The 140031-nt window shown below is 52.0% G+C and overlaps 4 protein-coding genes across 18 annotated transcripts; 1 reads left to right on the plus strand and 3 right to left on the minus strand.

Annotated features, from left to right (window-relative positions):
• Window positions 1–35171: 35171 nt before the first annotated feature.
• On the minus strand, window positions 35172–62128 carry Micall2 (MICAL like 2). Of its 13 annotated transcripts, XM_027413488.2 has the most exons (18): window positions 61828–61963; window positions 60017–60195; window positions 49955–50003; window positions 46837–46978; window positions 45820–46010; window positions 44997–45112; window positions 43310–44410; window positions 41044–41285; window positions 40160–40253; window positions 39424–39578; window positions 38786–38938; window positions 38555–38619; window positions 38358–38481; window positions 37802–37892; window positions 37629–37702; window positions 37013–37127; window positions 35505–35551; window positions 35172–35391 (listed from the first exon to the last, which is right to left on the minus strand). In XM_027413488.2, exons 4-18 carry the CDS (start codon window positions 46919–46921, stop codon window positions 35318–35320), a joined length of 2727 nt encoding a protein of 908 aa, XP_027269289.1. In that variant the 5' UTR covers window positions 46922–46978; window positions 49955–50003; window positions 60017–60195; window positions 61828–61963; the 3' UTR covers window positions 35172–35317. The 13 variants fall into 13 exon arrangements, 12 of the variants coding, with proteins under 12 accessions (XP_027269289.1, XP_027269286.1, XP_027269284.1 ...); XM_027413485.2 differs by lacking the exon at window positions 60017–60195 and having other exon boundaries at window positions 38358–38457; window positions 61828–62128; XM_027413483.2 differs by lacking the exon at window positions 60017–60195 and having other exon boundaries at window positions 61828–62128.
• Window positions 62129–75052: 12924 nt separating this feature from the next.
• Window positions 75053–100662, minus strand: Ints1 (integrator complex subunit 1). 2 transcript variants are annotated; one of them, XM_027413494.2, is made up of 47 exons: window positions 100322–100662; window positions 99517–99807; window positions 97953–98149; window positions 97714–97851; window positions 97447–97606; window positions 97249–97354; window positions 96967–97159; window positions 96724–96869; window positions 96485–96626; window positions 95478–95654; window positions 94684–94792; window positions 94158–94278; window positions 93738–93815; window positions 93005–93162; window positions 92448–92544; window positions 91448–91539; window positions 91270–91330; window positions 90060–90257; window positions 89675–89804; window positions 89232–89411; window positions 89008–89157; window positions 88038–88217; window positions 87844–87948; window positions 87533–87700; window positions 87205–87316; window positions 86018–86179; window positions 85432–85578; window positions 84862–84960; window positions 84530–84654; window positions 83971–84225; window positions 83224–83383; window positions 82955–83095; window positions 82642–82828; window positions 82439–82562; window positions 81822–81952; window positions 81220–81307; window positions 80914–81140; window positions 80660–80783; window positions 80100–80233; window positions 79818–80010; window positions 78864–78991; window positions 78422–78534; window positions 77169–77282; window positions 76691–76761; window positions 76409–76500; window positions 76167–76276; window positions 75053–76085 (listed from the first exon to the last, which is right to left on the minus strand). In XM_027413494.2, exons 1-47 carry the CDS (start codon window positions 100458–100460, stop codon window positions 75970–75972), a joined length of 6669 nt encoding a protein of 2222 aa, XP_027269295.1. In that variant the 5' UTR covers window positions 100461–100662; the 3' UTR covers window positions 75053–75969. The 2 variants fall into 2 exon arrangements, with proteins under 2 accessions (XP_027269295.1, XP_027269296.1); XM_027413495.2 differs by having other exon boundaries at window positions 75970–76085; window positions 96967–97153.
• A 12662-nt stretch (window positions 100663–113324) lies between these two features.
• Mafk (MAF bZIP transcription factor K) lies at window positions 113325–125903 on the plus strand. Of its 2 annotated transcripts, none has more exons than XM_027413499.2 (3): window positions 113325–113522; window positions 122472–122551; window positions 123448–125903. In XM_027413499.2, the coding sequence occupies exons 2-3, from the start codon at window positions 122516–122518 to the stop codon at window positions 123880–123882; spliced, it is 471 nt and encodes a 156-aa protein (XP_027269300.1). In that variant the 5' UTR covers window positions 113325–113522; window positions 122472–122515; the 3' UTR covers window positions 123883–125903. The 2 variants fall into 2 exon arrangements, with proteins under 2 accessions (XP_027269300.1, XP_027269301.1); XM_027413500.2 differs by lacking the exon at window positions 113325–113522 and adding an exon at window positions 113805–113936.
• Window positions 125904–129051: 3148 nt separating this feature from the next.
• Window positions 129052–137607, minus strand: Tmem184a (transmembrane protein 184A). The gene is made up of 9 exons (XM_027413497.2): window positions 137536–137607; window positions 136474–136701; window positions 132049–132214; window positions 131712–131802; window positions 131529–131604; window positions 131358–131449; window positions 130526–130695; window positions 129824–130018; window positions 129052–129311 (listed from the first exon to the last, which is right to left on the minus strand). The coding sequence occupies exons 1-9, from the start codon at window positions 137605–137607 to the stop codon at window positions 129052–129054; spliced, it is 1350 nt and encodes a 449-aa protein (XP_027269298.1).
• Window positions 137608–140031: the final 2424 nt, after the last annotated feature.

Raw genomic sequence — 140031 nt, forward strand, 5'->3', positions numbered from 1 at the left:
AATCTATTTATTAGGTTGACACATGTGTCAAAGCATGTGTGTGGATGTGGAGGAATCAATTCTCTCCTTTTACCTATTGGGTCCCAGGGATCAAACTCAGGTTGTCATCTTGGCAGCAAGTGTCTTCACCTTCTGGGCCCTCTTACTGGTTGTCACTTCTGGGTCCTCACATGGGCTCTAGGGGTCTGAACTTAGGCTTCCATGCTTTCTCAGCAAGCATTTTACCAACAGAACCACCCACTCTGCTCTCCTGCCATTTTTGTCTGTTTGGGGTATTTTTGTTGTTTTGTTTTTGTTGTTGTTGTTGTTGGTGGTGGTGGTTTTTCGAGACAGGGTTTCTCTGTGTAGCTTTGGAGCCTATCCTGGCACTCGCTCTGGAGACCAGGCTGGTCTCGAACTCACTGAGATCTCCCTGCCTCTGCCTCCCAAGTGCTGGGATTAAAGGCGTGGGCCACCAAAGCCCGGCTTGTCTGTTTTTGAGACAAGGTCTCACATTGCAGTCCAATCTGCCATCAAACTCATATGTAGCCCAAGTTGGCCTTAAGCTCACTCACAATGATCCTCCTGCCTCAGGCTCCTGAATGCTAGATTACAAGCACATGGTGCCACACCTAGCTCTCTCTACTCTCTACTCCCCTCTCATCCATCCATGGCTCTGGTCTGGGGACAACTAGTTGCTACTGAGCCATCTTATCTCCCCCCACCCTCTCTCTCCAACTCTGTCAGGTCTATACTGACACAAAAGGCTGAAAGAATGGTACAGCTCATCCTTATTCAGCTCCACCCAAACAGGAAAGGCCAACCATGATAAGAACCAGCCAGTTCAGAGCTCTACCAAAGATGGTGACTATTAGGGCACACGGGTTGCCCCAAGATAGGCAAATGAATGAGGCAAAGACATCATCCAATACCTCCTCCAAGGAGTATGAGGTACATTGGGGCAGCCTCCATTATACAGCTGATGCCCAGGCCTTCCCAGCCCAGACAGTTCAAGGAAGTAGAGGAACGGCCCTGGATGTGAGGTCCAGGCCCTGCTCCCTGGAATTTCAGAATACTGCTAGGGGAGGAGCCCCATTTGTCAGGGATTCAATTAGATGGAGAGTCGCTGTTAATTTTACAGGCTGTCCTGGTCAGAGAGGATGCACGGGGTGCCGATCCAGGGCGGCTCTTCCCTCGCAGCTTGGGGTCAGCCTGAGTGGAGGCGGTGATGATGCTGGCCAGGGCATTAATGAGATGCCTCTAGGTGCAAATGCGAGTTTAATAGGTGTTACTTAACGCAGTACGCCTCCCGCACACCCGAACCTGCTGCACAGGCCTCCTGCCTCGTTAGAATAAGTAATTAGAGTGTAGGAACACTGGCCCTGACACTTTAATAAAGTGTCAGCCATCACCGATTTGGTATTTAATAAAATAAAATTAAACATTTATTGTATTTTAGGTCTGAGGCATATTTAAGACACACTCGACCCCCATGGGTCCCCTGCCCACCTCTGATGAGGCTCCACTTGAAAATGGGAGGTGTGGCAGAGACAGACCCAGAGGCAAGGGACAGAAGGGAAGGGAGGTGGCAGGGATTGGTGACTGCCCTGTGGGTGGGAGGGTCACAGCACTCCAGCTAGGGACCCCATCTTTGTGTCTCACTTCTGCTTTGTGTATCCTGTCCCACCTCACCATCTTCCAATGTCACTTGTAAATTGTCCTCCAAGCACCTATCAACCTAGCAGGCAGTGTCGGCCCAGCTCAGCTGTCCCCAGGCCTGCATCTCCAGAATGACACCACTGGAGACCCCAGTATAGCCCAGCTCCATCTCCAGCCACCAGTAAACAGTGGATCCAGGCTCCACACAGGATCTGGGACTCACAGTGTGTCTCCAGGGAGCAGAATCATGGAAAGACCACCAAACTCCACAAAGTCTTGATACTCTTCCACCTGCCTTAACTACTTTCCCTCCCGCAAAAGTGGGAGCCCTGGTCTCCCCTTTCTCCCCTGTACTCCAAGATCCCCCAGATAATTGTCTTCCTGAATACAAAGGTGATGTGCAGGAAGCTGGAGAAAAAGACCCAGGAGGGGAGAGATGCATCAAGCAGGATACTAGGACAGAGAGCATCGCTGAGAAGTAGCCAGTGATGGTGATGCAGGCCTGTCATCCCAGTGCCAGGGAGGCTTCGGCAGGAGGATTGCAGTTAAGAACAGCTTGTGCTACAAAGTGAGACCATCTCTCTAAAGCGAGCAAGAAGGAAACATGGAAAGGGAAGGGGACATCATGATGTCTGCATCCAAGGATGGAATTCAAGAAAGCATCGTGAATAGGGAGATGAGGACAGGAGGAATGGTCACCGTCAGGTCACCCCAGGAGTCACTCAGCCTGGAGCTTCAGGCCACAGAAAACATCTCCCTGCACCCAATGGGGTGGGGTCTGGGCAGGAACATGTTCATGGTGCACAACATCCTCTTGATGTATGACCATTGGAGGTATGTACTAGAACTTTCTTTCTGTATTCTGAGTCAGAGTGCTCAGAATTGGGAATGAGTTGAATACCACAGGACAGTGATGAAATACCTTTGAGTTGAATACTACGCAGCCATGAAAAAGAAGAGCCCTACACATGAGTCCTATGAGCATGTCTCCAGTGGGGTGCCAGTTCTGACCTGTCCAAATATTCTCTGTCCTCTCCTTTATCTCTCTTTCTCCTCCACCCTTTTTTCCTTTCCTCAATGAACCCCCAGTCTGTACCAGAACTGTGGACTTCCAGGACAACCCTTGCTCAGCGGTGGGAGCTGAGTCTCAGGCTCTGGGGTCTTTCATGGCCTTGACCTTGACAGCATTGAAGCTAGGGCTTTCCTCTCCTTCCCCATCCCTGTCCTCTGGGAGCTGGTCCCCTGAGAAGCCAGATCTGCTTATGGGAATACCCCTGAGCCCCAGTTGCCAGGCAACTGCCTGGTGTACCCGGGCAACAGCAGTCTTGAGCCTCACCCCAGTGACAGTGTTTCCACTGCATCAGCGCTGCTGGTCCCTGGAGTCACCTCCCACCCTTATTCCCAGGGCAGGCTGGACCCTGGTCATCACAGCCTCATAGCCAGATGTCTAGGCGAGAGCCCAGCAGTGACACCATGGAAGAACTCTCTTCCCAGGCCAGAGGGCAGTTGCCACCTGTAGGGGGCCTGTCATCACATCTGAGATGGAGCCAGTCCCACATGGGCCACCACCTTCTGCTTCTCTCTGAGGACACTGGTTTCCGCACAGGTTTCCAGCTCTGCCATTCATCCCATCTATGGGGACAAGATGGAACCCTGAAAACTGTTGGGTGTCCCGTGGGTCCTGTCCCCCGTCCATGGCCTTGGTCTCAACAGCTGTGGAAGCCCATGCTGGAAAACCCATCCAAACTGCCAGACAGCATCACGTGGAAACCGGTTGCAGAGAGCAATTAACACTTCATTAATAATCGATGAGTTGCCAATTTGCACATCGCCCAGGAACAAATGGCAGATCGGGTTCGGCTGTGACATGAGGGCTCTGGAGCCAGCAGCCAGGGGGCAGCCAGAGTTCCAGAAGTGATGGGGAGGAGGGCTGGCTGGGGCAGGACACATAGGCATCTATGTGGGGGGGGGTGAGAAAGGCCCCCATTTGTGTTGGGCTGGTATGGGGCGGGACCTATCTCATGCACGCTGCAGTGTGAGGTGGGGACAAAAAGTCCCTTCCACAGAGACAGCTGTGAACCATAGCAGAAGCAGAGGCCAGATAACACAGCTTGCCATGGAGGCCTCAGAAAGACCCCACCCTTTCCCCTGGGCAGTTATGGAGCAAGTGAGCCTTTATGGAGGGCCTACTGTATACACGCTTCACCTACACATCAAGTGGATTTCCCCACTTGAAAGGCAAGGGCAGCAGGTGCAGAGTAGGGAGTTGGGCTTGAGCTTGGACCTCCCAGCTCTGCCCTATCCCCCACTCCCCTACCCTTCTACCCTTACCCTGCTTAAGAGTCTCTCTACTGATTAACCCTTTCCTAGCCTCCAGCAGCTGCAACCTCAACAGTCAAGGAGGGCTCTTGGGAGCAGGAACTCATGTCTACTGCTGCTTAGGCCTCCTTAGCCTTACAGACCAAGCTCTTCCCTGCTGCCTCCCATGTGCCCTCCCAGCTCAGCTCTAGCCAGCAGGTGCTCGAGAAGGCATCCTGGAGCCCAAAGTCCTACAGGGGAGATAGAGGCACAGGAATGCCCCAGGAAGACTTCAAGAGCAATCAGGGCCATCAAGGTGTATTGTCCCATGGCTGAGTCTCCAGTAAGCATCCTCAAAGAGGTTTCCCAGGGATCTGGGAAAACCAACCTGGAAGGACTGTCAACAGCCACATTAGCATGTGTAAAGGCCCTGGGGTACAATGTGCAACTGGGTGAGAAGCCCACCGGCAAGTGGATCAGAGAGCAAGAAAGTGAGCTGAGAAATCACAGGGGAGGGGCTCCACCATATAGAGTCTGGATTTTTATTTCAACATTTTAGACAAGGTCTGCAGCACCTGGCCTCACACTCACTGGCTATAGAAGGGTCTCAATGTCCCTGGGAGCTGAAGGTGGCTCCTGACCAGGTAGGATCTGACTGTGGGTGGGACAGAAGTGAATGACAATCAAGTCCTCAGAGTCTCAAGTGCTGTTGGCAGGTGTAAGGTGACTCCTACTTGGAACCACACAGGACTTCTCAATTTCCAGCCCGGGGGCCCCTGATCCCCTCTTGCCTCCCATCTGCACCCGGCACCCTCGCCGTGAGATTGAATTTACAACGGACGCCAACACATTTAAATCCATTTATTGCAAAATTACTTTTCAATAATTACATCACTGTGCCGACTGTGTTGCATAATGAAATTAGCATGAGAGACATTAGAGACAATATAAAATTATAAGAAATATTGAAATACCGCTTTCCCGTCTGTCTTCACGAGGCCCCATAGCTTAACTGGGGAGCTGGTGAACCTCATCCATAGAACTGGAATGCACTGAGGGTAATTACATAATGCCTTCTGTATAAATTAATTATAACTGTTATTGCAGATTTGTGTTATCGGATTGAAATTTCCCTCCACCCGGCTTATTAGCAGAGAATGGGACCCCAGTAGTCAGTGGTTCTGAGCTCCCAAGGGGTCCACCGTGTGGAGAGAGCAGAGAAGAGACAGGAGAAAAGACCAACACTGTGGGGTCAGGCAGACCAGAATTCAACTTCTGTCCCTGCTGTGTGTCTCCAGTAAAGCCAGTCAGCATCTCTGAGCTCATGTTTTCCTTGAGTCTGATACAAGTGGAAAATCCTTTATCCAAAGTGCTGGAGACATTCGGTGTTTCAGATTTCAGAGGTTTTGTTGTGGTTGTTTTGCTTTGCTTTGCTTTGCTTTGTTTTATTTGGGAATGTTTGTACAGACTTTACCTACCTTCCTGAATCTGGAAGCCCCAAATTCTTTAAAATTTGAAAGTTTTGAGTACTTGTGTGAGATTTTAAACATTTCTGATTGGGGGGGGGTCTAAATAGATGTCTCAGTCTATGAAGTACTTGTCATGTCAGCATGAGGGACGGGGTTCAATCCCCAGAACCCATAAAACAAGCCAGGCATGGTAGTGTGTGCTTGCGATCCCAGGGCTGGGGAGGCAGGGACAGGAGGATACCTAAGGCATCTGTGAGTCCCAGGCCAGTGACAGACCTTGCCTTAAAAAATGGGAAAGGCTCCTGAGGAATGACACAGAGGTTGGCCTCAGGCCTCCATAGGCACATGTGCATGCATGATGCGTGCACACACACACACACACACACACACACACACACACACACACACACACACTCACACTCACTCACACTCACACTTTCTGTGACTGAGCCATAGGTGGTCCCATTGCTCAGTGGCTTCAAGTGAGTTATCCGTGGTGGCTTACCAGGAGCTTCTGAGCTGAAAAATTTGGAGGCCTAGGGAGATCCTGGAGCTTAGGAATTCTCAAGGCTGTGTACTGGGGGTTACATGCCCCTAAGCTAAGCATATGGCCACAGGGCACTCAGGACAGTGCCATGACAGCTTGCCAGCTGAGATCTAGACAGAAGGGTCTGCAGACCTAATGCCCACAGGTCTCTCTCTCTGTGATCACCCCAAATCCCAGAGATGTCCCAAGACCTGGGCTGGGCCCTGGAGGTGTCAAAATGATTCAGTCCTGCTCCCCCAACTAGCCAAGAACGCTGGTTACTGTAACTGACAGGGTAGAACAATCCTGGAGACTTCCTAGAGGAGATGATATTTCAGTTGAGGTGATCAGTGCAGGTGCAGCCACTAAGGAGCCCAACTTATAGAGGATGGAATGGTGACAGGCTCTTAAAGATGAGAGCAGTGGTTTCTAGTCCTACCCAACATGCCATATCCCGACTTTCCCAGACACAGTCTCTAGGGGTAGAGACCAGGTAAGGCTCAGCCAGGTCTTCTGCTTGGAGGAAAGAACACTACAGGCCAGTCACAACAGCTCTCAGCAGGGGAAAGAGCTGCCTCCAGTATAATATAGCTGGGACTAGGGGTTGCCCTTGCAGCTGGAGAAGAGGGTTGGGGACCCTTCTCTTTTGTTGGACAACCCCACAGCTTCTTGGGCTCTCCTAAAACAAGGAGGCCACCTCTCAAAGTCAGTACATGTCTTCTTGCAGGGAGTCTCTCAAAACACCAATGGACCTGGCAGTCACACGACAGTGGTCCCACATCCTATAGTTTAGGGGTGAGGCAGGCATCCTACCCACACCTAGGAGGAGGGTATCCTGCATGATGTGAAGTCTGAGAAGCTGGATCCTGGGAGCCCTAGAGATCTGACTGCTGGAGGGGGTGACCTAGAGTCACACAGCAAAGTATAGCTGGATTTGCAAACCTCCAGCTGTGTTTTTGCCACTTGGTCAGAGGAGAGGTGAGATACACACTTGAGTTCTGGAAGTTAAGGTGTGATGGGTGGTGGGCATAGGGATTAGCCAGGTGTGTGTGTGTGTGTGTGTGTGTGTGTGTGTGTGTGTGTGTGTGTGTGTGTCCCCATGCAAGCCTACCACATCTTCTGAAGTCTAGGATGGCCTGGGGAGAGCTGAGGCGTCATCCATGCTCAATGTTCAGAAAGACAAACCAGAGAGAAGACGCTGTCCCATCACAGGACCTGTGATAGGTTTGTGCCGTGGTTTCTTGCCCTGCAGGGCAATCTAGAGTGTCATGTTTATTAATGAAGGCAGAGGCTGAAGTTTCATAGGTATGCCACTATCTGTGTATGTGCACTTTTTTGTTGTTGTCATTGTTGCTTTTTTTTTTTCAAAACAGGGTTTCTCTGTATTGCTTTGGAACCTGTCCTGGAACTTGAACTTGATCTGTAGAGCAGGCTGGCCTTAAACTCACAGAGATCCACCTGCCTCTGCCTCCCGAGTGCTGGGATTAAAGGTGTGTGCCACCAACGCCAAGCTCTCTCTCTCTCTCTCTCTCTCTCTCTCTCTCTCTCTCTCTGTGTGTGTGTGTGTGTGTGTGTGTGTGTGTGTGTGTGTGTGTGTGTGTACTTTCAATGCTCCCCCATCCCCATAGCCAACCACACTTGAAGGAAATTCAAAAATATTAAATTCTGTAACTGGTTGATACTGTCCACAAGAACCTGGGACAGAGCCCCCCAGGCTGACTGAGGTGCTAGAAAAATTCTAAAGATGCCATTTCCAGGGGCTAGAGAGGGAGCTCAATGGTTAAGAATGTGTACTGCTCTTCCAGAGGGCTCAAGTTCAGTTCTCAGCACCTATGGTGGGCTTACCCACACACCAACAAACACAATTAAAAACTGGAATTAGCCAGGTGTGGTGGCTCATTCCTCTCATCTCAGCACTCAGGAGGCAGAGGCAGAGGCAGAGGCAGGCAGATCTCTGTGAATTCGACGCTAGCGTGGTCTACATAGTGAGTTCCAGGACAGCCAGGGTTGTGTAGAGAGGTCTTGTCTCAAATACAAAAAATAACCAATAAAAAACTGGAAATAATTTTTAGGGTTTTTGTTGTTGTTGTTTTTAAAGAGGCCATTTCCAGGCAGCACTCCAAGAATCCTATAAACAAGTTTGGAGTTCAGCTTAGCTGAGGACAATGCCAGCAGTCTGGGGAAGAAGGGACCCGCATGATGGTACAGACAGGAAAGCACTACCCACACACCAGCAAGGTACCACATGGGCAAGCCTATGCCCCTTACCTGGGGCCCACTCATCTTCTCCCCCATCCAGCCTCCAGGCTGGGTCCCAGGTGGGATTCTGCTGGGAGAGTGTGTAGAAGTGACCCCAGGGGACCCAGCAGCTAGGAGCTGTGATTAGAAGAATCCATCCTTACCTAAGTCAACTCTGACCAACCCAAAAATTACATGCCAGAGCCTGGCCACCACATAGAAGCCAGTATTCATTTTCAAAGTATTTGTTAAACAGTAACTATGGTCCCAAACCTTCAAGATTTAAAAATCTTGGCATGGCTCAGTGGCAGAGCACCTGCCTAGCATCCCCCAGTGAGGGGCTGAGGTATGTGGCTCAATGGCAGAGCACCTGCTTAGAATCCCCCAGTGAGGGGATGGGGTATAGCTCAGTGCTAGAGCACCTGCCTAGAATTCCCCACTGAGGGACTAGAGTATGGTTCAGTGCTAGAGCCTCTGCCTAGAATCCCCCAGTGAGGGACTTGGGTGTGGCTCAGTGGTAGAACACCTGCCTAGAATTCCCCAGTGGGTGGCCAGTTACATGGTTCATTTATTGGTAGGTTCCAACTCCAATTACAGAATTAAAAAAAAAAAAAAAACAGCTGATGTGATGGTGAGCCACCTCTTCATCACTCCTATATAGCAGCATTTGGAAGGCTGAGGTAGGGGGGTTGTTGAGATTTAGAGATTAACCTGGGCTGTATGGTGAGACCTTGCTTCAAAAAAAAATCCATAAAACAAAATCACAGTAAGTGTCTAGCCTGTGAGTCTCAGGTCATGTTATCATATGGTGAGTCTGACCTTCATTCCAATGACCTTGAGAAACCCAGACCACATGTCCCCACCTGTCACCTTGAGGGTAGACCATGGCATGCTACACCATTGTGGTTCCTAGCCATCCCAACCCCTCAAGGCCACAGTGGAGGCAGTTGCCAAGGTCAGGCTGACAGATCCTGGCTCACTCCTCTGTGTATCCGTGTTATATATGCTACCTGCCCATTAGTTACTCGGTTCTGGTGCACAGCTGTGTGCACAGCAGGTCCAAACAGCATCCTCATTCAGCCCAGCAGAGATCTCAGAAACAAGGCTGTTTCCAGGAACAGACAAACAGACATCGACTGAGCCCTTGCTGTCACCTCCTCCATGAAGGCTACCCTGTCTCAACTCCCAGAGAAGAATAGCCAGCTCACCACCCTGCCTGACCTGGTCTCTTGGATGCTTGTCACCTTAGGCCTCTGATGAAAAAGGAACAGAGCAATGGGAGGTCTTGCCTTGAAGACCTCTGAGTCTCACAATGTAGCCCAGGCTGGCCCCAAACTTAATCTTATTGCTCAAGCTAGTCCTAGGATCAGGAACCTGCACCAATGTCTGTGCTAGGAGTCATGGGTAACCCAGCCTCAGTTTCCCTAGATGTTCAACAAACCTTCCCAGTGTCCCCCAGGTAGGTTTGGACCTCACCCACCAGCCTCTGACACCCGTGGAGCTGACCTTGACTTCAGCTTTTTAGAGACTCCCAGAGCACAGAGGAGCAGGCCAGGGTGGGGTACAGCCTGGCACTGGCTCCTGCAGACCCGTCTGTTTGTTTATATAAGCAATTCAATATTTAAGAGCCGGCCAGCCGCAAGCTCTCCACTTCCCCCTTTCTTTGTCTCCGCTCCCTCCGCCTGCCTTGCACCCCCTCTGCCACACTGGGAGATCCTGATGGAAAATTCATTAGTGGCCCCGTCCCCCACCCCTCCCTTCCCCGCCTTCCCAAGCAGCTCAGCGCGTCAGCCTCTCCATCCCCATTATCTAGAGACGCCAATTTCAAAGAGACATCTTAATAGTGATGTCAACGAATTAATTAGATGTGTTAATGAGCTAAAAGCAACCCAAATTAAATTAATGCAGTAATAAGCGCAGACAGCAAAATTAGCTCCAATTTCTCTAAATGGTTCTGAACTGTACACAACACCTCATCTCGCTAGAACATTACCACCCCCAAGCTAATCAAGAACCGGCACAATTAGCTGCTTAATTACAAACAGGCGCGTGCGCAGGCAGGCAGGCAGCAGACACACCACACACACACACACATACACACACACACACACACACACACACACGTGCTCATACTCATAAGATGAGAGGGTTGGGAAGGCTTGGGGGGGGGGCGGGTGGTATAAAGCTGGGAATGCAGATCCCCTGAAAATGCAGATCCCCTGAAAATAGCATGGTCATTGTCGCCTCCTCCTGCATTTTCACTAATATGCAAAGCAGAGAGCAAGGCCTGCAGAGGATGGCCATGGTCCAAGCACAGACCAGTCTGCTGTGGGCCAGGCCTGGGAGGATGAAGGAGGGAGGGTGGAGGCTGGAGGAGTACTGGCTGGCATCTGGGTGGGGTTGGTCCAGGTGGAGGAGCAGGAGAAGGGGGAGGGAAGGTATTGGAGAGAGGTGGGGGCAGGGAGCGCCTGAGTTGTTTACGCATCAGAATCCGACTTGGAACTAAAAAGCTAATTGTCCGGCCCGGTTGATTTCCCACTGGACAGGGAGAGCTGCTAATAGCTTCGTGAGCGGCTCAGGTATCTGATTAGCTGTAATTGCAGAGCCTGAGACAGAGGGGGAGGGGAGGAGTAGGGGGAGTGGAGGAAGGAGGTGAAGGGAGAGAGAGGAGGAGGAATAGGGAGGGGAGGAGGGAGGGGCGTAGGAGAGAGTTGGAGGGAGAAGAAGAGGAGGGGAGGAGGAAGAGAAGAATGGGGGAAAGGGAGGGGTAGGAAGAAGGAGGAGGGAAGGGAGGAGGGAGCGCACACACATCAGTCACAGGACCCCCAAGAAGCTGGGGGTGGGGTGGGGGCAGGTATCAGGCAGCAATGAAGAAGAGAATCTTTGACCACAGAGGATATGGGTACAGACCATAGGTGACCCTGCAGCCCAGCCACCAGCAGTCCTCCCTGAGGCCTGTTCATCCCCAGAAGCCCCCACTCCCTAAGCTCTTTGGTACTTGGGAACCCAGTCTGTCAGAAGCCAGCCAGAGGTACCCCGCCATCAGGACTAAGGGTGGCAACATGAGTCCAGCAGGGACTGAGGACAAGAAGTTCCAAGGATGGAGCACTCTCAGGACCCTGCAAACTGTCCAGTCTCCTAAGTCAAGGATGACTCTGTCCCTTTTAGGTGTAAGTTATTGATGCTGGAGAAATTGGAGAAGGGGGCTAGCTTGCCCCTCCTGCCCAGCCCCCAGGACCCCAGCTTCTGAGATGAAGCATGGAGTGGGAAGGCACAGGCTGCCTAGCATCAATCTAGGAGCACATTTATGTCCTCGGAGGCCTCTCACCCTCTCCCCTGCACCTTTCCTTGTCTTTCCTTCTGTAATTTCTGTTTACGTGAATGCTCCCCCATCTTCTGTTGAACTTACAACTCAGTGAACACAGACTGTCTGTTCCTTATTCCAAGCTAGAAACAACACGAGCCCCCTCAAGATTCCACGGGCCAAAGCTGCTTCTGGTGAGCAGTCTACTCCCACCCCTGGACCTCAAAATGACCATCTATTTTTCCTGCCTTGCAAACAAAGCTCCTGCATGCTAGGAGAGCCCTGTGGCATTGTACTAATGGTAGGGAACCTGTGACACTCAAGCAATGTAAGAGAATCCGATGACAATCCATGGGAAAGTAACCCTGCCATTCCCAGCTAGGCAGGTAGAGGTAGGTGGGTACAGGGACATCGAGAGGTGGGAGGCCCAGGGATGACCAAGGAACTGTCATGGACTGAGTGCTCCGAGTCTCCCCCCATGCAGTACAGGTCAGGAACCCTTTACTCTTGTGAGCACTGGAGGGTGGCATGAGGTCACAGGATCCTGCATGGAAGGGCTTGAGACTCAGGGCCCATTCTACCCTGCCTCACATGCCAGGGCTAGCTGTGAGCTCTGTGAGACCTCCAGGATCACACCTACCAAATGGGGAAGTCATGGACCCTGATGCCACCTAAGGCTACCCAGATCGCTTGTCAGAGCCTCACACATCATCTATCATGGGTTAGCAGGACCAGCCTGTCTCTGGTCTGAATAATTCCATTTCACAGAGGCAAAGAGTGGGGCTGAGATTCCAGCCTGGTGTGACTCAGAATGTCCAGCCCAGTACAGGCCTTTCTCATGCTCTTTGAATGCCAGGCTGGGGCGCCCTGAATGTGCCATACAGTTTTAGTCTCTAAGAATGGAAGGATTGTTTTGCTCAGGAAAGGGCTCCAGGGAGCTGGGCCGACAAGCCCTGGGCTCTGAAGCTGGGAGTGGGCTCCCAGCTTCTGTCTGTCACCTCTTGCCTTCAGCGACAGCACAGTGGTCCTTGGCTCCCCAGGCCCATGGGCAGATCCATGTATAGGGTCACGGGACCCAGAAAATGGAGGGCCATGCCACAGGGAGCCATTGCCCTACCAGGCACACACCTGGAGATCCCCAGACTCTCATGGCCCACGCCAATTACAAACTCACTTTGCAGTACTTTAATTTGTCTCTGGGGCTTTGGAAGGAAAATCATACGATTATCATTATTATTATTATTTTGGCTGGAAACTCTGGCGGCTATTATATAAATTACGTGTAATTGAATACGTCGGAGGCAGTTTCCTTTAAACAGTCATGTCTTCTCCTCTCCAACACATGGGGGCCAGCCTCACCTAACAACTCCATCAGCGCTTCCTCTGAGAACACCCTGGCACTGGGAGGAAGACAGAGACATCGGGGCTGCCCAGTCCATCCACCCAAGGAAGGGATCACGAGGCTTTGAGAACGGTTCATCATGGGGCCCACTGTTGTGCTGTGTGACATTCCACTAGGCAGCATAACCTCTCTGAGCTTTGGTTTTCTCATCTATTGTAGTCCCTCTCTCAGAAAACCTGATAAGGCCTTTTCTGCCTTAAGAATTTCAAAATGTCCCTTGCCTGCTAGGGACCATATGCAAGATGCGAGCTGTGTCAGACTCTTCACATGTCAAAGACACTCCAAGGGAGTCCTTGGCCTCAGAATCCAGCCAGGCCAACTTTCAGTGTCAGACATGAAAGAGTTGATGTGACTAGAGACCATCAAGTAGCAGCAACTGTGGGTAGCCAGGCCTCTCAGACAATACCACGGTTGACAACCACCATCATCCAAGATGAGCATTTGCACCTGGGAAGTGAGTCTAGAAGCAGAAACCTAGGTTCATAGAGGGAGACAACATGCCTGAGGTCACACAGGAAATAGGACGAAAGAAGTAGGCCGTCTATTTATGACAGGACCTGGGTCAGAGGCTGCAAGTATCAGAGGACAAGAGGAGTCAGTGGGCTAGTTGTGGAGGTGAATGTTGAGGACACGAAGGTCACACAAGGCTGCACGTGGGGAGCATACCCCTTACAAGTACTCAGAAAGTGTCACTTTCTATGTGAGCTTGGACAAGCTCCCGGGCCTCTCCTGGCCTCAGTTTCCCTGTCTGTGCTTGGAGGGATGTCCTGGCAACTTTATTTGGGGGCCACTTTCCCCACCCATACCCTCAAGTTCATGTCCAAAGCCTTCTGCTAATACTAAGGGTGAGCAAATGCCTAGAGACCTTCTCGGTAGCTTGTAGTAGGTGTGTGGGGATTCCCGAGGCGGGTCCTAACAAGAGTCCATCCACAGCAGGACGGCAGGTTCCAAGGCTTATGCAGCCAGGCACAAAGAAGTCACTGTGGAAGGACTCTGGGAGGGAACCCCCAGGCCTCCTGTGTCCCTCCACTCTTAGCAACTGCAGCCCCCAGACTGATGGGTGCTTATATCCAATGGGAAGGAAATATATGTTTCTATTTAATCCCTACCCTCAATTTTTTTTTTTCTGGTTTTTCGAGACAGGGTTTCTCTGTGTAGCTTTGGAGCCTATCCTGGCACTCGCTCTGAAGACCAGGCTGACCTCGAACTCACAGACCTGCCTCTGCCTCCTGAGTGCTGGGACTAAAGGCGTGCGCCACCAACGCCCAGCTTCCCTGCCCTCATTTTTAAGAAAGGGTCTCACTATGTAGCCTTGGCTGGCCTGGAACTTTCAATGTAGGCCAGGCCAGTCTTTAACTCACAGAGATCCTCCTGCCTCTAATCTACAGAGTGCTGGGATTAAAGATGTATACCATCATATCCTGCAATTAATCCCTTCTGTATTGACTTTAAGTACTTTTTGTTTTTTTCTATGTTGCTATATTGCTTTCTTTCTAAAAATTGAAGCCAGGTATGATGTCACAGGCCTATCATCCCAGCAGTTGGTAGGCAAAGGCAGAGGGATCAGGAGTTCCATACCAGCCTGGACTACAGACCAAGACTGTGTCTCAAAAAGACAAAAATTGGGCTGTGTGTTGTGGCCCAGATGGTAGAGCCCTTGCCTTGCATACCTGGAGCTCTGGGTTCCATGCCCAGCATGGTATAAACCAGGCATGGTGGTGCACCCTGCAACCTTGGCATTCAAGAGGAGAAAGGAAGAGGATCAGGAGTTCAAGGTCATCTTTGGCTTCATAGCTGGTTTGAGACCAGCCTGGGCTGTATGAGGTACTAGCTCAAAAAGAAAAAATAAATAAATTGAAAATAAGGTCACACTCACTGGTTATCAGGGTTAGGACTTTACTGCAGTTACTGTGAATTGATTGACATATAAACCCTCCCTGAGTTGCCCAGGCCTCTGTGGCAGCCAGGCCCTGTCACAGCCTTGTATGCCACCCTCCTTCCTGGTCTCAGTTTCAGCCATTGAATCCTTCTCAGAGTAGCTGCAGTGGAGCCTGCCACACATCCTCCACCCCCAACTTGTAAAGTAACAACCTGTCATGCTACAACCTCTTTGCGCCCAAACCACTCTCTGATCTGTGTAAACTGCGATTGATGCGGCGCCGCTTGATATTAATATCTTTTGTTTGTGTGTCTGGTTCCCAGAATCTAATTAAGGAGCTTCGCTGCGAGCCGGGTGCTCCAACAGTCCCCTGCACACACCCAGCTGCTGTGCTCACACGCGGCTCTTTTCCCGGCCCGCGTCCCCTCTGTGCACTTGGGGTGCACTCCGGGGACACATTCTGCAAGTCTGGACCAGTGCTTGTGGGTATTGCAAGTCCAGGCTTCCTCAGAGTATTGGGAGGGGCTATCCTGTGCAGTGGGCGGACTATCCTTGCAATGGGCGGGGCTGTCCTGTGCTGTGGGAGGGTCCTTCCTTGGGTGGGGGTAGTGTGGAGCCTGCCTGTGAGGTAGGGAGGACTAGGTTAGGCTCAGTCCAGTTAGATAACAACACAGGGAGAGAGCCTGCCATCTGTCCTCAGGGAAAGCCAAGGTAATCTGCCTCCCAAGTGGACAGGTAGAGACAATGAGGCCGAGGGATGCTCGCCTCCCTACATGCAACGGGGAAGTTTTGGGCTCTTCCCTGGCCTTCCAGGCCCCACCCTGAACCCCTTAGGAAGAAATCACTTATTCCCCAAGTGGACTAAGGAGGACCAAGATCCAGAGTCCTTCTGTCTGAGGCCACCAATTGCCCAGTACCTAGGCGAGCACCCACCCCTCTGACTTAGTTACTGGACATAGTGACACCTTGTGCCTCCTGAAGTCACCACTTGAGCCAGCCGTATCACTGCCCTGTGGGCCTCAGCTGTGGACAAGCCAGCCCTCCTTGCCAGGCCTCAGGGCAAGCATGTAGCTCTCTCCTGATGCCTCATGGAGCCCAGGACACCAGCTCGCCCCCAGAGGAGGCATGCCAGACCTGGGGCACAACAACCTGAAGCAGGTCCTCAGGGTGGCTCAGCCAGGTGCCCTTGGACCCTTGTGCAGGCATCCACGGGTGTATGGCTTAGGGGAGCTTGCCTTTTACACCGACTCTGGGACACCGCAGGGCCACCACCCCGCAGAGACCTGCGCTCTTAGAAACGCCGCAGCGCCACCTGCCGGCCTTGCTCGGCTGTGCTCAGCTGGTTGGACTTGGGGCCTCTTACCCAACCAGCATAAGGCTGCACGGTGTGTCACTGAGCCATTCATTCTTTGACTCCATTTTGCTGATGAAGAAACTGAGGCGAGAAAAGGTAACTTAAGATGACCTCAGCTGAAAGCAACCAAATGGATTCACCCTGCCACCCAGCTGCAGAGTCAGTAACTATTTGCAATGTTATACCTGCCAACCTCATACCCTGTATCAGTATCCAGGAAGTGGCACAGACAGGTCTGAATACCCAAATCCTGAGCAGTACCAAGAACCTCCCAAATGTAGGCATTTAGGGGAAGTCTGTGAGAACCTCAGCTTCAGGAGACTAAAGGACAGCACTGCAGTGGACGGTCCCAGGCATCACCCTATGGTATCAAACTTGCTGCGTGGCATTCTAAAAGATCTAGATACATGCGCCTCAGTTTCCCCACCTGAACTATGTATGGGAAAGAAGATGAATAAGCAGAAGCCTCCACAGTGCCAAGCTGGGGCAGAGCTGGGTTTGAGGTGGCCCTGTTCCTCACGGGTCCCCCAGAGCCTATGGTTGTTACTGGCAGGACGTCTAGGGCTCCCATCGACTGCTGCCCACAGCCCTCCTACACCCTGCTGGCCTCACTGAGGGGGGCGCATCTCAGATGGAGGGTAAGGGACAGATGGTGCTGCTCCGGGTGCCAACCCAGCTGGATCCGGGCAGAGCTTGCTATTGTTGAGAGCAACTGCCAAGAACTGTGGCAAGACTGAACTCTGGCTGCACCTGATGGGAGGGAGGTTGTGCGGAGACCTGGCTTGGTGCTGTCTCTCACAAGCATGACCTTGGACCCCTCTCTCCTCTTCTGCCCCCTCCCCCGTCTGCTGTCATTGCTCCCCCAATCACCAGCACCACATCATCTCAGAACCCTGTTACACCTGGCTCCCTTCACACCCAGGCAGTGCCACCAACAGACTCTGTGAGCTTAGGCAAGTTGCTTAACTTGTCTGAGCCTTGTGATCTACATTTTCATCCGGAAAACCTAGGCCTGTAGCAGGACAGTGGAGTGGTTGGCCTCCAGGCCTGTTCTCAGCAAAGCCTCTGAGGCCCATGGTATGCTGACACTGTGTTCATCTTGTTGTGCCATTCCATCCTCACAGACAGCCTTCACATACCCATTTTAAAGACAGGAAAATACAGGCTTCTATGAAGACGGTTGGGAAGTGGTTTCCAATCCATAAGTCAGCATAGGCAGGAATTTAGACATGGATCAGCCGCATCTCATCCTCAGGTCCAGGACTTGGCCACACACTAGGTGGGGAGAGTGGGAGAAAGAGCACACACCCCGCAGAGGCTTAACACTTGGCTGTACTACCCCTGAGGCGAGCAGTTCAACTGGCCCCCTCAGTGTGTTTGTAGGTCAGCAGCTGAAGCCGAAAAAATATGGTAGAGCCCTGTGCACCCCAAAGATCACAGCAGCTGCACACATCATGGTAGATGGACCAGAATGCATCAACACCAACCACACCCCAATACCACAGGAGTGTGCTAGGCACAGGTCACAGCAGGATCAGGGTATGGGGCCTGCTCTTCCCCAGCTCTGTCCCTTCAGGGTGTGACTTGCCTGACACTGTCCATACACACACTGAGATGTGAGGGCTCACTCTTGCTCACCTCGCCTGCTGGGTGCAGGTGTGTTTGCTGACTGAGCTCAGTTGCACACCTGCACTTGTGTGTTCAGATGCCAGGTGATTTATACACAGCTGATGATGAGGGGATAGGGAGATGGGGAGGGAAGAGGGATGGGGAATGGAGGACCAGTGGATGCTTAGGTGGATGGAGGAATATTGATGGATAGACTGGTGTGTAGATGTGTAGGTAGATGAGTGGGTGAGTGGATGAGTAGTGGGAAGATGAACAAGTAGGTGGATAAATGAATGACAGATGGAAGGAAGGGTGGACGAATGGATAATGGATAGATGATGGATAAATGATGGTTGGATAGGTGGATGGATCGATAATAGATGATAGATGCATGGATGGATAATGGGTAGATGGTGGGAAGATGGATGGCTGGGTAAATGGATGGATGCATGGATGGATAAATGGATAGATGGATGGGTAGTTGGATAGGTAGGTGGGTGGAAAGAGGAGCAAATGGATGGATAGATGGATAGATGGATGGGTTCATGAATGGATGGTTGACATCTGGATAAGAGGATAATGAAATATAAACTTGATGGATGTTGTGTGGCTGCATTCATGGTCATTGTTTGTTAGTGAAAGTGGGTTCCTCTTGTTCATACTGAGCCCCATCATGTAGATGAGGAAACTGAGGCAGAGGTAAGAAGAGACTGTTGTTGAGCTTCTGGAGGGTCCCAAGACTCTGCCATCAGGGAGGCACCTGCCTGGACCAGGTCAATGGTCTGCATCCATACAGACCTTGGACTGCAGATCTACAAGCAGGTACCTCACAGAGAAGGCTGTTGGGGCCCTCTCTCTCCCAAAGTCCATCCAGGGACAACCCCCATCTCTTGCTGACCCCTTGGCAGTTCTCCAACACTGTCCTTCAGCACCTTAGGGAGCCAAGTGTCCCACCCAGTTCACTTCAATCTCTCTGGACTCTGCGGGGCCAGAGACTGCGCACTGTGGATGGTGCAGCATCACACTCAGGCTGTGTAGAACTTTTTTTTTTTTTTTTCGAGACAGGGTTTCTCTGTGTAGCTTTGGAGCCTATCCTGGCACTCACTCTGGAGACCAGGCTGGCCTCGAACTCATAGAGATCCGCCTGCCTCTGCCTCCCCAGTGCTGGGATTAAAGGCGTGTGGCACCAACGCCCAGCTGTGTAGAACTTTTAATTTTTTAATGGAACAGGGACCTCCTTAGATGTTCCAGCAGGGGGCCTGATGACTTCATGGCCCCGGTGATGGCACAGGGAATGGAGTTATAGAGACCAGTCTCCAGGATTGGCCTGTTTCTGGTGATGTCACGGGGGGCGGGGTGGGGCGGGGGGCGGACACCACAGGAAGCAGCTTTACAGATTGGCCAGGCTCCTCATGGTGTCAGAGCAGAATGGATTGTGAACCAAACACGAAGAACAAGAACAGAGGCTGAAAGGTGTCAGGCATAAGTGAAACACAGGGCTCTGTCCTGCTTGCTTCTGAACAAGCTGAAACTTCCAAACCCAGAGAAGTGAGGTGGGATGCTTGTGCAGCGACAAGATGAAAAGTGAGAGCTTCCCACACTTTGATTGATGTTGAAACAGGTTCTTGCTATGTAGCACAGGCTAGCCTTGAAATCCTGTTCCTCCTGCCTCCACCTGCTTAGTGCTGGGCTCACGGGTGGGTGCCACTATACTCTCTGTGGCATGATGGCTGGAACTCAAGCCTTGGCAAGAGGCAAGCTCCCTACCAATTGAGCCACAGCCCGCCTCTGGCTTTCCTTGTCATAAGTCACCTTGGCAGTCTTTGGAAGGGGGACTGACACGAGAGTGCACAGTTCTCATTGTGCATGCATGCCCAAGTGAGTGTATGGGTATGTAGGCCAGAGGTCAGTTCTAGGTGCTGTCCACCCTGTGTTTTAAGACACGGACTCTCATGGGCCTGAATATCACCAGTAGTCTTGGCCATCTGGGCATCTTCCTGTATCTGCCCCGCAAAGCTGGGATTATGGATATACATCACCACACTCTGCTTTTCACATGTGTCCTCGTGCTTGTACAGCAAGCACTCCACTTTGGGTAGTCTTGCAGAATCCAGGCCCAGTGTTTTGTAAAACGACCTGACTTGGTTCTTCTAAAGTAGTGGTTCTCAACCTGGGGGCTGTGCAACCCTTTCACGGGGTCACATATCAAATATCCTGCATATCAGATATTTACATTACAACTCATAACAGTAGCAAAATTACAGTTATGAAGTCATAATGAAAATAATTTTATGGTTGAGGGTCACCACCACATGATGAACTGTGTTAAAGGGTCACAGCATGAGGAAAGTTGAGAACCACTGGTCTAAGGATTTGGTCATGGTTAGACTAAGGATCTGGATGGAGGGGACCTGAGAGAAAAAGCCACCCTGTGGCCTCACCGGGGCTCTGAAATGAACCTGATCACCCAGAGTGGTGACTGTGGAGAAGCAGGAGATGGGAGAATAGGCAGGAGTGATGGGCACATGCCAGCATTTTAGCACGGGGGGGTGGGGGGGCTGCTGAGGTGGGAGGTGATTCAAGGAGCTGATGTGAGGTGCACGTAGCCCATCTTAGACCTCACAGGTTGTAGTCTGCAGTTGTTGGGGTGTATGATAGATGTGAAGAGGACAAGGGGACCTCCATTTCTGGTCTGGGTTGGCAGAGCTGGCTAGGAGAAAGGAGCAGACCTGGCTGCAGGCAGAGGCGGCTGGGCACTGTATCTGTTTCTTCTCCTGGTGTGGCTCCCCAACATGGAGTTAGGTGAGAACACAGACCTGAAAGTCACTCCTGCATTCTGAATGCTGTCCCCACCCTGGGCCAGGGCCCAGGGGCCTCTGCTGGGATCTGAGGTTCAGCCCAGTACAGAGCAGGGTCTAGACTGAAGTCCCCTCCCCATGTGCCACTTACTCCCCCACCCTTTCCCATAACCCCCTACATCTGCCGGTGCACCCAGCCTAAGGGGAATAAATTCTCACAGTTGTTTGCACCCTAATCCCATCACTGTCTGTCTGACCCCATTGTAGCACTTACCTGGAGAAGCCCTGGCAGGTGGTGAGCTTCCCATCCCCAGGAGGAACTAAATGCAGGCTGTGCTGGGCCAGGTGGGCATGCTGGGATCAGAGCTTTCTCTAGCCAACATAGGGATCAGGTTATGGGTCAACCTGACTGGGTGTCCATGCTCTGCCCTACATCCTAGAACTCATCGACTGCTTGCAAGCAGGGATAGGCCCTGCTACCCTGTCAACTCCACCAGGCCACATGCTAGCCACAGAAGCCCCCATCCCTCCACATAGTGCTCTGTATAACCCTGGAGGCCCCACATAGCCCAAGTGTCTACTCCCTCCTCTCATGGTGCTGACATCTTATCCCAGGGACATTGCCACGCATGCTTGACAGTCCAGAACAGACAGTGATCCTGAGGCAGGGAACTTGAGTCCTAACAAGAAGGATAGGCCTTTCCCAGGGCCTCAAGGATAGCTCTCAGTATCTGTTGATAGTACACGTGAGTCTGTGCGAGCTCGTGTGCATGGGCACACACACACACACACACACACACACACACACACACACACACACACACACACATTCTCACCCATAAAGCCCACATACAAGAACATGTAACATGTGTGCACACATACATACTCATAGGTGTGCATACACCAGGAGTGGAGAGTTACAGGCTCCTCCCAGGCTTCCGTTGCTTGTGATACAAGGTATTTGTGGTGTGGCAAATGTGCGACATGCCCCATGGATGTCCTGTGTCTACCACAGAAAACACATTGTAACACACATAGGTGACACGCCCTTTGCCAGGTGGTGTATGATGGCAGGGCATACACATGTGTGCCTGTTGAGACATGGCTTGCTGAGCCTAGGGATGAGGCACTGTGGCAGATCTACCAGTCTGGGAACATGGAAAACATCCATCATGTTCCAGGAGTTTGCTGAGATCTACTAAGTACCAGGCACCAAAGCACAGCAACAGATAGAAGGGAAGGACCCGCTGTGTTCCTGGGATTCGTGTTCTGGGGAAGGCTGATGACAACCAATAGCCAGATGTCAAGGTGACTGAGGGGAGGCAAACAAGAGGAGAGGGGACAGGACTCCAGAGTAGAGCCGAGCAAGGCCACTGGAAAACTGACAGCCAAGGTGGCAGGGAAGTTGAATGACAGCACCAGGCAACACAACCAGCCAGTGCAAAGGCCCAGGGGCAGGAGGCTGCTGGTCTATTGAAATCTGTGCTGCTGGATCAAAGGAGGGAGAGGAGGGAGAGCCTCTGGGCCCTTGTGGCTTCATATGCCCTGACTCAACGTGGGCCTCCAGGTAGCAAGTTCCCCAGTTAGATACTCATGGTCCCAGGTCATGGGAAGGCAGGCTTCTGGAATAGGGGGTGTGGTGGATTGAAATAGAAATGGCCCCCATAGATTCATATCTTTTAATGTTTGGTCACCAGGGAATGGCACTATTAAGAGGTGTGGCCTTCTTGGAGGAAGTGTGTCACTGGGGGTGGGCTTTGAGGTTCCAGATGCTCAAGCCAAGCCCAGTGTCACTCTCTCTTCCTGTTGCCTGCCGATCTGGATGTAAAATTCTCAGCTACCTCTGTAGCTCCATGTCTGCCTCCATGCTTCCCACCGTGATGATAATGGACTAAACCTCAGATCTGTAAGCCAGTCCCCAATTAAATGTTTTCCTTTATAAAAGTTGCCATAGCCATGGTGCCTTTTTACAGCAAAGTAACACTAACTAAGACAGGGAGCATTAGCCAAGACTGGAGAAACCCTGAGAACCACACTGCAGGAGTCTGGCCCACCAATTGTGGAGGTGCCTATGATTGAGAATGTCCCCATAGGACTTGCTGGCCCCTACGAAGAGGTGGGGGAAGGGGCAGCCAACAATCTTCAAAGTCCAAGAAACCCAAGCTCACTGCACTTGAGGGAAACTGAGTCCCAGAGTGGGGAAGCCCCAGCTTAGGTCCTTCAGGGATGAAGTACTGAAACTATTTATTGGGGATATTCTGCTGCCCCAACTGGATATTCCAGGGTGGAACCAGAACATTCAGAGAGGGGCTGACCAAAGGCAGACCGACCCTGGCAGTGGCGCTTGCACCTTCTGTAGTGGTTAGATGAGAGGTAGAACTTACTAATTCTACTAGAAGCCAGAGCAGTCTATAATCTTATAATCTTAAATAGACAAGAGGGTCAGAGCTAAAGGCATTGGGAAAGCCACCCAGACTTCAAAGAAGGGCAAATAAGGCACTGAGCAGAGAAGTTCCTGTGAACACTGCCCAACTGAAGTCCCATCTCTTTCCTCCAGCAACTCTACAACAGCAGGAAACATTTGTCCCAGTCTGGGCCAGATCGCCACCTGGCCTCACCTGCCCTGTCCCCACAGGAGCCATTTACCTTCCAAAGCCAGTCCAAGATATTAATTAAGATAAATCTCCTTCCATTCTGAGATTCCTTTATCATGTAATTTATCAAAATTATGTTAATTATTTCTTTAAGGCACCAAAATTATTACCTCTTTTGTGTCTGATTTGTGTTAATATTCATAATTTAATAATTCAATATCCTGGCCATCTGGCCAAGGAGCAGGGTATTCTCCCTCCCTCTTGCCCAAGCCAAGACTCAGCCCCATGAGCTCTCAGGGACCTGGCTGCCCTGTTCCCAGTGCTTGAGCCCCTTACTGGGGCCCCCAGGACACTGGCAGGGCCCCTGCTCAGCAGCCCCCAGTCACAGCGCACAGGTATGGGGCACCCGCCACTGTGCTTGGCAGGTGAGGCTAGCTGAGTTGACGTTTTCCACACTTTGTGAGTTTTACGCTGTAATTTGACATAATTAATGCCTACATTACTGCTGATAATTTAGCTAGTTAATTAAACTCGGAGGAGATAATTAAGGAAAGGCTACTGCTTGAGTTGCTAATTGTTTCTGTCATTATTTCTAGGGGGCCGACAGCTGCCGGCTGAGTCATCCTATTCCATCAGCTGACAGGGTCATGTGATGCGGGGGCCTCCCCTGGGACCCCCTCCCCACACACACACACAGACTTCCAGGGGAGGGAGCGCATAGCCAGCTACCTGGCTGTTACCTGGAGCCTTGCCAAGTCTGTCTAGGCCTCAGGGCAAAGCTGGAACTGTCCCCTCCTCCTCAGAATATAGGGTCCCTGCCTGACAGCTCACCCACTGGGGTGGGGGCAGGCAGATACATAAAGGTTATCAGAGATAGCTGAGAGGCAAGGAACACCTACACACTTACACCCCTACACCTCCACTCACCCTCCACCAGAGGCCAGCATTCAAGTCTAAAAGGGATGGAATGGCTCCTAGCAGCAACACCTCAGTCTTCTTTACTGGTCAGATAAGAGGTAGAACTTCCTGAGCCCTCCTAATCCTTCCAGAGGCCAGAATGGACCAGAAGAATGAGAGAGGATTGTAGGAGAGACAGGCTGAGGCTAGCCACTCTGTCCCGAAAAGCATGCTGATAGTCAATGTGTTCCCAAACTGCAGCCTCCCTGTCTCAGGGGCTTTTGGGCCTGGATGACTCCTGGACTGTGTAGAGGGGAACCCAGAGACAGTCGCAAGTGGCCATCTCTGGGGAGCTCACAGTCTGAGGGCAGAGGTGACACAGGGTAGATGGATCCAGCAGGAGCTTAAGCAGGCCATTAGAATTCTCCTGCCAAGTACCTCAAAGAATTCTGGACTCATTTCCCCTCCAAACCAGAAGTCCGTATGGCAGAAAGTTCCAGATTACCTCATTCATGGCTCAGGGACATGAGCAGGATATCCAGTAAGAGCAGTCCCTGTTGTTGCCCCCCCCTCCTCTTAGCGGTCCTCTCATCCCTCATGGTACCAATCTGGCTGCTGGGGCTCCTTGAGAATCCCACCAAAGCATTCTGCATCCCCGGTGACCACCAGCTAAGATAACCGGTTTTTTAGAAAGAACTAGAACCTGGTGCACGCCTTTAATCTCAGCACTCAGGAGGCAGAGGGAGGTGGCTCTCTGTGAGTTCGAGGCCAGTCTGATCTACAAAGCTACACAGAGAAACCCTGTCTTGAGAAAGAAAGAAAGAAAGAAAGAAAGAAAGAAAGAAAGGAAGGAAGGAAGGAAGGAAGGAAGGAAGGAAGGAAGGAAGGAAGGAAGGAAGGAAGGAACTAGAACCTCCAGGTTTCTTCCTTTTAAGCGTTTGAGTTCTGACCTCCATTGGCATCAACTTTCACACCAATTCACCCAGCCTTTGGCCAGCATAGGTGTTTTTTCAGCATAGGTGTTTTTTCAGACAGTGTTCTCAAATGCCAGAGTGCTCAAAGTGACTGCCATTAACCAGTTCTCTCTCTCTCTCTCTCTCTCTCTCTCTCTCTCTCTCTCTCTCTCTCTCTTTCTCTCCCTCCCTCTCTCTCTCCCTCCCTTCCCTAAAGCCACAGGAGGCAGCCAATGCAGACCAGCATGAGAATATTTTCTACAGCTTCTCCAGCCGTGGTGAAACCCAGCATAGGTTTAGACAGGGGTTGCTGCTGTACCCCAAAGCTCTTCCTTGGAAATAATTGTTTGTGTGTGTAATTATGTAAGGTATTAGTAACTTCCTGCTGCTGTATCCTCATGACCAAAGCACCAAATAGAAATAACATTAGGGGGGAAGGATGAATTGAGCTCATAGTTTCAGAGGGTTCCTATCTATCACGGTGGAGGGAATGAGGGTGGAGACTGTTCAGATCCTATTGGATCAGGAAGCAGAGAGAGGTGGGTATAACTTTCCAAGGCCTGTGCCCAGTGATCTATGATCTACTTCATGTAGCCAGGCTCCAACTCCTAAAGGCTCCATGGCCTTCAAAATAGTGTCACTTGCTGGGGATCAAGCTCTCAACCAGGACCCTCAGGGGGACACTTCACATGGCACCCCTAACAGCAGCTGGCTGGCAGAGGCTGTCCTGGCTGTCGTGGACCCCAGCCCCATGGCTGGCATCCACATGAGAGGGAAACTTGGATACACTGGTGTAGCAAAGGATGCCCAGTGGGACAAGTAGAAAAAAAAACTGGGAAGAGAAGTCGACAGCCAAGACTTCTGACAGCCACCCCACACTGGCAGAAGTAGAATCTCCCGCTGCGCCTTCTCACAGAACCTCACCCTGATTCCTACACCTCAGACTTCTGGCTCCTAGAACTCTCCATTCTGAAAAACATTTTTTTTTTTGCTATTTTAAACTCCCAATGAATACTTTCATTTCTTCAGCCACAGGGCACACGTCTGTCCCCCATGTTTATACCCAGTCTTCTTTCAGAACCAAGCTAACCCCAGCCAGCAATGAGGGCCACAAGGGGACCACCCTCACCAAGTAGAGTAATGCAGTCCCCTGTGACTAAATTCTAGTCGATGAGAAGAGAACAAGCTACATAGGTGGGTACTGGGTCATTTGACACAACCAGGACCAGTGTGAGATGGGATGATAACTCAGGCACCGTCTGGACTGGGCTGGGACCCTCCTACAGCTGCTCCCATGACCCCTACCCCATCAGTATTGACAAGCTGGCCTCTGTATCCTGGGACCTTTGCTCAACAGCATACTCCTTCTTCCTCAGGGCTCCACAGCCCCCAAGATTTCCTCATGGAGCCCAGAGTCCCCAGACTGCATGCAATTCCCTCTGTACTCATCCATCCTTGATGACTGGATTGTTAGACTTGTAGTAGCCAGCAGTTATAGATAAACCCTTCGGAGTTGAGTATGGTGCAGACCTGTTATCCTAGCACCCGGGAGACTGAAGTAGGAGAATCACGGCTTTGGGGTCAGCCTTTGTTCCATAGTGAAGCCCTACCTTAGAAACAAAAACACAAAATAAGAAGACCTGCTGGATGGCAGCCGATGGATGACAGAAGGAAGAGAAAGGGAGGAAGGCAAGACTTTCACTGACATCAAAGAGACTGGCAGATACAGGACACACTCCTTCTGTGACAAGCTTCCAGGTGACACAATGGCCTGGAGGGAACTTGTGTCCCTCCAGCTGTGAAGTTCCATGTAACCCCCTTAACACAAGTGAGAGTCAGGAGACACCAGAAGCCCAGCCCAGGTCATAGGACACAGGATGGGCCCACGGGGATGTTCAGCAAGCAAATGCACCAAGTAGGGGATTGAGCCTATACCCTGAGGGTGTGTGAGGGGACACCAGGCAGACACCACCCCCCAAAAGATCTCCAGTGACTCTGGATCCACATATCTTATAGATATACAACACCAGCCACAAGGGAATGGCCATTGCGGGATCTGACATTCTTGGAAAGTCACTTTAAAGAAAAACAAAACAAAACAAAAAACAGTGAAGTGGTTGGCAAGAGGGCCTGGCTAGTAAAGGTACTTGCCACCAAGTCTGCAGATATGAGTGTGACCCTTGGGACCAACAGGGTGGAAGGGGAGAACTGACTTCCCAAATTGTCCTCTGACTTAACACACATGCCTAGACACTTAAAATATTGCCATTTGAATAATTATGATTTAAAGTGAGTGCTAGTGAAATGCTGTTTTTCTCTTTCTTTTTGATTTTTTGAGACAGGATCTCCCTGTGTAGTCCTGGCTGTCCTGGAATTCACTTTGTAGACCAGGCTGTCCTCAAACTCATAGCAATCTACCTGCCTCTGCTTCCTAGTGCTGGGATTGAAGGTGTGCACCACTATGCTCAGATGCTGCATGCTTTCTATTGAGTGTTTTCAAAAATTCCACAAATAGGGCTGTCGGTGTGGCTCAGTGGTAGAGCACCTGCCTGGACTATCCCAGTGAGGGGTTATGGGATGTCACTCAGTATTAGAACAGCTGCCCAATGTACCAGAGGCTTTGGGTACAATCCCCAGCATCACAGAAAAGAAGGCAGTTCCTCATATTTAAACCTCCTGGCACACCTTTATTCCTCTGGCCATGATTCAGGTCTCAACAGCCACCTGTGGCCAGTGGCCATTGTAGCATGCTTCTGGGCATTGAGGATTCTGTTTCCCCATCAGCAGTGGTTAACCTGCATGGCCCTTGTCATCTGTCACATGTCAAAAGACAGCCAAGTGCCCTCAGCTTCCAGAACTGGGATTTGGGGAAACTAAAAACTAAAGAAATCTTTACTTTGTGATGCTATAGTTGGAATACAGGGCATTGCCTATGATGGACAAGTGCTCTACCATCAAGCCACACCCCCAACCCCTCACTGGGGGATTCTAGGTAAGTGCTCTATAACTGAGCCAGGTTCCCAGCCCCTCACTGGGGAATTCTAGGTAGGTGCTCTACCACTGAGCTACACACACCCCAACTTGTTTTTCTTCTACATTTTTTGTATTATATTTAATTACATTTATGTAATTGCTTGTGAGAGAGTTTGTGTGTGTCCACGAACTATGGCACATGTGTGGAAGTCAGAAGAAACCAACCTGTAGGAACTGGTTCTCTCCTTCAGTTGTGTGGATCTGGGGATTTGAACTCAGGTCTTCTGGCTTGCTAGCAAGCACCTTTACTCACTGAGCCATCTTCCTAGCCCTTCTTTGTATTCTGAGACAAGATTTCACTTACTTGCCCAAGTAGGCTTTAAACCAGTGGTTCTCAACCTTCCTAATTCTGTGACCCTTTAATACAGTTCCTCATGGTGTGATGACCCCCCCCCACAACCATTAAGTTGCTTTTGGTGCTACTTCATAATTGCTATTTGCTACTGTTGAATCATAATGTAAATATCTGTGTTTTCTGATGGTCTTAGGGGACCCTTGTGGAAGGATTATTTGCCCTCCAATGGGATTGTGACCCACATGTTGAGAACCACTGCTTCAAACTCTTGGTGGTGTTTCTTCAGTCGCCCTAGTAACTGGGATGAAAAGCCTATACCACAAGCTCCTACTCGAAGGGAAATTCTTAAAACATCAATGCACCAATCCCAAAGTGGTCCCACTGTCCTTCAGCCCCTGACCTCAGCTACCTGACCTGTAGTGACACAGACACATCCATCTCACCTGGCACCAGCCCAGCATTTGACACCACCATCTACAAACCCACCGCTCTGTTCTGGGACTTTCTTCCCCATAAATAACAAGGCTAGGAATGGTCCATATTGGGGATCTAATGTTTGAAAACCATTGATTAAGTTTTACACGACCATGTGAAAGCGAACACAAAGATTCTTGCTTTTTAATTTAAGAAGAGAATATGATGTAATTTCAATTTGAGATAAGATAAAGGTGTCCTCCAGGCTGCGCCTTCAATTGGATTACATCCGGTGTGTTTTAGAAAGTGCCAGCGGCCTCAGACGAAGGTATGGGGATTTTCTTTATTGGAAGTTTAATGGGCCACACTCGGGCTATCCATCTCCATCAGCAGCTCCAATCACCTGGGAGATTAGTTAGCGCAGAACCCCCGAACTCCAACCTGGGAACGGAGAGGGGGCTGTGCTTCCACAGCCCAGACCAAGGAGAGGACACCTCAGTAGACCAGCAACAGGCTCCTGGCACATGCCACAGGCACCTAATCAGAGATCTCTCTAGTGAGATATGGTGTGGGTGGCAGGAGAGGAACATCCCAGGGCAGGCCAGATGAGCTGGGCTCGAAATGTGTGGGGCAGGTGGGAGCCAAAGCAGACACTGCTGGAGGAGCAACTGCAGGATGCAGTGTACAGAAGGACGTGGTTGGAAAGTATCATGGCTGGACTCCCATCCCTTAGCTTCCCCAGTCCTGGAAGGGTGGCATCTCCAGGAAGATGGGAGTGACATCCACTGCACACAAAACGTCTCAGGGCTCTGAACTCCTAAATACACCCCAGTGACCCTGTGCATCTCAGACGGGCCTCCCACACTGGGGTATCCACACCCAGCTGTGGCTGAGCATCTGTGCAGGCAGGACTGAGTCACTGGAGAAAGGGACACAGTCAAGCAAGCCCACAGCACCCTCCAGCACTGGGCTCCAGGTACCCTCCCCAGCTCTGAGATGCTCTCAGGGAGTCCTCAGAGGACTCTTCAGTCACTTTCTTTTTTACCCTTCATCCTCCCCAGTTTGGCTCTAGGGCCAAACTCCAGGGCCCCACAGAAAGAAGGTGCAGGGCTGATCTCAGCCAGGGTCTGCCTCTGTCCAGTGGGTGCTGGCTGCATTGATGTCCTCAGAGGCTCGAAAAGCAGTTGATGGGTCAGGACATAGGTCTTCCTCTTCATCCATCCATCCATCCATCCATTTACTCATTCATTCATTCATTCATTCATTCATTCATTCATTCAGAAATACCAGAGGAGCCCCCACTGTGTGTGAGGCACTCTACTGGCACATGGAGTCCACAGTGGGAGAGAAATGAACCTCCCTGACCTCAAGGTCATCCACCTTAGACATCAGGAAACAGAGCAACGTCTGAATCTGGCACTGGGGACCCTCTGTGAGAACAAAAAGGCAGAGTTACCTAGAGACCTGGAAATAGGGAGCCAGTTGTGATTCAGAAAGCATTCACAAAAGCCCCAAGTGCAGGAGCCTGGCAGAAGGGGAGGAGGTGGGAGGTACTTCAGGGAGGTGAAGCCCTGTGAAGACAAGGTCATGCCCATGTGCCCAGACATAGTGTGTGTCTTAGATAGGGTTTCTATTTTTGCAACAAAACACCATCACAAAAAAGCAAGTTGGGGAGGAAAGGGTTTATTTGACTTACACTTCGACATTGCTGTTCATCACAGGACAGCAAACGCAAACAGGGCAGGATCCTGGAGGCAGGAGCTGATGCAGAGGCCATGGAGGGGTGCTACTCTTTACTAGCATGCTCCCAATGGTTTGCTTAATCTGCTTTCTTATAGAACCCAGGACCATCAGCCCAAGGGTGGCACCACCCACAGTGGGCTGGGCCCTCCCCCATTGATCACTAATTGAGAAAATGCCTTGTAGCTGGATCTCATGGAGGCACTTTCTCAACTGAGGCTCCTCTCTCTCTGATGACTCTAGCTTATGTTAAGATGACTAACTAAACAATCCAGTACAGGGTCTTACTCCCTACCCTCAGCCTCACCACCCCCACTTCTCCCTACTACAGCCGCTGGAGCCCAGAGCCAGGCCCTAGTCCCACCTGCTCCCCAAAGCCCAGAACATCTTTCAGTGTCCTCTGATCCTCAGGGTTGAAGACAGATGTGACATGAGTGTAGCGGACACATGCCCTCCCCTAAGAACTCCCATACACAACTCCATATTCACACAGGAAGATTATTGCTCAGGATTAACTCTGGGAATAGAAATTGCACATATATTAAGCACTAACTGTATACAAAGGCAACAAAGAGCATCCAGCTATGCCGCCTTGGTGCCTTCAGAGCTGACTCCCATGGGGCTTATGTAGGACCTCTCTCATCCTTGTGAGCTATCCCAGTCGCCTGTGGCAGGTAAAGGCTGCAATTGATTTGATTCTAAGCTGGGGATGGCAAATAAAGACAGCTCCATCTGTCCCCAAAGGCCACCCCAATGTTCCATGGGCACTTCATGCTCTGCCTCTTGACTAAAGGGGCATTCAGCCCCTGTGCTCTAAGGATGACTTCCTGGTCCCCTCTGCCGTTGTGCCCCGTGGGGCAGCAGGCACCAGGCCCTTGGAAAACAGTAGGGATGCCACACAGGCCTGGGTCAGATTCTGAGCCATCCTATAGGTTACCAAACACTGTTGGCAGTTCCAAGACACCGGAGGCCTATGGAGAGCAGCCTGGATAACAGGTGGGAGACAGGTGTCCTGGCCCCTCTTCCACATCATACCCTGCTAGGTAACCATCCCTTGGGAATGAAGGACCCCACCAGGGTCCCCTAAGTGTACAGCCCTAAGGGTACCCTAAGGGTACAGCCCAGGGGCTCGGAGAGCCATTTGGCTCCAGTCTCCAGCATGAGGCTGACCTGCTGTGTAACTTCCAGGCACTGCAGAGCCTCTTTGAGCTTCATTGATCACCCTATCTGTAAACTTGAGTTGCGCCTGGCACCTCCTCATAGCCCCCACCCCCAACCAACCTTGTGTGTGCCAGTCTCTCTCTCCTGGTCAAAAGGCTGAACTGCAGTGGGTCCCTGGATGGTTTAAGAGGAGGTGGGGGGCTGGACAGATGGCTCAGTGATTAAGAGCACTGGCTGCTCTTCCAGAGGACCCAGGTTCAATTCCCAGCACCCACATGGCAGCTCACAACTGTCTGTAACTCCAGTTTCTGGGGATCTGACTCCCACACATAGACACACATGTAAAACACCAATGAACATAAAAAAGAGGGCGTGAGGGAGGTGGGGGTGGCTAACCTAAGGAAGGGCCAGGTAGGTCTGCCCAGGCCCCTCCAAGCCTTGTACCCTTAATACAGAGGTCCTGGAGCTCCAAGCTGCTGTGGAGCCCAAGACTCAAGGAACAAGCCCACACTGCTTAGAGTTTCTATTGCTGTGATAAAACACCATGACCAAAGCAAATGGAGAAGGAAAGGGTTTATTTGGCTTCTACTTCTATATTGTAGCTCATCATTGAAGGAAGTCAGGACAGGAACACAGAGGCAGGAACTCATGCAAAGGCCATGAAGGAGTGCTGCTTACTGGCTTGCTCCCCAAGGCTTGCTCAGCCTGACAGGACCACTTGCTCAGGGATGGTACCACCCACAATGGGTTAGGCTCTCCCTCCCCATCAATCACTAATTAAGAAAATACCCTACAGGCTTGCCTACAGTCCAATTTTATGGAAGCGTTTTTTCTTCCTTGGGGGGTGGGGAGGCTGGAGACATAGTTTCTGTGTAGCCCTGGCAGTCCTGGTACTCGATCAGTAGACCAGGCTGGCCTCGAATTCAGAGATCTGCCTGCCTTTGCCTTGCTGGGATTAAAGGTGTGCATCGACATACACGGCATGGAGGCCTTTTCTTAATTGAGGTCCCTCCCCTCAGATGACTTTAGCTTGGGTCAAGCTTGGGCCATAAAACTATCTAGCACAACCTACCAACTTAACACTGTAAAGCCACAACCTTTTCTCTCTTGTTCATCCCCAAGATCACACATTGATATAAACATCACAATAAAGAACGTTTTACAAATATTTTTAAAAAGTCTCTCAGTCTTACAAATTCAAACACTTTAAAAATCCAGTCTCTTTTGTGAAAACCCAGTTTTGAAAGTCCAAAGTCTCTTTTTAAAATAGAAAGTCTCTCAACTGTGGGCTCCTACAAAATAAAGGATAAGTTAAATACGTTCTTATTTCAAAAGGGAAGAACCAGGGAACAGTCACAATCAGATCAAAGTAAAACCAAACTCCAACAGTGTAAATAACCCAATGTCCAATACTTGGGATGCACTCAGGATCTTCTGGGCACCTCCAAAAGGCCTGGGTCACTTCTCCAGCTCCACTCCCTGCAGCACACACGGTTCATCTTCCAGGCTCAGGCCAGCTCCACTCCACAAGCCGCTGCTATTCTTGGCAGTCATCCCATGTGACTGGCATCTCTGAAATTTTGGGTCATTTGCTGCAACATGGCTGCACTTTCACCAATAGGCTCTCCTCATGGTGCCAAGCCTTAACTGCTCTCTGTGACCCTTCTCATGTCTTCAAAACCAATACCACCTGGATGACCCTTACATATGACCAATGTTAGCTGCCAGCCCAAGGTACAACCTTGGCTGCCTCTGGAACACAGCTTCTATGTGCTCTCAGGAAACACTTTTCAGAATATGTCACCTCAATGCTGCTGGCCTCTTCTTAATTGTAGCTGATTCTTCAGCCCCATCGGACCAGCATCCATTATCCCAGTAAAGCAAAGGTTTTACTTCAGTGGTTCTGTTATCTTGTTAATCACTGCTGATTTTCAGCTGCAGCTAATCAGAACCACAGGTTCTTAACTCAAAATAGCAAACGACTCTGATAGAGTCATTAAGGGACTCTCAAACTTCCCTCTGGAACTTCACAAGCCAGGCCTCCATCAACATTCTTATCTTCCAAGCTCCCACAGAGATTCCAATACTCAATCACTTTTCTAGCTCAATATTCCAAAGTCCTTCTGTAATCCTCTCCAAAACACATGGTCAGGACAGTCACAGAAATAGCCCCACTCCCACTACCAATTTCTGTCCTATTTAGGGTTATCATTACTGTGAGGAAACACCATGACCAAAGCAACTTGGGGAGGAAAGGGTTTATTTGGCTAACACTTCCACATCGACAGTCCATCACTGAAAGAAGGCAGGGCAGGACCTCAAACAGGGCAGGAACCTGGAGGCAGGAGCTGCTGCAGAGGCTGCAGAAGAGTGCTGCTTACTGTCTTGCTCTCCATGGATCTCTCAGACTTCTTTCCTATAAAACTCCGGATCACCAGACCAGGGATGGTACCACCCAAAATAGGCTGGGCATTCCCCCATTGGCTAATTAAGAAAATGCCTTACAGGCTTGCCTACAGCCCAGTCTTATGGTGTCATTTTCTTAGTTGAAGTTCCCTTCTCTCCGATGACTTTAGCTTGTGCTATGCTGACATAAAACTAGGCAGCACACTGCCACACTCAGCCACATTGCTATTGAACCAGCCCTGCCCATCTGTGGCCTGACTCCCCCAAGCCTCTCTCACACCATTGGTCTTTCCTAAGCCAATAGAGCACACCCCATCTTTGAGACAACATACCCTTACAACTACTCAGGGACCCTATCATCAACCCTAGGCATCTTCTGCCCCACACCCACATGTCACCTGTGCCCAGGGCACAGATCCCAGGCCATGGGGGCATAATTTACTACAGTGTCCCACTCTGTCTTCATGTCCATCTGCACAGACAAGGAGCAACAAATATGTCCAGAGAGGGTGATGGACAGGTTCAATTGACGACTGGACACAGTCTAGAGTCACCTGGGAGGAGTCTCAGTGAGGGACCATCTAGACCAGGTTGGTCTGTAGGCATGTCTGTGGGGGATTGTCTTGATTGCCGCAATGAAATGGAAAGAACTAGCCTGAAAGTGGGAAGCACCATTCCCTGGGGACCTGAACTATATAAAAGTAGAAAAGCCAACTGAACCAGACCAGTGGTGGCACACACTTTTAATCCCAGCCCTTGGGAGGCAGAGGCAGGCAGAACTCTGTGAGTTTGACATCAGCCTGGTCTACAGAGTGAGTTCCAGGACAGCCAGAGCTACCCAGGGAAACCCTGTCTCAGAAAATAAGAGAAAGAAAGAAAAGAAAACAGCATTAAGTGTGCACATACTCATATCTCCCTGTTTTTGACTGCGGATGTCATGTGATCAGTGGTTCCAAGCCCTGCCTGCTGTGGCTTCACTGCAGTGACAGACTGTAACCTGGAATTGGGAGCTAAAACAAACTCCTTCTCCCTTTTGTTGCCTTGTCCACATTTTATTACAGCAACAAAGAAGAAATGGGACAGAGAAGAGTGCCCAGCCAAAGCACCTAGTACATGCTGGGACATAGGTGTCCTGCTCCTGGCACAGTGACTTGCATAGGCAAATGTGGGAGGGTAGATGTCTTTATTAAGGATACAAGGACCCAGAGTGGGAAGCATGGGCCTTGTCACCCCCCAGGCATCCCATCTGGGGTCACAGCACCAGTCTCTTCCTGAGAAGGGCCAGGGCTCTGGTACCAGCCCTGGGCAGCTCAGGTCTGCCCGCCTTTGCTCTTTGAGGACCAGATCTTGGAAAAGCTGAACCTGGACTTCTTCTTCTGGAGGCCTGAGGAGAGGACAGAGCCATGAATCTCCCACTAAGACTCCTGTGTTACTTCCCTGCCACTGGTAGGGCTGCCACTCCCATAGGAAGCTCTGCCCTGCTGCATTCATAATTACCCAGGTTCTGGATCATGTTCTCCAGCATTTGGTCCTCTTCTTGTTCCCTGGAATGAGGACAGGGTGAGTATGAGGGATGTGGGCCCTGGAGAGCTACAGAGAACATGTGTGCTCTCTCTCCACCAGACTCAGCCCCACCTGACTCTAGCTATCCCCATCCCCCCGCCCTCGCAGCCCCATGAGAGACTCCACTTGTCCCTCCATCCCCAAGCAGGTGCCTGCCTTCCTCAGCCTAGCCACTCATCAGTGACCTGGGGACAACAGATGACCTGCTCTGACAGTGGCTAAGCCCCTGTTGGGATCATACAGAGTTTGGCTTGAGTTCAGTCTTGGGCTGACCCTATGTGCCCTGGACATTGGGCCTCGTTTGACACAAGAGAGCTGAGCAAGCTGAACACAAGCACGTTCACATCATTTCCCTCTGCTCTTGACTAGGTATGACATCACTCCCAGAGTCAGCCCCACCTGGCCCTGGTCTCAAGTTCCTGCTGCATCCAGACCATGGAGAAGCTTCACAGTCACCAGTAAACACACAGCTACACATATTTGGTTAAAATTAAGTACTAAACCAGGCTTGATGGTGTAGGCCTATCATCTCAGCTACTTCTAGGGTAACATCCCAGCTAAGTCTGGAACAGGAGGATTGAGTTTGAAGTCTACCTGGGCCAAAGAGTGCAAGGTCAGACTGGGTAACTTAGTAAGACCATGTCTCAAAATAAAGTAACAACAGTGCTGGGGTTATAACACAACACTAGAGTTCCCAGTGAGGAGCTGGGGTGTGGCTCAGCGGTAGAGCACCTGCCTAGAATCCCCCAGTGAGGGGCTAAGGTGTGGCTCAGCGGTAGAGCATTTGCCTAGAATCCCCCAGTGAGGAGGTTGGAGTGTGGCTCAGTGGTAGAGCACCTGCCTAGAATCTCCCAGTGAGGGGCTGGGAGTACAGTCCCTTCCTGCATTTATGAGGCTAAGTTTAATCCTCAGCAACACACATACCAGATAAAGATAAAGTAGTTTTAGGGGCTGGCTCAGCAGTGAAGGGTGCTTACTACTTTTGCAGAGGAACCAGGTTCAGTCCCCAGAACCCACATAGCAGCTCACAGCCACCTATAACTATAATTCTAGGAGTTCTGATGCCCTCCTCTTCTGGTCTTGCACATATGTGGTGCACATAAATTCTTATAGAAACACGGGCATATGTAAAAAAATAGTAAATAAACAAATTATTTTTCAAAGCCACTGTTCAGTTTCACAGGCCAAAGATCATGGTCTATTAGCCACTCATGGCTGCCACACTTGACAACATGGGTGATAGTCCATTTCCTTCATTAGCTGTATTGGGCAGTGCTTAAAGGCTAGGGACCCGAGTGAGAAAGAGCCCCATGGGAGGATTAGTTTCCCCAAACATGAATCTTCTTGTGAAATGCAACCTGGGTCCCATTGAGTAAGAGTAGACTGCCAGCCAGGAGCATCTCTGACCCCAGACCTTCCTCCTCAGGTCCCCTGTCCCTCACCGGAGCCGATCCTCATCCAGAAAGTCAACAATGTCACTGCGGTCATTCACGGTGTTCACATATTGACTCAATAGCTCCTGTTCCCGCTGGCGGTCTCCGGGGGACTTCAGACCCTCTGTGGGGACAGCCTGCCATCAGTAGGATTTCCCCATTCTGCTCAGGGTCAGGATAGTCACACTACCTGTGTGTTGGAGGAGCTTACAGAGTACCTGGATCAAGGAATGGGCCCGCACAGTCTGAGTGTGTGGCCTCTGGTCTCTATGTCTTTATTATGCAAGGCTGAGGCAGGGGTCCTACAGCCAGGATGTGGTGTGAAGCTGTCCTCATTGCTCATAGTGCCCCTGCCATGTCATCCCCTTGAACCTCACACTAGCTGTTGAGGGCAGGGCAGGGAGCACACTGTGAGATCCTTACTTTGAAGAGCATCAAACTTAGGCACAGAACAGCTAAGGCATTTGTCCAAGGTCACACAGCCAGAAGCATAGGAACAAAAGCCTGATGGCTTAGCCACAACCATATCACCATTAGACTCTCCTAGGTCAAGGCAGGGCAAATGGGGAAGTGGGCACATGGGTCTATGGCTCTCAGGCCAGGCTTCCTGGGGACAGACACGTACCCGGCTTGTCTATCAGCCTCCGCAGCTCATCCTGGAGGTCCAGTTGCCGCTCCTCCAGGCGCTGGTCCTTGGACCTGCAGGACAAGCATGTCTGAGGCTCAGTCTGACTAGGCTGTTCCTACCACATACAAGGGCTGGTCCCATCAGGGCACTGCAAGGCTCAGGTGTCTCACTTGTACATGAGTTCCGATTCGAGCCTGAGCAGCAACTGCTTCTCATGAATAAGCAGGAACCAGTCCACCATGAGGCTGTCCTCTGCAGCATCTGTAGAGAAACACAGCTGAGACAGAGAAGCCACAGAGTGCCTGACACTCACCCTGGTGCAGAAAGGCAGACCTGGGACAGGGTGAAAGCTAGCCAGAGGTACTCAGGAGGGCCTGCAGCTTGGGCATGGCCAATCTGCAACTAGTGTGGGATGGAGTTGGTTGGCCCCAGTAAGGGGCATGGTCAATCTGCAACCAGTAATGGGTGGACAATGAGTATGGCCAGGGCCATCCAGTGTAGGTATGACCCGTCTATGGAAACATGACCTGCCAATAGGGTTATGGCCAGCTCACGGGCATGGCCAGCTGTAGCGTGTAGTCAGCCCATGGAGACATGGCCAGCTATTTAGAGTGTGGACAGTCATGTAGGGGAATGGAAAGATAGTGTGTGGCCACCAGTCACTAGTGGGTACATGGTCAGCTATGGGGCATGGCCACTGGAAGGGACACATCCCAAGCTACTTACCTCCCTCGGCTGCCCGCAGCCGCTTCTCCAGCTCTACACCCCTGAGCTCCAGGGCATCTAGCTGACTCTCAATGTCCTGCAGCTGCCTCTGCAGCTCCTCCTGAGGGATATAGTTGGAGTGCAGCTGGGGGACCAATGGAGAGTGAGCAAAAGCACAGGACCAAAGCCCAGCCGTCCCTCATACCCAGCTGACTCACCCTGACTGGAGAGGTTACAGTATCACCATGTGGAGCAAGAGCACTGTCCAGGACTGCAGGCTTCTCTAGAAAATTGATGGATAAGTGAGGCCCTCAGTCTCAGGGCACCAAGCCTAACAGAACGTGGGTGCAGCCTGGCCATGACCTGACCCATCTATTCTAGTCCATCAGCCCCAGCAGGCATTGCCGCCTCTACCACCTTCCAAACAGAATAGCATCTCTGGGACTGACCTCTTGTCCTCCAGGTGGGCGTCTTCTCCTCCTTCTGGTTCTTGGCCTGAGTTTCCTGCTTCTTGAGCTCTGGCTGGAGCCAATCAGCAGAAACATCAAGGCTGGGAGGGACAGTAAGTTTCTTACGGTGTGATGGAGAAGGAGAGGGGGCTGCTAGCACAAAGGTGGAGGGCAAAGGCATGTGTGAGGCCTTCTGGCCAGAGCTCTGACACTGAGAGGCTGACACACATGGGCACACAGACTACACCTGAATATATCTAATACACATACATACCATGCAGGTATATGCATGCACACATTTATCCCATTCTTGAACACATATTCACATATCTCTTATACCTAAGCATGCATATACATATTAACACACCATATCCAAATATATATGCATACACAAATCCTATGTCTGGACAGGCATGTATACACATCCCCCATATACATGTCTCATACATGACCATATGTATACACACACATATACTGAGCCTGAATACATGAGTGCACATTAAACCCACCCAGGAACGCACATGCACACACATCCATTCCATATGTAAGCACCCCCTCTAGCTGAGCAGGGCCTGTGCTGATCCCAGTTGGAGCACATACTCCACACAAAGACCCACCAGAGTTCCCACAAGCATTACCTGGGAGGCTCGGCCCGGAATCAGCCAGGCGTGGTGTCCTCTTATGCTGAATGGGAGTCAAGACGACATGAATGCTGGTGTCGGAGCTGCTGGAGGCTTTCCTGGGAGTGTCCCCTGCCCTTGGCTCTGACGGAACTTCTTTTTGCCCCAGAGTCCTAGGTGGAAGAGAAGGTGAGTCCCAGCCTAGACAGGGACAGCCAGGAGTCTGTCTCAAAGCCATATGACTATGTCCAAGGTCTGCATGGTCTGAAGGAAGCTACCTGCCCAGGCCCTCATCATCCTAGCCTCTAATTCCAGGACCTTCCTGCTTCCACCCCCAAGGTACAGAGCTGTGCGCTTCCACATGCTCCATGTCGGGCCCAGGTGCCTCAGGTATACAGGGACTAGAGGCACTGACATCCACCCCATGCCAGCCTCATGTAAGCTGCTTGGCATGGCACACCTGCAGCTCTGCATTCACCACACCCCTTAAGTCATCCCTCTGGGATGAGGTGTCCCTGTCACTCTGTCCCCTGGCAGGTAGAGTCCCAGGACACTCAAGCTGATATGAACAACTTTTTCTATGGATACTGAAAGGACCAAGTGTATGTGTGCCTTCTGGCCAGAACTGTACCAATTCCTGGATGTATACTGCCATGCTCCCACACATGCTTAATTAGGCACCTGCTGTGTACTGGCTCAGCTCATACTGCAGGCATGGGTGTGGTTCTCCCAGTGACCAGCCACCCCTGCTCACCTCCCAGCAGTGTTTTTCTTATCCACCGGCTTCAGGCGGGCCCTCCATCCCTCTGGCCCTTCCTCCTGGCCTTCCTGAGAGGTGGAACCTGGACCTATAGATCAAGTAGGTGAGACAGGTTAGGATGTCTCTTCATAGCCAACTGTACCTTTCAACACCCCCAGAGCCAGCCTAGCACACAGGACAAAGGCGAGGCTTCCAGCTTGGCTGCTGTGTTGTGCACCCCGGAGGGAATCACTGTTGCTTTCTAGGCCTCAATTTCCAATCTGTCAAATGGGTGTTGACATGGAAGGAAATACCTGTGGACTGACTCTGTGATGGGTGACATGATGAGCAATGACTGGGTATGGCTACCTATATCCATAGTCACTCTTGGCTCACGCCTAGCAGTGGACTCAACAGAGAGCTCAGTTAAAGGGAAAATTGCACCTCTGTGGTGCATTCTGAACCCCACTTCCCCAGACACCCACAGAAATGACAGGGGTATGCAGACCCAGGGTATCTGGGGAAAGTTGCTAAGGGACAGCAGGACCCAAGTCCTAGGCAGAGCCATTGTGAAGGTGGACAAGGCCTCCTTTTGCACCCTGGGGGCACAGCTAAGGACGGGCAACATGGTCTGGGCTTACATAAGAATCTAGGACAATGGTCATGGTGTGACCCTGGGGACCCTGGCCACAGCCACATAGAAGCAGCAGATGAGGACTCATAGAGAATTATATATATAGGTCCTAAGAGCTGGGCTACAGGACAGCAGACACCCAGACACCCGTCAAAGAGAAAGGTAGTCAGGGTGTATCTGAGCAACACTTGTGGAGTGGTCAACTCCAGGACCCTGCACCCCTCCACCCCTCCATCCCTCCCCATCCCATAGCAGGGACTCTTACCCTTCAGTACTGCCACCTCAGCTTGTGGCCTGGAGCCAGCACTGGTCTTACCAACCCCTGGAGATGCACTCAGGCTCTTTTTGCCAGTTTGAGTATTGCCCACACTCAGGGGGGCTGTAGGCTCCATCTTTGAAGCAGGAGCCTGAGAAATGGTTGAATGTGATAGCTTGGCTGAGGGAACTTTTTGTGGCACTTCATTCTTGGGAAGGGTGATTGTAACAGAGGACGTGGCTGGAGAGGACCTGTGGGGAAGAGAGTGGGCATCAGGTATGGGCCCAGGAGTCTCCCCCAAAGAAGCTAGTTTTCAGAGTGACCCCAATGAACAGAGGACAATCTACCCCAGGCCAAATGGCCCATGGCATCTCCTTGTGGCACTTACATGCAATGGTAGCTGTTTTGACGCTATTAAATCTGGTGTCCATTGTGATTAAAATGTCCCCTAAATATACCATGCATGGGGTACCAAAGCTAAAGCACCGAAGAGGGCCCTGGCTGGAGCCACAGGCTGGCCTACACTTGCCCAGATAAGTATTAAGTTACTCATAGGCTGGACAGTCCAGCCAGGCACCAGCCCCCATCTGGGCTACATGGCTCTGGTTACCTACATTTCCTTAGGCAACATCTCACATGCAGGTATACAGAGCCCAGGCAACACGTGGCTCCACTCCAAGCTCTGCCAAGTCTATTCTGCAGGGTCAAGACAGAGGCACTTATCACAGCCCAGGAGCAGCAGCGTACTTTCCTCCTGACCCTAGGACCAGCCCACGAGCCTCTGGGTACCGAATGAGGGTGGATTCAGGCAGTTACAATCCAGGAATGTCCCACCCTGAAATCAAGGGCCAACCCAGAATGGGACCTCTTGACTCACTAGACAGTTGTACTGGATTGAATGGGTACCTAAAACTCAGATCTACTGGGGAACCAATGGGGAGCTTGAGGTGGGATCTTATTTTAAAAAGGGGGAAGGTGCTGGGTGGTTGTGGCACATGCCTTTAATCCCTAATCCCAGCACTCGGGAGGCAAATATCTGAGTTCGAAGCCAGTCTGGTCTACAGAGGGAGTTCCAGGACAGCCAGTGCTATACAGAGAAACCTTGTCTCAAAAAAGGGGGTGGGAGGCTCAGTAGATGTGACCACATTATAATGCAGTCACACTTGAGTACAGTGGCAATCAAAACCACTAACCTTATAAGAGACAGGTGACGCAAGTATGGTGGTGCACACCTGCAATCCCAGCACTGGGACGTTAAGGCAAGAGAACTTGGAGTTGAAGGTCATCTATAAATTAGGCAGCTGGAATACATGAGGCCTTGTCTCAAAAACACAAGGAGTGGACTGGTGAGACGGCTCAGTAGATGAATGTGCTTGTCATAAAAACCTGGCAGCCTGAATTCAACCCCCAGAACCCACATAAAGGTGGAAGGAAAAATCGACTCCATAAAATTGGTCTCTGACCTCCACTCCCCTACACACATTATAGATAATATTTTTTTAAAAAAGACCCGAGGTGTGGCTCAGTGGTAGAGCCCCTGCCTAGAATCCCCCAGTGAGGGGTTGGGATGTGGCTCAGTGGTAGAGCACCTGCCTAGAATCCCCCAGTGAGGGGTTGGGGTGTGGCTCAGTGATAGAGCACCTGCCTCACATGTGGGATACCCTCAATTCCATCTCCAGCATTCAAAAAACAAACAACAACAACAAAGACAGAAGAGACAGAGGCAAGTGGAGTCCATCCAACAATGGAATCAGAAATGGAGGGAGGCTGCCACTAAACCAAAGGATGCAGGAACATCCAGATGTTGGAGTGAAAGGACCCCTCTCTGGAGCCCTGGTGGAGCATGTGACCTGCCACAGGATATGCCTCTGACACTGAAGCTGTCCTGCAAGGGATGACTGTGCCCCCTCTATCTACACCATATGGTCAGTGTCTAGTGGAAGATACTATAGGTGCCAGGCACAAAGGAATGCTCAGAGCCCAGCTCCACTCACACAAGTCATCCAAGGCATGGAGCCAGGCAGGGTAGCTTCCAACTCAACACGTCTTTTCCTGGCCACAAGACAGGCATAAGGATGCTGGAGTACCAATCTAATGTGGGCCACCCGCAGCCACCAATGCCTATAAGACCACCATGCCCTGCATTTCTGCTTCTATCCCGCACCCCACCTCCACTCTCCAGATAAGGAAGCTAAGGCCACATAGTCATGGAGGGACAGGACTTCTCCATGTCCTGGTGGGCAGGTCATAGCCACCCCACATCCCTCCCACCTACCTGCTTGGAGCCTGGGTACCAGCTCCTGTTAGCCCTGGCAGGGCCTTCCTAAGGACACTTAGAGCTTGCTCTCGACTGCTTTCCTGGGCAGGGGTATCCACAGCAGCAGAGACTTTGCTGGCAGGGGCATTCACCGCAGCAGGAATGCTACCAATGTGGGTATTCACCACAGTGGGGACCTTGCTGGTGGGGGCATTCACCACAGTGGGGACCCTGCCATCAGTGGCACTCACCACAGTGGACACCCTGCTGGTGGGGGCAATTACCACAGTGGAGACCTTGCTGGTAGAGGTATTCACCATAGGGAGGACCCTACCATTGGGGGCATTCACCACAGTGGTGACCTTGCTGGTGGAGGTATTCACCACAGGGGGGACCTTGCTGGTGGAGGTATTCACCACAGGGGGGACCTTGCTGGCAGGACTGTTGCTGGATGGGGCTGGGGTAGGATTCTGGAAAAATTTCTCTCGGGCTTGCTGGGTCCTAGAGGCTACAGGGGTCCAGGCTGGGGTGGCTGCTGTGTTTGGAGATGCTGTGCTCAAGTTGAGCTGAGTCTTAACACCTTTTGAAGTTGCCTGGCCTTGGGGCACAGATGGGTGAGAGTCCAGAGCACTTGGGTACACAGCAGGACGGGAGCCGATGGTCGCTGGGCTGCTGCTTTGGGCAGTTGATGACCACCCTGTCGGGGAGCTATTAGTCACATGGGTGATGGCTTTGCCATTCACAGAAGTAGTGGCCACTGGGCCTGTGGGCAGCCTGGGCCCTGCAGGGCTCCCCACATGGACACGGGAGGTGGCTGGCGGGTTAAGTTCAGTCTGGACAAAACCTTTGGCAGTGGTGTTGCCTACAGAGGGCTCCCAGGCTGCTGCCCTGACCCTCAATGGTGTCACCTCTCCTAGCCCATTTGCTTCCTGAACCTTCCGTGAGGCACTGAAGGGCCTGGTGTCTACAGCAACAGCTCCCGACTGTCTGGAGGCCAGTTTTGACAACTTGGGGCTCACAGAGGCGACTTCTGGGCTGTGATGAGTACAGACAAAGACTCCTGGCTCTCCCGTGGCTCGGTAGGCCCCTGAATGCAGTGTGTTGGAACACTGTTTACACCTGTGGGAGGAAGCCACAGAGATTCAGAGCCTGCACCCTTGCTCAGACACTCATTCATCCCCTTGCTCATTCATTTCACTACCCCACAAGCACACATCGCCACACTCCTGCGGTCGCTGATAAGTTCAACAAGTGCTCATTAGTGATTTCAATCATGTGATTTGCAGCTTCCACTGGCATACTTGCCAGAGGTGTGGACACCACAGAAAGTGCTCAAACATGTCACCAGATGCATACATAAAGACTACATAGTGTGCCCCATTTTCAGGAGTCCAACTACTCCAAGCTCACAGAAGATTAACACGGGATTCACTCTTTGCCCCTCAAATCTAGAAAGCTTCAGGGAGGCAAGAAGGAGGTTACTAGGGGTCACAGAGTCAAAAAAAAAAAAAAACAGCACAAAAGGCTGAGATGACAAGGGAGACTGAGTCAGTGTGTCTAGAAAGTTATCCCCAAGGGACATTAGAGGAGGATATTAGGGTTCAGTAGTACTGTCCCCAATGGAAGACAGATGCAAGAACTCTGGGAGCCAGGGGAGGTGTGGGAGCAAGAAAGGTGCACCCAGACATGCAGCGGGAAACCATACCTGAAGCAGCTTCGGTGGTAGAGCCGCCCATCAGCCAGGTGCCTCTGCACAAGGTGAACATGTTTGCCACAGATCCCACAGATGCTGCTCATGGAACTTCCTGCAGTTCCCAGAGCCTGCAGGAAAGTGTCAGGGGCTGCTGAGGGGCAGCTGACATCTCCAGACTCCCACCTCAGCCCAAAGGTGGCCAACAGATCCCACTTTATAGTCTGAAGACCTGAGACCCTGGGGAGCCATTAGCCAGGGCATGGGCATGGCTGCACTCTCAGGGCCTCCACACTGGCCCTGTCGGGGAGCAGGAGACTGATCTTGGAGATCTTGTGACCCAATGTGGGGCTAGAGACAAACCTAGTACCTTCTGCTACCCCACCAGGCTTTGTGATCAAGCTAATTCCCCACCCCCCTTCTTGTTCCCCCCCCCCCATCCAGGCCTGCCTTGCTTTGGCTTCATGGAACCTACAGTAACCACTAAGAGACAGCAGGGGGCACTCAAGCTCAGCACTGCAGGGCTGTCCAGAGATGAGAGGTCCAACCCAGGGTCCCTTCCCATCTGGGAAAGAAGACAACCTAAACTAGCCCAGAAAAGACTGAGATTACAATTCCATCCCATCTGGATGACCTCCTGTGTCTCAGTTTACCCATCTGTATTATGGGAATCACTATTCTTGCTACATTGAACTGGAGCTCAGCAGAGCCACCTCAGTGGGTGCACTAGATACAAAGCATGGAAAGGGGTACTGTACCCTAAGAGAAAACCCCACACGGCTCTATGCTTTGGGATATACATAGCCCTACAATGCCCACTCAACCAAGATATGCTTACAGCCTTTGGGTATGACCCCTCTGAGGTACCCTCATTCCTCTGAACCACCGGGTTTGTCCTAGCTGGAGATAGTGGTGACCTCTGGACTGGAGCAGGTGAGGGCAACTTGGCAGGCTGGGTCAGGACTTTCTTTCCAGAACGTTCTTCAGTAGAGTCTGATGAGGGTCTCTTCACACCAGCCATGCCCCCAACTGGCATGAGACACAGGAAATAGGGGTCAGGAGGGTCCTGCCCAGAGTATGTTGCTGTGCCCACAGTGAAAGGCATTGGCCTGCTAGGACATCTGGTGGGGAGCAGATCTTGGGAAGGACAGCCTCAGGGCACATTCTTTCCAGCAAACCCTGGCCTGGCCCTCACCCTGTCTCCCAGCCGACAACCCCATCTAGGGTCACGGAGAGGGACTTTTCTGTTTCCAAACCACCATTCTGGGCTGGCCCTCAGCCCAGGGGGATTCCGGAGATTTCTAAAGCTATAAGAGGAATGTTGTGCAGGGAGCCAAACAGCTCCTCGCTCAGAGGGCTGGGTGAAGACCTGGTCTGCCCGCACAGCCCTGCCCAGCCCTGCCTGGGCCACACAGCTTCCATGGCCACAGTCAACCAGGCGTCACCCACGTTCTGCCGAATAATTCCAGCAGCTAAGGCCTTGGGGGTTGAGATGGGTAAACAGGGTAGAAAGACTGAGATAAGAGTACATCTAGGAGCACAGCATAGGCAGAAGCCTTGCTTAGCGATCCCCATCATGACGAGGTTGGGGAACAAGGGAGCCCAGGAACCTCACTCCATACTTGCACAAAGGCCTCTGGTCTCCTTGGTAACAGACAGCTATGAGGACCCATATTAGTAGTTTGAGAAAGGTACCCTCCCTGCATCACTACCCACCCTCCGGCTGTGACATGAAGACAAAGGGTGGACATGGAGCCCAAGAGGGGAGACTCCAGCATGGACTGGTGGTCCTGACGGTGTTCGTAGTCTTGGCCATGTCCCTGGCACTGTAGGGCCCTCCTAGACAGGGACTCACTTGGGGACCGGCCGTGGAAGTAGTTGTAATACTGTGACACGTAGGTGAGGATGCTCAGCCGGTCTGGAACCTTCAAGGCCACCATGTCCTCAGCATCTAGCAGGGCTGGGATGCCCAGCTGTTCCTCAGCCACTTGGAAGGCCTGGATAGGGGTTTAAATCAGCAGGGCAGGCAGCAGGAAGAACTATTGCTGGGCCACCAACCCAGACGAAAAAGAAGGTACAAAGACACCTGGGCTGCAAGTTCAAAGACCCCTGCCTGAGTGACCTCTGAGGTTCAATGTGTCCACTTGTAAAAATGTTCAAAGTCCCAATAGATACTCCTCAGGAGACTAGCCCCAGAGGGCTTGTTGTATGTTGGGAGCAGGTGCTGTGAATTGAACCCAGGGCCCCCAACTTGCTAGGCAGGTAATCTACCACTGAGCCACACCCTAGCCCCTCACTGGGGGATTCTAGGCAGGTGCTGTACCACTGAGCCACACCCCAGCCCCTCACCGGGGGTTTTCTAGGCAGGTGCTCTGCCACTGAGCCACACCCCCAGTACTAGCATTGTAATCTTTTTGTCTCAGCCTCCTGAATAGCTAGGACTAGATGGTATGGGTTTGTCTCACACAGCCTGGTTTTAAGAGGCTCTTGGGGTATGTGCTCACCCCACCCCTGGGGCTTATCACTCCAGAAACATCCCTGAGGCTCTGCAGCCCTGCTGGGCCAAGTGTCATCCACTTAGAGCAGCTTGTCTATGATATGGCTGACACTCTGGGATGGGGACAGGGTGCACTGGGCTAGGAAGGCCAGGAACCTTCACTGTCTGAATACCATCTGGGTAGATTGCCAGCTCAGTGCCCCTCCCACCTTCACTGTCTGCTACCCACCACCAGCACAAAAGCCCAAGGAGGCTCCCAGTACTGACCTACTCCCTTGCTTGGCCCTCCCCACTCCCTTCTCTCACCAAGTAACCTCCGAACCTCCATATTTCCTCCACATCTGACTCTTGGCCTCACCGAGGTACCCACCTGTGGTTGTTGATGACTTTTACCCACTCAAGTCCTTCTCAAATTGCCAGCTGTGGCTGCAGGCCTACGCTACTTGGGAGGCTGAGGCAGGATGATCATGAGCTCAAGAGTATGCTAGGCTCCAGAGTGAGTTCAAAGCAAGCCAGGCCTACTTAGGAATACCATCTTAAAATAAAAAGTAGAAAGTGGACTAAGAATATGGCTCAGCCATAGAGCTGCTGCCTAGAATCCCCCAGAGAGAGGTTGGGGTGTGGTTCAGTAGCATAGCACCTGCCTAGTATTATGCAAGTTTAAGTCTCAACACTGCAAAACAAAATACATAAAAATCTAAAAAATGTAAAACTCCACCAGCTCCATTTAGCCCAGGGCAGAGGTCACTGGTGTCCTGGTCCCAGCCCCTGGTGACTTCCAGGGCTCTCTTGTAGTTCTCTTCACTGAGGCCCCTCTTCTAGATGCCTGTGTGGCTTCCATGTGGATGTCAAGTTGGGGTCCCTAGGCTGTTCCCACATGTGCAGCCCCTTCGGGCCCCCATGCCACACTCAAACCAAGTCTCAGATCTCCTCTGACCCACAGAACAGGTTCAGGATCTGGCCACTCCCACAGAAGCTCATGTGTGACCTCTTCACCATATACTCCTTTCTCCTGCAGTCTGGAGAAGGAGAGACTCCAGGTCCACTCTTCCCAGGGGTCCAGTCTCACTGGCTTGGAGGGAAAGTCCAGAGTCTTTTCTCCACCATGTTCTGCACCTGCCTCAAGACTCCACCCCACCCTGGCCCTTCAGCTACGTGTCCTGCCCAGCACTCTGCAGCCCCAGGACCTTTGTCCATGCAGTCACTCCACCCAGGATGACTTCTGAGAGCATCCACAGATCTGCCATCCATGTACCTCAGCCTCTTCTTCTGTCTCATGCCCTGTGCTATTGGAGCAGTGTACTGCAATGTGGCCAACACCAAACAAACTGACCCTTTTGTGCTGTGTGTGTTCATGTGTGCATGCGTACATGCATGTGCAGCCAGAGGTCAAGGTCAGATGTTTCCCGAAATTGCTCTCTATGTTATGTTTAGTTTTTTCTTAAATATACATGGGGGGTATGTGCATGCATGTTCAAATGTGTGTGGGTGTACATGTCATGCAGTGTGTGTATACTATGTACCCATGTATGTAGAGTCCAGAGGTTGACACTGATATCTTCCTTGATCACTCTGCACCTTATGTATTGATTCAGTCTCTCTCTCTCTCGCTTGAAACCAAAGTTAGCCGATTGGGCTTGTCTGGCTAGACAGCTTGCTCTTGGGGTCCCCTGTCCCCACCTTCCATACACCAGCACTACAGGCCAGCTGCCACACTCATCAGGCAGTACTGGAGAAGACTTAGGTCTTCATGTTTGCTCCACAAGCAGTTTACTCAATGAGCCATATCCCCACCCCCCAGTGCTGGGATTAAAGGCATGTGCTACTATGCTCAGCCCGGAACTGAGTCTTTAACTGTATGTCATGATAATTAAGTTACAGAGGCTGCCCTGTCTGGGCAGGTAAAGCATCTCATGTCAGCTGTCTCAGTCCTCCCCAGAGATGCCAGTGTCAGGGGCCCATGAGGACCCTGCTTGGCTCAAAGTAAGAACAGATGTGTATAGTCCAAGGGACAGTAGGGTACATCTTATAGCAGGGAGATAGGCTGACACAGGGAAGGATCTCACAATGGGAATACAGAGTAGTTCTGGAATCCAGGGGCCAGGGAAAGTGGTCCTGCCTACCCCCAGGACCCTCCCGCAGCTTCCTTGGGCCTTGATCTGCCCTGGGTGGATCAGTCAGGCCATACACTGAGAATGTTGGCTGCTATTCCCTGGGGCTTCACTGTACCAGTAAGGAAGAGAGTGGTCTGTGGGGCCTAGGATCCAAGATCAAAGACTGCTCTCAGAACACAGACTGCCCAGCTTGGAACTGGCTGAAAAGAGCTGTGGGGAGGCCAAATCTCCAGAATGGGTTTCCTGGGTAGCCTAGTGGAAGGCTCCCTCCACTGAGATGCAGCATCCCTTCAGATAAGAACTGGGAGTTCGAGGCAGAGGGCTTAGAGGGCAGGGAAGTGGACATCAGCTAGCCAACTCACCAGCTTGTTGTTCTCGTAAATGTTTTCCTTCCGGAGGGCACTGAAGTTTCTGAAAAATAAAAACACTTATGTCAAGCCCGGTGTGATGGCACACACCTTTCATCTCAGCACTTAGAAGGCAGAAGCAGGTCGATCTCTGTGAGTTCTAGACTGGCATGGTCTATACAGAAGAGTACCAGGACAGGCAGGTCTATATAGGGGGACCTTGTGTCAACAACAACAAAAAAAGCATTTATGTCCAAAGTCACTCAACTCTAAGAAGGAAGCTGGGCCTCAGAGGCCATCTTGCCTGAATGGGGAAACTGAGTCTAGGAGTAGGGCTGTGAATTAAACAGGACTTGGGCAAATGCATGTACCAGGTCTAGCCTGTGACCTACTCTCTGATCATAATGATGTCACCACCTCCTATCATCTAGATACTGGTGACCCACAGTGGATCCCCAGATCAGCCCTCACCTCCAGCCCCTGAGGAGCTTGAGCCCTTGCTCGTCACTCCTGACCCCATCAGAAGCAGCAGGAGACAAATCCAGAGAAGTACAGCCACCAGCCCAGGACAGTCCAGCTAAGACAGCTCAAAGTGGGCCCCTTCCAATGGAGAAATGACAATATAGAGTTAACACAAGAGGCCCTAAGGCAGGGAATAAAACCAACATATAGAGGGATGGAATGCCACAGAGGGATGGAATGCCACAGGGTCAGCTGGTGACTTTGCCCATATATCTGGTCACCATTTGCAATTTGTGGCACCTCCTGCAGGGGGCGCTGTTCTGGCCAGCTCATAAACACATAATTCCTCAATGTTCACAGGTACTGGGGACTGAAACACTGAAGGCATAGAGGTTTGGGGGCACATGCAAGACACTCAGCAGGAAGCAGAGCCAACCATTCCATCTTTCATTCATGGGAAGGTATGAGTTGGTATTCACCAGATGCCCCACCTGGCCCCTGGGAGGGCTTCAGAAATGAGTCCATATGTGATCATGGGTCCTAGGAAGTAGGTACCCCAAGCAGCCTGGACAGTAGAGCTTTCTTGGAGAAGCTAAGGGTGCCACCCACCCAGGTATCCAGAGGGCCCTAGACTCCACGAGCATGCCACAACACACCCTGACACACCCCAACACGACACACCCCAGCCCACCTGAAAGCTGCCTTGCCCAGCCCCATGTTGCTAAAAGCAATCAGCCAGAGCCTGCTGGCATCCCTGGGGAAGCTGGTTAAAGAGTGACTGTCCATCCATCCACTTGCTGTCTGTGGGTCCCAGGAGGCAGCTGCTGCCACTTGAATGACCTAAATTGTTCCAGAAGCTTCCTGGCACAGAGGAAGGGTCTCTGACTAAACACTGTGTCCTGTTTCCTAGTGTCTGCCTCAGACAGGCCACTTCCCTTGGGACCCCAGTTTCCATGCCTGTGAGGACAACACAGCTTCAGAGACTGCATTCTCATTCTTTTCCTTAGTCTTATTTTTCTAGGTAAAATATTTATTACATTTTATTAGTCAGTGTGCTCGTGTGCTCATGAGTATACCACACATGTGTGGAGGACAGAGTCGGTTCCCTTCTTCCACCAAGTGGATCCTAACTGAACTCAGGTTGATCAGGCTTGGCAGCAAGCTCCTGCACCCATTGACTTATTTTGCCAGCCCAAACCTAAAACTTTTTCTTTTCCTTTTTCCCCCCTGGTGCTGGGAATAGAACTTAGGGACTCATACATGCTAGGTAAGTATGCTACTACTGTACTGTATTCTCAGTCTTCTATGCATGTGTGTGTGCATATTTATTTGTGTGCAGGTCAATGTCATGTGTCTTCCTCAGTCACTCTCCACTTTACTTTTTGAGGGTCTCTCTGTGAACCTGGAGCTCACCGATTCAGCTTGGAAGACCCGGAACTCCAGGGATCCTCCTGTTTCCAACCACCACAGCCCGGCCCTGAGATTACTGATGTTTGGCACTACACCTGCCTGTTTCCATGGGTTCTGGGCCTCAAACTCCGGGCCTCATGTATGCTAGGCAAATGCTTTACCAACTGAGCTATCTCCTCAGTCCTTCCCCCCTTCCCTTCCTCCTCCCTATTCCTCCCTCTCCCTCCCACTATTCCTCCCTCCCTTTTTTCCCCAAGGTTTTGGGGACAGAGTAAGCCCTCATCCATGCTAAAAACACCTCTTAGCACTGGGGCTCTATCCAAGCCCCAAATTTGAATCTTGTTAAGGACACTGCTTGACCAGATATGACAGTCATGTCCCCAGTACACAGGCATGTCTCAACAATGAAGCAGGAAGGTTCTAGGTGCCACCTGACCTAGCTCTGAAGCCAGTCTGCCTGCAGAGGTCTTATCCAGTTCTACGTCATGAGGTCCCTCAGAAGCCTGGGCTGTGAGTCCATTTTATAGACCAAGTAAAATGATACTGGTTAGTCCTGCCACATGGTGGGGAGAGGGGCTGCAGTGTGCCCCTCCCTCCTTCAAAAGACCTCCCCCTTCAGCTTTCAGCCCAGCCAGCCAGCTGCCAGCTGCCCAGCCCTTCAGGAAACTCTCAGCACTTCCGGCCAGGACCACCTCCAATAACGCATCCCAGATGCCAAGACCACCCACACAGTGAGAGGTAAGTCAACAAGAGACAAGAGCAGGAAAGGGCAGGTTTCAGACCCCAGAGGTCTGGGTGGCCTCCATGCACCTGAGTGGGCACCATCTACCTGAGCCAGTGGCCAGATCCTAGACTGTCCAAGGGTGGGCCTGTGACTGTCCAACCTACGCCTGACAATACAGAGTCCTCCAGCCACACTGGTCCCTCCCATCCCCCACCCCTTTGAAAGCACAAGTTCTTCTCCAGCGCCCAGGGTCACTGACCTAAAAGGCTACTGCTAGGAGGCTGGACAACAAGCTGTGTTTTGTTTCCAAACAGAGCAGGAAAAGGCCAGCTACCAGACTCCTACTTTCGCCTCAGGGGGCCCAGCACCTCCCCGCAGCTCCATTTTGTCATCTAGCCGACAGTTCCAGGTACTCCAGAGCCTTCCAGGCCGCAACAGTGCAGCCACACTCTGAGAAGGGGCATGGTACAGAGACTGAGACAGCATATTCATTTCCAGGTAACTCTCAGGACCAAGGTAAACTGCTTCCCTGGGCCCAAAGGTCTCCATGACCAAATGGAAGCACCCTGGTCAGTCCCTCAGTCACCACAGCCTGCTGACACCAAGCCCAGCCTCTGCACCTCAAATCAAGTTGTTCCTTACTTCTGCCTGACACACTGGCCAAGGTCCCCCAAGGATACTCAGATCCCAAGTGGACATGTATATGCCTTGGCTTACCCATTCCCTGACCTCATGTCCCCCTTGGCATAGGGTACAGGAGGTAGCACTTCTGTCCCTCAGTTGCTGAGGCCTGAGCTAACCAACAGGGTAGTCCATCAGAACTATCTTAGAATTCCTTTTCATTATTATTACTGTGTGTACACATGATGTGGAGGCCAGTATTTCTGCTTCATATGTGTGGACACCACAGGACAGCTCTGTGGAATTGGCTCTCTCCTTCATTTGTATGTGGGTCCTGGTGATCAAACTCAGGTCGCTGGGTTTGTGCAGAAAGTACCTTTACCCACAAGCCACCTCTCTGGCCCTGGAGTTTCTGTGTAGCTTTATTTATATATGCTTTAAAGATTTATTTATCTCTTGGTTTTGGTTTTTGGTTTGGGGGGGTTGTTTGTTTTGTTTTGTTTTATTTTATTTTATTTTGTTTTGTTTCCCCTGACAAGGTTTCTCTGGGTAGCAGCCCTGGATCTCCTGGAAATCACTCTGGAGACCAGGCTGGCCTCCAACTCACAGAGATCCGCCTGCCTCTGCCTCCAGAGTGCTGGGATTAAAGGCATGCGCCACCACCACCTGGTCTTATTGTTATTTTATGTGTATGGGTGTTTTGCCTGCACATACGTCTGTGTACCGTGTGTGTGTGTGTGTGTGTGTGTGTGTGTGTGTGTGTGTGTGTGTGTGTGTGCAGTGTCCTCAGAGGCCAGAAAAAGGCCTTGGATCCTCTGGAACTGGAGTATAGACAGTTGTTAGCCGCCATGTGGATTCTGGGAACTGAATCTCTGGTTGAGCAGCCAGTGCTTTTGTAACTGGTGAGCCATTGCTCCAGGTCCTACTTACTCATTTTTGAGAGAGGATCTCACATAGCCCAGGATGGTCTAACTCACTTTGTGGCCAAGGATAACACTGAACTCCTGATCCTGCTACCTCTTCCTCCCCAGTGCTAGGATTACAGGTATGAGCCATACCTCGAGTTCTGACTGAGCCCACCAAGGAGGGGCTCAGCATCCTTGCAGGAAGCCCTTCATGGCCAGCTTCCCAGAAAGCATCAAGGACCCAGAATGGATGCAGCATCATATTCTAAACTGAGTACTTACAGCAGCTACATTAGAGCTAGCTTTTGAGATGGGGTCTCAGATAGCCCAGGCTGGGCTCCCTAGGTAGCTGGGCTAGTTAGTTATGACATCAACTTGATGCACTCCAGGGTCATCTGGGAAGAGGGAACTCAACTGAGAAAATGCCTAGAGACAAGCCAGTGGGGCATCTTGATTAACGATTAATGTGGTAGGGCATATCCCCTTGTGGGTTGTGCACCCACACACCTAGAGCAGGTGGTCTTAGGGGCTATAAGAAGACAGGCTGAGTAAGCCGTGGGAACAAACCAGTTGGCCGCTATCATTCATGATTCCTGCTTCAGTTCCTGCCTCCAGGTTCCTGCACTGACTTCCCTCAATGACACAGTGTGAACTGAAAGTGTGAGCCAAATAACCCCAGGGTGTTTGGAATAGGAATGGCCCCCATAAGCTCACATATTTGGATGTTTGGTCATTAGGGAGTGGTTACCTGACAGAGATTAGGAGGTGTGGCCTTGTTGGACTAGGCATGACCTTGTTGGAGTCTGTGTCACTGAGGGCGGGCTTTGGGGTTTCAAATGCTCAAGCCAGGTCCAGTGTCTCTCTTCCTGCTGCCTGTGGATCTGGATGAAAATTCTCAGCTCCTCTAGTACCATGTCTGCCTATGTGCCACCTTGAGGATCTGAGTTCAATCCCCAGAACCCATGTAGAAAGCCAGATGTGGTGGTTGTAACTTGTAACTCCGGTGCTTGGGAGGTGGAGACAGAAAGATTTCTGGGGCTTTCTGGACTGCCAGCCTAGCTTATTTGGTGAGCTCCAAGCCAAAGCCAATGAGACTCTCTCAAAAAATAAGGTGGTAGCCGGAGAGATGGCTCAGTGGTTGAAAGCACTTGTTGCTCTTGCAGAGGACCTACTCAGTTCTCAACACCCACATGGTGGCTCATAACGATCTACAATTCCATTTCCAGGGGATCTGAAGCCCTCTTCTGACCTCCACAGGCACCAGGCCTGCACATGGTACACAGACATACATGTATTCAAAATATTCATGTACATAAAATAAAATAAAATTTTTTTAAGAAATTCAAAAATAAAAACAAGGCGGTTAGCATCCAAGAACAATGCCCTATACATGCACACATATAACACACACACACACACACACACACACACACACACACACACACACACACAAACGTGTGCGCGCATACTCACACGCATTTGCAGGGGCACATGTGGAAACACACATGCACTCACGGTACCCTAGTACATCCCAGTATATGACAGGGTCATCAGAGATGCGATCAAGTAAATATGGGGTCATTGGGGCAGCCTGACCTGAGGTGCCTGTGTCCCTGTACTGCTGGGAAACTTGAGACAGAGATGCACACAGAGGTGGGAGGGTGTGAGGACATGAGGGACCACAGCAGGCTGTACACAAGCTAACAGAGAGATAAGCAAAGCTTCTCTCCACAGTCTCTGAAGAACAGGCCCTGCCCATATGCCCATCTCAAACCTCCAACTTCACTTATCTTTCCAGTACCAGGGATCAACCCTAGGGCCTCACACACACTGCTAGTCTCTACCACAAAGCTACAGCCCCCAGCTGTCAGCCTCACACTCACCGAGACCCTGAGTGTGTAGCTCAGGCTGGTTTGGAACTTATGACACCACCCAAGCCAACCTGGAACTTGAGATTCTCCTGCCTTAGCCTCTTTGTGCTGGGGCCAGAGGCATGCAGCATTATATTTGTTAGATTCCTTTGTTCAAGCCATCTGAAGGAAGATTTTGACATTCTCTTACCCTGTCTTTTGTTTTCTTCTTTTGTTTATTTTGTGTGTGTGTGTGTGTGTGTGTGTGTGTGTGTGTGTGTGTAGGAGGGGTGTTCACGTGGGAGCATGAATGAGTGAATACATATGGCAGCCAGATATCAACCTTAGGTGCCGTTCCTCAGGAGCTGTCCATCCCATTTTTTGAGACAGGATCTCTCACTGGGGCCTGGAGCCTGCCAGTTAGAACAGGCTGGCTAACCAGCAAGTTCTGGCAGTCTCCTGTCTCCACCTCCCCAGCACTGGGATTACAAGTGCACACCACTATCCCTGGCTTCTGTACATGGGTGTTGGGGAGTGAACTGGGTCCTCACCTCCCCAGCCCCTACCGTAAATAAATAATGTAAATAAATATTGTAAACAAATAAAACTATGGGGTAAACTATGGGATGCACACCCACCAGTGTGTATATGACCGAAAAGCCTGAGACATGAACAACCAGGCCACCACCCATCAGATACAATGACCACCCCCAGAAGCTTTAGCTGTGGAGGAAGCCAGCCTCCAGCCCCCCCCCCAGCACCTCCTGGGGGCCCTTGGGAACAGTCCCCCCTTTTCTAAATTCCCACATGGCTGACTCTGCATTCATGTATTTCCTGGAAAAAAACTCAACAATGCAGGGGTAAGCACCAGGCTGCGAGGGGAATTCCCAGCTCAGTGTTATCGCTAGGCAAATCCAGCACATCTGGAGTTAATCCCACTGGCAAGAAGGCAGAGAGAAAAGACAGCTAGAGAGAGGCTTGCAGCTCCAAAATGGAGAGAGGGGTTCAGGGTGAGTGTAGAAACCAAGCGAAGAAAGTGGGGATGACAGGGAGACCAGCTTCCTAGGAGCCTGGGAACCAGGCACAGGGAACAAGGCCTCTAGAAGGTCAGCACCCGGCTGAGTTGTCCCCGGGAGGGCAGCCCCCTCCCACAGTCCTGGACAGTGTTAGCCAGAAGGCAGTGGCAGGGGTCTGGGCAGCCAGCCTCAAGCTGAAGAACAGAAGGCTTCTATGCCCAAGTAGCTTCCTGCTGGCCAAAGCCTGTGTGGGAGGGAAGGAAGCTGGCCTTGCCTCCTGGACCACTCTCAACTCTGGCCAGGGAAACTTTGGGATAGAGCACACCCTGGGAAACCCCTGACCTTCAGCAGGAGAGTCTATAGTCTAGACAGAGTCAGAGGCCCCCACCCAAGGGACTCCTACAAAGGCTGCCTCAGCCACCTGCTGCTTCTAGCGGTGGCCTTAACACTAGCTTCCAGAGCGGTAGGGACCTTCCTCAAGGTCATCCCACCAATGACCACGAGCTGGAAGTTTCCACAGAACTGTGGCTTTACAGCATGCATGGCAAAGCATACCTATAATCCCAGCACTCTTGGCTAAAGCAGGAGACTTGGCCCAAGTTTGAGCCAGCCTGGGCTATGTAGTGAGTTCTAGATCAGCATGGACTATATATCAAGATCCTGCCTCCAAATAAACGACAGAACACCATCATTGGGGCTGGGGGTGTGGCTCAGATGGTAGGATACTTGCTTAGAATGCATGAAGCTCTGGGTTCCATAAATGCACTATATAAATTGTACATGGTGGTGCACATCTGTAATCCCACCACTCAGGAGATGGAGGCAGCAGGATCAGGAGTTCAAGGTCATCCTTGGCAACATAGTGTGTTCAAGGCCAGCCTGGACTACATGAGACCCCCCATTTCAACAAAAGAGAATGATGCCAGACATGGTAACATACACCATAATCTCAGCACTTGGGAGACACAAGCATGTGGATCTCTGTGAGTTTAAGGCCAGTCTGGTCTACACAGTGAGTTCCCAGCCTTCAGGGCTATATAATGAGATTCTGTCTCAAAGACAGAGAGAGAAAAAGAGAGAGAGACAGAAAGAGAGAGAGACAGAAAGAGACAGAGACAGAGACAGGTCGGTAAGACAGCTCATAGGGTAAAGGCTCTTCCATACATGTCTGATAACCTGAGTTCAATCTCAGGGTCCCACAGGACTCTCCTGCCAGAGAGGAGCTTCCCTGAAGTAACCTCCCCCACCTCTTGGCTCAGATCCATAGGATACTATGATGCCTCTGGCCCCATGCCTCTGCTAGAGCCCTATGGCTCCCAGTGAGGTCCAAAGGGAAGCCGGCTCCACCGCAGCTCCCTACTTGGGGCAGGGCTGCTGACTAGAAGTGGGCTGACAGCTGTGCTGGGTGGTTCCCGGCTCTCTCACCTGGCAGCTGCAGGGTGGCTTCATTGCGGAAACGTCCTTATGGGCAAGCACCCTTAAATTCCGTGGAAAATCCAGGCTCTGAGGCATGAGGCAGGGAGCTGGCCCAGGTGGCCTCACTGGAAAGCCTGTTTTCTCAGTCCCGTGGGCCTAGCCATGTGGGAGGGTCAGGGACGTCAGGGACGTCAGGGACACAGCACACGTGAACTCACTGCCTGCAGCCTGGCCCCACCTGGCTGGCCCCATGCCCAGACTTGCTCCCTCACAGCTGTGCTCCACCAAGGGCCACAGGAAGCACACTCAGCAGGCAGGAGGAACCTCTGAGGTCAGACAAAGGAAAGGACTTCCTGGTGGCGAAGCTAGAGACAAGGAGACAGGATGCCCACCTTCCTGCTGCCAGAGGGTCTTCAGGGGAAGGAGAAGTGAACTAGAGTGCTGGGGTGCTGGGACCTGCATCCCATCCCTGCCAAGACCTGACCTCAGAGCTCCTTAGAGGACAGCCCCTCTGTATCCTTAGTCCATCATACTTTTCCTCCCCTTCCATTTGTCACCCAACTTTACAGTGAAACATCCTTCACCCCCACCCCACCCACCACCTGGGCCAGAGCACAGCAGGACACAGGAGGGGAGCTTTTTTTAAAAAATTACATTTCTTTATTTGGAGGAGGAGACACATAAAACAGTGTGCATATGTGCAGGTAAAATGACAATTTGGGGGAGTCATCACTCTCCTTCCATCATGTGGATGAGTCCTGCAGAACCAAGACAGGTCATCAGGCTTGGCAGCAAGCCCCTTTACCCACTGAGCCATCTCGCCAGCCCACACTGGGAGATTTTAAGGCTTAGATTCAGATGGCAGACCCTCCTCCTGTACTCAGCCACATTTTAGAAGAGTGGTTAACGGCTGGGTGTTTGTGGCGCACGCCTTTAATCCCAGCACTCGGGAGGCAGAGGCAGGCAGATATCTGTGAGTTCGAGGCCAGCCTGGTCTACAAGAGCTAGTTCCAAGACAGCCTCCAAAGCCACAGAGAAACCCTGTCTCAAAAAAAAAAAAAAAAAAAAAAAAAGAGTGATTGACGCTGCGACCCTTTAATTGTTTCTCATGTTGTGGTGACTCCCAACCATAAAATTATTTTCGTTGCTACTTTAACTGTAATTTGCTACTGTTATGAATTGTAATGTAAATATCTGATATGCAGGATATCTGATATGTATGACCTGTGAAAGGGTCATTTGACCCACAAAGGGGTCGAGACCCACAGGTGGAGAAACACTGCTTTGGAGTTGCACCGGCTTCTGCAATTTCTGCCAAAATCCCCATTCCCTTCCCACCACTGCTATTACAGATGTCCACACCAAGGAATATGAGTCCTCTGATTCCCAAAGGCCAGGTATCCAGTGTCAATGTGTAGCAGGGTCATACTCACTCCAGGGAAGGGTCCTTCTTATCCCTCCCAGCTTCTGGGAGCTCCGGAGTGTCCCTTAGCTCATGTCTCCATTCCTGAACTCCCTAGTATGTCACTTCCAAACTCCAAATCCACAGAGGCTCCTCCCAAGCATCTACCACATCTACTGAGCTCCAGCAGCATGCCCTTATGTGTGGGACTCTAACTATATGGAGACAAGCCCACCGCCAGCTTTCACATAGCATTAACTAAGAGACTCACCATCATCTTGAGCTTCCAGTCCTGCTGGGACAGACAGCAAGGAAGTCAGCAATGTGCGAGATAACCCACCCAGGGTGGAACTCAGCAGGCGCCTCTTCCTCCAGCCTCCTTCCTGTCACAGCCTCTTGGTTCCCTGTCATCACCTTGAACTTCTGTCTCTGAGACCAGGAAGTTGCTCCCTGCACATTGGAGGCTGAAGTGATCTTATACAGTATACAGCAGGCACTCAGTAACTGTCAGTTAAACCAGCAAACATCTGACACTTGCTGGTGTTGACATATGTGTGTACACACAAGTACACACACAAGCACAAACCTCTGCATGCACACCTCTCCTCCTCTGTGGGCACTAGGTGTTGGGTCAGGAGCACACACATCCCCTGCCTCAGAGCAGACGAAAACCCTGTATCTGCAAAGGCCCTGTCCCTGTCTAGTTATCAACTGAAGCTGCTAGGCCAGCCAAAACCAACATCATCGTCTCCTCCTCTGAAAATCTGTCATAGTTCTCATCTAGGCTCCCTGCTCTGGACCATCATCCAGCCTTCCCCTGCACCACCCACAGAGACCTGGATACCCACATTCCCGTGTTCCAAGTCCACATCCCTGATCCAACATCCATCAAAGCTTTCCACTTGCCATGTAACTGATGGCCCAACTGAACTCACAACATCCACCTCCCTGAGAGTGACTGAGGCCGTGCCATGGGGCCTCTCCAAGCAGCTTGGGGCTGGGGGAGGGGGCGCATATTTCACAACCATAGGGCAGAATACTACTTCTTGCTCAAGATTCCCACTTCCTGAGCAGAGAAAAGCTTGGCACAAGGGAGCTGGATGGTATCAGGCCTGCCTCTGCCTGCTGTGCTGTGTGACCTGAACAAGAGTTTCTTGTTGTTTTTGATTTTGCTTTTTTTCCTTTTCTGAGCCTCATTTTACCAGTTCTCCACAAATGCTGCCTAGAGCCTCACTCAGCCTCAAGGCCTCCCTGAGAAACATTCCCAAACTGGCCACTCTGACTCTAGCTACCATGTCTCAGGACAAAGCTTTTCTCAAAAAAGCATGGGCTACAGGTGATCTTGTCCCATTCCAGGTCACTAGCCTAAGTTAGGTCCTGGTAACACACAGTCCACCAAGGTGTTAGCTGAGTGAATTACTGACAGATCAGCTGTGGACCAAGGTCCCTCAACAAAACGGAGCCAGCTTGCTTCCCAACTTCCTATGCCAAGACTCTTCTTTGGTAGAGGGCTTTAGACTCCATCCCCTGCTCACTCCTGCAACTTCCAGATATGGTGGCACAGTCTCCATTGTCACCCCCACCCCCGACCCCACCCCCAAAATCCTAAGGTGCTAAAAGGCTTGGGCTTCCCTCATTGATTGCTTTCTCAAAGACGCCTGGACAAGCAGGGGGAAAGGCAGTATTCCCACTAGAAGCCTCAAGTGATCCTGATTTAGGCTCCAAACCTCTAACAGCACAGGGTCTCAGAAGGCCCTCCAGGAGCTGCTCCTTTGCCCTTTCTCAGGGAGCCAGGGGAAGGCGGACGCTGCCCTGAGTCACCACTGACTAAGCCGGCTGGACAGCCCACGTCCTGGCCCCTGGCCCAGCTGCACTTGGTGGCCTGCACAGAGGCCACTTGACTGCAGCAGCCTTGGGGGCCACCGAATGGGCTATGCCTGCAGTACTCTCTCCTGCCCCGGGTGGCCCACCTGAGAGGGGTGTGTCTGCAAACTCTGACCCAGATTCTAGGGCAGGCGTGGCCTCAGTTTCCCGTTTGCAGCGGCACCTCAGAGCCGGACAGATGGGTGAAAGAGCACTCACATAAGGTCAGGCCGGTGTCGATGCAGGATAGCGCAGAAGGCCAGGCCATCGCGGAAAGAGGTGGTCATGTTGGTGATGCTCACGTCCCGGTAGCCCTCGCACTGCTGCCGGCACCACTCTTGTAGGGCCTTGATGGCCGCCATAGGGGCGGCGGGCCGAGCCGGTGGCTCGTGGAGCTGGCCACAGGCCCCTCTCGGGCCGTGATGGGGACGAGGCCCGGACCCGCCGACCACCACCCGAGTTGGAAGAAGAGCGCGCGACCGGCGCCCCACACTGAAGCCGCCTGCGAGGCCTTCGGCTCCGCCCCCTGGAGGCCCCGCCTATTCGGTCCGCCCCCTGTAGCCACGCCCCCTGGAGGCCACGCTCCCAGGCCCGAAGCTCCACACAGACGCCTCTGTTCTGGTTGCCCCGCCCCAACTTGCTCAGGCCACACCCGCGCCTCAGAAAAGACACGCCCATATAAGACCTCGCACCCTCCTTCCTGGGACTTGGAGAATAGAGGCGGGGTGCTCTGGGCGGCGGCTCCCGCCTTGGCTTTCAGCCATGACTCCCAACTGAGGTGCCGGGGGTTTTCTTTTTTGTTTTCCTTGAGACGGGGACCTCTGTAGCTCAGGCTGGCCTCTAGCTTATTATATAAGCAAGGGTGACCTTGCGCTTGTGCTGCCCCTACCTCCACCTCCTTTAGTGCTGGGATTACAGGCTATGTGAGCCACACCATGCCTGGTTTATACAGCGCTGGGGATGGAACCCAGGGCTTCCTACATGCCAGGCAAGCATACCACCAGCTGAGCTACTTCCCTGGCCACAGTTTTCTTTTTCTTTTTTTAATGTGTATGGGCTTTCGCCTTCACGTGCATCTGTGCCACTTGTGGGCCTGGTACCCCAAGAAGCCTGAAGAGGGCCCCTGCTCCTCTCGAACTGGAGTTAGAGCCAGTTGTGCTGCCCTGTGGGTCCTGGAAATTAAACCCCAGGTTCTCTGGAAGAGCAGCAAATGCTCTTAACCACTGACTGATCTCTCCAGCCTAAACCCACCACAATTTTATTGAAAAAAAAAAAAAAGATTAAGATAAAGAGTCCAAGTTGCCCAGGCTGGTCTAACTGTTGAATTTGAACTTGCCATCCTCCTGACTTAGTCTCTGGAGTTGCTGGGATGACAGTGCTGTACTGCCAGGCACTTCCCAGCACCCCAGTGCAATAGTGGAGGAAGGGGCCTGTTGACAAATGAGAAAACAGAGACTAGGGTAAATGCTACCTCGGAGGAGAATGAGGTGTGTGGGTGTGTGTTTCAGGGTGTACAAAGTTGTCCAGTGTTTGAGGCTGGGTGGCTTGATGGGTAGAGTCCTTGCCTCTCATATACTGTCCCTGTTCCAGCCTCAACACTGCCCACATAAACTGTGTGAGGTAGCACCCACCTGGAATCTCAGCAATCACTGGGTAGAGGCCGGAAGATCAGAAATTCAAGCTCATCCTCCGATACATATGGGGTTCAAGGTTGACTTGGGCTACATTAAAATGCTGCCTGGTTTCCCTTCGCCTTCAGGGTGCCAAGCCAGCCAGAATAACTCCTCTATGTTCACAAAGGACCCGAGGCTGTGGGGGGACTCTCCCAAGGCCTCTGTGGAAACAGGAGAGTCTTGGCCTCCTGTTTTTGTTTTTGTTTTGTTTTGTTTATTTATTTATTTTCTACTTCAAGCCTCTGTTGGATGACAGGGGTGATTAAGGGAAGTACCTCTCTCAGATCCTCAATTAACCAGGCAGCTGCCCTCTATGATTTTTCGTTTTTGTTGTTTGGTTGGTTTTTTGAGACAGGGTTTCTCTGTGTAGCCCTGGCTGTCCTGGAACTCACTCTGAGGACCAGGTTGGCCTCGAACTTACAGAGATCCACCTGCATCCAGAATGCTGGGATTATAGGCCTGTACCACAACCACCCAGCTATGGGTTTTTTCCTCAGGAACTGTATGTTGTCAGATGGATCAGACTATGACACCAACAATGAGGTGACACCTCCCATTTGAGCCCCAGGGCTTGTCTAGGCAGGACCTCTGGGAAGGTAGGGGTTTTCCCAAAAGTAGCATCTGATTTGGAGCCAGGTGGTTTCTCTACACCCTCCACAAGGGATGAAAACAGGTTTTCCATGCCCAAGCCATGGGCTGGCATCAAGAAAGAACCTGGGTACAGGCAGCAGGTGTGGGGCCTCTGTGAGTGGGCAGCGAGGTTCTTATCCCAGAGTACACAAGCCCGTGGGCTGGGATTATGGCCCCAACCCTTGCCCAGTCAAAGCAGCTGATCTGCCTGAGGATTCTCATCAAGGGGACAAAGTGCAGCATCACGCCCATTCAGTCAGAGCCTGGTCCCGGAACCAGGTTTTTCCCAGCCCTCGGGACAGCAGTTATAAGAACCGGAAAAGCTGGTAAGGAAGGCAACTGCCAAGAAGAAAGGGTGAGCAAAGAGAGGGAGGCCATGCCAGAGTCTGAGTTCTAAACACATCTCAAGGGTCACCATGTGACCAACCTCTGCACACTCCACACCCCAGCTCCTGCTGCCACAGTAGCTTGTGGACAGCACTTGTGATAGTCCCTTGAGGCCACCAATGATGTCACCACTAGTACCTCACAGAACCTGCCTCTCCAGAGTCCCCCAAGCCAGAACACCCCAGTCTGCCCACTATTACCAGCTTTCCACGTCTTGTCCCAACATGACACCAGCACCTTTGTCTACCTTGGAGCCCCCCCTTGAATGTTCCAGAAGCCCCTCATGCCAGCTGTCCTCTGAATAAAGTCCAGGAACCTTATCAGTTACTAGAACCTGCCAGCCCTGCTTATCATGCCTAGGCAGGCCACACCCTGCCTGTTCCCTTTGGGCCTTGGTTTCCCAGCTGACCATACAGAGCATTCTCCATGAGCCCACTGCACAGCTCCAGAGGACCACTGAGGTCTCTTGGATGCCCCTCTCTGCTCCTTCCTGCCTCCCCTTTGGCCCAAATTCTCCTGGTATAACTGGTACTTGCCTATCCTACTGGAAGCCTCTACCACCAGTGCAAATTCTGGTCCCAGTGGCTGTCCGAGAAAACTTTCTCTTCCCAGTCACCTCTGCCCTGGGGGCTCTAGCCCAAGCTCTCACCATAGATGATGGCCATTGTCCGGGGTAACAGACCTATTGGCCTGCCCTGGGAGACCAGGAAGATAGGTATCAAACCAGCTGCCTTCTCAACCACCTTCAGCCTCTGTTTCTCCTCCTGCAAAGGAAAGCATAGCTTCTCCTCCCCACCCCCATAACAGAGCATGGACACAGTAGGCCTCAGCAAATGCAGGGCCATGTGGTCACAGTAGAGTTTTCCTTGCTCACATTGGTCCCCTGGGTAGTGGTGACATTTGTGGACCCTGTAGGGCATTTTGCTAATCCCAATCTGAGAGTAACAGACACAGAGGGACCCACAGAGACAAAGATAGAAACACAGAGGAAAAGACAAAGAGAAAATATGCAGAGAGATGGGCTGGAGAGATAGCTCAGCAGTTAAGAGCACTGCCTGCTCTTCCAAAGGTCCGGAGTTCAATTCCCAGCAACCACATGGTGGTTCTCGACCATCTGTAATGAGATCTGTGCCCTCTTCTGGCATGCAGGCAACATGCAGGCAGAACACTGTACACATAATAAATAAATAAATCTTAAAAAAAAAAAAAGAAAATACGCAGAGAGACTGAAAGACACTTAAGAGAGAAATGCTGACAGAGAGAAATACAGACTAGAGAGGGATGCAGAGACTAGAGGAATGAAGTGTAGAAGACTTACCAATTCCCAGGAAAAGGTTAATGGAACTTCTGTGACTCAGCAGCTAAAGCTTCAAGCATTTGCTGTTTCTGCAGAGGACACAGGTTATGTCTGCAGCATCCACATGGTGATTCACAGCCATCTGTAACTCCAGTTCCAGATCTGAAGACTTTTTTTTTTTTTTTTTTTTTTTTTTTTTTTTTGGTTTTTTGAGACAGAATTTTTCTGTATTGTTTTGGAGCCTGTCCTGGAACTTGCTTTGTAGGCCAGGCTGGCCTCGAACTCACAGAGATCCGCCTGCCTCTGCCTTCCGAGTGCTGGAATTAAAGGCATGCGCCACCAACACCTGGCGAGATTTGACTTTTTTAAGGTATATAAAATAATAGGAGCTTGGCTGGGCAGTGGTGGTGAACACCTTTAATTCAAGAATTCAGGAGGCAGAGGCAGGCAGATCTCTGTGAGTTCAAGGTCTACACAGTGAGTTCCAGGACTGCTAGGGATACACAGAGAAACCCTATCTCAAAACAAAAACAAACCAAAAGAAAAGAAAGAAAAAAGGGTTGGAGAGATGGCTCAGTGGCTAAGAGCACTGGCTATTCTTCTAGAGGACTTGGACTTGATTTCTGCACCCACATGGTGACTCACAATTATCTATAACTCTAGTCCCAGGGGAGCTGATGTCCCCTTCTGACATCAGTGGGCACTTGTTGTGTGGCAAGACTTGCTGGGGAGACACAACACACACATCTACTCACCTCAGATAGGGAGCCCACAACAGATCAAAGTTTGGATAACACCAAAATCTAACTTGGTGAACTAATGAGCTTTACTGGGGATAGTTACAGGGATGTGAGTGGGTAGTAACAGGAGCAGAAATAACTCAGCATGGGGGATGGGTGACCGGAGCTGAGAACCTGGAGCACACTGCACAGTCTGCAGGCAGTTTAACAAACTGAAGAGTGTCCTTCCCGAGTGACTCAGTCTACACCTCTTCCAGGCAGCTAGCTAGTCTAGTCTGAGAGTTTTCTTTACATCTAGGCTTGTCTCCGAATGATGGCAGGGAACAGCCTAGTGATTCTAGTCAATTTCAGGGACTTCCGTGAACTATTTTTTTTTTTAAACAAATGTAACACATCTTTTTTTTTTAATTTTATTTATTTATTATGTATACAACATTCTGATTCCATGTATATCTGCACACCAGAAAGGGCACCAGATCTCATAATGGATGGTTGTGAGCCACCATATGGTTGCTGGGAATTGAACTCAGGACCTCTGGAAGAGCAGTCAGTGCTCTTAACCTCTGAGCCATCTCTCCAGTCCCCGGGAACTATTTAGAGTTGTTTGCCTTCTATCTTATGTACTTCCCTGCAGGATGGGATGTTTCAGTCTTGGAGGAAACCCCACACAACACCACCGAATGCACGAGTCACTCAGGTGATTCTATCCTACTTCACATTCCAGGCTACAAACAGATCCCAAGGCCATTGGTTCCACTCTTGAGTCCCTCTTATCTCAGTCTTGACTGCCTTCCTTCTCTTGCCTTGGTGAATTCATGGCAGGCTCTTTTGTTGGTTTTTGTATGTTTGAGTCAAGGTCTTTCTGTGTAGCCCATGCTAGCCTCGAACTCCTTCCTGGCTCAGCCTCCTGAGTGCTGGGATGACAGGTATGCCCTCACCGCCAGCTTTAGTTGAACATTCTGGTTTTGTTGTTCTTGTTTTTTAAGATTCATTTTTAAAGCTGGGCATAGTGGCAGACACCTTCAATCCCAGCACTTAGGAGGCAGAGGCAGGAAATCTCTGTGAGTTCAAGGCCAGCCTGACCTACAGAGGGAGTTCAAAAACAGCCAGAGCTACATAGTTAGATCCTGTCTTGAAAAAAAAACAACAAAATGTATTTATATTTATATTTATTTATTTATTTGTTTGTTTGTTTTTTCTGAGACAGGGTTTTTTTTTTGCATACCCCTGACTATCCTGGAACTCCCTCTATAGACCAGGCTGGCCTCTGTCTCCTGAATGCTAGGATTGAAGGCATGTGCTGCTACCACCTGGCTCTTTATTTTTAAATTATATACATGTCCGAGCTTGAGTTAGTGTGTGTGGTGTAAGGTCCACAGATGCTAGGGCCATTGGAGCCACTGGAACTGAAGCCATGGACAGTGGCTGTGAGATACCTGAGTCAGTGCTGGGGACCAAACTTCAGTCCTTTTTGAGAGCAGCAAGTGCTCTTAACTACCAAGCCATCTCTCCAGCTCCTAAACTCACATTCTTGCTGATGAATCCCAGGCATCTACCTCTGGCCTGAGCCCAGCATCCGAGATGGCTCCAGGCAGCCTCAAGTCCAATGTTGCTCAAACTGAAAGCCTGAATCTCTGGCCCAGATCCACTCATCCCAGCCCTACATAGCTGAGGCTATTACTCTGGTCAGCTGCTTGGATGACCGACAGGCTGACTCTTGGACACTTGAGTTTTGCCTTCAGCTCTAATCCCTAATCTACCTGCTGCAGATCACCTCCGTGGCTCCCCAAGTTCCCACCTGGTATTCTATGAAACCTGCTAAGTGGGGCAGGCTGCCTGTCTCTTTGGACACACCATCTCTGGTCCCATCCTTGTTCCTAAGTCCCCACCCACCTCATTCACATCAGAGCATGGTGCTCTGTCGAAGTCCCTTCATCATCACCACACGACCTCCACAGCTGTGCCCGGAAGGCAGTCCAACATTCCTGCTTCAGGACCGTTGCCCCTATGTCCATTTAGTTTTCCCCTCACCTCCTGTTGACTGTTTGCTCAGATATCTCCTTCTTGCTGAAAGCTCACTACCACCCCTGCTTAACACCGAACCCCAAGTTCCTCCCACTGTTTTCCATCCATCCTGTTGTAACGGCAGCCCCTTGTTTCCAGGACAGCTATCTGTGGGTTCCCTGCTGTATCCCCAAGCACCAGGCATGCTGGAGCTTTTCAGTCAGTGCTGGCTAAGAACCGAATCCTCACTGAGAGCAGGTGGACATGGGCTTTGGTGAAACTACCTTTCTACTTGGCTCCCATGGGGCAAGTTAAGCCCTTACTACTAGCCAGTGGTGTCTTGGAGGTGTGTGTATGTGGGGTGTGTGTGTGTGTGTGTGTGTGTGTGTGTGTGTGTGTGTGTGTGTGTGTGTGTAGTGTGATTCCACAGGGCCAGACAGCAAGACCTTTAGGAGCAAAGGGACTGGGACTGCAGCTGGGTCTGTGTCACACGTAGGCAGGACAAGGATCCGGAAGGCTGGAAGACTTCTTCAGGGAAAGGATTCAGAACTGAGCCCTGAAGGATGTGTGTGCATCAGCCTCACTTCAGGAGGAAGAAGGGCCAGAGGGCTAGGCATACAAAGGCTCTTGAGTAGGAATGGGTAGAAGTGTAGCTGGGTGATTTGGGAGAGAGCTAGGAAAGACAGCAACCCTTCCCTGGCCTCTTCAGCTATCCTCACACCCCATTTTTTCACTCTGGCTGAAGAAAACAAGTTTCCAACACCAGCCCTGCCCCATCCCAATGTGAGGAGGGGTTTGGAGATCCAGCCAGACCAGTGGTATCTTTCTCTGTGTGGCTTCCCTGGCCTGGGGAAGAATTTCTAGGCCAGCCTGAGTTTCCCTACTTCCTGTTTCCACCTGTGTTGCATCTTCTTAAGGCAGCAGAAGCAGAGCTGGGAACCAGGAAGGGATAGAGAAGGAAGCATTATTGTTCACATCGATTCAAAAACTAGCATGGGAACTGGAGAGATGGCTCAGCTGTAAAGTGCCTGCTACTCTCACAGGGGACCCAGGTCTGGCACCCCAAACTCACATGTGGTGGTGACTCACAACTGCCTGTTAACTCCAGCTCCAAGGGATGTGGTGCCCTCTTCTGGCCTCTGAGGGTACCTACCTACCTACCTACCTACACACACACACACACACACACACACACACACACACACACTGGCCCACTTCTCCCCTGTAGCCTGTAGGAGCTTTGGAGCTTCACTCTGGGTGGGGTTACCCCACATAGTGGAGCCTGTAGACCTTCAACTGGTAGATGTGCCCCTAAAGTGGTGGTTGGCTCAGGGCTGATGAGGGGAGACAACAGGATGGCAAGAAATGAGCAGGCACAAAAGAAACAGCCCAGCAAGGCCCAGAGTGAGCTGTTTCCTGCAGGACTTGTCAGAGCCTTTACATCATGAAACTGCCCAGAGGTTTCCAAAGTGACTTTGCTCACAGAACTGTGGAAGACTGGGGAGAGAGGTATCACTTTGGATCTCACACAGTGAAGAATGGCCGCAGGGAATCTTCTCCCCTAACTCCCAAGGCCACTATCCCTATGGCTCCGGGCAGGAAAGGGAGAGCAGGCTGTGAATCCTGTTTTTAGACCCACTAGCTAATTAACTAGGCCCCCGTGGAAGAGTGTACCCATTGGCCACTGTGGGTACATTAATAGCTTTGAATGGCCTTATGGACATTCCCTCTCACATCTTTTTGGCCTCCAGGAGGTGGGAAACACTGGCCACAGCTGGAGCTTCGGCCATGGGCTGCTTCCAACAGCCAAATTTTACATTTCATTATAAATGGCTTTGCTGGGCATGCCTGTAACTTTTACATTTCCATCCACTTTATTATTAATGGCTTTCCTGGACTGTTGCAGGCCAGCGTTGCGCACAATGCGTTATAAATATTTGATCCCGCATCTAGAGTCGGCCATTTATCATTTATAACGGGTTACAAAAACATTATAAAACATTTACCGCACATTTATAGATCATTCTGAGCTACCACAACGATGTGCTATAAATACATTATTAATCCTCTTCATACCATTGATAGGAACCCCTTGTAATAGGGCCCGACCCTCTACACTCAGAGCAAACAGTATTCAGTACTGAGGGCAGCAGGACCCATGGATGGAGGGAGCTGGCCTGTGCTGTTGGCTGTGTGGCCCTGTCAAATCACATCCCCTCTCTGTTCACATAGCACCAGAAGCTCTTCTGCACACCACGCATATCACTCTTCCCCACAGCCTCCTTGTGGCTCAAAAGTGTGCCTGAGGGCCAGCCAGGGAGAGAGCAGTCCCAAATCCTGGCCAACAACCTCCAAGGTGACTTCCTAGGCGACTCCTCAGCTCCCAGAGAGACACATCTTATCCAGCACATCCAGAGGTCTCCACAGGAGCCTTGTGGTCCCCTGCTGCACTGCCCCCATGGATAAGGAGACCAGGGACCCAGCACAATCCCCATAACCACTGCTACCAGCAGGAGCCAAATGCAGAGCCACTGATGGTCAGCATGAGGCCCCTCTACTTAGGGTTTGGTGGGGTCCTGGACATTGCAGAAGTTCCTGCCCTGAGTCAGCCCCACTCTCTGGGTGGCCCTGACTTTGAGTGAGTGAGACCAAGCCTTGCTAAGTGACATCTTCCTGTCTCAAGGAGGACATGGCTTCTAGCTGACCTTTCTCTCCTCTGGGTCCTAGTTTCCCTTCACGGAGCTACAAGAACCAGACTGCTCCCTGGGCAATTGCCCACAGAGTCAGTGAAACTCCCGAGTCGTCAACAGGAATCAATGTGTTGAAGAACTTACCTAGAAAGCCCCTCTTTGTCCCCCCCCCTTTTGTTAGTTTGTTTTTTTAGGAGGGGTGGGTTTTGGGTTTTTTTTGTTTGTTTGTTTGTTTTTTGTTTTTTGGTTTTTTTTTTTTTTGTTTTTCTAGACAGCGTTTCTCTGTGTAGCTTTGGAGCCTATCCTGGCACTCGCTCTGGAGACCAGGCTGGCCTCGAACTCACAGAGATCCTCCTGCCTCTGCCTCCCTTGTGCTGGGATTAAAGGCATGCGCCACCAATGCCGGCTTTGTTTGTGGGTTTTGTTTTTTGTTTTGTTTTGTTGCTGTTTCTGAGACAAGAGCTTCTCTGTGTAACAGCCTTGGCTGTCTTGGAACTGTCTTTGTAGACCAGGCTGGCCTCCAACTCACCTGCCTCTGCCTCCCAAGTGCTGGGATTAAAGGCGTGCCTCACCACGCCCAGCTTCTCTTCACCCCTTAAGATCCCTTCCACATGCTACTTTCTCTTTCTTCCAGTAAGCCACTGGCCCAGCAAACCCAAGGTGACCTACAGCTTAAAAGCTATCCTTTCAGATCTACAGTTGTGCAGGGTGAGGGGAGAAATCCAGGACATCTATCTGAGACTTCTTGTCTTCCTAGCAGATCACCTCTCAGGAGGGAAGCTGGCTGCTGTCCCAGAAGGCTTCTAGGCATAACCTCACTTGAAGATACTTGGCATAACCCTAGCTTACCTGGACAGGCTAACTGGGTCAGAGTTCCTGGCTGCCCACAGGAAGAATTGGGGAGGGAGGGGTTTCAGACCCCAGAACCTCCCAGTTCTCAGGTGCCCATCCACAAGCTCAACCTTGAGCCACCATGGCTATCTGGGGCATAGACAGGTCTCTTTATTCATCTCTTCTGCCACACTTCTGTCTACCTGGCAGAAGAGATGATCTAGTACCCCTGGGCCTCCCAGGCGTCGGGGCATCAGAATTCTATCTCCATGTGAAGGTCACAGTTGCCCAGAGCTAACAATGAAACCTAAAGGCTTGTTTTTTTTATGCCAAGGAGGAAGCAGGTATGCTCATCACCATGACAACACCACACCCCAAGTCTAGGCACAGCCAGCAGCCACAGGGAAGCAAGTGGGCTTGGGATCCAGTCCTCTAACCACCTCCCCTTCCTCCTCAGAATCAAAGGCTGATGGGCTGGCAAGACCCTGAGTCTAGCCTGGGGTCTCCTGGGGGGACTTCCCCACTGCAGGATGCTGACCCCAGACTCTCTCCAGAACATGGCTGTCCTGTGGCCCATCAGATGCCCAATAGCAGACCTCTGGTGTTTTGATGGTGGGGAGGATGCAAAGCCAGAAGCAGGCGACACAGGCTGCGCCTGGGTCTCTGGCTCTGTGCCCTTCTGTATCGCTTGTGTGCCTATCTTTGTTTGGCCTGATATTGTACAGATCCTAATTCCACCAGACAGCCCCTCACTGGCAGGGGCCCTGCAGTCACCCCACCACAGACCTGTCCATGACGTCTGCCTTTTCCATCCAACTAGGCTACACTGTGGCTCCCTCTGAACTGGTGACATGCTGCATTTTCTGTCCTCTAGGAACTATGGAAGCTGTCAGTCTGGTGCATGTAAAGGCAAGAACCCTCCCTGGGCCCTGCACTCAACAGCCTGGCTATCTGGGGCATAGACAGGTCTCTTTATTCAGTGAACATGGAGTGCAGGGCACCCTTTACCTGGCCCCACTCCTCCCCCAGAATTTCATGGGTCCAGCTGCTCTGCTCAGCCCTGTAGCCTTGTAAGAAAGTGTGAACACTGCCCTTCACACCAAGAGGGGAAACAGACCAGAGGGGCCTAGAGATAACCTCAGCTCCTGCCAGTTTTCTCTGTATAGCAGGGATACTGGTTGGACACGGAGCTGAGCATCAGCTGTCCCTCTGGATTCAAGTTCAAGGCCATGATTGACTCTTGTACCCCTTCCAGCAGCTGGACTCACAAGCCTAAGCTGGATCTCATTCCCTCTCTTTGGTTTGGATCTTGCTTAAGGCACAGCTTCTGCCATGCAGTTGGACACTGGCCATCTCCTAGCCCTGGGTAGAGCAAGTGAGAATACAGGCCCCAAGGCTGCCTGAGAAGGAAGTGGCATTGGAGTGCGGGACGCAGACGCCTTTCCGAAGGGCCTGTTTAGACTTTGAGGCTACAGTGTGGTCTACTGCAAGCTCCAGACTGACATCAGGATCAACCTTCAGGTTTGTTCTGAAACCAAACAAACCTGGAGACACCAGCCCCTCTACCACCCATATAGCCTTTGTGAGTGACACTGCACACCTTACACACCCACACCCAGGACCAGGAGTTGCCCGCCACCCTGTCTGGTCTCGTGAGCCCCAGCACTGGGTGTGGACAGACCTCTGCCCTTTGCACAAGCTACTAGGCTGGGAGCCCTGTTGCCTCTAGGCTCCATCTGTCTACATGAGGGGCACCCTGTCCCTACTACCTAGCCTCTTGTGTATGGCAAGTGGTAGTTGTTAGTATTCAGGCATCTGTACTGGCCTGTTCTTAGGGTTCTGGCAGGATATGCTCTCATCTGCAGCCACTAAGAGCACCGCCTCTGCACATTCACTATGTTCCCTTTTAAAAGGGCCCTGCCTGCTTCTCATCCTCTCTCCCGCTGCTCCTGTCTCCCTTCTCTTTTCTCCTTTAATGATCCCTTCCCCTAAAAAAAACAAAAAACAAACAAAAAAACCCAAAAACTCCTTTGCTTGAACCCTGTCACATGGTGTCTTTCTCTCCTGCACCTCTTAAATTACAACAGTAGTAGCTTAATTTAAACCAGCTGCTGTTTGCTGCAGCAGAAAACACTTCCCAGGTACCTACTTCTAGCTTGCTGAATCCACGTAGGCCCATGTTGTCCATGAGCCTTGGGTCTCTGCTGAATTAAAGAGTGTCCCAGGTAGTCGGGCGGTCTGGTTTACAGAGCAAGTTCCAGGATAGCTAGGGTTTCATAGAGAAACCCTGTCTTGGAGGTGGGGGTGGGGGAAACCCCAAGTTTTAGCTGGAAGCCCATGTGGGAGGTACCCAAGATTCCTCCACCTGACCTCAGAGGAAGCCATTTGCTATTCAGTACACATTGCCCCACAAGCTGTTGTGCGAGGAGGGACAGCAGGGCCAAGCCCCAGTCTCAACTCTCCCATCATGGAGTTCCCTCTGCTCTCCCAATCTTTTGGGGCAGGAAGGTACCACTTGCCCTGCCAGGTAACTTGGGTCTGAAGGGAGGTGGTAGTGCTTGGAAACAAGTACATGAGCCAAGGGCAGTGGCCCACGGCCAGGTTCGGGCACTAAGCAAGCAGATGGGATGAAAGTGGTGCTGGCCTTCCCTGGGGACAAGTGGCCTCCAGGTTGTGAGCTGTGGAAACCCCTCCATTCATTCTCTGGTCTCTCATGCATGGGGGGACTAGTCCGCACTGGGGAGCAAAGACTTAGCTCCAAGGGTCCTGGTCAAAGTCCCCCAAGGGCAGAGCACAGGTGCCATGGATATTCTCAAGAGATGTGTGTGGGACCAGGTCTAGGTGGGGCTGGCCCAGAGCAGAAGCCAGAGGGTTAGAGAGCAGTGATATGGGGGTTTGGGTGGGGGAAAGGCAAATAGGAGCCTCTCTATACTCAGGTGCCCTCAACCATCCAGGAAGGATTACTGCCTCCCCTACCTGTACACACTGAGACCTACACAGGGGCCTGCTGCTTTGAATGAAGGCCTGGTGAGGACCAAACTACCTGACATTGGTTCCTGGACCTCATTCCTTGTCCAACCTGGTCCTCCAAATCATCCAGGAACCCTCCTGGGGATAAAGCCAGCCTTGGCCCACTGGGGCCCCTATCACTGAATCTACATTACTGTGGAAGACTCAAGGACGGCAGGCAGGTGCAGTAGCAGTCAGCAAGTGCATTTGGGAAGGTGTGTGGGTAAGCAGACCTGGCTCAGCAGCTACCATGGGATCAGGGATTGTGGGTCTGAGCCGGTGTAGTCCAGGTCATCACCAGAAGCAATAGGACTTCTGGGGAACCTGAAGCTGCAGCTGGTTTTCTGGGGAACAGTGCCCCCTGGTGGTCAGAAATAGAACAGCCAATCACCAGGGCCAATCCTGCTGGGGCAGTCTGGGAAGAATGGCTTTGATCCTAACCTGGAGGGCAGGAGCTGTCAGAGACAAATGCCACTGCAGAATGGTCTGTCCCACACCAACTGCAATTTCCCCTCGGGCACCTTGATGTCCTCTTGTGGATAGGAACTGGTGGGTCATCTCTGGGGCCACCCATAGTGCCTGCCCAGAATCATACGCCACTAGGGCCATTGCTGTCTGCACCACAGGGCTCTATCATCCATTTGGGGTGAGACCACTCCGCCTGGCTGATCTTGGGGTAGAGGACACAGAGCCAAGCAGGCCATGGCCCTGGAGACAGCTGGCCAGTGTGGGTAAGTCTGCAGGATGGTCCATCAGGGATGCTCAGGCATTGTCTCCCAGGCCTCTGCTCAACGCCTTGCAAGTCTTTCACCAGGTACAGGTACCCAGGCCACACTGGCCAGGGACAACACAGGACACCAGACAGCACACAGGGACTTGATGTTTCATTTAAAGTGGCCCCTCAGTATGCTTTGCTGGCACAACAGCCTCTCCTTGTTTTATATTCGGTGACTGGAAAGATGGCGAGTACTCAGACTACCAGCACCAGTCGATGGCTGGAGAGTTGTTCTCAGCCCCACCCAGCCTCATGGGGCTCATGGATGAGATGACCACAAGACAGACTTGCTGGTATAGCTTGCAATCATGATGATCACAGTGGTTCACATGACAGCCTCCATGTGCAAGATCTTCAGGGCCTCCGAGATCTGGGCGCTGGTGTCAATCTGGCCATACATGCCCACCAGGAAGGCTCGATGCAGCAGCACAGCCGCATGCTCTATGGAAGAGTTGAAGTCAGACAGCTCTGGGCCAGCAGTGCCTCCCAGGGCAGCAGGTGGTTGCTGGGTGGGTAGCTCACCTTGACAGAGTAGGGTGTACTCTGGCAGGTTCCTGAGGGCCGTCTGTACCACCTCAAAGTCCCGGCTGCCCAGGCAGTACATGAAGGTGGGCAGGAAGTCAGCGGCGATGCTGCAAGAGACATGTTCTGGGGGTACTGACCCATGGCTCAGGTGCCCAGGAGTCTCCCCGGTCTGCACTGGCCTCCCATGGCCTGGTTCAGCTATCTGGGAGTGACAGCGCCCTAGGCTGGGCTTCACTCACCTGGGGTTGTTCTGGATGGAGCGCAGCGCGAGGCTGAAGGCCAGGTTGCGGCAAGACTCCTCTGCTGAGCTCATCAGCCGCTGCAAGTTGGTCTGCTCGGGTGGGAGAGGAGTGTCACCAGGCAACCATGGAGGCTCAGCCTAATGGCAACTGTTCCCAAGGTGCACCGGGGCAATGGGATAGCCTGCTTGGCTTCCTGCTTCAGGTTGGGGCAGTGCCCAGCTCACATGTCGCAGGATGAGTGCCACCCTCTAGATCACAGGTTCTCCCAGCCTTACTCACCGAGAAGAAGCCCAGGACCTCAGGTCTCCGCCGTGACATCTCATCTATGTCGCTCAGAGTCTCGAGCACATCTGAGGACAATGGGCCGGGTTGGGAAGTCTAGGAGGACCTAGGGGGACCCTCCTTTCTATCCTAAGCTACCCAGAAACAGGAAGGGCCAGTTCCCAGGTATCCCAGTCCTCCAGAGGCTCCCCAAGATGCACAGGGCACTGTGGTTGCCCTGACAGTATACCCTCCCCTTCCCTTTGACTTCACACTGGTCTCCAGGGAGAACTTGACAAGTGGCTCACCTTATGATCAGGATACTTGGAGCAGTCCCCTCTACCCAATCCCTGGTTCTCCTCTGAAAACTGACAGTCCTATCAGCCACCCTGCTGGGTCTTCCTTAAGCACCTCATTGCTTTTGGGGGTTCATTGTGCTATCTGAGCAAACAGCACAGTGCATCCAGGGTGGTCTAGGAGCAGCTGGCTCACTCACCCTCAACAGCCTGGCCCCGGGAAAGCCTCTTCATATGTGGAGCCACGTCAGCTACAGTCAGTGGAGTGGAGAGGGAGACACTGACCAGGGGTAGGGAGCCGGCTGATCGCTCATCTGTGAAAGGTTAGTCAGGGTCAGGCAATGGCTGAACACAAAGCTCAGCCAGACCTGCAGTCTCCATGGAAAGACTATGCCCACCCTGTTCTCTTGTTTAAGTTTAAAAATACAAAAAGGGCGCAAGATGAGATGTGAGAATGAGAGATACGTTAACCATAGTGTTGTTATTTTGCTTAAATTAGAAGTCGAGAGATGGAACATGAACCGTGGAGGATACATTAAACATAAAGTTTATTACCAGGCGAGACAGCGAGAGGGGGAGAGAGAAAAATGGAAGAACAGAGCAGGGCAGAGAGTAAGAGAGCAGAATTAGTGGTCAACCACCAGAAACAGAGAGAGAGAGAGAGGATGAATGAAGTCTCAGGCTTAAAAGGGGGAGCTTGAGCATGTGCACTGAGTCCCTACGAAGCCCCGTAATGAGTGATGGCCATGATGTGGCCATACAACACAAAGCCCTTTAAGCTGCCTAGGTATCTGCCTGAACCTTTCACACCCCAGAGGCACACTGGCCACTATCCAGGATGCAACACTGTGATTGGTCCATGTGGTGGTTACGGGGTTGGGGGGGGCGGTGTCATGTGGAAGGTGGCATTCAGGATGCTGGGCTACCCTGGGAGACACAGCTATGTTTTCCTTATACCTACAGACAGTCTAGGAGAGCATTCTCTTGCTTCTGCCCTCAAGGTGCCATTCCACATGGAAGACTGGTGTCTGGACATAGTGTGTCCTCTATGAAATACCTTTTGTGTGCTTTCAGAAAGGCCGGCCAGTCAATCTAACCAACACAGGCAGCAGGGCCTAGACACAATCACCGAGCCTCCAGGCATCCTTGGCTGAGTCATCACTCACCTGCTAGTGACCATGTCAGCAAAGGACAGAGCCCTGACTGTGGGGCATGTGCCACCATCAAGCAAGCAAGGCAAAAGACCCTAACCTAAGGACCAGCCTGCCCAGGAAGCATCTAGGTTAACATCTGACATGGGAGCAGAACCCAACATTATTCCCACAGGATGGCTCTGTTCAGTTTGTCATGGCACCGCCCATGCACATGCATGAGACAGGTGAAGTTTCAGGGCTCAGCCAGACCCACCAGAACCCTTCCTGCTCTCCACCCAAGAGCCCACCTGTCCCCTCACCTTCCCCTTCCTCATCCAGGCCTTGGTCAGTTCTCCCGTCCCGGCTGGGCAGGCTGAGCCCCGCCAGTAAAGACTTCAGCATCACCAGGTCACTGTTGTCAAAGGACAGGTCACTGTGGAGAGAGCATGGGTTCACTTTAGAGCAGTGGTTCTCCACTACCCCTTTGGCAAACCTCTGTCTCTAAAAATATTTACATTATGATTCACAACAGTAGCAAAATTACAGGGTTGAGAGCCACTGCCCTGGAGGAGGGCAGGCAGGGAAGAGTGGCAGGTAATCATCTGGGGCGAGGTCAGTGGAAAATAGGTGGGGGGGAGGGAGAGTGAGGAGGAGCAAGTGGGGATGAGGGCTACAGTTCCAACCAGGACAGTCACATCTGAATTGTCCTTCCTGGCTCAAGTGTGGAGCCACCAGAGAGCCACAGCAAGCGTGGGAACTCACTGGAGCGGCTCCGCGTGCTTCTGCAGGAAGGTCACGGCTGCTGGTGCACTGCAGGCCACGTACTTGTGGATGAACTGCACAAACTTGCTGATAAAAGGGGCCAGGTGGCGGGAGGACTTTCGGTAGTTCTGTAGAAAAGGCAGAGCCACCAGAGGCTTCCTCAGAACCTCTACTTGACAAGTGACCCCCACGACAGCCCCGGTCCCAAAGTCAGGCTGACTGAGGCTTGGCACTTTGGGCTTTAGATTTTATTGTATGAGTGTTTTGTCTGAATATATGTCTGTGTACCACATGAGTGTCCGGTACGGAGTTCGGAAGAGGACGACAGATCCCCTGGAGCTGGAGTTTCAAATGGTTGTGAGCTATCATGTAAGTGCTGGGAACCAAACCCAGGTCCTCTGCAAGAGCAGCCACTGCTCTAATCACTTAATCACTGAGTCCAAGCTCCAGCCTCTGGGCTTTTCCCCCTTCCTTTTCTTTCTTGCTTTCCTTCTTTCTTTCTTTTTGAGATGGTCTAACCTATATATAGTCAGTCTCACAATATTATAATCAAGGCCAGTCTAGAACTTGCAATCCTCCTGCCTCAGCCACCCATGTGCTATTTGCAGTTATGTCCTGCTTCTATAGCTCACTAGCCTGACTTCTGTCTCTGTAATATCACAACAAAGATGTACAGACTAGGGCATGTGATGCCAACAAACAGCACACAAAGGGGATTAGCACTAGGGGTCTAGGATATGGGGTTCCCCAGGCAGGGGATGCTGGGGCTTAGGGCTCAGTACAGGGTTGGTCTCCAGACAGCAGAGACAGAAGCCACTAGAGGGATGGCTTGGCTTTGGCCCTCGCTCCAGGTTCTCCAGTGGGAGCAGAAGGAAGTCAAGCAAAGACAGGAGGGGGCATGGCAGGATATCTGGGCTGAGGAATGTGAGGACAACCAACTGGCCTGGCACCCACCAGGAGCAGGCGGATAAAAGAGCGCAGGCAGTCCCACAGCGCCCCCTGGTGCTCGCTCTGGAAGACACGCGGCTGCAGCAGCTCCAAGATGCCCAGCACATGCAGGAAGAAGGCCAGGTGGTTCTGCTGCCGGAACTCCTGAAAGTTCAGGTGTGTGCGGCCGTGCAGGAGGGCTGCAATCATAGGCAAGTGCCTGGGGGCCAACAGAAAGGTACCCCTGGTCACCTCTTCCCACAAGAAGCCCCAACCCCACAGTGTGCCCACTGCTGTGAGAGTAAGCACCTCAGTAGCAGGATGGGGTGGGCCACAGCCAGCTTCCGACAGGCCATGTTGGCATCAGCCACTCTGCTCTCAGAAGACCGGGAGTCACTGGTGTCTGCCAGGAGCGTGATGAAGCGATGGATGAGCCCATCCAGCTGGGGGTGGGGGAAAGACATGAGGGAGAATACTTGTCTATGCACGGTTTGAATTGTCCCATCCCATTCACAGCCCTGGACGCTGAGGCAGCAGCATGCTCAGCATGGACTTTTGGAAGTCACACCACAGGCAGGTCAGGGGGGGTCCAGGGACATTCTGGGGCTAACAGGGCACTCCCCTCCTGGCGGAGGCCATGGTATCCACATTGCACAACAGATATGTGCCAACTCCTGTCTGTCCACCATCTGAGCACAAAGCAGGGAAGGGCAGTGGAAAGCATCCCTATGTACCCAGGGCAGGCAAGAGCCTACCACAGCACCCTTCAAGACTCCAGCAAGGTCAGGTGAGGCTGGTGGCATAGCCCTCCCTCCCCCTGCTCAGGCTCTGTGGGCTGCAGGGCTACAGCAGTAGGCTGTGTCCCTCACCTTGCAGATACTGCTGCTGGTGGCACCTTCACTCTGTAGCAGGACCTCGGGCACTGGCACCCGGACCTCAGGCCGCTGCAAGTACAGCTGCAACAATAGGTCTCGGCAGCGCTGGCCCAGCACACTGTAAAGAGCAGAGGGCAGAGGGACTAGGTCACTGGGGTGATATAGTCAGGGGAGGGCCACATGCTGAAGAAGCCACTCAAGTGAGAGCAGTCATCTACAGCAAGGGGACACAGTGGGGACTCAGGTACCTGTCCCCCCATTGCTGGATGCAGCTGGTCAGGTGTTCTGTCACTTTTCCGACACTCTCATTATTGCCGCGGCAGCAGCTAAGCAGCAGGGGTAGTCGGGTCTGGATGAGAGTGCGTGCGGCACTGTCCCCATCCTGGCTCCTGGTCTCTGCCTCAGACAGGATCAGTTCCACCAGGCTGAGAAGCTCTGGGCCCTGGACATGAAGCACTAGCTCCTCCCGCCGCTTCTGCAATCAGGTGGCAACAGGTCAGCCCCAGGACATGCAGCCGCGACCCACAGGTTTGGATCAACTTCTTGATACTTGCCTGTGGAGTACGCTGGTCCCGGCCCTGCCAGATCCGAGGAACATGGATGCAGGCCCAGAGGAAGTCCAGGGAGGCTGAGGGGTCGAGCCTGGAGGAAGCAAGCAGACATCTGAACCCAGAGCCAGGGCAAACTTCCTGGAAAAGGCCTCTGTAAAGGGCCACCACTGTCCTGAGGAGGCTCTGGTACACAATGGCCAGACAACAGGGGTCTCCCTGACTCTCATACTCCCAGGTTCTGTGGTTGCGAGCTGGGTTCCTATGAGAAAACTCTAGCACAGGTTATGCCCACACTATGTCACAGCCAAGGGACCACCAGGCTAGAAGGGCAGCTTCTTACAGTCCCTCTGCCTCCCTCACCAAAGCATGAACTTAAGCCAAATTCTCCACAGACGAAAATGTGGCAAGAGGATACGAGAGGCTGGAGTGTCTTGCCCTTGGTGAGGGGCTGGGCACCAAAAGCAGGATCCTGGCCCAGCAGTTGTGGGAACACAGGTGCCCTAAGGCACTGAGCACATAGGAGACCCCTCAGGAGGGGCTTGCTGCCCTGAAGCAAGGTGCAGGGACATAATGCATGGCTCCCAGGGATTTGGGGTTGGCCTCACCTCTGCTCCCGGCTCTTGCCTAGCAGGATACGGATGCAGCGGTGCAGTGTAGACCAACTGGCCTGGTGTGTGAGAAGGGCTAGTAGGTAGGGGCGGAAAGATAGCACCTGGGCACTTATGTGGCCTTTACCCTGAGAAGAAAGAGGTGGGGATAGTCACAATTGGACCCAGGGACAACCAGGTGTGATGGGTCATGTCAGCTGACCATGTTCTAGTGGGGCCGCCCTGGAAACAGCAGCAAAAGGCCAGGCCTGGCACCATTTCATCTCCACCATGCAAGTCAGGGCCCCCAGTTCTGCCCACGTTCTCGATCTTCCCCTAGGCAAGGGTTGGGCTTAAGTGACACTGCAGAGACAATACCCTTCCATCTTCTCATTTCTCCACACCTCTGGCTGACCTAGGTTCTTTAGATTTTAAGGACTGGTGGAACTGTCCTACCTCACCCCTACTCCAGCCCTAGTCCCAGATGTAGCTGCCAATGTTGATCCAAAGAGACAACACCACCTGGACCAGGAAGCCCAGGCCTAGCTAACCCTACTCCTCCTCTCGGGGCTAAAAGACACAAAAGTCTGGAGTGGCAGCACTGCTGGAGGGCACTGGGCCATTGTCCCCGTTACCTTTCTTCGTGAGAAGAGCAGCCTCCGCTGAAGATCAGGGCAACTACTGACCACTTCTGGGTCCAGCGTCTCCAGCCAGTCCACAAGCAGCCCAGATGCTGGTCCCAGGCGCATGGTCTCCGTGCTGCAGAGCAGAAGGATCATAACAGAGAGCAGGCTACCGAGCCACCACCCTCCCACCCTCTAGTCACACACCTACCTACCTGGCACCCTCTGCATCCTGCTTGCTAGGGCCTAGGGGCTCATCCTTTTCCTGCAGCAGCAAGGAGCTCACCACCACAATGGGCCCAGAGGCCGAGCTCGGGCAGGAGGCCTCTGCAGTGGCTGAGAAAAGTGCCGTGAGCAGCTCTTCCAAGTGAGGGGAGCGCACCTCGATGAGGCCCCGGAGCACTGTGGGACAAGAAGCTGGGTGAGTGGAGTAGGCCAACAACCTGGAGTTCCCCAAGGCAGATACACACACCTCAAGAGGGTCCATGTGGGCACAGGGACAGGGGACAGTATTGGGCTTGGCAGTACCTTTGCTGATGAGCTCAGGTTCCACAGTGCACTTCTCCCCAGACTTCAAGGTGGCAATGACAGCCCGAACAGTAGAGTTGGCCACCTCCAGGTCATGGTGGAAGCTCAGGGCTTCAGCCAGGTGCAGGAGGCCACTGCGCACTATGAGCAATGGAGCAAACCATGCGACCGATACCATGGCTCTGGCTTTCCCACACACTCACAGCCTGTCTTCCTGAAGGCCTGGCCCCAACACATTAACACAACCCAGCCCCCGCCCACTTGCTCACCATCACTGATCCTGCGTCTTGCTGAGTAGCGGGTAGCAAACAGCTTGAGTTGGGCCTGCAAGGGCCCATCCTCCACAGCTGGGCTGTCCAGCCACTGCAAGATCTGCATAAGCACTTTAAGGAAGAGCGAGGAGAAGCCAGTGTCCTGAGGAACAGCGCGCTGTGGGGACAGTCAGCCATATGTGAGCACACTAGCACAGGACTGCAACAGCCTTGCCTGGGGAGTAGTCTGCAACCTGGTACCGGGAAGCCCAGTGCCAGGGCCAGGACCCAGCATCATCCCACTTGCCACTCAAAAGCATGTCTCTGGAATGCCAGGATGACCTTGAAGGAGTTTAAAGGCCTGTCCCTTGAGGAGGTGCCTCCACTAACAAACAACTCATACAGTGGAGAAAAACCACAGGTGTCCACACGTACACAGCACACACATAGATGCACTCACATGCGCATGCAGACAGGACAGACCCAGACCAGTCTACGGACAGGATGATAGAGACCTCACTCACCCTCCACTACAGGACCCCCACCTCCAGCCCTGTCCCAAGGAAGCTGGCTTTTTGTATTTAAGGGAATGCAGGCCTGCAGAGGGAAGCCAGCCTCGGTCATGCTAGGGACTGTATCAGGCCTGAGGTTGGGTTGGAGAGATGTCCAGGTACCAGGTTGTCCTAGGCTGTCTGCAGTAAGCAGAGTCTATCCATTCTGGGCCACCAGTCTCCTGCTGCCCTTCCCTCCCACCAGCTCATGTACCTGGTATTGGTAGAGCTGGCGCATCAGTGGGCAGGAAAGGAAGTGGCTGTGGTGCATAGCCAGAGCCAGAGTGCCACCATGCGGGGAGCTCAGCAGTGTGGCCATGGCCTGCAGGAGGCGCACTGTGATGCCTGGCACCTCGGGGTTCCCCTGGCGGACACGAGCCAACTCTTGGCCCAGTGCTTGCTGCAGTGCCAAGGCAAGGGGGCGTGGGCTGGAGCTCTGCCACCGTGGGTCGGGACTCAGTGGGAAGATCTGAAAGCAGAAGGTGTAAAGGATGCAGAGGTCCGTACCCCTGTGGCTCCCACGTATACCATTCTCAAATCTGTCTGATTTGGGCTCAGCTGCATGACTAAGGGACCTAGGATCTGTGCTGGAAGAGCAGCAAGGGACCCTAATACCCCAGGAGTTGCCGTGAAGGACAGAGGTACCTACAGCCCATGTGGCCTAGGCGGGAACCCAGAGCCAGCTTTCATACTGAGAGCAAGGTGAGTACAAGGTAAGTATGTAGTAGAGGCCAGACACGCATGCCACAAGAAATGGGAGGGTCTCCTTGTACCTGTAGGAAGATGCCAGCCAAGTCGTCCTCAGGGCCGAGCACTGGGACTTGTGTTCCTGCCCGAGTCCTGCCTTGGCCTGGTGGGGGCTCAGGGCTGCTTTCTGGCTTAGGAGCCTCTGTACTGTCTGCAGAGAAACAGGAAGCATGTGACCTCAAAACTTTCTGACAAGCTTCTGGCCCTGTCCTGCCAGGGCCCACATGAAGGGTAGATCCAAAATAAGAGCCCCACTGGCTGGAGGCTGGCACCAGCCAAGGAATAGCACCCAGGCCAAAAGCAGTTCAGCCTGGTCAGTAACGTGGGGGGGGGTTGAGGGTGGGGGGGGGCTTAATACCTCGTCGGGGTGGCAGGGAGGCCGTGAGTAGCGAGTGGAAGGTCTGGCCTCCCGAAGCACCTCTCTCGTGCTGTACCTCCACCAGGTGGGCCATGTAATCTGCAAAACAGCAGCCAAGGGATCACTGGGGGTGGGTGAAGCCAGCCTGCCTTCCCACAAAACATAGGACCAGGGGCTGACACACCACACCCAGCAAGCTAAGATTGAAGGAGCTAGCTGTGGCAGTAGTGGTGCACACCTTTAATCCCAGCACTCGGGAGGCAGAGGCAGGCGGATCTCTGTGAGTTTGAGGCCAGCCTGGTCTACAGAGCAAGTTCCAGGACAGCCAAGGCTACACAGAGAAACCCTGTCTCAAAAAAAAAAAAAAAAAAAAAAAAAAAAACACAAAAACTGAAACAGAGACTGTAGGAACTGAGCTATGGATTCCAAGCAGAGGACCTAGGGGTCCCTCCAGCCTCAAAGTCAGTCATAATGGGAGCAATCTAGTACTAAGAGTTCCAGCATCTACCAAAAGTGTTGATGCCCGCCCGACCTGACAACCACAAACTCTAGACCCACAGGGCTTCTTACTCTTGTCCATGATGTTCTGCTCCAGGGTCTGGGGATCCTGGGCCACTGCCTGGTCCAGGTACTGCAGCAGCTTGCTCATGCTGGACACAGGGATGCCAAAGGACTGTACAAAGAGCAGTAGCTGCTGGGGCTCCAGGTCCTGCAGGGCTGTGGGCAAGGCACACTCAGCTACCTGCTGGGCCATCCAGGTCTGTCCCCAGCCCTAGCTCTGCAAGGGTAGCCCTCAAATGCCCCACCACAGGGCCAGCACTGCCGATCTCTACCACATGCAGTCCACTGAGGCTTCCATTAGGTAGAAGATGTAATGTCACCAAAGACCCTATGGCTCACTGGAGTCCAGACTCTTCAGCACATCTTTCACTGGGCTTTCCAAGTTCACTTGATAGTTTCCCTCCCTGCCTGGAGCCAGACTGAAAGACCCAACTTGAGCACATGCCCAGCCCCTGCTGGAATCCTCTGCTCAGTGCAGCTTGCCTCTAGCCCACATGCCTCCAAGGACTAACCCCAGAGCCCTGACACCATCTCTTGTGCCTCTAGAGGCCAGGTCTTTTATGGCCGTCTCTTCCCCAGCCCAGTCTTGCTGTACCAGCGTCCACTAGCCGGGGAACCTCGGAGCGGATCATCCGCAGCTTCAGCCAGTCGGGCAGCAGCAGGGCCTCCTCAGAGGTGTCCACCAGGAAGGCTGTGGGCAGGGGCTTCTTCTCAGGAAACCAGATGTCCAGAAGTTCATGGAACTCACCATCACCAGCTTCAGGGAGGAAACAGGGAACAGCAGTATTGTCTGAGGAGCCATGAACCCAAGAAGGACCATAGACCACCGAGGACTGTACTTCTTGCAGTGGGTAAACCGAGGTTTTAGGGGAACAGAGAAGGCTCAAACGCAGGTGAGGACTGACAGGGCACTGAACACATCACTTCACATCACCCTGTCTGTTGGATGGTGGCCTACAGTATCCTGGGTTTGTGGGTGAAACGTGGCTTCTTGCCCAAGGTCAACATACTTGTACTCATGTGACCACAAGAACCCAGCACAAGCTGGGTTGTGTCCTCACAGTGCCTTTAGCCTTGGGCCCTGCAAAGCCCAGGGGACCCAACAAGATGAGACAGCATGAACTCAGTCTTCCCTGCTGTCCTTCCTCAGGGAAACATGGTGGACACACACTACAGATGACCACCTCTCCCTCAGTATGGCAGCGGAGCCCATCCACATGCCCCATAATTCCCAGTCAGGGCATCTTATACCCTTTCCCACTCTCTTAGGCATAACTGGATACCTGTGTGGAAGCTGCCACAGTGACCAGGATGAGAGAAGGCTATAGGCCAGAGAGGTTTCAGTCAAACTGCTTTACCGGGCTCTGGACTTGGCCACTGAGTTCCCAGGTCAACCTACAGGACCATGGGGATGATGGGAGCTCAACTGTACACAAGACACTCAAAGAATGAGCAGGGAGGACGCAACCATGCTGCACTCAGCAGCTGAGGTGCAGTGGGCAAGGGCACATCCAAGCTACGCTAGAGGGTTCTTCCCAGCTAGAAGCTGAGTTTAGAGAAGCCCAGGATAGCTGGGCAGTGGTGACACACACCTTTAATTCCAGCACTCGAGAGGCAGTGGCAGGGGGATTCTCTCTGAGTTTGAGGCTAGCCTGGTCTTCAGAGCAAGTTACATAGCTAAGGTCTATAGCCAAGGCTACATAGAGAAAAGCTGTCTCTGAAAAACCAACCAACCAAACAAACAAACAAAAAACCCCAAAAAGCCCAGGACAGATTGCTTACCTCGGGGTGGTCCCAATGTTAGCAGGATGACCATGGCGTGGACCACAAGGATGTGCATGGTGGCTGTCTCCCCACTGGTCCAGCGTAGGAACACTTGGTCCTGAGACTCTGACTAAGAAATGGCAGAGGGATAGGCACCAGGTGGCTCAGAGGTAGGACTGGCCGTGTGCCCTGCTGTAGCCATCACCCCCTATGGAGTTTATCCCCCTAGCTATAGACTGCCTCAGTCCACCTCATCCCTCCTCACTCCCTGAGAACCACCCCCCTCCTCTCGCCCAGCTCTGAATGCCCTGTCCCACTGGCTGGGTTGCTCCCACTTGGCCCTCACCCAACTGTAGACCTCCTCGCCCTCTTTGCTCTTGCGCATGCGCCGCACATAGCGGGAAAACACGGACAGCAGGGCACTGAGTACAGCATCAGAGGCAGTGCTGCACGAGGGCTTTGAGAAGAGGTGTGCCATGATGGTGGAGCGCTCCACAACCAACCGGGCCACATCCTGAGTGGGGATAAGGGCTGTCAGAAACTCCAAAGATTCTGGTCATGAGTAGCCCAACCTCCTTGACTTGTTGTTCATTAGTCCAACAGTCAGTCACAACGTTGGTGGCACTGAGCCATCTGGCCCTGCCAGAATTCCCTCACCAGGGCCAGGTCACTGTGTGGGCCCTGCTCCTCCACTGGTGTATGCTGGGACAGGTAGATCAGGTAGGCACTGATGGTCTGAGGGTCAGTCTCCATGTGGATGGCCTGGGGAGGGTGGGCAGATGTATGAGATGGATCCTGGGGTAGCGTGCAACCACCCCTTCCTCCCAGGATTGGCCTTGCCCATTCCTTACCTGTTGTAGAGCCAGGGCAGTGGTGGTCCTCACACTGTCAAAGAGGGGCAGCCTAGGCAGGTCCCTCAGCAGCCACTGATAGCCCTGCAGCGCGTCTGCCTCCCCTACATCCTCCTCCATGGGGGGCTCTTTCTCCTCCTTGTCACGAAGGCCACCCTCAGACAGCACCAGTGACAAGCCCTGCAGATACACACAGAGAGCTAGGACTGCCTGCCCTGGTATGTAGTGGGCCCACCCTACTCTCAGAAGCATGTCTATCCCCTCAAACCCCACACAGAAACACAGCTCCTGGATGAGATTTTCCAGCTCCCTGCTGTCACCATAATCGAGACGGGAAAAGGAACATGAGCTGAGTTCTTTAAACTCCTTGCTTGCTCTTGGAGACAAGTCTGACTCTTAGCCCAGTCTAGTCTCAAATTCATTATGTAGTCAGCTGGCCTGGAAACTCCCACCTCAGCATCCTGAATGCTGGGAATACTAGGTTGCCCATCACACCCAGTGTAAAATATTTGCCCAAAGCTTTTTTCTTTGGTGCCAGTGATGGAATAGAGAGCCTGAGCCTCAGCGCAGTGCCTTACACAACCTTTCTAGATACTGCAAGCGCAGTTTGTTCAACCACTTTCACAGTATGTCACTATCCAGGGAAGGAGGCATAGACAAGAGACAAAGGACTCCAGTTCTTGCAGACTAGACAAGTGGTACCTGTACCTTCTGCCCATGCAAATTAGAAAGAAGTCTGGGAGAGCCAAGTGGCTATCCAGTACATACACAGAGCCATGCTGTGGCTCAGCAGTAGAGACCCTGCCTAGAATTCCCCAGTGAGGGGCTGGAGTGTGGTTCAGTGGTAGAGCACCTGCCTAGAATCCCCCAGTGGGGGCATGGTTTAATGATTGGTAGAGCACTTAACTAGCAAGTGTGAGGTTGTTAATCCTGAGGGCCCATCAACCACAACAGCAAGTCTCTCACTCACCTTCATGGCCAACACCCGGGAGGCCACCTGTGAGGAGCCCAGACGCCGGAGGAAGTAGTCGAGCACCTCACATGTGGTCTGCTCATCTGCTTTAGGACCCAGCAGCAGATCCTGCAGGCGGCCCAGCAGCTGCCGCTGTTTCTGCTGCCTCTGTGGACAGAGAACTGTCAGGGCCGCTGCTTGGGTAGATCTGATGGGGTAGACAGCTGCACACACACCCTTACCTGTCGCTTCTTGGCTTTCTGCTCCCGGCTTTCGCCCTCCTCATCCTCCTCCCCTGAGGCAGTGGCGTCAGCTGCATCGTGCAGCAGGAATTCACAGAGGCACTGCACAGGCAGCACATCCAGCGAGCCTTCGCTGGACTGCACCAGGTCTGCTAGCCATGGCATGGACTGGGAGGAAGCCTGTGGGCAGGAGACAGCTTATCAACAGAGGCCCAGGCACTATGCCCTGAATCCTCTGGCCTGCAGATGCTCAAGTGTGCCCTCTGCAGGGCAAGTGGCAACTGCAACAGTTAGTGTGCATGTGAGCCACCCATGGTATCCGTTTACCACAGCATGCATGGATAAGCTGCTCACTGTGCATTCTGACACACTCTGCCTTTGGGAAAACCTCTGGAACCTTCTTGGCCTGTGGTCCCCTCCACCATTCTCAAGGGAGGACTTACCTGGCGCTGGATGATGTGCAAGAGGAAGTCTGGGTTACGGCTGCGGCACAACAGGTGTCCAAGGCGCAGTGACTGGTTGAGGGCTTTCACCTGATCCAGGATGTGAGGGGGTGGCCTCCGGGGAGGACCTCTGTGTGTCATGGGGGACACAAGAGTCAGAAGGCCAGACATAAAACACTGACTGCAAGTACAGGAGAGCCACACTTGTCCCAGCCCTGCTACCAAGGGGTGGACACCTCAGCTAACCCCAGCACCCTAAGACCTAATCCCAGAGCTCGACACCATGTGGGGGCTGGGGAGCAGAGTGGGCAACTCAAGGTCAGCTCTGCCTGCTTCTCATCTGTCTGCCCTCAGACCTGGGACTGGGGCAAGGAAGATAGCATACTGGGGGTCCAGACTGGTTAGCTGGGACAGGAGGAGGCTGCTACTCTCGGTGATGGTCTGCTTGGTGGAGGCGGCAGCTAGGTGGCCCTCAAAGGCCAGGATCTCCTGCTTCTCCCTCTGAGATATCTGCAGCTCACGGTTGATCATCTCCGTCCTCGTCTCCTCGTCCGTCAGCGTGCACGGTGGATACGAGTAGTTACTGGAGACCAAACAGGCAGGCATAGTACCCACCCCTGCATATGGGCACCCAGCAGCAGGCAATGTTCAGGGTCAGGCATACAAGGCTGCTATTATAGGAGCAGAGCCCAAGCACTAGGCGGGGGGACAGGGGGGAGGAAGGGGGGGGACACGGGACACGGCTCTGCAGGTTCCAGGAACCCAGCATAGCCACTTCACAACTTCACATAGCAACACAGCCACCTTCAGCATGGAACCTAGCCAGTGTAGACTTTCAGTGTCAAGAACACCTGCTCTGCCACACTATGTGACACTATATCACATCTCATGGGACCCTTGTTCATTATGACAGCACAAACACTCCCCTTTCTTTTACATGCTCAAAAATTTGTCTCCTTGAGGAGTCCCTTCCACAAAGTCCCATGTCCTACATCTCCTAGGCATAAACCACACACCCAGCATCCTACACCATAGGCACACATCTGTTCCTCAATGTCATGGCTGTACACACATCCAGTCCCTAATGTCAGTCACATACCTGGTCCTCAATATCATGGCCACACACAAGCCTGATCCCTACAGTGTCAGTCCTTAGGCTGCAACCTAAGGCCACCTGCCTGGCTGGGCTGGACCTATTAAAGCAGCAGTCCTCACCCTGACCCATACGGGCTTCAATACAAGAACAAAAAGGTTCCATCAACTGTGCTAAGCACTGTGCAGGTTACCATGGACCTGCTGCATTCCTCATGGGCCAGGTCCACATCCATTCTGCTCCCACTGTCTGCCTGGTTTGTCCTCTTCCCAGCCTGCAGTGTGCAAGGTGCCCACCTGTGTGCACAGGCCCTATCACCCTGCCCATGGGCTCCCATGGTAATGGCTAGAACCACATTGCCCAGCTCCAGAAAGGAGCAGAGACCAATGAAAAACAGGCTTGGATTCAGAAACTGCATACAAGGGGTCAGACACCAGGAGTGACATAAATACTATTCTTCTGTGCAGCCCCACACTGGGATGAAGGATGCTCACCCACTTACTTGGTCATCACCATCTCCATGAGCATCTTCAGGGTGGGATACTCCTCCCATGCAGCCAGGCCTAGGGAAGGAAAACAGGAGGTTGCCCACAGCATTTTCACTGGCCGCACCTGTTCCCTAATAGGTAACTTGCTAGACTCTGGCCCATGATCTATCTCTCATGGCCAGGACAACTCACCAATGTTCTCTGGGTTGAAGGCGGCAACAACCAGCAGTAGGGGCCAGGCCTTCCAGTAGAGGGTGGAAATGGCAAGGTTTGGGGGCTGATACCTGGAAGGCAGGAACATCGACAGTGTAAGCTCAGTACTCTGAGCTCAGGCCAGGCCAGTTCTATTCCCTGGAAACCAAGTAAAAAAGCTAGACATGCTGAGCAGTGGTGGCACATGCCTTTTAATTCCAGCACTCAGGAGGCAGAATGCAGGCAGATCTCTGAGTTCGAGGCCAGCCTGGTCTACAGAACGAGTTCTAGGACAGCCAGGACTACACAGAGAAACCCTGCCTTGAAAAACAGACAGATAAAAAAAAGCCAGATATGGTTGTACATGCTTGTAGTACTAGGATGTGGAGACAGAAGGAGCCCTGGGGCCCACTGGCTAGCCAAACTGATGAGTTCTAAGTAAAAAGGTAAGAGACCTCAGCTCCAAAAACAGGGAACAAGATGATTCACAGAGCAAGATTGAAGGCCTGAGTTTAATCCCCAGAACCCAAATGGTGGAAGGAGAGAACTGATTCCCACAAGTTTCCCTGATTTCCACACACAGCCTTGGTAAGTGTACTTTTACATGTACACACACACACACAAAATAAATTAACTGAAATTAAAAAAACAAAAAAACTCATTTGAAGTGCACATACACCCATGCGTGGGCACGTACTCTCTTTCTCTCAATAAGTAAAACAAAAATTTTAAGTAAAAAAAAAAAAATGTTGGGAATATAGCTCAGTGGTAGTGTCTTCCTAGTACTCACAAATCCCTGGGTTCTACTGTTCTGAAAAAAATAATTTAGAGAAGCCAGACATAGAGATGCATGCCTTTATTCTAAGCACTCAGGAAGTAGGTGCAGGTGGATTTTGATTTTGAAGGCAGCCAGGTCTACACAGTAGTGAGAGACCATCCAAAACAAAAGATAAAGCAAAAAAGAAAGAAAAGGCTCCAAAGGCAGAGACCACAGCCTTACCCTGGTGGCAGTTGGATATTCTCAGGGTGGTGGTAGGTGCACAGGTTCAGAACCGCATCTATCAGCTGGATCCGCTCTACCTTCAGAACTTCCACATCTGAAACCCAAAGGCACCTGGGTTCCAGAGTCTGGCCCAGCCCTCAGTGGTCAGTGGGGAATAAGTGGGAAGAGAGATTGGGACTTTGCTCCAGGCAAGGCATATGTGTGCCTGGTACCATAGCATGGTGGGCCAAACCAGGGAAAGGCACTGGCCCTGCAGGCAGCAAACCTGACAGCAGCCCACCCTGGGGTTTGAGAACACAGAATTGGAAGCGCCATGCTCAGGATCATTCCACCTTCCCCAGATAGGAGAGGACAGCCAAGTCACTGCCTGGATCCACCTTGTAGGAGCCCAGGTGAACTGAAGAGCCTGCCAGGGCACAGGGGGACCTCTAGATCCACAATCTGGGTTCCCAACCTCCCAGAGGAGAATCATAGCTGCTCAGAGGGTGTGAGATACAGCTGGGATGGTGGGACTCAGGCTTTTGTGGAGTGAAGGGCAAAGCACCAGGGGTTACCATCAGCTTGCACAGCTGCAGCTCGCTTCACAAGGTGGTCAGCCAGTTCCATGGCATCTGCAGGGCCAAGAGGAAGCTCCCGGGACAGTCCGATGACAAGGATCCTCATCAGAGTGTCCTCCAGAATGGGAACCTCTGAGCAGAGGCGCAGGAAGAAACTGCAGATGATGTTGGGAGGTGGGTGGTGAGGGGCCAGTGGGGTCTCCTGTGGCCAGTGGCCAGACTTCAATCCACCTTCCCACAGATGTAATCTTTAGTCTAGTGGTCTGTGCAGGGAATGCACACTAGATCCTGGGCTTGAACAGATAAGGAGAGAGTGGGAGACCACTGCCTTCTCTACCCCATGGTCACTCATTCATGAGTGGAGAGACAGGCTGTATACAACCCCTGGAAAGCAGCTGGGAAATGTAGCACCAAAGGCAGGAAGAGTGCTTGAGATACAACAGGACAGCACTGTCTACTAACTAGACTGGATAGTAGGAAGGGGAGGGGGCAGAAATGCAGGTGACAAGTGGGTCAGAGGGGGACAGCAGGTCAGCCAAGGAAGGGCACAATGAGAGTTGGAGGAACTGCTTGGGGATGTGGCCAGGGAATGGGGAAGAGGCAGGAATTTGGGACAGATACCATTGCAGGTGAAGAACAGTACAGGGTACGCAGGGTGGACCTACTCGCCCAGCATCTGCTAAGTAGATGCCCACAGGCTGTACTCTGCCCTGCCCACCCCCGCTCTCACTTGCGGTCGCTCTCAGGTGGCCAGTTGTCCCACTTGTAGTAGGTCTCGGGCTGCTCGGTGAAGAGCACCTTGTGGAGGCTGTAGGGACAGAACAGGTGTCAGTCAGGATGCAGCTGCAGAGGATGTCACCACCCCAAGTGTCCCATGGGGACAGCTCTAGGAAAAGCTGGTGATGGAAGAGTGCTTAGGGCTTCCTAATTCCTGAGTCAGCTGCCCACAGTGGCCACTAGTAAGGCTGATGGGGGCTATGAGGAATGGAGGCCCACATGTGGCTCTCATGCCCAGGATCCTTCTGTTGTAGACCAGTGTCAGGGCTCTAAGGGGCCGCAGTCAGTGGCTGCAGCAGAGGTAACAAGCTCCTATCCAAAGTGACACCCAAGTAGGTGGCACTGTGAGACTGAATGATGGCCTGATTCTTACCAGTGCACATAGTCCTTGGGGGCAAGCTTGCTGATGGATGGGACGACAGTGTGAAGCCACCACACTGCATCACGCTGGATGGCTGCAATCTGGTTCTGGAATGTGCGTAGCACCTCGAGGTCTAGGGAGGTGAGCAGGCTCATGGGTGCCCTGCAGCCATGGCCTCAAACAGGCCACACCACTATGGAGACAATCCCTACTCCTAGTTATGGGCATCCCACCCCACTCTGGGCCTCAGTAAGCAGGTTCTACGCAGACAGTCCTTCCAGCCAGATGGCAGAAGGGGACTGCTGCTTCTGGAAGCCCCTCCTCCTCCTCCTCCTCCTCCTCTTCCTCCTCCTCCTCCTCCTCCTCCTCCTCCAGAAACCATGCTGAGGAACACCCCATCACCCCACCACCACTCCCTACCTCCCCTACCCCCATCCTTGGTCTCCAGGAGTCAGCTCAGCTTCAGGAATGTGCAATTACTCAAGGCTTAGTTCTTATGTCCTCATCCAAAGACCCCCCCCAGCCTGGCAGGTCTTACTTCTCTTCTCCCCTTTGTCCCAGGCGACGCCAGCCTCTTTCACCTGGGCTGTAATGCCCAACATCATGGACACGGCCAGCACATCTGTGATGTGAACCACAAACCGCTCCTACAGGTACACAGAGTGGCAAGGCTGGCATGACCAAGGGCCACACGTCCCACATGGCATAGGGAACCATGTGTACATATGCATAGCAGACACAGGCACATAGGTAACATAGAGAGGAAGCCAGCATGTCCCCACATCTAGAAACCACCATGCTAGGGTAAGAGCTAGCAGAAGCAGGTCTTGGGGTTCAGGAGTTGGCCACGTGAGCCAGATCCTGATCAGGCTACAGGGAAAGGACTCAACCAACAGACCTATACAAATCCTCTCCCCAAAGGCAGACTGCCACCATGGTAGACTGCTTTCCTATAGAGGGACCTGGATATCTCCCAGCCTCCCTGCTTTAACTGCTCAGCAATACCTCCTCCCATCTCTTGCTCTGCACCCCCAGTCAAGCAAACTTCTTACTCAGGTGCCCTGTTTATTTTCCCAGTCACTCCACTGTCCTACCAGCTGTGATGTCCACATCCATGCCGGGGTCACCAGCTCCCCAGCTTGGTTATCCCCTCCCCATCCTTATGAGGAATGGAGCAATACTGACTTCACCACTGACTTGGACATATATACCACTGACCCCATGTCTGCACATGAGCCTGGCATGTGGACGTGGCCATCCCCATAACAAGGTAAACCTGTCAGAGCCTGGAAACCGCAAAGTGGAAGGTGTGAGCAGGGACCCCCAAGGCACCTTAAATTCCATTTCCAAGTACTGTGGCTCTTTGCGCTCCTGCATAAGACCCAGGCAGAAAGCTTGGAAGTTGATTTCATGCTTGGTCTGCTTGATGATCTCTCGCAGCAGAGCCCTGGAGGCACGGAGGTAGTCATCTTTGTTGGTCAACAGATCCTGGAACACCATGGCTAGGAACTGAGACAGAGAGAAGCCACAGGGAGCTGGGGTCAATGGCCATCTAGGTACATGCCTTTGCCATACCCCATACCCCCCATCAACCTGCCAGGACCTCACTGGGACCTGTAGAAAGCCTTCTCCAGGAGAACAAGAACCTCAGAAAACTAAGCAGCTAACATGGTAGGATTGTGCAAGTTCCCAGGGCACATCTTGGGCTGCTTGTCCTGAGAGGAGGTGCCAGTCTCCTCTTCATGGATACGAACTCTTAAGGGGAGGAGGGCATGCTGTATTTCACTCTCCTGGTAGTTGGCAAGAGGGGAGACAGTCCTCTTCCGACCAGGGAAAAGTTAACTGGCAGACACAGGATCCCACCTAGGCTCAAAGAATAACAAACACCAAAGATGCCTTCTGTCAGCAACTACCCAATTAATTATCTTAAGACACTGAGCTAAGAAGGCAATCATCAGGCGTAGCCAGAAACTAGCACAGTGCCTGACAGCCTGGCTCCTGCTAAGCATGACAGTGCTTGTTGGGTCTAGAGAGATGCCAGACCTGGCACCCATTAGCTAGGACTCCAAGCCAGGGCTGGAAATCTATGGAGATATCTGCTTGGTTTAGAAAGACCCCCAAGCAAGGAGGCTGCACCAGGCTGGAGCTGGGGCAGTTGGGAGGCTCACTCAACACCCAGTGCTACCTTCTCCACAGTGTGAAATCACAAGAATGGTTTAGAAACCAGGGGCCAATGGATCTTCCCACCCGAAACCAGGAGTTCCTCCCTGTGCAGTCCCATAAGCTGCCATCCTCACTGAGATGCAATCCAAGGGCTGGCCCACACTAAGTGTCCCCACCTTGGGTGCCAGCTCAGAGCTGTGCTGCAGCACAGTGTAGAGAATCTGCATGTTGTTGGGGTTGCGAGCATTGGAGAGCTCGTTGAAGATCACAAACTTGATGGTGGTACCCAGGTTGTCCTTGTGCGCATTCAGCAGCTCCCTGGACACAAGAGCCGAGCAGGTGAGAGGGCACAGGCCAGGCTGCCCCTGCTGCCCACTGGCCTGTCTCATTGCCCACTGCCCCAGCTGGCCATTACCTGATGCAGAGCATATAGTGGTTGAGGAGCACCTTGGGCTTGAGGCGGATCTTGATCAGGTGAGAGATGGCATCCATGTCTTCTGGTCCATGTGAGTTGCAGTTCATGCACACGGACATCAACAGGTCCTGGGCTGGCCTGGTCAGCTGCAGGGAGGCCAGGAAGACCATTGAGCATGCAACCACAAAAGCCCAGACCCCTAAGGAGACCCCTCATGAACTCTGTTTCAGCGACACAGCGCACCTTGGGGTTCTGCAGCCACATCTCAAGCCGCTGCACGGCCAGCAGCCGCACCTCCTTGTAGCCACAGGTGGCTGTGAGCAGCCGCAGGAGATTCCTGGACACATTGTCGATTGGTTGGCGCCGGTTCAGCTGGTCACGAAGCATGTCCAGAACATACTCTTCCACGCTCTCTGTGAGCTCATCGTACCTAGGCCAGAGGGGGGAAAGGGAGGCCAGGAAGGATGCCAGCTCCGGTGCCCACCCCGTTTGGTCTCCTGAGACTGAAGCTGACAGCACACCTACCTTGGCATGAGCTGTCCCTCCTGCTCAGGGCTCAGTTTCTCCTCAGCAATCAGCAATTCTGTTTGACTGTCCTCCTCTTCAGTGAGTGAGGGATGGGGGCTGCTGCCTGCAGGCACCATGGAAGCCAATGGGTGCCTTCTCCCAGAGATGTGGAGGGTGGTGCCCTCGGTCCCCACCAGACACCCTGACATCTCTTACCTGCACCAAGTTCACCTCCACTGCGCGCCCCCTCCCCCTGCAGCAGTACGCTCTTTGGGGGCATCTTGGTGTTGAAAGCTGTCTGGATGTTATCCACGAAGGTGCGGCAGTGAGGGCTGTCCACCCAGATGCGCTCACCCAGCGAGTCCTCAATGTACACCTACGGTGAGATATGTTTGGACCCTGCCTGATGCTGCCCAGATACCTAGAGCAGGGGCATCCCTTCTACAGTGCTCTGCTCACTGAGTCCCTGGAGGGATGACTTACCTTCACAAAGATCTCAGGCCAGTTCTCATCCTCCTCGTATGCGGCCATGAGAAGGTTGCAGGCCAGTACAGATACCAGGCTATTCCCTTTGGCCTTAAAGTTGACAGAGGCATCTCTCCGCAAGAGGCTGCATAGGGCCTGAAAGGAAGGTAAAGTTACATTTCTCATAAGATGCCTCACACCACACAGAGACAGCAGCAGGTCCAGGGATGGTGGGAAGAACAGGCTGCCAGTCTCACCTCAATGACACCCTCTGTGGCAAAGATGTTGGGCTTGATCTTGGCCAGATACATGAGGCTCAGGTAAAGCGTGCTGTCAGGCTTGGCCCGAGTCACCTTCAGCTGCTTCACAGCCCCACACAGCACTCCCTCTATCCTGTCGTCATTGCCCTCCAACTCAGCAGCTTCAATCTCGTCCAGCAGTACAGTGGGAAGAACTGACCACACGGGAGGTTCAAGTTAGACCAGGGGTGGGAGCAGAGGTCACACCCAGAGCCACAGGGATGAGCAGAAAGTAGAGGCAACACAGATGGATCTCACCAGCATGTGGAGGCTCTGAGCTCCCAGAAACCATACACCCAGGGTTAGTGCCTTTCTTCCCAACCCACGGCCTCACAAATGCTTGGCAGGTGCTCTACCACTTAGCTATACTCAACAGTTCTCAATTTACTTTTTACTGTGAGACAAGGTCTTGCTAAGTGGCTGAGGCTAACCTTGAACTTTCAAGTTACCTGCCTCAATCTCTCAAGCAGTTGAGGTGATGAGCCTACACCACCACACCTGCTACCCTCTGAGCCTTTCAAATGACATCTCAGCAGCAAAAGGTAATGCAGCTTTATGAGAATCAGCTTCATTAAAATCTGCAGGACAGGGCTGGGTGGTGGCAGTGCACGCCTTTAATCCCAGCACTTAAGAAGCAGGCGAGTCTCTGAGTTCGAGACCAGCATGGTCGACAGCTAGTTCCAGGACACTAAGGCTACACACAGAAACCCTGTCTTGAAAAAAAAAAAAAAAAAAAAAGGATAAGAAGAAAGTCTGCAGGACAGGATGTTAGTTCTTTTGGCTCTCACACAGAAGCCTCCTAGAAAATGCTCCCAGCAGACACGCAGGCAGTGATGTCTGCTACTGAAGTGCTAGGTGCTCAGAGGCTGGCACAGAGCTAGTGGATGAGCGGTCTATGCTACAGGCATCATGGAGCCTTTATGAGTCACCAAGCAGGGCTGGGCTATAGTTCAGTGGTAAAACACTTGCCTTGCATGCATCAGGACCTAGGCTCAATCCTGGCACCATCAAAAAAGTCACTGGATAAGTGACAAAAAATAGGGGAAAGTTAAATAGCTTCACATCCACAAGTGCTAGTAGCAACAGCAGGGCAGTGGGTGCAGCTATTTCCCCTCTAAGGTCTCTTTGGTGTTTTCGGGACCTGTTTTCTACCTGGAAAATGGCACCAAAATGCTCCCTGTCCCTGAGAGAGACACTGTGCAAAAGATCTCCTCCCACTTGAGGACCAGGTTAGAACCACTTGGGTGCCACCACACTTGGTGAACATCCCTCAGCAAGGCTGAGGACAGTGCTGTCACAGAAGGGCATGCCAGAAAAGTGATGCAATGATGAGCTCTGGGCAGTACGGGCTGGGAGGTGCATCTGTGTGCAATGTCAGGAAGCAAGCCCACAGGGAGCCAAGAGCTCATTACACCCACTCCTGCAGAAGATCCTGCTGTGCTGACAGAACCAGGCTGGAAGTAGCTCCAGTGGGCATTGGGGTGATGGACAGGATGAAGGGAAATCAACAGTCTGACCTTACCTTCAATGGGTACCACAGATGGCTCTTTAATTGAGGGAGAAATGGCTCGTTTTTCTGCAACTGCAGCCTCAGCCAGACGTCCCAGGGCACTCAATGGGGGAGTAGAGGACAGTTTGGGGCGCTTAGTAAGACCAGTCAGTGCAGAGGTACCAGACAGAGAGGCTGTAGCATCTCTCTTGCGCTCTGAAGGCAGCCCAGAAGGGGCCGGCTTCAGCAGCGTGGATGCTGTCTTCGATTCATTGGCCTGACCCTTGGACCCCAGAGCTATAAAATCTCCAGGGGGAGGATGTCCTGCAGAAGAAAGGAACACCCACGTCTGTGATACCCACCTTCAGAGCAGAAAAACAAGACCCAGAGAACACAAAAGCAGAGCCTGAGATGACTCATCAAGACCCTGGCAGAGCCAGTGGTGGCTGACAGTGATTCAGGGCCGAGTACAAACTAAGCCACCTCTAACTCACAAGTACTGGTATACATAATTCTTAATGAGTTTCTTCAAAAGGAGTATGCATCTCATTTTACAAATAGACCCAGAGGTTAGGTAATGTGTCCATCGTCACACAGTGAGCAAGGAGCAACTCCAGGACCCCAATCTAGATCATCCGGCCTTAGGGACTGTGATTTTGGTCCAGGTACCCTGTCCTTCCTAGATGTTCTGCAGCTTTGTCTTTCATGAGCCCCCAGGGTAGCTATGTCTACAGGAACCCTGGGTTGGGTGACCACGTCCTGTAGGAATGCTGTGTTAGACCACCAGACCCTTCAGTACTCCTAGGTTAGCTGTCTTCCACCGCGCGCGGGGACGCACCTGAGGGCTTGGCGGCTGCGCTGGGCCTCCGTACGGTGGTGGGCTTGGCTCGGTTCATCCTACCCGCGGCCCTGGCGCCCCTCGCCGAAGCGCCTTCACCTGGGAGGAGGCGACGGGAGTCACTCGCTCGCTCAGTCATTCATCCCTCGCGCCGTGGCCACTGGGCCGAGTGCCCAAGGCCGCCCGCCGGGGTCACAGAACGGGGCCGAGTGCAGAGCACACGCGGCCAGGCACGGAGACGGATGTCACCGCAGGGAACGGAGCTCACTTGAGGGCACGGACCTCTCACCCCCTGTACCTCATACTGCAAGACTGCAGCACGACTACCCCGGAAGTGGAAACTGGTCAGCGTTCACTCCCAGCGCTGATATTTTTTACATAACCGGAAGTAAAACAGACCCGAAGGCGAGGAAGAGACAAGAGAGGTCCGTAGAGCGTGCACAGTGTCTGCACTGCCCTCTGGCGGCTGGAGGCTGGATAGACAGTCCCCGCGCTTGTCTGAAAATTCCTCTAAACCGGGCGTTGGTGGCTCTCGCCTTTAAATCCCAGCACAGAGGCAGGTGGATCTCTGTGAGTTCGAGGCCAGCCTGGTCTCCAGAGCGAGTGTCAGGATAGGCTCCAAAGCTACACAGAGAAACCCTGTCTCGAAAAACCAAAAAAAAAAAAGAAAAAGAAAAAAAAGAAAGTTCCCCTAGAGGGGCATAAACTGCTCCTGCCTCTTTTAGGAGATGAGGTTGGTCCTAGCTCAAAAAGTAAAAATCCTACTTTTCTATTGATCCATCAATAACATGCTCTGAAGTCAGGGATGCTGAATGCCTCCTGAAATGGCCTCTGGATTTGACTTGCTCTGGATACCTCCCTTGGAGACAAGGGCCCAAAGTCTCCTTCAGGACAGCTGCTGTCAGCTTCCTATCTCTGTGGAAGTCCCAAGACTGAGTGCCTGGGAAGGCTGCCCAGATACTGGGACAAGGACAAAATTTCAGCTCTTTCTTTGGGACCAACATGGTCCTGAGACCGTGTGTGTTGTGTGTGTGTGTATGTGTGTGTGTGTGTGTGTGTGTGTGTGTTTACATATACGTGTGTGTGCCCGTGCGCGTGTGCGTGCCTGTGTGTATGTATGTATATACACACAGATGGATGGATGGAGGGAGGGAGGGAAGGATGGATATTCCAAGGCAGTAGAATTAGGACTGGGAGCCTAAAACTAGGCACCTTACTAAGTTGTCCCCATGATGGCCAGCTTCCTTGGTGCCAACAGGCCCAGAAATGTATAATAAATATTTGTGGGCAAAGTGAAGGATGTAAGCACCCTGGCACTGAGGGAGTTCCAGACAGAGAGCTGGGCTTCAGCCCCAGGAACATACCTCCTGATGCCTCCCAATGCCCACAGTTTGGGGTCTTTTTTACTGTCACCCGAGGGCTGCAATAACAACCAAAGGTCAGGGCCAGCAAGATGGCTCAGTGGGTGAAAGAGTTTGCACAGCAAAGCCTGGTGACCTGAGTTTAATCTCCAGATACATAAAAATGGAAGGAAAGAACCAACTCTACAAAGTTATCCTCTGACCTACACATGTGTGCCATGGCATACGTGCCTGCACAAACATACCATGCACACACATAAACACAATAACAGTAAATAAAATTTAGATTAAAAAAGATGAGCCAGTTCGGTGGCACATGCCTTTAATCCCAGCACTCAGGAAACAGAGGCAGGCAGATCTCTGTAAGTTTGAAGCCTGGTCTACACAGTAAGTTCCAGGACAGCTGGGACCACACAGAGAAGCCCTGACTCAAAACAAAACAAACAATAAAAAATTAAAGGTCTGTTCACTCTACTAGACCCTAGTGGCAATGTGGCCCAGATCAACCTCTGAGTCCTGCTGAGGACTTGCTTGGGGAAGGCTGGACAGAGAGGCCCCAGAACCTAGGTAAGGGTGCTGGGAAGCAACACGGAAAAGACCTGCAGCTGCTGCGGTCTAACTGCCCCAGTGGCAGGAAGCAGCTGTCCCCATCTGCCAGCCTGGGCCTCATACTGCTGGGCCTGACAGTGGACGGTGTCCCCAGGGTTTGTTCTGTGGCTCCCTGCATAGGCCCAGTATTTCCAGCTCAGCACAGCCTGTGTTACTCACAGTCACTCTCTCTCTCTGTGGTACCAGCTTCAATGCCTGAAAAGCCTTCCTTCCCTGTGCTGGAGCTCCTTATCGTGTGCAGTTCCATACGGCATGCCAAGATAGACCCTGGCAGGAGTCCTCATAGCAGGGCCAGAGTACCTAGGAAGCTCTGGCATGTAAAGGGCAGATGTCAGGCCTTCCCTAGCATTCAGGGCCATGAGAAATGGGGACACCTGAGGATGAGGAAAGAATTCACGAAGTCCAGACTTACCTGCCCAACATCTTGTAGAGGGCCTGGACTTCATCCTTTCCGCTGAAAGAGAAGCTAACCTCCTCCATCAGGACCACTGATGATCCCTAACCACACCTACAGTCTCCCCTTCTTTTCTGGACAGCCAGGCCCCTCTCCAAAAACCTTGGGCAAGTTGGTACATCTCTGCCAATGCAAACCCACTCCTTTCCCTGTGACCTCTAATCATCATCAACCAGGAATGAAGTTTTTTTATTTATTTATTTTAGGTTTTGTTTTTGTTTTTTTTTGGTTGTTTTTTTTTTTTTTTTTTTTTTTTTTTTTTTTTTGAGACTGGGTTTCTCTGTGTAACTCTGGCTGTCCTGGAACTCTCTCTGTAAACCAGGCTGGCCTCAAACTCGCAGAGATCTGCCTGCCTCTGCCTCCTGAGTGCTAGGATTAAAGGTATGTTCTACTACATCCAGCTAAAAGAAGACATTTTAAGGAGACTTGTGGCCCTCTTTTTGACTGTCAGACTGTTGAAACAATGGAACCCCAGAAGTTGGAGTTCCCTCAGGACCCTCATGCTAGAAGAAGGAAAAATTTAGAACCTAGTGCTAGCCAGAGGGGGATCTTGTCTCCCAAGAAGTAGATTTCACACAGTTCTGACAAGCTGTCTGGTCACACTGCAGAAGAAACTGGAGCTGTGAAAATGGTGGATCAGTGATGGGCAGGATCTGTGCCGTGTTCAGCACTGCTTAGCTACACATACCCCTGCCCTCTGTTTAAACGTAAACCTCAGTGCTGAGGAGATGGCTCAGCCACTAAAATACCTCCAGGACAAGCCTGAGGACCTGAATTCAGATCCCCAGCACCTGAGTAAAAGCTAGCACAAGAGCTGGGTATGGTGGAGTGCGTTGTTATTCCCAGCACTCAGGAGGCAGAGACAGAGGCAGAGGCAGGCTGATCTCTGAGTTTAAAGCCAGCCTGGTCTACATAGCAAGTGTCAGGCCAACCAGTGAAACAAGATGGAGGGGCTAGAGAAACAGCTCAGTGAATAAAGGTGCTGGTCAATAAGGATGACCTGAGTTTAATCCCAAGACCCACACAGGAGGAGGAGAGAACTGACTCTAGAGAGCTCTCTTCTGGGGCTGAAGAGATGGCTCAGTGGTTAAGAATACTGGCTGTTCTTGCAGAGGACCTGGGTTCAATTCCCAGCACCCACGTGGCAGCTTACAATCATATGTAAAACCAGTTCCAAGGGATCTGACTCCCTCTTCTGACTTCCAGGCAAATACTCACACACATAACATAAAATAAATGAATACAATCAGGCATCCAGTTATTGGCAGCAAATGACATCTGGGGCCAGGGTGGCAGAGCAACGCCATTAACTTAACCAGCAGAGGACCTAGCTTCCAGGAGCTCATGCAAGGTAGTGACAGAGCACAAGATGTCTAGTGTGGAGGGGGGCCACCAGTTACTGGCTGTGTAGTATGATGTAATGTCTTAGGGTTGTTATTGTTGTGACAACACCATGACCAAAGTGCAAGTTAGGAAGGAAAAGGTTTACTCAGCTCACACTTCCATACCTCTGTTCATCACCAAAGGAAGACAGGACAGGAACTCAAGCAGGGCACGACTCAGGGGCAGGAGCTGATGAGGATGTCATGGAGGCGTGTTGCTGACTGGCTTGCTCAACTCACCTTCTTATAAAACCCAGGACCGGGCTGGAGAGATGGCTCAGAGGTTAGGAGCACTGACTGCTCTTCCAGAGGTCCTGAGTTCAATGATCTGGTACCCTCTTCTGGTGAGAAGACATACATGGAAGCAGAATGTTGTATACATAATAAATAAATAAATCTTTAAAGAAAAACAAAAAAAACAGGACCACCATCCCAGGGATGGCACTACCCACCATGGGCTGGGCCCTCCCCCATTGATCACTAATTAAGAAAATGCCTTACAACTGGATCTCATGGAGGCATTTCCTCAAATAAGGCTTCTTCCTCTCTGATGACTAAATTGTGTCAAGTTGACACAAAGCCAGGCAAAAACATGCATGTTTCATCTCTGGCCTCAATTTACTGACCTGTCAATGGATAGACATGAGTGCTGCTGAGAGGTCTGGGGAGAAGCTTCATAGTGGTGAGGCCTGAAATAGTGCCCTGGATGCCCTGGATGTGAGGTTTCTTCCCCAGCCTCTCTGCCCACTAAATTTAGATTCAGCTTCTCTGTCTAGAAAGTCTCATGCTGACTAGGTCTCAGAGTCATAAGCCAGCAACATGTCTGTGTCCCTGAGAGAGCATCTTGGTGCCCATCTGTAGTCCAGGGAAGTGTCCAGGATTTTCTCTGCGGAAGAATGTTCCTAACAGAGGGCTCAATGCAGGGTAATTAAATTCCCTGCTGTAATGTTGCAGCAGCTTCAGGAAGCCAATGACCCAGGCATGGTGGTGCATACCTGTAATCTCGGCACTGAAGGAGCTGAAGAAGGAAGATCTTGAGCGCTGGGCCAACCTAGGCTACATAGCAGGACCTTGTCTCAAAGATCCAAGGGCTGGGATAGAGAGATGGCTCAGTAAAGTACTTGACATGGCCTCAGGGTTCACATTTTTTCCCAAAGTATTTGTTAAATGGTGAATATATTCCCAATTCTTCATGATTTTAAAATTAGAGGAGGCTAGGGAGTGTGGCTCAGTGTTAGAGCACCTGCCTAGAATCCCCCAATGAGGGGCTGGAGTGTGGCTTAGCAGTAGAGCACTTCTGTAAAATATGCAAAATCCTAGGTTCCATCCCTAGGACCAGAGGTGGGGCCAGACAGCAATGGCCCAGCAAGCAGCCTCTGCACTTGATACCTGAGACCTGTTGGGCAGCTAGCCTCCAGCCCTGGGCAAACCCAGGCTGGCGAGTGGAAGCCCAGAGTGGCGGCTCAGGCCAGGGACTGAGACCTGCTTTTCAACAATTGTCTGAAAATAGCCCAGGCAGCTCATGAGGAAATGAATCCTCATCATGGTCACGGGGAGTGACAGTGGAACAGGAAGAGTTATTGATGCTGGTAGCATGCAGGGGAGGCACCTTTAGGCATCCTGACCTCAAGAGACTCCTGTGCATTGATTTGTCAGCCCTGGATCCCAAATACCCAGGGGAAAACAACTAAGAAATCAGGGATGGGGTGTGTGGTCAGTGGTCTCCCCGGGAGCCTCCAGGAATGACAGCTAATGTGTGACAGGTCTTTCTCTCCAGGATGGGTGGGCTGGGAAGGACGGGCCAGGGCTGGGAGACATTTGGTCCTACCTGATCATGTGTTTATCTTAACTCACCCCCTTCAGGCATCAGGCTTTCTTTCTGTTTTGTTTTGTTGTGTTTTTAAGATTTATTTTTGTTTTCTGTATGGGTGTTTGACCTGTCTGTCTATGCACCATATGTACGCCTGGTGCTCTCAAAGACCAGAAGAGGGTATCAGATCTTCTGGAACTGGAGTTATAGCAGTTGTAAGGCCCTATGTAGGTGCTGGGCACCAAACCTGGGTCCTTTATAAAAGCAGCAAGACCTCTTAACTGCTAAGCCATTTCTCTACACCATTCTTTGATTGTCATGTGTATATGTGTATACATGTTCATGTGTGCAGGTATATGTACATATCCTTGTATGTGCATTATGAATGTGAAGGCTGGAGGTCAATTTCAGTGTCATTCCTCTGACTTCATCCACCTTTCAAAAAAGATTTATTTATTCATGTGTTATATGTATATGAGTGCTCTGTCTTCATACACACCAGAAGAAGGAGTCTGATCCCATTACGGATGGTTGTGAGCCACCATGTGGTTGCTGGAAACTGCACTCAGGACTGCTGGAAGAACAGTTAAGTGCTCTTAACCACTGAGCCATCTCTCCAGCCTCATTCACCCTTTTAAAAAGTTTGTTTTGTCAGGTGGTAATGGTGCACACCTTTAATCCCAGCACTTGGGAGGTAGAGGCAGGCAAATCTCTGTGAATTCAAGGCCAGCCTGATCTACAGAGTGAGTTCCAGGACAGTCAGGATTGTTTCACAGAGAAACCCTGTCTCAAAAAACAAAAACAAAAACAAAAACAAAAAAAAAAACAAAAAAAGAAAGAAAAAGAAACAGGAAAAAAGAAAGAAGAAACCAAACTCAGGTCCTCTGCAAGAGCAACACATCCTTAACTGTTGAGCCATCTATCCAGTTCCCATCTTCTTTGTGGAAAACAGGGTCTTTCATTGGGCAGGAACTCATTCATCTAGGCAGGCTGGCCAGTGAACCACAAGGATCTGCCTGTCTCTGCTTCCCCAGTTCTGGGATTACAAGTGCAAGCCACCATGCCTGGGTATTTCTCTCTGTGTGAGTTTAAAACATGGAATTCAGTACCAATAGAACTATTTCTCCAGCCCTCTTTTCTTTTTCTTCTTAAAAAATTATTAATGTGTGTGAGAGAGAAAGAGGGGGTGGGGAGGGAAGGAGAGAGAGGGGGAAGAGAGAGAGAGAGAGAGAGAGAGAGAGAGAGAGAGAGAGAGAGAGAGAGAGAGAGAACACAAGCATGTATGTGTGGAGGTCAGAGGACAGCTTTGAGAGTCAGTTCTCAGTTTCCATCCTGTCCCAGCAGCATCTCCTTGTTGTTTCTGCAGCATTGCAAACCCCAGACTACCAGGCTTGAAGCTTTTGGGTAATGCTCCTGTCGATTGCGTCCCATCTTTTTGTACGAATGCTGGGATTATAAACGCGAACCACAACATCCATCTTTTCATGTGGATTCCAGGGTCATCAGGCTTGTGTGGAAAGTACTTTAACTGGCTGAGCCATCTCACCAGCCACCTCATTTCTCTTTTGAGGTGGGTCTCATTGTGTAACACAGGCTGTCTTCAAATTCATGTCCTGTGATAGCTATTCTTGGTGGTCAACTTGACTACATCTGGAATTACCTAAAACCCAAATGACTGGCCACATCTGTGAGGGATTTCTTTTTTCTTAATTAAATCATTTGAAATGGAAGACCATTTTTTTTTCAGGGAGGGGTTTGATACAGATTTTCTTTCTGTAACCCTGGCTGTCCTGGAACTCAGTCTGTAGACCATGCTACTCTCGAACTCAGAGATCCCCCGCCTCTGCTTCCAGAGTTTGGGGATTAAAGTCATGCACCGCCATTGATCACCTGGGAAGACCCACCTTCTAGAGCAGATCTTTGAGATGGGAAGATCCACCTTTAATATGCTGGCAGCCTACATAAAGGACCTGTAAACAAACATCCCTTCCCCATCTCCTATTATTCTATAAGCTCTGTTCCTCTAGGGAACCCTAACTAATTCAGGTCTCCTTGATGGAATGACAGGCCTGTCCCATCACACTGAGCATAGCCTCTTTCAACTCCTAATAACTCCAAGGCCACGCCGCAAGGACAAACAGAAGTTCAGGTCTCAACATGTGTCTCTGGAAGCTGGAAAGCACCAACTTTTAGACCGTGGAAGGCTGTGTGAGGGATTCCTGCCAAACTGGACCATGCAGAGATCAGCACAGCACTCTGGAAGACAGTCAAGCCAAAGAGTTCAGAGGAGCTTGACTTGAGTCTAGTTAGGGACGGTAGGCATTGGAGGAGCATCTCTGGCATCCCAACGTACAGGAAGCTGAGGCAGGACTCTGTCTCAAGAAAAAGGACTGGGGCTGGAGGCATAGCCCAGTCAGTGGAGTACTAGACTAGTATGCACAGGGCTCTGGGTTCCATTCCCAGCACTGCATAAACCTAGGATAGTGGCACATACCCGTAATCCCAGATCTTGGGAGGTGGAGGCAAGAGGATCAGAAGTTCATGGCTATCCTAGGCTACACAGTGTGTATGAGGTCAGCTATTCGACCTTGGGTATGTGAAGGAAGATCTGGTTGGGAAAATCATCTGCTCACAGTGTCTCCAATCACCCCTAGATGAAATCTACTACACTAGAACTCTCAAGATCTTTGACCCTTTGCAGAGTGATCAGCTCTGGTGGCTTCCTGTGTCACCTAGGTCATGGGAATGTACCTCACTGAGAGGTACCCCACTCCAGATACACTGCTGAGATACCCGGGAGGAGGAGTGTAGTTTCATAATTGTGACCATCTCTGGCCCACCTTCTCTGTGACTCACAAGGGTTGGGCCACATGTGGGTCCTGGTAGGAATGAATTTGGCCACTTTGATCTCAGCCACTGAGAAGGTGGTGGCCCTGAACAAGTGACTTTGCCACTAAGATACTAAAACAGGTCTGGGAATGCAGCTCCAGCAGTAGGGTGCAAGCATGAAGCTCCGGGATCCATCCTAGTACCACATAAGCCAAACACGATGGAATGCTCATACCCATACTTCCAGCTCTCAGAGGTAGAGGCAGGAGGATCAGGAATTCAAGGTCATCCTTAGCTACACAGAAGTTCCAGGCCAGCACTACAATAGACCAAAGTAATGACTGCACCAAAGTCCAAATTGGTAAGCTAATCAGTTTTTCGTGGCATGACTACTAATGGGAATATGGGTGTATGTGTGGGAGGTTACTTATGGAGCAAGGATACTCAAAAGTGGTTGCATCACAGGAAAGTCCACCCCAACCAAGGAGACAACACAGGAAAGCTGCAGCCCTGGAGCTCTCTGAAAGATACACAGGCAGTGGGACAGTCTGAGAATCTGTCCTCTCTGTAGGTCAGCTTGTCACATTACTTCACCCAAAAGTTACTTGTTTCTTTTATAAAACTGGGGAGGGATTTCAAGAGTGTTCCAAGTTTTCACTTTCCTGGACACAGTGGCCTTTTGCTTGCCTCTATGAGTCTCCTGGAGGGAATGGTTTAATGCAAGGAAGCTGCCATACAACAGGTGTAGTGGCTGCCACTCAGGAGGCTGAGCCAGAAGGATTACCTGGAATCACAGGAAAATCGAAAGATTGTCTCTTAAGGCAGAGGCCATGGGCACAGAGATGGGGACAAAGGACAAGGTGCTTTTGAAAACTAAAGTCTGCTCCCCATCTCTCCTATTCAGTACTAAGACCCCCACTTTTGGCAGCCATAGCCAGTCTACTTTCCTTACCCCAGAAGCCATCATGGATACCTCTAGCTGTCCTCCGAGCCCTCAGGGAATGCCGGGGATGGGAGCTTACCACCCCTACCCTCCTGGGAGAGACTGGACTCAGAGAAACACCCCTGAGAGCATAGCTGTGGCTAGACAGTGGGCCGTATCTGCTCACAGTCTCCATTTGTCCATTCTTTGATTCATCCCCCATGAAGATGAAGGGGGCAATTCTGGCTAAACACTACATCCACCATTAGAGCAGGAGGCAGCCGTTGCACTGGCATGAACTTCCATCTGCCATGACAGCCATCTCACAGGCCTAGGCAGTAGACACTGCCCTATCAGCACTGGGGGGGGGGGGTAATGCTTCAGTGCCTAAGGGGATCCATAAAACATCCTGTAGTCTGGCCTTTCCAAGGATCTAGTCTTTCTTTTCAGGGATCTGAGCTCCTGGGAAAGGGGTTTTAGGGTCACCAAAGTCAATAGAACTGTTACCCCTTCCCATTGGGCTGGTGCTAGCCCACTGCTGTCTGTAGCCTTATTGCTTAATGATTTCTGTTGCTAGCCTCAGTTTACCTCCATTTTTCCAGCTTTGCCAGGGCCATCTGAGTTCTTCCATCTCCTGCTCTCTGGAGGAGAGTGGGGTGGGTACTTAATCCTCTCAGCATGTGCAACCTTCCTATGAAGGTGATTTTTTCCTTCCCACAATGCCCAGCCTCACATTGAAGGTGGATTTAACTCCCCAGGATGCCCAGTCTCCCTATGAGAGTGGATTTTCCTCCCCAAAGGAACAGTCTGGGATGAAGGGCGTGTCTTGTTTTAGCTTCAGGCACTGGTGGTTACAGGACCCTTCCCAGGGCAACAAGGGACAAATTACCAGGGTGTAGCCAACATCACCTCTGCCATAAAAGCCATCATAAAAGGGAGCATTTATCTGGGCAAGCCAAGCCATGGCCACCCATCTCCACAGCCACTCAGCAACTGAACCCATGGGAAATGGGTTGGGTGGGGCATCCGATCATAATCCCAGCATTCAGGAGTGGAGATGGGAATCCAGAGTTCCAAGGTCTTGATTCGTAGATCACGGCCCTATTAATTCATCCTACAGGTGTTGGTATTGCAGGTGTGCACCACCACAGCTGGCTGTGACTCTGTGTGTGTGTGTGCTCGAGAATGTTGAGGCCAGAAGGAAAGCTCAGATATTGTGTCTTAGTGGTACCTACCTTGTTTCTTCTGACAGGGTCCCTCATTGGCTTGTCAAGTGAGCCTCAGGGACATGCCTACCTCACTTCTCCAGTGAGGGAATAACAGCACGTGCATACCACCACACTTGTTGTTTTCCCCCAATATTTACTTATTTTTAATGCATATGGTATTTGCCTTCATATATGTCTGTATACTACATGTGTGCCTGGTGCCCTCAAAGGCCAGAAAAGGGTGTGTAATCCCCTGGAACTGGAGTTACCAGCAGTTAAGAGTGGTCATGTGAGTCTTGGAAACTGAAGCCAAGTCTTTTGAAAAAAAAAGAGCAAATGCTCTTATTGAGCCATCTCTCTAGAACCCTATCTTTTTGAGTTTTTTTTTTTTTAACCAAACTCAAGTCCTCATGTTTACAGGGGCCCTACTCCTGTTTTTCTGGATTTCTATTTTTGAAACTGGGTCTCTGGCTGTCCTGGAACTCGCTATATAGATCAGGTTTAGCCTTGAACTCAGAGATTCACCTCTGCCTTCCCAATGCTGGGATTAAAGGTGGGAGTCACCACCATGCCTGTGTTTTCTGGATCTCTTGCTTTGAAGGAACTAAGGAGAATAAGATATCCTAACAAAATCTCCATGAGAATAGATTCATGAAGCCAGATAAATGGTACCAAAACCAGCTGACCTCAGGGAAAGAGTTCCTCAGAGAGGACCAACTGGGATGGGTCCTGCTGTGCATGAGATTGTGGGAGCACTGATGAGGATAAACGGAAGCATCCTACAAATCTTGAGATGGGCCTTGCTGTCACTGCTGTTGTAGGCAGGTCATAGCTGGCAATGACAGACTTGGATGGCTCCTCCTACTGGTCAGTTCTGGAAGAAGTAATTAGGAGCAAGACTAGATTGGACCCATTGTAAGTGATCAAGGTGTCTGCAGCATACTGGGCTACAGCGTGAACTGACCACACAGAAAGCCAAGGGCTTTCAGGTACTTACTTGCCCACATTGTCCCAACATATGTCCAGAGTGTCTCAAGACTCACTCCAAAAAGTCCTGGGAAGGCTCTGTGTGTGGGCTTAAGAGCCTTGGTCATTGTTGCTAGCGCTAGGGGGCACCTCCTGTACACCCGGTTCTCAGTCCTGGGCATCATTTAGGTCTGAAAGAAGGATGTTAAAATGCATTCTGGGCATTGTCTCCCATCCAAGGGCCACAGGACCATCACCCTCCAACTCCATCCTTCCTTTGGGATAGGAAGAGGGAGGATGGCTCCCATCTAAGAACATCTTGGTACATACTTGGTCTAGGACTCAGACTACTGCATTTGGCTGGAGTAAAGGAAGCTTCGTGTGGGACAATGCTCTTGTTCTCCACCGAGGCCTATAGAGAAGAGCCGCATATCAGCACATTCCCACATGGGAGAGAAATGGCTCTCTATCCATTGCTTACAAAAAACAAAACAAAACAACAACAACAAAACAAAAACGAGAAATGATGGTGGGCATGGTGTTGCATGCTTGGGATCCTAGCACTCAGGGGTGGATGCAGGAGGATCAAGAGCTCCAAGCCAATGCCAGTGAGATGGCTCAGTGGGTAAAGGTATCCGCTGCCATGGCTGACGACCTGAGTTCGCTCTCTAGAACCCATACGATAAATAAAGAACTGACTCCCTAAAGTCGCCCTCAGATTTCCACATATTCGAGATAGCATGCGCACACCAGTTCACAAGCATACATATACACATGAAAGTAAGTAAATATTTTAAAGTTTTATAAGCGTCCCAGGCCAGTCTGAGCTGCATACTTAAGACCCTATGCTATCTGTCTCAGACAAGTCAAAAGGTGAGGGTGTAGGTCAGAAGAGGACGCTAGGTACCCCTTCCTTCTTTGTAGGGTGCACTTACCCTACAGACTATGTGGTGTAACTGACCCACGTCCCAGCGCCCAGCTCCCTTTGCCTCCTTCACCTGGAATTGGTATTACGTCCAGAACATGGTCAACGCCCAGCTGGTTTCCATCCCCTATGCCAAGGCCCCCGGGAGGAACCTGCAGTCGCAGCCTCAGGACCACAGTGGGTAGCACAGACGACAGTGGGTGGCATAGAGACACGATGTCTAGGCTGAAAGGCCTGGGAAACGTGGGGCGCAGACACTCCGGGTGAGTGTCACGCTCGCCTATCATCCCCCCACCTTGGGAAGGGCGCACTGACCCCGCACTGGGTGTGCTGGAGATGGACAGCGACACGGGTTCAGCATCGAGACAACAGCACGTGGAAGGATCGAGGTGGAGTCAGTGACTGGGCGGCGATGGGCGTGACCAACAGGGGGCGTGGCCTTAGTGTGAAGAGGTGTGAGCAGCAAGGGGCGGGATCGGATAGGGGGCGTGGCCATCACGGGGGCGGGGCGGGGCGGTGACGCGCTTCGACGCGCGATCCCGGAAGCGGTGTCAGTACTGGGGAGCCGGCGGCGGGCGGCGGGCGGCGGGGACTTGTTGTTCTTTGCCGAGTCGGAGCGTGGAGTCCGGAGCGCGCAGGCGGAGACGGCGACTACGGGGAGAGCGAGAGCAGAAGCGCGCGTGGAGAGTGCGTGTCCACGAGGAGCCGCTGCGCCTGGCCCCGCTCGCGATCTGGGTGAGTGAGGAGCTTTGGGGATTGTGTAGGGGGACCCCAAGTCCGCTCACCTGAAGGCACCGCACCCCTAAGGCTGCGGGGCCCAGCCTGGGCCTCGAGCACGTGCCACCCGGGACCTGGCTTAGGGCCCACGCGGGACCCGCCACGTGCGAGAGAGCGGTTCCCGGGAGCCGTGCGCACCTTGCCACTTCCGTCGGCGTAGGACCCCCCCCCCAGCAGCGATCCCGTAAGGGCCTGGATAACTGGTGTCCCCTTATAATCAGCTGACCGGCCAGCGGTGCCGGATGTGGAAGCTGTGGGTGGGGAGCGAGGCAGGTGACCGTCTTGGCCAGCCTATCGCTTCCGCCACTTTCTTCAGGTGTGGTCAGGGGCCAAGGTCTCTTCCAACTCTGAAGTGTGAGGTCCCCCGGTAGGGTAAGTGGATAGGTGTGTTGAGAGTGTGCGACGAGAAATCGGAGCAAAATCTAGCAGACCACAGGTGGAGAGAGCCTTGTGAGTCTGAGGTTCTTGGATTAGGTCCCTTTACAGTAATTCTGGCATTCTTCCCCCCGGAGATGGCAGCCACTCTAGCCTCCCAGAGCTTGCCCTGTTCACAGGCAGTCGATGTTTGGGAGACCAGGCAGCATGGTGCTCTTGTTTCTCTTGTGAAGTTATGAAGTGCCTTGCTTTTCACACAGCTCTTATAGTCAACACAGATGCGCTTTAATAATTCACCCGCCAACTGACGGACAGGTACTCACCTTTCTCTTGCCCGGTACCCCTAGTCCCAAAAAGCCAGCTTTTGTCACAGCTGGTAGTTAGTTCAGAGCATCCCTTTCTGTGGAATCACTTGGAACAGACCTGGGACCCTGGGTTGGCGCTGCTGAGATCTTACTGTGACAACCACGTTTTGGAAGGCATCTGGTGTCTTGCACGTGGGTACTGTGATGCCTCAAGCTGGCACTTTCAAGCCTGGTGTTTTTAGAGCCAGGGAGCTTTTTGTTGTTGTTGTTTTGTTGTTTTTTGTTGTTGTTGTTTTTTGTTTTTGTATTAATCTAAAGCTGTTATTCTGGGGCCATGTCTGTAATTGGGAGTCTGAGGCAGGAAGATAATGAGTTTGAAGTCAGCGGAGTCTACATGGCTAGTTCAAGACCAGCCTCGGTTACATGGTGAGACTCTGTCACCAAAAAACAAACCAAAACTAAAAGGTCTGGATTTAAGCATGTGGATGGGTCAGGAAAGCTGTAGTTAGGCAGGGCGTATCTACAGCCTGTGTCACCGTGGACAGCCCCAACTGCCAACAAAACCTCCTGGCTCCTCAGATAAATCAACAGGAGAAATGTCATGAGTTTGACCTTGGTAATGGAAATAAGTCCAATGTTATAACTTAAAACCAAACTTCTTGTGATTCAAAACTAAAACATTTATTAGAGCAAAAACCCAAGCCAGGCTTCTCTGGAGTGCATTCCCCTCTTGTTCTTGAACTGAGCTGGGCTTGCAGGGCCGCGTTCCAACTTCAGGGCTGTGTACTTTCCAGGTAGTTTCTAAAAATGGGAGCTGGACAGAGGGTCCCTGGAGGCCATGTTTCCCCGACAGTTGGCTCTTTCTGTGTCCCAGCCCTTTCTCTAGCACCCTCAAGGCTTCTGGTGAGTCTTTCCTGGTCACTCTCTCTCATGGACCCTCAGTTTTCAGTCCTGGACACTGCTGGCCCCAGGGTTTGTTTACTGTCTCTGGCAACTCTTGATCGAAGTCTAGACCAAGAAGTTGTGTCTGTTTCTGCCCTGACTGTTCCGAGTCTAAAGGTTTCTTGGAGTGGACTTTCTGGATCTCTGGTCTTGTCCACACGGGAAATGGAAATCAGGCCAGCTGGGAGAATTCTCTGTGTGGCCGATCTCGGGAGCTATAAACAGTGACTCATTCTCCCGCCCCACCCTCCCTGTCCCCCGCTCCAGGAAGATGCCTGGTCGCTTCGTATTTACTTTTGCTTTTTATAAGTCACACATGCGTTATATTTCCTCTTAACTGCAGTTTCAGGAAACTGAAAGTATTATCTGAAAATCTAGAATTTCACAGAGGTAGACCTGAGTCTTGGTGATCATGCTTCGAGTTGCCTGGTATAGAGCAGGATTCTAAAGCCCACATTGCTTGTTTGATGGCCTGGCCTGAGGTCAGAGGTCATGGTTAGAGACTAGGGCTGTCATGTCTGGTGACACACCTGCCCGCTCTTCCATGGAGCCATCTGGTATGGTAGGGAGAGGGCACACACCCTCTCCTAGGCTTCATTCCCTGTCTGAATCCCTGACTCTGCCTATAAAACAGACCTTTTTTAGTGCCTTGATACCCTGAGGGAGCTGGTGTCAATAACACACGTTCTCTGCTTGACAGGGGCTCATTGTGCAGCAAAGCTACTGAAAGAAAATTCTAGAACGAGCTCTAGGTCTAACTCCCCAAAGAGTGCAGTTAGGAGGGCTTTCTGGAAGAAGTGGAAGTTGAGGTGGCGTGGAGATCCTGTGTTCACCACAGCCCATAACACTCATCAGCCAGAGAAGGAAGCCCAGAGCAGGAAGTTCAGAAGGGAACCCCAAGACATATGCTATCTGTCAGACTAAGTTGGAGGCACCAAGATCAGGAGTTGGGATCTGTTGTGCCAGGGAGAGAAGCTGAACTATGCTTGGAGCTGGGCAGGAAATCTGGGGCTGAGGTTAAGAGCTGGTTCTGTAATCCCAGCACTTGGAAGATGGAGGCAGAAGAAAGTCAATTCCAGGCTAGCCTGGGCTAAATGGACCCTGTCTTAAACAAACTAACAGGTCTGGAAAGATAACTCAGTCAATAAAGTGCTTGCTTGAGCCCATGTAAAGATGTTAGGTGTGGTCACACACACTTATCCCAGTGTTGGGGAAGTAGAGATAGGAAGATCACAGAGGCTTTTTGGCTGGTCGGCTAGCCTAGCCTTAGTGGTTAGTTCCAGGCCACTGAGAGACCCTGTTTCAAAAAATCGAGGTGTGGCTAGTGAGATGGCTCAGGAGGTAAAGGGGCTTGCCATCAAGCCCGATGACCTGAGTTCAATTCCCCAAGACCTACATCGTGTAAGGAAAGAACTGATTACTTCAAATTATCCTCTGGCCTTCACACACACATATACATACAGACACACTCATGAGCACACATGTGCACGCTCTCTTTCTCCCCTGCCCCTTAAACCAGGCTAGCCTCAATCAAACTCCTGGAGATCCACCTGCCTCTGGTACCCAAATTCTAGGATTAAAGGTATACATTACTAAGTCTCAGCAAATAAATGTAATTTTTAAAGGTTTATAAAGCAAAACACAAGGTAAACCATGTGAGGAATGACAGCACACATGTATACCATACACAAATCTGGGCTTAGCTGTTCCCAAGGGACATCCCCAGCGAAACTTGGAGGTTAGAAGGTGGCTGAAGCCCGAGGAACACTCAGCCAGCCAGTCAGGGAGGGGAGGTCTAGGTTAGGGGCAGAGGGAGGGCATCCACATCTGAGGGGACTGTGCCATGCAGCCTTCTTGTCAGCCTGGAAGCTGCTTGAGTCACCTCTGGATGTAGCTGGGATGACACAGCTTCCTGAGATTGCAAATGCAAGGTGACCAGACGTCCTCTAGGCTAGGCAGACAGTTGTGGCTTATGGGAGGGCGGCCAGCCAGAGCTGGGTGGAGGTGCCCAGCCATGCGCTATGGGAGGACAGCACAGTAAAATCTTAGTGGTCTGTAGTGGGAAGAGGCTCATTTGATCGGCTGTGGTGTTCATCAGCATGTGTCCACTGTGTGCTGGTGATGGATGTGTCAGCCCATGTACCCTTGGGGTCCTAGAAAGGGTGCTTGGCTCTGGACACTTGTCAAAGACATCCAAGCAGAGGTGGCCTCATCCTTAGTGGCTTTACATCCTGTGGCTCACAGTTGTTAGAGTGCCCTTGCTGTCTGGGGTTTGAACCTGTTCCCTTGGACAAAATGAGTCTCCTATCCTCCTTATCCACCATGCTCCCTGCTCCCTTTTCCCGTTTTGGGAGACCAGGAACCTGAAGAGCACACATCCTTGTCAGCTGCACTGAGCTGCAGGAGCCAGGGTCAGGAGCTGCAGTTCCTATCACCCTGTGGAATAGAGGGCATCATCCAGAACCCTCAGGCTGGTGTCACAATTACAGCAGAGAGTGAGATGGGTGATCCAGGCTCCACATTATCTTGAAGAATATGGAGACACTTTGAGACTGTGGTACCTTCTTTTCTGATCCACCATGGCCTGGAACAAGGTTCCTGTGGCTCCTGGTCTATTTCTCCTTTGGACCTGGACATGGTCCTTCTTGCTGTGTGCTAGAACTGCTAGGTTGGGATGCAGGGAGGGAGGTTCGAGGCTGTAAATGCCCTCAATAGTGTAGTCAGGGCAGTGCAGGACTATAGACAGCTAATGGGGTGTGTGTGTGTGTGTGTGAAAAGTAGGATGGGAGATGCTATGCCTGGCTCTCTCACTGAGAAGGATAATCTACTGGACTACAGTCTACCTGGACTACCCACTGTCGCTGAGTGCCCAGGCTGGATTCCCATGCTCTGCAATATGCCTCCCTGCTCTTTATGCACAGGGCCTTCCTTCTACTCCAGTCCATCTTGAAATCTCTGCTGGCTGGCTGTATTTATCAGAGGATCAAGAGCAGATATTGGCTCCATGTGTCCTGCTTGGATTGGTGACTTAGAACTGCCACCCAGTCTTGACTCTCACCGTTAAATCTCTTGATGGCCTTTTCAAATTGCAAAAGGCAACAGGAATGAATGGTGGGGTGGTAAGCTACTTCTCTGGGGGTTCCTGTGTCTCAGCCTGTTGTCCTGTGTGGTTTGACTGTGGCCACTGAGTTTAACCCCAAGCTCAGCAAGGCCTTGAGGCTCCCCTGAGAGTTCATGGCTTACAGCAACCATTAAGAGTAGTTTGTTTTTGGCTGGGCGTTGGTGGTGCACACCTTTAATCCCAGCACTCGGGAGGCAGAGGCAGGCGGATCTCTGAGTTCAAGGCCAGCCTGGTCTCCAGATCGAGTGCCAGGATAGGCTCCAAAGCTACACAGAGAAACCCTGGCTCAAAAAAACAAAAAAACAAAAAAACAAAACAAGACAAAAAAGAGTAGTTTGTTTTTGCCTGGTAGTGGTGACACATCTTTAATCCCAGCACTCTGGGAGGCAGAGGCAGGCTGATTTCTGTGTTCAAGGACAGCCTGGTCTACAGAGCAAATTCCAATATAGCCAGGGTTACACAAGGAAACCTTGGGGGGGAAAAAAAAAGTAGTTGATTTGTTTTTGTTTAGAGACAGGGTCTCAAGTGGACCAGTCAGGCCAAGATGACCTTGAACTCCTAGTCATCCCGCCTCTACCTCCCCAGTGCTGTGATGACAGGTGTGACTGCTTTATTTATTATTATCATTATTATTATTGAAACAGGATCTCCCCATATAGTCCAGGCTGGCTTTGAAATTGCAAGGAGCCTTTTTGCCTTTGAGCTCCAAGTGCTGAGTGAGCTGTCACGTGGCTCAATGTTTTGAAATCACATTTGTATTATAAACTTCTGTCACAAATTCAGGGCTCTCTGGTGCTGGGTCAAGCTCAGTGGCACTCCAAGTCCTGGGGTCCATCCCCAGCACCCAGGAAACCTCCAAACAACACATTCTCCTCTGGATCCCTTTACGTTCCTTGATTTTTTTTTTTCCTTAATGGTTCTGTGATGCATAAACTAGGCACACTGTTTGCCACTGAGTTACATACCCAGCCCTCTCCCTGCTTTTTATTTTGAGACAGGGTCTCACTAAGTTGACCAGAGTGACCTTGAACACACTCTCTGTAGCATAGGGTAGCCTTCAACTTGTGATCCTCCTACCTTGGCCTCCCAAGTACTAGGATGATGGGCCTGGCTTAACCTTTGATGGATAGGTTGGGACTGTACCCATGTGTTCCATGTGTTTGGGGTGGGGGCACCTTCTAGCACCATCCTAGCCACATACTGAGTTGCTGAAGATCTCTATTCCCTAGATTGTCCCCCATGGTTGGCAGCAGGCAGAAGGGCACACCTCTGAACCAGGGCCAATGTAGGCCTCACTTTTCACCTGGACAGACTTCTACAGTGTTGGTCATGCCAGATGAAGTACGAGTTTTCTTGACGGGGTCCAAGTGTCCCTGCTGAACAGGGTTCCAGAGGCAGAAGCCTAGCTGGGGCAGGGTAAACATAGCTTAGCATAAGTGTGCCCCCCCCAGGGCTCCTGAGTGGGGGCTTCTCAGCCAGGATCACCTGCCATCTCTGGGGCCCTCTCTCCCCATCTTCTTTTTCTGAGGAAGTGACCTGAGCATTGGGAGGGTTTTCCATGGCCTCCTGGCTTCATGTGCCATCTTTAAGCCAGCTGAGGACTGAAGAAGGGTCCCTGAACTCAGACCCTAGCAGAAGCCCCTGAGTTGGGTGTACATGGAGAGAGCCAGGGAGGGGCCCTTCCTGCTGGCCAGGTGGCCTCCATCCAGTGGTCAGTTGATTCTCATGGTGTCACCTGGGGGCAAGCCCCTGCCCTGTGCACATCCTGGCCACCTGGGTGTCACAGTACCATCATCATGGGAGTGGAAAGATTCCTACCACAGGCTGAGCCCTGGCCGGAGTATCTCGGCACCCGTGGGTCTGGGTTGAGTACCCTTTCTTCCCCAGCACCTTCCTTTTCCGCTGGCAGTGGCCCCTGGGGCTCGTGAGCATGCGGGTGGGAGGGGTGTCCTTGTGTGGGAATGTGAGCCGGCTCTGTAAACAGCCTGTGACTCACCACATAGCTATGTCACTGACGCTGGGGTTGCAAGTTGGAAGAGATGCCCAACCCCTCCTCCCTCTTTACGGAAAACTTTCTCAGGGCTCCTGGGGCTCCTAGGCGCCTGGTTCCTGAGAGTTGCTAATGGAGTGGCAGAAGCCCATGACTTCCCTAGTGCCACTGTAACCCAGCTGGAGCTGGAGGTGATCTGTGGATGCATACTCTGCCGAGTCCCCATGTGGTCTCTTATCTCCAATAGATCACCCGCACCGGCTCCAGTCCTAGCTCAGGTCCCAGATGAGTACTGTGTCAGGATGCATGCTGAGCCTCCTCTAGACTGGCTCTGCCCCTGTCCTACTCTGTCTACTGTCATTGCCTCTGAGCCTGACCAGTGATGTCACCAGGGTGCTGGGTGTCTATTGCCAGAGTCAATACCTTGTCTCTCACTGATGGCTTTCTGGCAGTGAGGGTGATGGGCAACGGAGACAGGACCCCCGTCAGAGGTGGGATCACAGGGTAGAGAGAGGGCGCCTGAGGACCCCCAGGTCTGTGGGGGAGGGGACAGTGGAGATCACACACTGCCTGTCCTCCACACTTTCCTTTGTGTGATTTCCCTGATGTCCATTGTGTTCTATGCCTATCTTTGTCAGGGTTTGACATACAAGAGGTGGGGGTGCCTCCCACCAAAGGCCATCTGCATCCCTCTTGCCCCTTCCCCTGTTGTCACGGAATGAATGGGTTTGTTTACTGCCTGAGAACCTCGTGTTGTCTTTCTGCATAGGCTTGACCCACAAGTCCCGAATGCTTTTGGGCTTCTCTGTTGCCATGGAGACCATGGGGGGTTGGCTACATCCCAAGGTCGCCATGGTAACTATCAGAGGGGAATCATGCTTGGGATGCTTTGGCTGGCTTTTTCATGAATGATGAGGGTGTGTGACACAATGCAGACTGGAGAATGAGAAGGGCGGGCAAGGGGGCTGGCGGGCTGGCGGGCTGGCCACAGGGACAGGTCCTGCTAGACAGCCCAGTGGGTCTGCCAGGTGGCAGCAGTTCTCTGCCTGTGCCTCTGGCTGGATCCTCTGAACCTGCTACCCACCCCAACCATTGGGGCCTTGGGGGTCACTGAGGGGCTGGGGTGGCTGGGAGGAGTGGTGATGTCACAACTGCAGTGTCCTTCATAGCGGTAGGTGTCCCATGGGTTGCTGGAGGGTGGGGCTGGGGAGGAGTGGCAGGTGTTCTGTACCCCATCTGTCTTTGGGGGTGAGTGAGGTTTCAGGAAAGGGCCTTCCTTCTCCTGGTGAGCCATTGGGAGCTCTTGCGAAGGGACACTGTCCCCAGGCCCTCTTTCAGAGCTGAGTACCGGTGCTTATAGAGCTGGCTCTGCGGCTGGCAGGTCCCTCTGGTCTTGAGGATGCAGCACCTGGTATCCCACTGCTGTAAATATCTTGTCTGAATTCAGGGGGGTTGGGAGGGACCCAGAGAAGGAAGCAACAATTGCTCATGACCGGCAATTACTCCACAGTGCTGATGGCTTGAGCATGAGCTAGGATGGGGAATGGGGACAGCAGCCCCCATTGACCTAGGGGGTCTGTCTGCTCTGGGGACTGATGCTGGAGCATGAGGTGTGGTTGGGTCTCATTTTTATCTGCTAGGCAGATACAGACTAGCCAGGATGCCCACTTGCTTAAGGCAGTGGTTCTCAACCTGTGGGTCACGACCCCCCTCTGGGAGTCAAACAGCCTTTTCACAGGGCTTGCCTAAGGCCATCAGAAAACACAGATATTATGATTCACAGCACAGCAGTAGCAAAATTACAGATATGAAGTAGCAATGAAAATAATTTTATGGTTGGGGGTCACTACAACATGAGGAACCGTATTAAAGAGTCGCAGCATTAGGAAGGTTGAGAACCACTGTCCTAAGTCCTTGTGAACTGGGTGGGGGACATGTTACTTTGTAATTGAATTGGGCTTGTTCTGAAACGTGTTGTAGAGTTGCTGGTCAGATATACTAGAACAAGAACATACAAATTTACATGTGCATTCACTTTGTTTTTGAACTAAGTAAGGTTTTATTGTTACTGGTTTGGGTTGTTGAGAGCAGAACGGTTTTCAAGTATTGTTACTCAGAGGCAATGTCCTTAGTCTGCTTAGGTCCTAATCCATGCTGTTTCTGTGTCTTTACAGCTACGATTTCCTGGTGGTTCCGTCCTGGTGACAGGGCCCGGGTTATGACGACTAATCCCAAACCGAACAAGGCATTGAAGGTAAGGCGGGCTGGGCCAGCATGGGCTGTGGCTGGCACTGTCCTGGCATGGCACAGAGAAGACTCATCCTGTCCTGGCAGCCCCACTTTTACAGCACTTCCCCTTGAAAATGAGGTCAGCTTTGTCCTCAGGAATTGGGGAAGGATCCCAGAAGGAGAGTGGGACAGTGGCCTAGAAGAGCCTAGTCTCGATGACCAGGGAGGTAGCTCACAGGTGGAGGGAGTGGTAAAGCAGGTGCTGTGTAGATCCTAGCCACCTGGGGCTGCATCCACAGGCCTTTCCTCTGCCCAAGCTTGTCCCCCCAGGGCCAGGTAGGCCTACTGGTATCCTTAGGTAACCTGGTGTCCCTTCTGCCGGCTCAGGCCCTTACTACTTTCTGGGCCTTCTCAGCCTTTGTCACCAAAGGTGCTTCTGAGTCAGCTTTCTTGCCTCATGGACTCCTGAGCGCTGTGTGCTGGGCTCCCTTGAGTGAGCCCTGACCAGCCAGATTTAGGCTTTGCACTAGTGGATAGATGTCAGGGAAGGGCAAGGCCACTGTATCATTCCTGTCCCTTACCTAGAAATGCTTGGCCAGAGCATCTGAGGGGAAATGTGCCAGTTCCTTGTGTGTCTGCAAAGCAGTTGACCAAGACCTTACTTCCCAAGGCTTGTTGGGTCCTCCCTGTTCAAAGAGGGTTCATAGTAATAGCAGCAAGACTGTTTGTAGCACCCTGCTATGGTCATAGTCTTGGAGTCCCATGCTGTCACCTTGATGTAGAATGGGAACACGGGGCAGGTGAAGTACACTGTTGGACCCGTAGGACCTGTTGGACCAGGTCCCAGCCTTTGGTGACTGTGTGCCAGTCCCATGGACCCTGTGCCCCCCTGTGCTGACTCTTGCTCATATGACTCTTTAGGTTAAGAAGGAGGCGGGCGAGAACGCCCCCGTGCTTAGTGATGATGAGCTGGTGTCCATGTCGGTGCGGGAGCTGAACCAGCACCTTCGGGGGCTCACCAAGGAGGAGGTGACTCGGCTGAAGCAGCGGCGGCGCACTCTCAAGAACCGCGGCTACGCAGCTAGCTGCCGCATCAAGCGCGTGACACAGAAGGAGGAGCTGGAGCGGCAGCGTGTGGAGTTGCAGCAGGAAGTAGAGAAGCTGGCCCGAGAGAACAGCAGCATGCGGCTGGAGCTAGATGCCCTGCGCTCCAAGTATGAGGCCCTGCAGACCTTCGCACGCACCGTGGCCAGAGGGCCTGTCACACCCACCAAGGTGGCCACCACCAGTGTCATCACCATCGTCAAATCTGCTGAGCTCTCCTCCACCTCTGTGCCCTTCTCAGCTGCTTCCTAGTGCCTGCCGGGGCCTGGCAGGGCACGGGCAGTGGCACAGCCCTCACGCCTATCCCGGGCTCCCTGGCACAGATTCCACATGTCCACTTGCCCACTGTGGACCCCGCCGCGGGGCTGGAGGCAAGGATAGCAGGGACAGGCAGATGCAGGATAAAAGGGAGGCTCTCATGAGCCAGTGCCACAAGCAGCCCCCTCTCACATCTCTCCTTCTCCCAGGGGTGTGTTTTTAGTTGCTGACAGGAACCACACGGGCCACCAGGATGAACAACTCCAGGCCCCTGTGGCAGGGAGTGAGGACTCATCTCCCACTTCTCCGGTGCCTGTCTGTCAGCACCATCAGTGCCATCCTCTAAGGGCCTCTAGCTGGGGTGGATACCATACTGTCGCTTTCTGGGCTATGGCCTTCTTGTCCTTATGAAAGGACACTACAACCTGCTTTAGCCTTTAGAGCCAGGTACATGTCCTGGGAAACCGTTCCCAATGTAGCCACCTGCAGGGGCTAGTACATGTGTTCCTGTGTGTACAATAAGACAGGAAGCCACTGGGCTACGTAGCCACACAGGAGCGCCTGTCCAATATGTGTGCTGAGGATTGCACGGATGTCCTGGAATGCCCCTGGGGGGTCTGTTAGCTAAGGAGTCTGCCCATTGTGGTGCAGGACCCCCTTGTCCACAGAGCCAGCAAACAGTGGGGCTCAGGTTCTCCGAGGCTTAGAAGAGAGGAGAGGCTGGAGGGGAGCAGGTAAAGCCTGGGAGATGTTGTAGGATAATGGAAGTGGCAGTTAAGATGTGTCTTGTTGCTAAGTAAAAAACAGGAATGAGGTGAAGGACAGGGTAGAGTCCTGGCCGCCCAGGCCCAGCGGATGTGGAAGAGACCTAAGAGGCATGGTATGGAGGGACAAAGGGTGCATCTGGAGGGCCTTGTGGACACGCCTCTGTGGGTGTCAGTGGGGGCCCAGGGCAGACGATAGGTGCAGATACTCTGCAGCTTTGGTGCCCAATTGATACCTGCCTATTCCTCCTTCATAGGGCTCTGGGTCATTGGCCATCTTGTGCTTTCTTACTGAAGTAATTATGTCCTCCAGACCCTGAGGAGTAGGGTGAGCAGGGAGTCAGGAGCAGGCTAAGCCAAAGCCAGGCACTTAGAAAGCACTGTTGGAACCATAGCCTTGGTAGGTAATCCATATTGGATATCAATAAGGACCATGGGATATTTAAAGAGAGAGAAGATATATATATATATATATAATTATATACACATTTTATCGTACAGATTTTTCATAACAATTTTCTTTCCCAGTTTGATACTGTAGATCTTTTATTAATGCAGAGTAGGTTGGACAGTGGGGCGGGGAACTGGCCGTGGATGGAGGCCCAGGGTGCCAACAGCTTCCCTCAGTCTTTCTGTGGTGGTGCTAGGCATGCTGGCTCACTGGTGAAGCTTGCACCAGCAGGTGTCCCTGGTTGAGTGGTCTCCAGGGTGGGCTACAGTGGTAGGCAGGTGACCACTGGCCTTGAGTTGCTGCCAACTCCTGGCCTGTGGTGGTCTCCTGGGCAAAGACTCCATACTGTTGGCCTTCAGGCTCGATGAGGCTTTCAATGCCACCTGGAGTACCTGTGCAGGATACCTGCCTGGAGCGGGGCTGGGAAGGGAGTGAGCTTGCCCCGTGGCTCTATGTCACTGAAATTTCATTGTCACAATTTAATATATAGATGTTTTTATTTAAGATAAAAATCTTGTTCCTCCGACTTCTCAAAGCAAGCTTTACTTTTTCAAAAGGTGACAGGGACACATACTGACCATGCAGAGGCTTGGTGTCCCCAGCCACCTGCTACTTGGCAGTTTCATTTCAATATTTATTTTTTGTGCTTCCTCCCCCATGTTATAAATTATTGGGAAGAGATCACAGACTGTTGATCCCTTGTCTGTGCCCTGCCTCATGGCCACCACCTAATTTATTGCTGTACATGTCGCTGTGACTGCTTTTGTATCTTTGCAATAAAGAATTTCCTGTTTGAGATGCTTATGGTGTGTGGATGGTAATGCGGTTGGGAACCCTTCATCCCGCCCTACAGCCTGGGCTGACCCTTCCCTGACGAGGCCTAGCTTTCTACTGTGCATAGCTGGATCCTCCCCGGGAGCCTCCTGAGATATAGGGACTTCTACAAGGTGATACCTTCCACCTGCTCTCCTGGCGCCTGCAGCTATATCTGAATGCCCAGGCTACCTTGGCAAGAGGCCTCTGATAGCCAATGCAACTTCTGCTTTATAGTTGGGAACCAAGGTGGACAATACCACCTGCTTGGCGCTTGAGCAGTGGAGGGTGGGGTCTAGGATGACCATGCAGGGTCTAAGTAGGGCACAGAACAATGCTCCAGTTCATTGAAGCTAGCAGAGTGCTCTGAGAAGTCTGACTAGAGCTGGGGATAGCTTAGTTGATTTGGTAAATGCTTGCCTTGTGAGCTTGAGGACTTGGGTTCAATCCCTAGAAACCATACAAAATAGCCAGGTACATATTTATAATCTTAGTGTTAGGGAGACAGAGTGAAGTAGATCTCTGGGTTTCACGGGCCAGCTGGCCTAATCTACTTGGTGGGTTTCAAGACAAACAGTCTAGCTAGGCCAGATTTCTCTACAGCTGACCCCCAGTTGGTAACCTACTCCTGTCCTCTGTGGGCAGACTGTGTATAAAGGGTCCATTCCTGGGCCCTCAGCACAGTGTAGAGCACTTCAGGTTTTACTTGAGCCACCTCACACACAGACCAGAGGTCAGGAAAAGTTCAAAACAGCAGGAGCCCTTCATGGTGGCTCATGCTGTAAATCCCAGTAGTTAGGATGAGGTGGTGGGACCACTCAAGTCCAAGGGTGGGCCTTGGCTACATAGAGTTTGAAGTTAGCCTTGGCTACAGAGTGAGTTCCAGGCCAGCCTAAGCTACAAAGTAAGACCTCATCTCAAGGAGGTGGGGCTAGTGTGATGGCTTTAGTAAGGTGCCTGCTGTGTAAACGTGAGGACCTGAGTTTACATGTGTGTCACATATGTGTAATTCCAGCAATTGTAGGGGTGAAGACAGGAAGATCTTTGGGGCACGCTGGCTAGCAAGCCTAGCCAAATTGATGAAGCTTTACATTTAGTGAGAGACCCTGTCCCAAAAATTAATGTGGAAAATTAAAACTAAAGAAGACATCCAGATTTGACATCTAACCTCCTTATAAATGTATGCACATGTGTACATACATATATACATACATACAAGCATATATGTGCACATGAAATAGCAGAAGGTTGTGCCAGGACAGGCCCAGTTAATGCATGGACCCCATGGGCTGGACTTGCAATTGGTCCTTTTTACCGGTGGTGATAAGACTGAAACCCCCATCTCCCCCTGGGACTCCAACCATTCCGCATCACTCTTTGAGCACCTTGGCCAGGCCAGATCCTGAGTCAGTCTGTAGCAATATTCCACCAGAACCCTGGGTACTATATTATCCCTGGCCCAGCTTTGCTTTGTGTCATACTGGACTGAAGCACGTCTGAAAGCAGGTGGTGGGGTGCGAGGGATGCAAGGCACAGTGATCCCTACTGGCATCATCCCCTATTGGCTCAGTAACCTAGGGCAACTTGTTTAATCTCTGGTTGGCACACCTTCCCCTGTACCAGGGTACAGAGGTTCCTGGTGCATGTGTGGGTGTTTAGTGATGTCAATTTGCCCTTTTTCTAAAGCACTGACCCCAATACTGCCCAAGGCCCAGGTACTTACTTTGTATCTGGGCTCATGGGAGGAGACCCTTCCTAGCTTGTCACTGCACATGGCTTCTTCAGGGCAGAGGAACGCAGCCCCTGCTGTCCAAGTCCTAAACCTTTTTTCATATATGAAGACCAGCACTGAGCCTGTAACAGCCTCTAGAGTATAGGTCTCTCGGAGTATAGAGCCCCTCCTTACCCTGCTGACTGTGTGGGCTGCAGGGCCACCCTGTGGGCCTGCCAGTCCCAGAGGGCAGATAAGTGGGTGTGGGTGGTTCTTTACAGCCAGGTGCAGGGAGGAATAGAGTCTATCTTATCAGCCCAGAAGGGTCAGGGAGAAGCCACTGGCCTTGACTCCTCCTGTCTCTGAGCCCTGAGAACAAGAAGGCAGGGAGGTGCACCCTGTCTGATACTGTGAGCTGTGGGAGCTGGCAACCAGGCAAGTGATGCTGTTCCTGGGTGGCTTCCACTGGGCATTTCTGTCTGGTTGCCTGCCTAGGCAGCTGGTCACTGACTCCCTACCCCTGCTACCTTTGTCTTCCATGTTTCCAAGGTCAGTCTAGTTCTCAGACTCCCTGAACACTGGACTGGGTACACAGATGAAAGAGAGAAGAGGGCCTCCCAGGCCTGAGTCCCCATACTAGGGCATGCTAAGCTGTGCCATGAGCCTTAGAAACCACTTTGGGGTGTGGCCAACCTGAGGTTCAGAGGGAGGTGACAGCCCCAGCTCCTGTCATGGCACAGAGCTGGTCATCTGGGGGCAAAGTCCACACTCTTTGCCCTGTACTGCTCTGAGCCACATCATGATGTTCACCTTGGCTGTTTCTGGCACCCAACCTCACTCCATGGGCTCCAGTGAGCCCACTACTTAGTGATCCACCACTCAGAAGACAAGCCCCGCAAGAAAAGAAAGCCCAATAAACTCTAGAAAATGCAGTGTTTATCTATAAATAAGCAGTTAGTAGCTGGGGTAGGCCTATACACTGGCAACTCTGTTGTGCTAAATAGGTTAGGCTGCCCCTGGGAGGGCCTTGCCAAATATCTGTGCTAGAATGCGGGGCAAGGGGCCTTCCTCATGCACCCAAGATAGCCACAGCCAGGCCCAGGCTATGTGACTCCCCAGCCCTGAGTGACTGGGCCTATTCTCCCTGGCCATCTTTCTCTACAGCGACACAGCCTGGGATCTAACCATCTATTTCTTCTGCCCGTGGAAGGAAGGGCCAACTCATAGCTCCACCAGCAGGATGCAACTAAGACATCTCACAGGGTCTTTGGTTTGTCCATTTCGCCCAGGTGACTTCACTCTGGGCTGTACATGGAATAGAGAGGCCCCATGCATCCCTCAGTGAGGCTCTCAGAAGAGGCTGAGCCTCTCTCAAGATATGCTGATGGGTGGGTCCCCAGCTAGGCTCCACACACCCCATGCCTCTACAGGTCCTCTGAGGGAATCAGCATGCGCTTCTCTATGTTGCGACTCTTCTTACCCCCTCCAGAGCCACTGGCTGGGCCAGGGTGGGTGTTGGGTGATGGGTGCTCACCCTGGCCAGGCCCAGGAGCTTCGTGTGTGGACTGCTGTGTATACTGCTGGTATGCTGGTGAGAAGTTATGGATGGCATCCTGGACAATGTCCTGTGGGCTGATGGTCTCCTTCAAGCCACTGGATATGCTTTGCATGGGTGCTGGCGGGGCTAGAAGGTAGAGCATGTGGGCCTGAGTCACAAGTCCCCTGGTCCAAAGCACCCACTTCATCGACCCTCAGCCCTGTATCCCACAGGCCACCTTTGGCTATTTTGGTCTGGGGATCCTGCATGTCCAGGTCTTGTCATTGGCTAGCAAGTGACCTCAGACACCCGAGTCCCAGCTCAGCCCCTGCATCTCAACACTGGTCTTAGAGCAGAGCCCATTCTTGAATAGACTCCTGCCCAGGGAAGCCCTTCACCTTGAGCAGATGGGAGTCAGGCAGCCACCAGTCATGTAACCAATATGGCACACTCACCAGGTTGGCCAATCCAGTCCATTTTGACACCCTCCCCAAGCACCAAGGAGACCTAAGAGAGTGGCTTCCTCCACCCACATCTTTCAGAGCTCATAATCTCCTGGCCTACCTGGCTCAGACACCTACAGGGATGTCCCCCTGATGAGTCCTGGAAATCATGGCTGAGTTATTACAGGTGCCCCTGGTCAATGGGGCCCAGCTCACCTGGTGAGTTCTTCTTCTCTGAGTACACCTGGCTGGGGAAGGCATAGCGCAGCGCAAGTGAGGCAAATAGCATCTCAATGCAGATGAGGAAATTCTGGTAGCCAGCAGCCAGGGTACCAGCCCCCACCCTGGTGCCATCCACAGCCTGGACCTCGGGGATGACCCCACACCTCTCCAAGATGGCCAGCAACATTCCTAGAGACAGAGACAACCATTCAGGCCCCATCCTTGCATGGAAGCTGAGCCCTGACAAAGTTCTTACTGAAGCCCAGGGTATGCAGGGAAAAAGGCTAGCCTCATCCCAGGGCTTCTTTGATACTAACCACATTGGTGGGAGGGCTGTGGTTGAGAAGGGCTGGTTACCTCAAAGCTAGGGTTCCTGTTGCTCTCCCAGACATATCCAATCTGGGCCTAGAGCTCTTATGCTATAGGCCATGAGGACTGGGTTCTCATGGCCTGCTAGGGGCTTGGTGGGGACCAGGGCTCAGGAAGCCAGGCCATAGCCTGCCTCCTTCTGCTGATAGACCTTACTGTGTCCCCCATTCCAGGCTCTGCCAGCTCCAAGCAGAGCAGCTGAGCTATTGACTTTTGGTAAGGTTAGGGACGCTGAGGCACACAGGACTGGGATGGAGGTGAGATTTGAACCCAGGTACCAGGGATGACAGTACTGGCCCCACATCCTTGACCACACAGCTCACGCACCCTGCCAGAAGGAGAGGAAGATGATGGCTTTGATGGTGAGGAACTTGAGTACTGGCTCGAAGGGCCTCAGGAGGTCCCTGGTAGCGAAGTAGAAAAGGAACAGAGCGTAGAGAGCCAGGCTAACCGAGGCGTTGTACACAAGGGTCACATACAGGTAGCCACTGTGGATGCTGGGCCAGAGGAGTTGCTGGTTAGAGTAGTCCCCATCCCTTATAGACATTCTTTTAGCCTGTCCCTTGGCTGGGTACCACAACCCCAATGACAGTTTCACCTAGATCCTCCCTCCAGGGCCTCAGACAATGTTAAAGCGAGCAGTGGGTTGGGGGCCTGGAGTTCCCCATTCAGGAGCAGGGCAGGTTCAGGTCCCTCCCCTGGAGCTGTTGTCTGTCCTCCTAGGTACTCTTCAATCTTAGCAATGTCCTCTTCTTTTCTTTTCTTTTCTTTTCTTTTCTTTTCTTTTCTTTTCTTTTCTTTTCTTTTCCCTTTCTTTCTTTCTTTCTTTCTTTCTTTCTTTCTTTCTTTCTTTCTTTCTTTCTTTCTGAGGCAGGATCTCATGTAGCCCGGGCTGGCCTCAAACTCATTATATAGCCAAGGATGAGCTCCAGCTTTTAATACTCCTACATCAACCTCTCAATTGTTAGGATGACAAGTGTGTACCACCATACCTAGTTTATATGAATTTGGAACACAGACACTCATGCATGCTGGGTAAACACCTTGCCAGCTGAGCTATAGCCCACAGAGAGGGGGAACAATGCCCCTTGAGGAAGAACCTGTGGGGAACCCTGCCTCCCACAGCCCCAGTGAGGCACCTGCTCATAGCCCCTCTTACTTGAAGTCCCCATCGTGGTATTTGTCAAAAGCCTGGAGGATGATGGTGATCAAAGCCATGACTGGTTTCACGATGCAGAACTGTAGTGTGGCCTGGGAGGGGTGGGGGAAGGGAGTGAGGCTGGGATGGGGTGGGGCAAGGGCATGGGGTGGGGTGGGCAGGCCCCCTCACCTGCTTGCAGAAACGTAAAAAAGTGATGGAATAGGACATGCCACGGAGGCAACAAGTCCCATAGAAGCAGCTGGACCTGTGTGTGAGGAAGAGGTCATTAAGGCCACTAGGAAGACAATTGGGGTTCTCCAGTGCAGCCTGGAGGCTGGGCCCTGCCAGGGCAGAGCCTGGTGGTGGACTCACCTGATAGGTTTGCCACGGATCTCAGCCATGATGGCGCTCTCTCCCCCCAGATATTGGAAGCACAAGGTCAGGAAACTGTAGATTACAAATGCTGCAGGGGCACAGAGGGCCGACAGTGAGGGTCAGGCATGGAACCCCTCTGTACGCAGGCACCAGCAGATCCACTCAGCATACCCGGGGAAGGGGGTGCGCTTCCTCAGACTGTGCAACCCCTGAAGCAGGTCCCAGATGAGACAGGGCACCTTGGGGGTGGTGGGGGAAGTGTGTGCAGGTAGGTGTGCGGGTATGAGTCTGAGGGTCCCTGCCGAGCTCCCCCAGGCCCAGCCTGGAGTCTCACCTTCGTAGCAGTCTCGCACAGAGTCGAAGTAGACGTAGTATGGATGGCCCCCGAGGAGGAGGAGGCTGAGCCATGAGTCGAAGGCGTAGATGGGCACAATGAAGAGGAGGCGGATGACGAAGCGCTGTTCTTGCGGGACGGTATAGGAACGCAGGTGGGAGTAGATCTGTGGCGGAAGGGTTTTGGTGGCTCCTCTGCCCTGCTCCTGGCCCTGCTGTCTACCACATGGGCGCCAGCCCCAATGCAAAAGGAACTAGAGCCAGGCAGCGCTCCAGGCTGCCCTCCCTCTCCTACACTGCCTAATGTTCTACCTAGCACAGGACGGGTAGAGAGAGTGGAAGTAATCAGAGGCATGTCGTAGAACATGCTAGATGAAGAGTCGAACCTGCTTATGACAGGAGCATTGTGAGTGGGTGCAAGACCAACTTAGCATCCCTGTCTCCAACTAGAAAGGAGGGCTGGGGAGGTGGCTCAGTTGGTAAAATGCTTGCTTTGCAAGCATAAGGACCTTAGTTCAAATCCCCAGCACTCATGGACAAAAATAAACTAGGTGAAAGGATGCATGCCTAAAATCCTAGTGCTGGGAGGTAGAGATAGGTAGCTCTCTAGAACTCACTGGCCATCCAGTACAGCCAAATCAGGGAACTCCAGGTCTCAGTGAGAGACTGTCCCTTAAAAGCAAGGTGGATGGTGTCTGAGGAATGACATTGGAGGTTGACCTCCGTCCTACGCGCGCACACACACACACACACACACACACACACACACACAGAGAGAGAGAGAGAGAGAGAGAGAGAGAGAGAGAGAGAGAGAGAGAGAAAGAGAGAGAGAGAGAGAGAGAGGACTAGGGCATGCCTCAATGGTAGAGCACCTACCTAATGAAGGGCAGAGGCCTGGCTAAGGTAGAGTCCTTGCCTAACAAGAGCAAAGCTCTGGATTCAATAGGACATGCCCCCTCCAAATGGAATACATGCTTAATACATACATACATACATACATACATACAAACATACATTTTTTTCTTTTGAGACAGGTGTAGCATGACTCACTATGTAGCCCTGGCTGACCAAGAATTCACTATGTAGGCCAGGCTGGCCTTGAACTAATTGAAATTTACCTGCCTGTGCTTCCTGAGTGCTGGGATTAAAGGTGTGAGCCACCCCAGTCAGACTTTATTATTGAATTTATCCTCAAGTCTTGCACAGGCTAAGCAAGTGGTTTCCCATTGAACCATATCTTCAGCTCTTTAAAATAGTGTTAATGGGCAAGGAGTGTGGCTTGGTGGGAAAGCACTTGTCTAGCATGTGTGAAGCTCCAGGTTCAATCCCCAGTACCACAAAGAAAAAAAGTATTTGCGATTAACAAATAAAAATGTTATAGCATCTGCTTTGAAGATATGACATATGTGTGGGTACCTATGTAGGCCAGAAGAGGGAGCCAAATCTTCTGCAGCTGGAGACAATTGAGAGCCATCCACTGTGGGTGCTGGGTCCTCTGCAAGAGCATCAGTGCTTTTAACTGCTGAGCCTTCTCTCCAGCCTCTCCTTGGGAGATTTGCAGGCACATGCTTTACCACTGAGCCACACCCTTGGTCCTCTTTTTAATCTTGGGAGGAGGGGCAGAGGTTATTCCAGTGTTATTCCTCAGACACCACTCTCGGTATTATGGAATGAGATCTCTCACTGAACCTGGAGCTCGCTGGTTTGGCTAAACTTAAAGCTGGCTGGTAAGTTTCAGAGATCTGATTGGTCACACCTCCTTGGGGTTATAGATGTGTTCTGATGCTGTGCCTGACACTTTTTGTGAATCCTAGAGATGGAGCTCTGGACCCCATGCTTGCACAGCAGGTGCACTTTACGAGCTGAACCATCTCCTGTTTTGATAGACACATAAGAGGCTGAGGCTAGCTAACCTCATGTTTTACTTGCTTCTGTGACATGGTGTAAAGATCTTTTTTTTTTTTTTTTATCACTGTTGTTGTTTTTGAGACAGAGACTCACTATGTAGCCTAAGCTGGCCTTGAATGCATCCTTCTGCCTCAGCCTCCCCCAGTGGTGAAGTGACAAGCCTGTCCATCAAACCAAGCCTAAAATTCATTCCTTAGGCATTTTCAAGCCTGTAACGTATTTTGATACCCTGTGGGTTCATCTTGAAGAACATTCCAGAAGTCAGGACACTCATTCACTTATCCACGAAGTTTCCTAGGTCCTGCTAAGTGTCAGAACTCAATAACCTGTAGCACAGGTAAGCTCTCAACTTGGGGACCGTGGAAGGCCTCTTGCTCTTTGATCTCTTCTAGGAATCTGTCCCTATCCAGAAATAAAGAGGAAAGAAATTGTGTGCAAAGGGGTTCATCATAGTGAAACACAGGAGCAAATGCTGGGGCTTCGCTCACCATAGGATACCAGGCTCACACCACGGAGCCTGTGTGTAAAGGAACACTAACTACATAGTGAATACAAACGACGCTCAGATGCAGAGCTCTGTGGAAAGTCCTCTGATAGGACGAGGCACCTGAGATCAGAATAGGAAACCAAGCAGGGGTTCAAGTATGGTACCTGCCTAACAAAAATGGAAGGAAAGGGCTGGGGATGTGGTTCGGTTGGTAGAGTGCCTCCCTAGCACGAAGGAAACCCTGGGCTTCATCCTCAGCTCCATATAAACAGGGAGGTGTGATGCACAATTGTAATCAGTACTTCGGAAATGGAAGCAGGAAGATCAGGACTTCAAGATTATCCTCTGCTACAATAGAGAGTTCAAGGCCATCCTGGGCTACAAGATGCTGTCACAAACAAAATGAAACAAAATAAAAACAAAAAACAATCCAGAAAGGTGATTATACTGTTCACCTTAAAGTGTTCTGAATTTTTAGTATTTTTCTACAAGAAACAGAACAGGAACATTCCCCTCCATCCCACCCCACTTCCAGGAACAGAACCCAGGATTGTGCTCAGTCAGTCAGCACTCCTACTGAGCCATTCTATCTCCTTAGTTTTAGCAGGGGTGGTGGAGGGTGTCTCACTAGCTTGTTCAGGCTGGTCTTGAACACATTATGGACCCCACGGAGGCCTTCACTTGTAACCCCTTTGAGTCAGCCTGTGCCCCTAAGCCCCTTTATTCAGAGTCTTTAAGAGGAATTGAGCTGGGAGCTGTGTGCCTCCTCCCCATTCCAGGCCACTGTGGGGAAGGCTCTTCGGGGAGGTGGCCTACGGGGCAGGGAGGTCATGCTTTTAGAGGGAGCCTTGTGTATGCACAGGGACCGCGTGGGGTGTGAAGGCTGCTGGCATTAGAGACCAGCTCCTTATCAGTCCCTTCCTCCCTCCTCAGCTGCTGGGGAAGGACATAATGTGACCAGCCAGCAGGAGACCTTTCCCAGGCTAGCATTGCCTGGCTGGTGACCTTGGCAAGCTGCTGCCCTCTCTTACCTCAGTTTCTCCATTTATAAATGGAGGTGTTGATCCCCTCTCTGTCTAGTCCCTACCCCTCCCGGAGGTCATTCTGTGGATCCTAACAGGTGACTGACACCTGCCCGCCCTGCCTTCAGGCATGGGTTTGTCTCCCACGTGTCCTGGGTTCTGAGGCACACCTGGCCAGGTACCAGTCAGCAGATGGCTGTCACAGGCAGAGAGGTGTTTGCTCTTACTTTCTGCCCCTGGCTCACCTACTGGCTCAGTCCCTCCCCGGTGCCAAATGGGTGTTCCAGAGGGCCTGGTGCTTTCAGCTCCCGGCACCAAGCTCCAATTCCTCAGCTCTCTGGCTCCAGCTCTCCAACTACCCCCATATTCCAGCTGCCCATCTTCCTTGCCCAGTTATCCACTCTGCCTGCCCAACCCCCACCCCCAGCTCCTTATTTCCACTACTCTCCTAGCTCCATTCCCAACCCCTCAGCTCACTGCCCTCAGCACCCCTCCAGTTCTCCATTGTCCCAGCTCCATACCTCTCAGTCCCCACTCCCCTAGCTCCTTCCCCCATCTTCTTACCCCTCCTCCCCAAACTCCCTGAGTCTGGCTTGAGGTTCTCTATAGAGCAAAGTCCAAGCTCTGGCCATTCCTGGAGGGGAAAGGCCCTTTCTCTTCCAGCTGTGTGAGCCAGGAGAAGCCCCCGGTCATCTCTGAGCCTTAGTGTTCTTGTCTGTGACCTGGGTCCAATCACTGACCTTGGGGAGTAGAATAAGATGCCTCAGACAAGACTGGGGGTGCCCACCCAGTAAACTGCCCTCTGTCTGGCAGAGACCTCTCGTCTCAGGTTTGTCCCCTGCATGTAAGTCCTGGAGAAGGGCCATAGATGGACACCATACCTGGGGTGTCCAGTACTGGGGGCTGTCCCTGGAGGTCCCATGATCCTAGCATCTGTTCATGGGGTCCATATGAGCCTTGCCAGGTCCCATAGAGATTTCGAGGCCCAGCAGGGTTTTGGGGTCCTTACCTGGTGGCAGGTTAGCAGTAGAGCAGTCCATACAAATACGCCTGACACGCCTCGGGCCAATGCGCTGGTGAGGAAGAGCTGGGGGGGCCCCTGCGAGCCGTTGTCCACGCGCTCCATCTGTGGCCCGGCTGCCACTGTGGGCATTGCCGGAGGGGGGCTGGGTGGAAGCCAGGTCGCTGACACCAGGGGAGCTCCGGCTGTTTTCAGAAACCCTGACGCATTCCTCATCTGCAGAAGCCAGCAGAGGAGTGAGGACCCAGGGCAGGCTCCCGTGGGAGTGTGAGGGACAGGAGGTGGGGCAGGAGGTGCGCAAGGCCATGTGGGTGTCACCCTGGGGCCAGCCCTGCCCACTACAGTTTCTGCCTGTCTGGCCACCGTCCCTAGAACCCCAGTCATCGTCCACAGAAGCTTCCTTGGGAGCCCACCATGGCCACCTGTCTGTCCCCTTTGTGGGAGTCTGCCCTGACTTTCCCATGGACTTCCCTGACTCTGGGAGGTTGTGCACTCACACTTGAACAACAGGGACCTGGCTGCTTTCCCACCTGGGGCTCAGACCCTGGGTGGATGTCCTGGGAAGTCCCCTCAGGTTCCTTTGTGCCCTGGGTTACTTCCTAAGAGGCAAAGACTGCTTCTAACCAGGCGATGATGGCCGTCCCTGTAATCCTAGCACTGAGGCAGGCAGACTGTTGAGTATAAAGTCAGCCTGAGATACCTAGTTATTCTGCTTTTAAAAAGAAAGACATCTCCAAGCAAACTCAAACTCAAAACAAACAAAAACCCCAAACTTATGTCTATCATGGTCTGGGAAGTGGGGATCCACCTGCCTGGGTGTTTGGGAGAGATGGCCAGTCATCATACCTTCCGGCAGGAGAAGGTGCTCCACCCCCACCCCCAGTGCCAGTCCGCCCCCACCGACCCCCTGCCTGCCTCTGACCCAGATGGAAACTCTTAGTGTCTCCACAAGCTCCAGCAGCAAATAGTAGAGTGTGTGCCTGCTGGGAGGCAGTGACACTGGGGCCTCCTTTCTACCCTCAGTTGTCTGTCATGGGGGCGGGAGCCTACCTCTGTGAGCAGGAAGCTCTTTGGCCCAGGCCTGGGAGGCCTAGCCTCCTCTGGGGAAGCCTGGCTGGTCATTCACCCGGCCTCATGGCCCCCACTGGGAGGCCAAGCTTCAGTCTGGGGCAAAGCCGGTCTCTGGAGGGTTGTGCTAGGCCAGGAAAGGTACACAAGGCCTCACCTGGCCAATGGCCCACCTGGGCTTCAGGCTAAGGGAGGGACAAAGGGAGGAGAAGCTAAGGTTTGTCCCCGCCCCTGTCGACACTCTATCCCTCTGGGGCTGTTTGCCCAGCAGCAGCTGGCTTCCAGGAACTGCCTGGCTGGCAGGTGCCTTCACCTGCTGGCACCAGGTAGTCAGGCAGTTGAGCAGGCAGGGACAGGAGTAAAATGTGTGAACTGTGCCAGCTCAAGGGAGAAGGCCATAAGGATTCATGGACACAGGGCTTCTTTTTTGGGTGGCGAGAAAGGTCTAGAACTAGACAAAGTGGTGGTTGCCTACTGTGGGCATCCCTACTACTCCAGAATTGTGCACTTAAAACTGAGCAAGGCTGCCAAGCGGTGGTTGCACACACCTTTAATCCCACTGGGGGTGGGGGCAGAGGCAGGTGGATTTCTGTGAGTTTGAGGCCAGCCTGGTCTACAGAGCGAGTTCCAGGACAGCCAGGACTGATACACAGAGAAAACCTGTCTGGAAAAACCAAAACAAACCAAGACAAAGCTGGGCAGGGATGAGGCTCCATTGGTGGAGTGCTTGCCTAGCATGCATGAAGCTCAGGGTTCCATTCCCTGCATTGCATAAACCAGGCACCGTGATATATGCCTGTTTTCCCAGCACATCTGAGGTGAAGCCAGGAGGATTAGAAGTCAAGGTTGTCCTTGCTACATACTGCTATAGCCAAACTGGGCTATATGAGAGCCTGTCTCACTGAATGAATATACATATTCATGAATGAATATATAAATGAGTGAAAAAAATAAAAATGGGTGAATTTAACCAAACCTCATAGCACAAGTCTGTCATCCCAGCTACTTGGGAATCTGAGGCAGGACTGGTAATTCAAGACCAGCCTAGGATACAGAGCCAAGTTCAAGACCAGCTTGGGCAACTTAGTGAGACCCTATCTAAAAATACAATGTAAAAAGCATGCTGGGAATGTGTAGTTCATCTTTAGTCTGTCTGACAAGAATCCACTAGTGAGGGGCTGGGGGTGTGACTCAGTGGTAGAACACCTGCCTGGAATCTCCCAGTGAAGGGTTGGGTGTGGCTCAGTGGTAGAGCACTTGCCTAGCATTCAGGCTCTGGGTTCCATCTCTAGAACTTCAAAAAGGGTCTGGAAGGGCCTTGCTTGTGATACTTCTGTGGAAAGAGACTCACCTGCCCTGACTCCTGGAGTAGGTGAGGGCTCTGGCCATATCTCAGGCCCACATTGGTTACACCACTATGGGTACTGTTATGATATCATCCATGTCTGGTCCTTTTTGCCATCTGATCCTACTGATGACTTAGTAGACATGGCTTCAGGCTGCTTTCCTTTTGGAGTTGAGACGTAGATACTGGGGGCTTAGCATGTATCTGGGATATTCCAGAAGTACACAATGGCATGAGGTTGAGATCTGTCAACTCCATGCTCCCCTACTGCTCCATTCATGTTTTCCCACCAGGGACTTTTCAGGGTTGCACGTGCTATGGAGGTCATTCCCTGACTGCTTAGGTCACCCCTGTCCCTGACACAGAGGCCTTGGACCATGGCCGTTGCACCCTTGCCTCCCAGATACTGATTGATGTCCCTGCCTTCTGTCACTTCTAGCAATGTTTCCGCATCCTGTTGCTGGAAACTTTCATCTGAGATCTGTTTGTGTGTTTATCTGTCCTCCTTGGTAGGAGTTTCTGTAGCCTGGCACTGTGCCTGGGTCCCTATAACTCTGCCAGAGTTGTGGATGGCCTTGGGCTGTGCATCTCCTCTTGGCTGGGGTTGCTGCTTCAAGGGGAGTTGCTACTATCCCAAAGGCACCCACCTACGCCCCACCCTGACCCCCAGAGGACACCATTCGGTGCATGGGGACAGACTGCCATCCTTGGTAACAATGCTGAAGGCCAGAGCCAGCTCTGTCCGTGGCATTAATGGCTTTCGGGCTTTGCAGGGCCTGTGATTCATCGCACTTTACCCACTTCTGCTGCAGGAGGGGAAAGTGGGGCCTCTGGTCCTTGGCTATTTTGTTTCCAGAACCCAGCACAAGAAATGAACCCCAAGTTCTCACTCAGGCCAAGTAGAGGAAGTGACTGAGCAGACAGCAGGAAGTACTATGTCTTGACATCAGAAGGCCTTCCCTGCCTGTCCTCAAAGGGCCAGTCTTCTAGGAAGAGGGTACTGGACAGGAGGCCTGGTAGGCAGGGAGGCCTGCTTGCTGGGATCAGGGCCAAGTGGCATCAACCAGAAGTGTCCTTGACTCTTGGAAAGCCCCTCTGCCCTGAGAGTGGAGGCCAGGCCCAGTGGCATGGCT

This window comes from Cricetulus griseus, chromosome 4 (genome assembly GCF_003668045.3).
Source record: "Cricetulus griseus strain 17A/GY chromosome 4, alternate assembly CriGri-PICRH-1.0, whole genome shotgun sequence".
NCBI classification, from domain to species: Eukaryota; Metazoa; Chordata; class Mammalia; order Rodentia; family Cricetidae; genus Cricetulus; species Cricetulus griseus.

Excerpts from the sequence above, each read along its gene's own strand:
- Ints1 (XM_027413494.2), bottom strand. The coding sequence starts at position 100,460 with ATGACTGAGCGAGCGAGTGACTCCCGTCGCCTCCTCCCAGGTGAAGGC. Across the intron at positions 99,808-100,321 it reads CGCAGCCGCCAAGCCCTCAG|GACATCCTCCCCCTGGAGAT; the intron begins GTGCGTCCCCGC and ends TTTCTTCTGCAG. Across the intron at positions 78,992-79,817 it reads CTTTTATCCGCCTGCTCCTG|AACTACCGAAAGTCCTCCCG; the intron begins GTGGGTGCCAGG and ends CCTTTTCTACAG.
- Mafk (XM_027413499.2), top strand. The coding sequence starts at position 122,516 with ATGACGACTAATCCCAAACCGAACAAGGCATTGAAG. Across the intron at positions 122,552-123,447 it reads AACCGAACAAGGCATTGAAG|GTTAAGAAGGAGGCGGGCGA; the intron begins GTAAGGCGGGCT and ends ATGACTCTTTAG.
- Tmem184a (XM_027413497.2), bottom strand. The coding sequence starts at position 137,607 with ATGACCAGCCAGGCTTCCCCAGAGGAGGCTAGGCCTCCCAGGCCTGGG. Across the intron at positions 132,215-136,473 it reads TACTGCTAACCTGCCACCAG|ATCTACTCCCACCTGCGTTC; the intron begins GTAAGGACCCCA and ends CTTCCGCCACAG. Across the intron at positions 130,696-131,357 it reads TACCACGATGGGGACTTCAA|CATCCACAGTGGCTACCTGT; the intron begins GTAAGAGGGGCT and ends CCTCTGGCCCAG.
- Micall2 (XM_027413483.2), bottom strand. The coding sequence starts at position 61,970 with ATGGCGGCCATCAAGGCCCTACAAGAGTGGTGCCGGCAGCAGTGCGAG. Across the intron at positions 38,620-38,785 it reads GCCCACCTGGAGGACAAGAG|AGAAGCCTGCAGTCCTGGAC; the intron begins GTCAGTCCCAGA and ends TCAATTTTCTAG. Across the intron at positions 37,893-38,357 it reads GCTGCGGGCAGCCGAGGGAG|ATGCTGCAGAGGACAGCCTC; the intron begins GTAAGTAGCTTG and ends GTTTCTCTACAG.